This window comes from Triticum aestivum, chromosome 4B, assembly GCF_018294505.1.
Source record: "Triticum aestivum cultivar Chinese Spring chromosome 4B, IWGSC CS RefSeq v2.1, whole genome shotgun sequence".
Lineage (NCBI taxonomy): Eukaryota > Viridiplantae > Streptophyta > Magnoliopsida > Poales > Poaceae > Triticum > Triticum aestivum.
The window spans coordinates 662083627-662227805 of record NC_057804.1 but is presented as its reverse complement, the minus strand read 5'-3'; the positions used below and the strand labels follow the sequence as shown (position 1 = coordinate 662227805).

The window sequence follows — 144179 nt, the reverse complement described above, 5'->3', positions numbered from 1 at the left end:
TGGCCCAATAAGGCCCATATACTCCCCGGCGAATTCCCGTAACTCTTCGGTACTCCGAGAAATACCCGAAACACTCGGAACCTTTCCGAACTCCGAATATAGTCGTCCAATATATCGATCTTTACATCTCGACCATTTCAAGACTCCTCGTCATGTCCCCGATCTCATTCGGGACTCCGAACTCCTTCGGTACATCAAAACTCATAAACTCATAATATAACTGTCATCGAAACCTTAAGCGTGCGGACCCTACGGGTTCGAGAACTATGTAGACATGACCGAGACACGTCTCCGGTCAATAACCAATAGCAGAACCTGGATGCTCATATTGGCTCCCACATATTCTACGAAGATCTTTATCGGTCAACCCGCATAACAACATACGTTGTTCCCTTTGTCATCGGTATGTTACTTGCCCAAGATTCGATCGTCGGTATCCAATACCTAGTTCAATCTCGTTACCGGCAAGTCTCTGTACTCGTTACGTAATACATCATCTCACAACTAACTCATTAGTTTCAATGCTTGCAAGGCTTAAGTGATGTGCATTACCGAAAGGGTCCAGAGATACCTCTCCGACAATCGGAGTGAAAAATCCTAATCTCGAAATACGCCAACCCAACATGTACCTTCGAAGACACCTATAGAGCTCCTTTATAATCACCCAGTTACGTTGTGACGTTTAGTAGCACACAAAGTGTTCCTCCGGTAAACGGGAGTTGCATAATCTCATAGTCATAGGAACATGTATAAGTCATGAAGAAAGCAATAGCAACATACTAAATGATCAAGTGCTAAGCTAACGGAATGGGTCAAGTCAATCATATCATTCTCCCAATGATGTGATCCGGTTAATCAAATGACAACTCTTTTGTCCATGGCTAGGAAACATAACCATCTTTGATAAACGAGCTAGTCAAGTAGAGGCATACTAGTGACACTATGTTTGTCTATGTATTCACACATGTATTATGTTTCTGATTAATACAATTCTAGCATGAATAATAAACATTTATCATGATATAAGGAAATAAATAATAACTTTATTATTGTCTCTAGGGCATATTTCCTTCATATTTCTCGTAAAGTGCTTGTGGCAGGAAGAAGGGAATAATTTCTGTGGATACTACGTGTGCGAGTTCATCTACAACACGACTTTGAAAAATAAGCGGGGCTACTCTAAAAGACAATATGAAGTGCGTAAGCAATAATATTCACAATTTCATTTTATTACACCATCATTTCTATTGAGTTTCATTCATATATGTATTAACCCTCTTCTTCAAATTAGACGTGACAGATGCGGAATGAACTCCTAGAACAAGATCGCATGAAAGCAATTCAAGAGGAATTGGCGGGATTCTTTCTTGACCACGTCATCAATAAAGCCGGAGAATACCATGTGGAAGTTGATTTCAATTGCTAGGGGATTATAAGAGATCTTACATATTGTATATGTATGTAGCCAGTAGCGTCAGATAGATAATACGGAAACTTGTTGTTCGACCAATCTCTCGGAGAAGGAGAGGTCGATCGATCACTTCCCTCGATATGTATGACGAACTTCTGTACTTAATGGTTCCCTACATTTTCTTACTAGCTAGCGTGTCGAGGGCCTCTCTATGTACAGTACGTAGCGTCGACCAAGCACGGACATAAGAGAGGACACTTCTCTCTATTAATTAGCTAGCTAACACAATATATGAAACACCTAAATTAACCCCCCAAAACCCCCAACCCCCCCCCCCCTTACAAAAAAAACAAAAACCCCAGCCACTGAAATGCTGACGCGTGGATGCCTTTTGGTTCCGGTTGGTGCCACCAACCGGGACCAAAGGCCCTCCTACCTGGGCTCGGCGCACCGGCCACGTGGAGGCCCATCTGTCCCGGTTCGTGTTGTTGGGGAACGTTGCAGAAAATTAAAATTTTTTCTACGGTTTCACCAAGATCCATCTATGAGTTCATCTAAGCAACGAGTCATGGGAGAGAGATTTCATCTACATACCACTTTGTAGATCGCGTGCGGAAGCGTTCAAAAGAACGGGGTTGAAGTAGTCGTTCTCGTCGTGATCCTATCATCGGAGATCCTAGCGCCGAACGGACGGCACCTCTGCGTTCAACACACGTACGGTCAGCGTGACGTCTCCTCCGTCTTGATCCAGCAAGGGGGAAGGAGAGGTTGATGATGATCCAGCAGCATGACGGCGTGGTGGTGGATGCAGCAGAACTCCAGCAGGGCTTCGCCAAGCTGCTGCGGGAGGAGGACGAGGTGTAGCAGGGGGAGGGAGGCGGCCAGGGGGGTTGGAATGCCCCACAAGGCAAGTGGTGCGCCCCCCCCACCTAGGGTTTCCAACCCTAGGCGCAGGGGGGGCCAAGGGGGGGGCGCACCAGCCCACTAGTGGCTGGTTCCCCTCCCACTTCAGCCCACGGGGCCCTCCGGGATAGGTGGCTCCACCCGGTGGACCCCCGGGACCCTTCCGGTGGTCCCGGTACAATACCGGGTGACGCCGAAACTTTCCCGATGGCCGAAACAGCACTTCCTATATAGTTTTCTTTACCTCCGGACCATTCCGGAACTCCTCGTGACGTCCGGGATCTCATCGGGGAATCCGAACAACACTCGGTTTGCTGCATACTCATATTCATACAACCCTAGCGACACCGAACCTTAAGTGTGTAGACCCTACGGGTTCGGGAGACATGCAGACATGACCGAGACAGCTCTCCGGTCAATAACCAACAGCGGGATCTGGATACCCATGTTGGCTCCCACATACTCCTCGATGATCTCATCGGATGAACCACGATGTCGAGGGTACAAGCAACCCCGTATACTATTCCCTTTGTCAGACGGTATGTTACTTGCCCGCATTCAGTCTAGTTATTGGCAAGTCACTTTACTCGTACCGTAATGCATGATCCCGTGACCAGACACTTGGTCACTTTGAGCTCATTATGATGATGCACTACCGAGTGGGCCCAGTGATACCTCTCCGTTATCCGGAGTGACAAATCCCAGTCTCGATCCGTGTCAACCCAACAGACACTTTCGGAGATACCTGTAGTGCACCTTTATAGTCACCCAGTTATGTTGTGACGTTTGGTACACCCAAAGCACTCCTACGGTATCCGGGAGTTACACGATCTCATGGTCTAAGGAAAAGATACTTGACATTGGAAAATCTCTAGCAAAACGAACTATATGATCTTGTGCTATGCTTAGGATTGGGTCTTGTCCATCACATCATTCTCCTAATGATGTGATCCCATTGTCAACGACATCTAATGTCCATAGTCAGGAAACCATGACTATCTGTTGACCAATGAGCTAGTCAAGTAGAGGCTTACTAGGGACGTATTGTGGTCTATGTATGCACACGTGTATTACGATTTCCGGATAATACAATTATAGCATGAATAAAAGACAATTATCATGAACAAGCAAATATAATAATAATCCTGTTATTATTGCCTCTAGGGCATATTTCCAACACGTGTTAGAATTGGGACTAAAGGGGGGAGGCATTAGTAACGATCCTTTAGTCCCAGTTCAAGAACTGGGACAAAAGACCCTCACCAACCGGGACTAATAGGGGTTTTTCTACTAGTGGTGCTTCCTCCACAGGAATAGGCGTACTAACTGGTGGAGTTGGGGTTCGCCGTGATAGTACTGGTTCTTTGGGCACTGGAGATGCCTTACTAACTGCTCTTGTTTGGAAGCCCTGTGGTGGAGATGGTGCTGTGTCAACAGGAACTGGGTTAATATCGGCTGGGGTTGGGGTTAGATTGGGTGAAGCTGGTACTCTGGCCATCGTAGTAGGGGTACAATCTGCGAGAGTTTGGGTTATGTATAGTAGGGCTAGTTCTTGTGCATCTACAACCGGGATGCTATCTCCACCAAGAGGTAGCACTGTTTTATTTGAAGACCGTGTTTTTAGTCCACTAGATACTGGCATCACCCGCTCCAATTCAAATGACTGATAAACAGGAAACATAGTTGAATGTACAGACATTGTATGAGAGACATATGCAATAGATAGTGTAGAAAAAAGAGGGCATGAAATAGTTGACATGTATATTGTTTAACTAAAATGGATAGCATGACATAATTTCACATATATGATGTCTATCTAAACTGGATAGCATAGCATAACATAATTCAAAGATATGATGAATAACAAAACATGATCGCATGACATAATTCACCTACATGTTATCTAAGTAATCAGGATCGCATCATTTAATTCACATATGTGATTTATATGCTAAACAGAGGGCATTCGATATGATGTCTGAACTAAGAACATGGTGTTGAATATTGTGTATATGATGTCTAAACTATGCAATACAAGACACTATATGCATGATATGAGCAGTATAACCGTGGCAAGTTAGAGCATACACCTCGGTGAGGGAATATCATTGGTCATCTATCTCTGAATCCATCTCTGAGGAGCTATCGAGACCCAACAAGAGATATGCTTCGACAGGTAGCACTGTCTGCTCTAAAGGCCATGTTTTCACTCCAGATTTTTCCATCTCCCACCGAAATGGCTGATTCACAGGAAGAGTAGTTTAATGTACAAACATTGTCGACAAATGAAAATGTAATAAAGAAAATGATGGGCAAGATATCATTCAAATATATGATGCCTGGTTAAACAGGATGTCATTGCACATTTCACATATATTATGGCTGCTAAAAGACATGAGACTGCATAATTCCCATATATGATATAGAAATTAAACAGGTGGCATTACAGAACATGTCTAAACTAAGAAGATGACATATATGATGTCAAAAGTAGGCACTGCAAGGCAACATATGCATGATATGACTAACATCATCATGCCAAGGTAGAACAAACACCTTGGGGGGTAAATAGGAGTGGTCAGCGGCGTTTGAATCCGCCTCAGAACAGATATTTTCCTCTGGATTACAATCTGGAGAGGAGTGGGGAGGGTTTGCCATTGAACCCACCATGGAGCGATGTCTGCATGACATTGTATTGCCGCGCAAAATTCTTCTCTTTTTCTCTACATGTTCAGCATGACTGTGTACAATATCTGACATGCATACGAAAAAAATATGGTGAGATTATGTAAGGAGAGCATATAGAAATTTAGAGCGATGGTAACAACCAGTGGATGGATCCAAAAATAATGATAGCAGGCTGATGATTGCTTTAATTTAATAAAATGACAGATGATGATTGCTTTACTATTTGTTTCCCACCCAAGATGAACAACATAGGCATACCCTACGTGAACCAGATATTAGACACACAGACTATTGTTTGATGCCTCGATATGTGCCCCACAACTAATTTAGAACTCAAGTTTGAACATTAATTTGAACCTGACTCAAGTTAGAATACTATTCTGCCACTAATGCACTTGGTCTTGTTTTCATGCATAGGATTTTGAAAAGTAGGTCCAGGTGGATGTTTTGTTTTATTCCTTTCAACAAAATGTAGGAATAATTGAATAGTAGAGTGCCATTGGAAAATTCCCTTTTGCTATGTTTTTCCATTGAACCAAAATAGCCCTAATGGATCGACATGAATGTATAGTAATAAGTGATGCAACAAGTGTACAACCTCTTTGTCATAGCCGTGTAGACCTCAGGATCATTGGGTTGGTCGCTGAAGCAGTTAAGGCAGAGGTGGCTGCCGGAGGTGTGGAGGAAGATCTGAAGAATCTGTAGACAGTGTCATGGTGAAGCAGCCAAAGCCCGGGGTCCCAAACATACTGCTCATCATCATTGTGCCTGCTGGTCACAATGACTATCTCAGCAACAAGGTAAGCAGAGTAGAAACAAACACCAAACTGACTAATCATGGGCATGTCAGCACCAGCAGCCAAAGCCTACATGAAATCCTTTGTGATAGATCTTGCAATGGTACCAAGTTTGTTCACGAGGTCTGACTTGGTCACACCAATACTGATGTAGATAAACATGAGTTCAGTCGTGGCCTTGTCACGGACAATGTGGATGAATAGCATAGGCTGAGCGTACAACTTTCTCTTGTCAGTCAGGCTCTCAAACTTGATGTTATCCAATGCCTGCACATCATAGCACCAAAATACCCAATTTAGTGTGATTCTCATTATTAACAAGTCAATAATGCAAACATAACTGATGAACAAGTAAACGAGGTCTCACATGACAACTGGTTAGTTTTGAGGGATTTATACTTACTGTCTATGATTGCTTTCAAAAATGATGCTAGTTGAGACAACATAAGCCATTTACTTTCAGACGAAAAAGGTCTACGTCAGGGTGACCCATGTCTCCAATATTATTTAACATTCTTACTGGCATGTTAGCTATTCTGATTGATCGCGCCAAGTAGGACTGTGAAATATAGCAAGCGGACTGGAAAATATACCAAATTTTGACATAGATCATGTAATGGTGTATCTTGAGTGTGAAAAAAAATTCTTGCTGGCATCGGTCGCTTCGCTGTCAAACTAGACCCATTCTCTTTGGAAACTCGTTTCTTTCTCGTAGATGGTTTGATTTCTAAGCAATGTATGAAATAAATTTTCCGCAACCTTCTCAATTTTCCACCACACACTATAGGGATCATATGATGACGCCATATAAAGTTTCAATATTTTTGGAGTTTGTTTGTATTTTTTGAATTAACAAACCAACAAACTCACATTTGGAGTCAAGTGTTGGCACCCTCATGTTTGGAATTCATTTCATTTTTCTGTAAAAGGCCTAAACATAGACTCAAGGACACAAATATGATTTCCAACCTAGTCTTGCCAACCTTTTCACGCACTTGCAGTTCAAATTTGAATTATATACTTTCAATATATAGAAATGCACTTAATGACGTAAAATATAGCAAGTGAACTCTGAAAGATGCCGGAATTTTACATGGGTAATCTAATAGTGTATCTTAAGCCCGGACATGAGGTCAAAACTAAGGAGGATCGCTTTGACCGTAGCAATGCTATGTTGGTCAAGCTGAAACAGCAGTAGTGTATAGTCCGCGTACTGCAGATGGGTTACTCCCCCTGGAATAAGGTGGCCCACCACCCCTTTGATATGGCCAGCAGCTGACGCTTTCCAAAGCATAGTGGACAGCGCATCCACCACAAAGTGCACCTGCAGTTTAAATTTGAATTGTATCCTTTAAATATATAGAAATGCACTTAATGACGTAAAATATAGCAAGTGAACTCCGAAAGATGCCAAATTTTTATATGGATAATCAAATAGTGTATCTTGAGCGTTGAAAAAAATTTCAAGGCCGATGGATGAAGCATCGATCGTATTCATTTACGTTGTATAAAATAAAAAAATGATAAAAAATAACTGAGCATAAAAATAAAGAGGAAACAAATAATGTACAAACGAAAAGATACACAAGAAAAGCGAGGAAAACAGAAAAAACAAATCTTTGTCGAGTGCCATAAACAGACACTCGGCAAAGACAATGGAAAAGAACATTTAGAAAAAAAAATGCTGAGTCTCAAAAGAAAAGAACTCGTCAAAGATTTATTTGCCCAGTTCAAAGGAAAAAAGAATCTGGCAAAGATTTTTTTGCCTAGTTCAAAGGAAAAAGAACTCGGCAAAGATTTCTTTGCCTAGTGCCAAAAAAGAAGGAACTCGGGAAAGATTTATTTGCCCAGTGTAAAAAAAAACTCTATGATGATTTCTTTGCCGAGTTTTTTGATAAGAAGAACTCGGCAAAGATTTAGAACTGGGCGAAATATCAAATTCTAGTAGTGAGTGCATCAGTTTTACGAAATTACAATCCGACCTTACTATTTTTCTATAAACAATATTTCTGAATATCGATTCAATTTTGTCATTTTCTTTTCATAATACTATGGATTCATTTTTTTTTGTGAAACTTCCTAACGAGTATATCATCGACCATGTACATTAAATTAAATTTTGTTTTCGATTTACATGCGTGGATACCCTTGCAGCTGGTGGCTAGAAAACTGTGGTATTCATGGTGGTCAATTACCCGAAGCAACTTTGACCGTAGACCGACGCGAGTTAATTACAGGCGTGACCCATTTTCGAATTCCGTTCCCTCCCTCCCCTTCTTTTCTTGAACCAAACCCAGCTGCCGTTCCCCATTCCTCACCCCCGTCGCAGCACGCTAAATTTCAAATGGCCATTAGTAGGCTCCTCTAGTCGGATCCAAGAGTTCATCGCCTTGGGAATCGAAGTTTTCTTCACTCAGGTAAGAGAATCGGACTTCGATTTTGCCCTAGGTACGAGAATCCAATTGCTTCTCACTCGAGAATTCGACCAAACCATTTTTTGTCTATACTAGGGTTCCTCACGTAGAGATCATCCATGGAAGATACCAAGTCGCCGGATAGTGAAGGCAAGGCCGATCGCTTTCGCGTGATGGAGCTCCGTTCCGGGCGTCGAGTCCGGCGCTCGCTGCCGCCACGTCGAGTCCGCTCCCGGCGTGGTCAAAGCGGTGGAGAAGATGACCGTCTCAGCGCCCTCCCCAACGACATGCTCCTCCTGGTCCTCGCACGCCTGCGCTGCGCCCACAGCGCCGCGCGCACCGGCATCCTCTCCCGCTGCTGGCGAGACCTCTGGACCCACCTCCCCGATCTCACCTTCCGCGACGTCGCGCCCGCCAAGATCGAAGCCGTGCTCCCACACACGAAGAAGTGTGTCCGAAGGGACATGAGGCAACCGTCTTTGTTAGGAAACACATGGATTAATAGGATTAACTAAATCCTAACATAGATAGGATTGATTGAAGTGATACTATTCATCAATCAACGTGCTAGTCTGGCACTTTGGCAAACTCCACGATTCCGGTAGTGGGCCCTTCCTTTCCTCAGGCGCAACATCAGTCCCATTGATCACAGTTAATCCACACGCTCCACTTCAACGGTGAAATTTCTCCGAGTGAGATTTAGGTTATTTTAGCTAAAAAATCTAGATAAGTCATGATATCAGTCTAGCTAGGTTAGAGCTTTTGAGCTGTTGGAGAAACGCGAGCAACGTTTCTGCTGGAACACCCTGATCCATTTCGCTGGATTCTTATCCACACAACACAAAATTGTGTGGTACTCCCTTCATTCCAAAATAGATGACCCAACTTTGCACTAACTTTAGAGAGTATCTTCGATATACACGCACCTCTTCTTGAGATATTTCTGTGAACCTCGTGGGGATATTGCAAGGCCTCTCAACCACTTAATTGTTGCTTGGGCCAAGTAGCAGTAGTCTATAAATGTGCACACCCCTCCAAACATTTCACAAGCCAAGAGAAGCAGGCAGACACCCTGTAGTAGTGGCAAGCGAATCCAAAAACTTGCCACGTGGCTGCGAGGGAAAACAACCAAGGGCAGTAAAAAGGTCAGAAACGCTCTTTGATTAGAAATCTGTAGATGAGCTCGGAAAGGGATGAAACTTGTCATGGTGTCTTCAACCGAACCTTTAAGGGTGTGGTACAACTTTGAGAGGATTACAACGAAAACTTGATGCACCTCGTGTACAAAATGGACACTCTCCCCCGGGCTTCGAATGAAAATTGCCGTTTTTCACATAGAAGTCAAGTTTTTTAAAGCATTTCAACTTCAATCTTTTTACATAATTAACACACACTATTGGAAGCTCCATGATAAAAAAAATCCACCTTTTGAGTTGATTTGCTATTTTTGAGGCATTACCTGTTTTTTCGGCCACTATAAAGGGCAAAATGCTTTGAGGATTTAAACAATCTCGGAAAGTGTCATGGCGTTTTCATCTGAATCCTCTAGGGTGTAGTAAAAATTTGAGAGCATTACGGCAAAATTTAATGCACCTTATGTACGAACTGGACACTCTCCCCCAGAGTGTCAGGGTTTTGAACGGAAACCGATGCCTTCGGCATGCAACTCCATTTATTTAAATAATTTCAACTTCAGACGTTTTCCATCATTAACACACACCATCTAAACCTCGAATCTGAAATTTGGGATGATTTTAGGTTTAGTAAATATGATTTTCCAAGTATTTTTGGAATTAATATATGTGTGGCGGGTGGACTTTACTGCCCGCCACTCTAAACATTGGATTTTATATATATATTTTTGGCGTGGGTTGCCGAAAGATATGTGTGGCGGACATATTTCCTGCCTGTCACTGATTAAAATAAACGAGTGGCATGCACTATATGCACTCACCGCTGCTGCTTTCATCCTGCATGGAATTTGAGAAGAGTTTACCTGTGGCGGGTGCAACATATGGTCCGCCACAGCTGTGGACAATGCAGTGACAGGTATAGGTTCTTTTTACTCCCATCCAGTGCTATTTTTAGCAGTGGTAGATGCCTAGTCGTGCCTGTCACTAATTTGACATCACCTATAAGCCTTTTTCCAATAGTGAAAAAATGTAGAATTAGCAGCTTGATATTTTGAGCAGTTGCAGAAATGTGAGCAATGTTTCTGCTGGCAGATCCTAATCCGTTTCGCTGGATTCTTATCCACACAACACACAAATTATGTGGTATTTCGGTGTACACGCACCTCTTCTTGCAATATTTCCTTTTCCTCAGACCACGACTTGTGCTTTTTTTCTGTGAACCTCGTGGGGATATTGCAAGGCCTCTCAACCACTTAATTGTTGCTTGGGCCAAGTAGTAATCTATAAATGTGCACACCGCTCCACACATTTCACAAGCCAAGAGAAGCAGGCAAACAGCCTATAGCACCGACACCGATGGCCGACCCTTCCTATCTCCAAAGTGTTACTCTTAGCCAAGGAAGCCAGGTGAAGGAAGTAGTGCTCCACTTGTACCTTTACCAGAATGGACAAGCACAGCCCAAGGGCAACCAATGCCAGATAGTAGGTTCAACTCGCCCTCATGGTTTCGGTACCACCGTTGTTAATGACTGGACCATACATGATGGTCTTAGCCCCACCACAAACATCGTTGCGCGTGCCCAAGGCCAGCTTATACAGGCAGGCATGACTGCAGGCAGCTGGTTCATTTGCCACAACATCGTGTTCACAGATGACAGGCTTGAGTGTTTACTCCTCTTATGATGATTCAAGCCTTCGGCACCGTATCCTCATCATGTTATTGACAGAATTACAACACGAGGATATAGATGTTTCTCATGTCTAAGGTTATATTTTGCACAAAAGGAAATGCGCTGATTCATTTGACTTTCATCGCATGCATATTTTTTTATTTTGATATTTACAGCTTTGTTTAGGTTCAAGGGGTCCACCCCTTAATGTTATTGGAAACATAGAGGGACAAGAAGGTGAATGGGCAATTGTCAGTGGAACCGGAGAGTTTGCCTATGCACAAGGTGTTGTCTCCTACAAAGTAATCACGAGCACCCCCCAATGGAAGGTCACAAGGGAGCTTCATATCCGTGCCTTGTGCATCACCTTGTTGAAATCGCCGGTACAAAACACCTAACCTTGCATTCTTTTGATAACTACATGATTCGCCGCACATTGATGCAGAAATACGAAGAGACACGTTGCTACGAAATATTTTTACTGCATCCTATCATTTATTTTCTTAACTTAGTAACTTAACGGATTGAGAAATTTCTTAAATAAATTAAAATAAAATAAATTTTCTAATTGAAATATCTCAAGTTAGACTAACAGATTAATATTTGGTATGTTGGAAATATGCCCTAGAGGCAATAATAAATTAGTTATTATTATATTTCCTTGTTCATGATAATTGTCTTTTATTCATGCTATAACTGTATTATCCGGAAATCATAATACACGTGTGAATACATTGACCACAATATGTCCCTAGTGAGCCTCTAGTTGACTAGCTCGTTGTGATCAACAGATAGTCATGGTTTCCTGGCTATGGACATTAGATGTCGTTGATAACGGGATCACATCATTAGGAGAATGATGTGATGGACAAGACCCAATCCTAAGACTAGCACAAAAGATCGTGTAGTTCATTTGCTAGAGCTTTGCCAATGTCAAGTATCTCTTCCTTCGACCATGAGAGCGTGTAACTCCTGGATACCGTAGGAGTGCTTTGGGTGTATCAAACGTCACAACGTAACTGGGTGACTATAAAGGTGCACTACAGATATCTCCGAAAGTATCTATTGTTTTATGCGGATCGAGACTGGGATTTGTCACTCCGTGTAAACGGAGAGGTATCTCTGGGCCCACTCGGTAGGACATCATCATATGCGCAATGTGACCAAGGAGTTGATCACGGGATGATGTGTTACGGAACGAGTAAAGTGACTTGCCGGTAACGAGATTGAACAAGGTATTGGATACCGACGATCGAATCTCGGGCAAGTAACATACCGATAGACAAAGGGAATTGAATACGGGATTGATTAAGTCCTTGACATCGTGGTTCATCCGATGAGATCATCGTGGAACATGTGGGAGCCATCATGGGTATCCAGATCCCGCTGTTGGTTATTGACCGGAGAACGTCTCGGTCATGTCTACATGTCTCCCGAACCCGTAGGGTCTACACACTTAAGGTTCGATGACGCTAGGGTTATAAAGGAAGTTTGTATGTGGTTACCGAATGTTGTTCGGAGTCCCGGATGAGATCCCGGACGTCACGAGGAGTTCCGGAATGGTCCGGAGGTAAAGATTTATATATGGGAAGTCCTATTTTGGCCACCGGAAAATGTTCAGGATTTTTCGGTATTGTACCGGGAAGGTTCTAGAAGGTTCCGGAGTGGGGCCCACCTGCATGGGGGGACCCACATGGACGTGGGTAGTGGGGGTAAGGCCCCACACCCCTGGTCAAGGCGCACCAAGATCCCCCCTTAGAAGGAATAAGATCATATCCCGAAGGGATAATATCAAGATCCCTAAAAAGGGGGGATAACAATCGGTGGGGAAGGAAATAATGAGATTTCTTTCCTCCCACCTTGGCCAACGCCCCAATGGACTTGGAGGGCAAGAAACCAGCCCCTCCACCCCTATATATAGTGGGGAGGCGCATGGGAGCTATACACGAAGTTCTGGCACAGCCCTACCTCTCTCCCTACTCCTCCTCTCCCATGGTGCTTGGCGAAGCCCTGCTGGATTGCCACGCTCCTCCACCACCACCACGCCGTTGTGCTGCTGTTGGATGGAGTCTTCCTCAACCTCTCCCTCTCTCCTTGCTGGATCAAGGCATGGGAGACGTCACTGGGCTGTACGTGTGTTGAACGCGGAGGTGCCGTCCGTTCGGCACTAGGATCATCGGTGATTTGAATCACGACGAGTACGACTCCATCAACCCCGTTCACTTGAACGCTTCCGCTTAGCGATCTACAAGGGTATGTAGATGCATTCTCTTTCTACTCGTTGCTGGTCTCTCCATAGATAGATCTTGGTGACACGTAGGAAATTTTTGAATTTCTACTACGTTCCCCAACAGTGGTATCAGAGCTAGGTCTATTGCATAGATTCTTTGCACGAGTAGAACACAAAGTAGTTGTGGGCGTTGATGTTGTTCAATATGCTTACCGTTACTAGTCCAATCTTGTTTCGACGGTATTGTGGGATGAAGCGGCCCGGACCGACCTTACACGTACTCTTACGTGAGACAGGTTCCACCGATTGACATGCACTTGGTGCATAAGGTGGCTAGCGGGTGCCAGTCTCTCCCACTTTAGTCGGAACGGATTCGATGAAAAGGGTCCTTATGAAGGGTAAATAGCAATTGGCATATCACGTTGTGGTCTTGCGTAGGTAAGAAACGTTCTTGCTAGAAACCCATAGCAGCCACGTAAAACATGCAACAACAATTAGAGGGCGTCTAACTTGTTTTTGCAGGGTATGCTATGTGATGTGATATGGCCAAGAAGAATGTGATGAATGATATGTGATGTATGAGATTGATCATGTTCTTGTAATAGGATTCACGACTTGCATGTCGATGAGTATGAAAACCGGCAGGAGCCATAGGAGTTGTCTTTATTTATTGTATGACCTGCGTGTCATTGAAGAATGCCATGTAAACTACTTTACTTTATTGCTAAACGCGTTAGTCATAGAAGTAAAAGTAGTCGTTGGCGTGACAACTTCATGAAGACACGATGATGGAGATCATGATGATGGAGATCATGGTATCGTGCCGGTGACGATGATGATCATGGAGCCCCGAAGATGAAGATCAAAAGGAGCAAAATGATATTGGCCATATCATGTCACTATTTGATTGCATGTGATGTTTATCATGTTTATGCATCTTGTTTGCTTAGGACGACGGTAGTAAATAAGATGATCCCTTACAAAATTTCAAGAAGTGTTCTCCCCTAACTGTGCACCGTTGCTACAGTTCGTCGCTTCTAAGCACCACGTGATGATCGGGTGTGATGGATTCTTACGTTCACATACAACGGGTGTAAGACAGTTTTACACAGCGAAAACACTTAGGGTTAACTTGACGAGCCTAGCATGTGCAGACATGGCCTCGGAACACGGAGACCGAAAGGTCGAGCATGAGTCGTATATCAGATACGATCAACATGAAGATGTTCACCGATGATGACTAGTCCGTCTCACGTGATGATCGGACACGGCCTAGTTGACTCGGATCATGTAATCACTTAGATGACCAGAGGGATGTCTATCTGAGTGGGAGTTCATAAGATGAACTTAATTATCTTGAACATAGTCAAAAGACCTTTTGCAAATTATGTCGTAGCTCGCGCTTTAGTTCTACTGTTTTAGACATGTTCCTAGAGAAAATATAGTTGAAAGTTGATAGTAGCAATTATGCGGACAGTAGAAAGCTTATGTCCTTAATGCACTGCTCAGTGTGCTGAACCCCAAACGTCGTTTGTGGATGTTGCGAACATCGGACATACACGTTTTGATAACTACGTGATAGTTCAGTTAAACGGTTTAGAGTTGAGGCACTAAAGACGTTTTCGAAACGTCACGGAACATATGAGATGTTTCGAGGGCTGAAATTGGGATTTCAGGCTCGTGCCCACGTCAAGAGGTATGAGACCTCCGACGATTTTCTTAGCCTGCAAACTAAGGGAGAAAAGCTCAATCGTTGAGCTTGTGCTCAGATTGTCTGAGTGCAACAATCACTTGAATCGAGTGGGAGTTGATCTTCCAGATAAGATAGTGATGTTTCCCCAAATTCATTGCCACCAAGCTGCTAGAGCTTCATGATGAACTATAACATATCAGGGATAGATATGATGATCCTTGAAATATTCGTGATGTTTGACACCGCGAAAGTAGAAATCAAGAAGGAGCATCAATTGTTGATGGTTGGTGAAACCACTAGTTTCAAGAAGGGCAAGGGCAAGAAGGGATACTTCATGAAACGGCAATTCAGCTGCTGCTCTAGTGAAGAAACCCAAGGTTGAACCCAAACCCGAGACTAAGTGCTTCTGTAATAAAGGGAACAGCCACTGGAGCAGAATTACCCTAGATACTTGGTAGATGAGAAGGCTGGCAAGGTCGATAGAAGTATATTGGATATACATTGTGTTGATGTGTACTTTACTAGTACTCCTAGTAGCACCAGGGTATTAGATACCGGTTCGGTTGCTAAGTGTTAGTAACTCGAAATAAAAGCTACGGAATAAACGGAGACTAGCTAAAGGTGAGCTGACGATATGTGTTGGAAATGTTTCCAATGTTGATATGATCAAGCATCGCACGCTCCCTCTACCATCGAGATTGGTGTTAAAACCTGAATAATTGTTATTTGATGTTTGCGTAGAGCATAGACATGATTGGATTATGACTATTGCAATACGGTTATTCATTTAAGGAGAATAATAGTTACTCTATTTATGTGAATAATACCTTCAGTGGTCTTGCACCTAAAAATGGTTTGTTGAATCTTGATCGTGGTGATACACATTTTCATGCCAAAAGATAGTAATGATAGTACCACTTACTGGTGGCACTGCCATGTAAGTCATATTGGTTTAAAACGCATGAAGAAGCTCCATGTTGATGGATCTTTGGACTCACTCGTTTTTGAAAAGTTTGAGACACGCGAACCATGTCTATTGGTGTATATGCATGAAGAAACTCCATGCAAATGGATCGTTCGGACTCACTTGATTTTGAATCACTTGAGATATGCAAATCATACCACATGGGCAAGATGACTGAAAAGCCTCATTTTCAGTAAGATGGAACAAGATAGCAACTTGTTGGAAGTAACACATTTTGATGTGTGCAGTCGAATGAGTGCTGAGGCATGCAGTGAATATCATTATGTTCTTACTTCACAGATGATTCGAGTAAATGTTGAGTATATTTACTTGATGAAACACAAGTATGAATTATTGAATGGTTCAAGTAATTTCAGAGTGAAGTAGCAGATCATTATGACAAGAGGATAAAATGTCTATGATATGATCATAGAGATGAATATCTGAGTTACGAGTTTTGGCACACAATTAAGACATTGTGGAAATTGTTTCGCAATTAATACCGCCTGGAACACCATAATGTGATGGTGTGTCCGAACATCATAGTTGCACCCTATTGGATATGGTGCGTACCATGATGTCTCTTATCGAATTACCACTATCGTTCATGGGTTAGGCATTAGAGACAACCACATTCACTTTAAATAGGGCACCACGTAATTCCGATGAGATGACACCGTATGAATTATGGTTTAGAGAAACCTAAGTTGTCGTTTCTTAAAAGTTTGGGGCTGCGACGCTTATATGAAAAGGTTTCAGGTTGATAAGCTCGAACCCAAAGCGGATAAAATGCATCTTCATAGGAAACCCAAAACAGTTGGGTATACCTCCTAATTCAGATCCGAAAGCAATATGGATTGTTTCTAGAATCGGGTCCTTTCTCGAGGAAAAGTTTCTCTCGAAAGAATTGAGTGGGAGGATGGTGGAGACTTGATGAGGTTATTGAACCATCACGTCAACAAGTGTGTAGCAGGGCACAGGAAGTTGTTCCTGTGGCACCTACACCAATTGAAGTAGAAGCTTATGATAGTGATCATGAAGTTTCGGATCAAGTCACTACCGTACCTTGTAGGGTGACATGGATACGTACTACTTCAGAGTGGTACAGTAATCCTGTCTTGAAGGTCATGTTGCTAGACAACAATGAACCTATGAGCTATGGAGAAGTGATGGTGGGCCCAAATTCCGACAAATGGTTAGAAGCCATGAAATCCGAGATAGGATCCATGTATCAGAACAAAGCATGGACTTTGGTGGACTTGCCCAAAGATCGGCAAGCCATTGAGATAAATGGATCTTTAAGAAGAAGATGGACGTGGATGGTAATGTCACCATCTATGAAGCTCGACTTGTGGCGAAGAATTTTTCACAAGTTCAAGGAGTTGACTACGATGAGATTTTCTCATCCGTAGCGATGCTTAAAGTCCGTCGGAATCATGTTAGCATTGGCTGCATTTATGAAATCTGGCAGATGGATGTCAAGACAAGTTTCCTTACCAGTTTTTGTAAGGAAAGGTTGTATGTGATACAATCAGAAATTTTTTGTCAATCCTAAGGATGCTAAAAGGTATGCTAGCTCCAGCGATCCTTCTAAGGACTGGAGTAAGCATCTCGGAGTTGGAATGTACACTTTGATGAGATGATCAAAGATTTTGGGTTTGTACAAAGTTTATGAGAAACTTGTATTTCCAAAGAAGTGAGTGGGAGCACTATAGAATTTCTGATGAGTATATGTTCTTGACATATTGTTGATCAGAAATGATGTAGAATTTCTAGAAAGCATATAGGGTTATTTGAAAGGTGTTTTCAATAGAAAACCTGGATCAAGCTACTTGAACATTGAGCATCAAGATCTATAAGATAGATCAAAATGCTTAATAATACTTTTAAATGAGCACGTACCTTGACATAATCTTGAAGGTGTTCAAGATGGATCAGTCAAAGAAGGAGTTCTTGCCTGAGTTGTAAGGTATGAAGTTAAGACTTAAAGCTCGACCACGGCAGAAGAAAGAGGAAGGACGAAGGTCGTCCCCTATGCTTTTATCATTGGCTCTCTACAGTATGCTATGCTGTGTACCGCACCTGAAGTGTGCCTTGCCATGAGTCAGTCAAGGGGTACAAGAGTGATCCAAGAATGGATCACAGGACAGCGGTCAAAGTTATCCTTAGTAACTAGTGGACTAAGGAATTTTCTCGATTATGGAGGTGGTAAAAGAGTTCGTCGTAAAGGGTTACGTCGATGCAAGCTTAACACCTATCCGGATAGCTCTGAATAGAGATACCGGATACGTATGATGGAGCAACAATTTAGAATAGCTCCAACTGGAACAGTTATTTGGAATAGCTCCAAATAGAGCGTGGCAGCTGCATCTAGGAGATGACATAGAGATTTGTAAAGCACACACGGATCTAAAAGGTTCAGACCCGTTGACTATAACCTCTCTCACAAGCATAACATGATCAAACCCAGAACTCATCGAGTGTTAATCACATGGTAAATGTGAACTAGATTATTGACTCTAGTAAACTCTTTGGGTGTTAGTCACATGGGGATGTGACCTTGAGTGTTAATCACATATCGATGTGAGCTAGATTATTGACTCTAGTGCAAGTGGGAGACTGTTGGAAATATGCCCTAGAGGCAATAATAAATTAGTTATTATTATATTTCCTTGTTCATGATAATTGTCTTTTATTCATGCTATAACTGTATTATCCGGAAATCATAATACACGTGTGAATACATTGACCACAATATGTCCCTAGTGAGCCTCTAGTTGACTAGCTCGTTGTGATCAACAGATAGTCATGGTTTCCTGGCTATGGACATTGGATGTCGTTGATAACGGGATCACATCATTAGGAGAATGATGTGATGGACAAGACCCAATCCTAAGACTAGCACAAAAGATCGTGTAGTTCATTTGCTAGAGCTTTGCCAATGCCAAGTATCTCTTCCTTCGACCATGAGAGCGTGTAACTCCTGGATACCGTAGGAGTGCTTTGGGTGTATCAAACGTCACAACGTAACTGGGTGACTATAAAGGTGCACTACAGGTATCTCCGAAAGTATCTATTGTTTTATGCGGATCGAGACTGGGATTTGTCACTCTGTGTAAACGGAGAGGTATCTCTGGGCCCACTCGGTAGGACATCATCATATGCGCAATGTGACCAAGGAGTTGATCACGGGATGATGTGTTACGGAACGAGTAAAGTGACTTGCCGGTAACGAGATTGAACAAGGTATTGGATACCGACGATCGAATCTCGGGCAAGTAACATACCGATAGACAAAGGGAATTGAATACGGGATTGATTAAGTCCTTGACATCGTGGTTCATCCGATGAGATCATCGTGGAACATGTGGGAGCCATCATGGGTATCCAGATCCCGCTGTTGGTTATTGACCGGAGAACGTCTCGGTCATGTCTACATGTCTCCCGAACCCGTAGGGTCTACACACTTAAGGTTCGATGACGCTAGGGTTATAAAGGAAGTTTGTATGTGGTTACCGAATGTTGTTCGGAGTCCCGGATGAGATCCCGGACGTCACGAGAAGTTCCGGAATGGTCCGGAGGTAAAGATTTATATATGGGAAGTCCTATTTTGGCCACCGGAAAATGTTCGGGATTTTTCGGTATTGTACCGGGAAGGTTCTAGAAGGTTCCGGAGTGGGGCCCACCTGCATGGGGGGACCCACATGGACGTGGGTAGTGGGGGCAAGGCCCCACACCCCTGGTCAAGGCGCACCAAGATCTCCCCTTAGAAGGAATAAGATCATATCCCGAAGGGATAAGATCAAGATCCCTAAAAAGGGGGATAACAATCGGTGGGGAAGGAAATAATGAGATTTCTTTCCTCCCACCTTGGCCAATGCCCCAATGGACTTGGAGGGCAAGAAACCAGCCCCTCCACCCCTATATATAGTGGGGAGGCGCATGGGAGCTATACACGAAGTTCTGGCACAGCCCTACCTCTCTCCCTACTCCTCCTCTCCCATGGTGCTTGGCGAAGCCCTGCTGGATTGCCACGCTCCTCCACCACCACCACGCCGTTGTGCTGCTGTTGGATGGAGTCTTCCTCAACCTCTCCCTCTCTCCTTGCTGGATCAAGGCGTGGGAGACGTCACCGGGCTGTACGTGTGTTGAACGCGGAGGTGCCGTCCGTTCGGCACTAGGATCATCGGTGATTTGAATCACGACGAGTACGACTCCATCAACCCCGTTCACTTGAACGCTTCCGCTTAGCGATCTACAAGGGTATGTAGATGCATTCTCTTTCTACTCGTTGCTGGTCTCTCCATAGATAGATCTTGGTGACACGTAGGAAAATTTTGAATTTCTGCTACGTTCCCCAACATGGTATTCTTTTTTTCATTTCAATAAATGTATTCAATTCATATTTTCACTCTTTAAAACATCCTAACCATCAACTTCTATAACCAATTCTAGTTAATTTTTTGTGCCACATAACAAAGATGACATTTTAATGAGATGAGTTTGCGTAAGATGTATGATGTGAATAATTATATGATTAATTATGATGTGGCAGACATGTATGATATGCATGACTTGGTGAGGTGAAAAGTGCATGTTGTAATAATTAAACGTAGTGGATGTGGTGGTGCATGGCTGAAAAATAGTGCTAGTGGATGTTGACATGGCACACTTGATGAGGTGGAAGCGAGCATGTTGAGAGAATTACTTGTAGTGAGGACGAACTATTTAAGAAATTTCCCCCTCAAGGCCACTTCATATTTTGATGTCCAACTTTGATCATTCATTTTGCCAGCAAAAAGTGAGTTATATGTCATCACAAGTATTTCATTGGATGCACATTTCAAAGAACTTTCTGATGATATATTTTTTATGACATATAATCTATATTTTGTTGATCAAAATTACAAATCAAAGTTTGACACGAGAACGAAGTGGGCTTGTATAAGAGAATGCAGGGGTACTAGATACTAGCAAACATGTACTATATACATTGCATCGGGAGAATTTTTTTACATACCTCTAGCACAATAGGCCCAGTCACAATTTTTTTGTAAGTCTAATGAGCATAGGCCCAGCCTAGCGAGGCCACACGATCGTACCCGCTCCGTATCATACTAAACTTGAGACACTTATTTTGATGCGGAGGGAGTACTCAATTGGGGTGATGAGAACGATGTAGGGAGAAAACGTTGAGGGTGGTCGAAGCGTAAGGAAACAATTATTGAGGACAGACCAAAGTAAGAATATTATCTTCATTATTAGTAAATAAAAGAAGGTACACAGCAAAGCCTGCTTTGCAGGAGCATGTATGCTGAGGTTCCTTTTCTGAGTTGAACACTCGAGATAGTCTTTGCTGAGAGTGTTTGACACGAGAAAAACATTGAGGGACTCCGGGGGGGCAGGAAAGAAGGGAGTGTGTTTCTCTCATACGCCGGGAAAGGAGAAATGAGTATGCGGGCGTGCCAGTGCACCGTAGTACACAAAAAAAATAAGGTACGAGAAACATGTATTTCATTAATCTCTTTGAATAAATAAAATTACAAGATCCCATAATAAAAAGGTGCGCTCCATGGCCTACTAGCGCGGCCGGGCTGACTATGGCGATTGTGTGATCTCCTGGTTCCCGGGGCCTCGGAAGACTCCCGATTAATTACTCCCGCGGGTTGCTCCGCGAGATACCTCCGATTGAGCTGTGTGGTCATCTTCGTCGTCTTCGCTTCGTGTTCTCCATGCATGATGATGGTGATGTGTGTGTGGGCGGCGGCAGAGCCCGTGTCCTCGTCGGTACACGCGCTGCGAGTAGCGTAGCCTTTGCGGTGGCCACGCTCGCCCTCGCCGTCGTGCCTCGTCGGTCTTGGCGGTGTTGGAGGAGTTGTTGTTGGGGTAGCATGGATCACGCTCGGTTCGTACTTCTCGACGACCAGTAGCTTCTCGGGGTGTACAAGGGTCAACGCCCTGCGGGAGTAATTGTCGATAGAGACCGGCGTCGGTGTATGACCGTCGCGTTGCTCGCGCCAGCATGGCCTGAGTGGTCGACACCTCGTCCCGGTCAAACGCCGAGTCCAAGGCAGTCGGTGTCGTCAAGGCGTCGTCTCACGAGTTCGTAGAGGAGCAGTGTCGCGAGCAGGGCGTGGGCATCGCCCTGGTGTGGCACCATCTTCTAAGGAGAGGCCATGGACCGCCACGTGGTCGACATCGGCTTCTTCTTGCTCGGATGACGACAGCGAACTAGATGTCTTCGTCTCCTCTAAGCGCTTGACGTAGACGATGGTGAAGATGTTGCAGCACGTAAGAGAGCTTGGTCACGAGTCATCTCGCGTGAGGGCTCCAATGGCTTTTCCAGTGGGCAAAAGGTTGACAAACGTGCCACCCTGCCATCAAATGACTACGTGCATGGCACATGCACGTGCAATGGCCACCTCGCGGTGCACAGCGACGTGTTCAGGAGCGCAGCACACACAAAGATGATTTCACCGGCAAGAGGCAGACTAGAAACTTAGACTGTCTCTAGTGATGGCCAGCCGGCGATCAGTCTTCATGCGTGCACTGGTGCTGGGCTTTATACGTGCACCTGTACGTAGTGTACTCCGCCAAAGATGTTCAGCTGCTCTCCGGGTACACCACAGGCGACCATACCCAGCGATGGTACTCGGGAGGATGGCACCATCCAGTCCCGCCGAGGTGTGGGAGAGGCGCTGCGCCGGCATCAAAGTTAGGCCTCGTCATCCTCGACCAAGACACAGGGCAGCATAGTATGGTGTGCTCCGCGGCTCCGTCATTCAGGGCCCGAGCTCGATGTAGAGGGCAAAGGGTGTGTGATGATGGCGATCTCCGTGGCGTCCACCTCCATAGCAGCAGCTTGGCGACGTCGGCGGTGGGCGGCGTCTCGGCGAGCTCTGTGTCAACATCCTCACCGCACCGCCATGACGAGGTAGATGCGAGTGGTGATGGTGATTTGTGTGCCGTTGGCCTCGATCGCTGGCTTGACAAGAGCGAGCCCCGGCGACTCGTTGTCTTTGTCGAGGAGGTGTTGAGTGGGGTCGGCCACCATGGCGCCGACCTCTGGCGCGCCGACCTCGGTGGCGTCAGCGTCTGTAGCGTGGGCTAGGTGAACAAGAGCTCCGGCGACGCGTCGTCCTCATCGAGTGGTGATCAGTGGGGTCGGCCTCCATGGCATCGACCTTCGGGGCATCGAACTTGGTGGTGTCAGCGTCCGCAGCGTGGGCTTGGTGAAGACGAGCTCCGGCGATGCATCGTCCTCATCGAGTGGTGATGAGTGGGGGCGGACACCATGGCGCCGACCTCCGGGGCACCGACCTCGGCGGCGTCGACGTCCATAGCGCGGGCTTGGTGAAGACGAGCTCCGGCGATGTGTCGTCCTCATCGAGTGGTGATGAGTGGGGGCGGACACCGTGGCGCCGACCTCCGGGGCACCGACCTCGGTGGCGTCAGCGTCCATAGCGCGGGCCTGGTGAAAACGAGCTCCGGCGACGCGTCGTCCTCGTCGAGCGGCGATGAGTGGGGTGGCCACCGTGGCGTCGACCTCTGGGGCATCGGCATGGCGACCTCGACGGTGGGCGGCGTCGTGGCGTGCTCCGTGTCGTCGTCTTGGTCGAACCGTCGTGACGAGGTGGACAGCAGGTGGTGATGACGACCTCCTCGTCGTTCTTTGTGACGCTGGCTTGGTGAAGACCACCCCCGGCAACGTTGACTTCATCTTCCGGTCCGGCGGCTCCATCTCCGGCGACGGTCCAATCATGCGAACGTTGCCTTCGGCAACGCTCCCGACTTGTGTGCGTGCATACTATATGCCAAGAAAGAACTAGGGAAGAGATTTGTTAGATCAAAGTTTTACCCTTCGGAAACACGAGTTTGGCCTCCATGGTGGTTCGCCTCCTCGACCTCGCCTTGCTCCCGGGATGCAGCCGCCTGAAACTCTGCCAGAAGCGATCCACTCCGCGCCTTCGGCCGATGCGTGAGGATTCTACGTGCGCTCTTCCCTCGGCCTGGCCGTGAGTCCCGATTGATGGGTGCGTGGGTTGTGGATGGATGGATTGCTGCGTGGTTTGATGAATGGATGTGTGCGTGAGATGACAAATGGATGGGTGCTGGAGGTGTTGTGCGATGGATGTGTGCGTGCGTGAGTTCCTCTCCTCTGGCCGTGCCTCCCCCCCAGCCCTGCGAATGGCCTTGTGCCTCTGTATTTATAGGGAAGAGAGATAGGCAGAGCGCGAGCGTTTGTTCCGATATTCGTGGGAAGATAGAGATCAAATCCCGTCTACGAGCTCCGTTGGTGCTTATCTTCTCCCTTTCTTAGCGCGTACGCCTGCACAAGGAAAACAAAACCAAACTCGTACGTACCTGAGCTACACAGCTGACCGGTGGGCCTGGTTCATTCGATCGCCATCTTCATCTTATCTCCGGGTTTGCTGGTTGAAACAACCTCAGGTATTCAAGTACGTATACACGTGCTCGCCGGCCGGTATATACGGGTGCATACAGTATGTTATCTTGTGGGCGTGTCGTAGATGTGGACTCGGCCTTCTTATTGTAACCTGCATGTGTGTATAAGTCTATGCCACGGAGCATCAAGTGCAAGTATACATTGGTTAGTACGTGAGCAAACTCAAAATGCATGCATGCACGTACCATTGCATCGAGGATCACCTAATGCGTGTGTGTACGTATACATCCAATATAAAACATAGATGTGTATAACTTGCAATTAAAAAAATACATTTATACTTATATCTTCTGAAAATGGTAATCACAAAAATACGTCGAATAGAGAGAAGAAGGTCCTTCGCCGAGTACCGCGGGTACTCAGCAAACAAGTTGTTTCCAGTAGTGAGACAAGGGTGCAAAGGACCACCCACAACCTCACATCTGTGCCAAATGTCATCCAATGATTGGAGCTAATGGTTGTCGAAAATATGGGGGCTGGGGGGAGCAAGATAAACAAACAAGATTTTTGTATAATACATATTACTTTGCCTTGTTATTTACATTTTTTGAAAAGGAGGGTATATATTTGATATCAAGCACATACCAATGTTGTTTACATATTTCTTTCATGGGTCGATAGATATACTGGAAGATGATGTCTTCATTTTTGTCTCAATGCGGGAGAATCTTGGCATTTGTGTTGTAATGCAAGGGCTGTTTTTTTCTTTGGTTATTATCAAAAGCAGAGAAACTAATCTTATACAACGAGTTCACAAGAAAATCCTTGTCGAGATCCGAATGAGGGTTTGCACTAGTTTACACAAAGTACTCCCTCCGTTCGGAATTACTTGTCTCGAAAATGGATGTATCTAGAACTAAAATACGTCTAGATACATTCATTTCTGCGACAAGTAATTCCGAACGAAAGGAGTAGACAATAAAAAAGACAGAACAGAATGCATCCATTGTAGCACAAGAAATCTACGAGCACCTTTCACTATACAATATGTTAACTATGAAGGGTAATAATATATATCAAAATTAAGTGTAGCCATTCCAGCTATATCTAAGCACACACACTACCTAGGGTACTCTTGAGATAATATGAACTCTTCTTCTATACTATAACGTCTGATTGACCCTACACTGCTTGTTCCAACTTTATTACAAGGGACATCTATTGCAATTGCGATGAATGATACGGGCCATCTTACTGAGGGTGGGCAAGTTGCATTATGCGTGATCCGGCGGCTCGTCCACCATAAGTACCAGTAGACAGTCACTATAACCTGCTTGACAACTAGAAATGCCATTATTTGTAAAGCATTGTCTGGGAGCAACATTTTTGTGTTCCATTACTAGCAAACTAGAAGGGTTGACCAGCGCTGCAGAATTTATGAGTCCACTCAGACCTAGTCCCTTCCACATATCCTAGGAATGATTGCATTGTAAGAATAGATGTCGTATTTCTTCTACAAGTTGGTGAAAAATCGGGTAGGCTCCAATTGACCCAATATGTTTATTAGCGGGTATAACTTTCAGACGCAATATTCCATGAAGTAACCGCTTGCACAAAATTGAAACTGTATAATGGTCATTTTACAGGTAAGCGCGACATAATTGGTATGATAGAGATGCTTTTAGCCGTCCGGCCTATAAAAACAAATACTAATAGCGTCTGGCTCAACAGAATGGCTCCGTGCAACTCAACCCGCGGCCACCCTCCGCCAATAATGCCGCCGCCCGGGGAAAAAATTAAGCTCCGATGGGGACGGAACGGGGCGTCGGTCCTTGCATCCATGGCTCCATCAGCGTCCTCAGCGGAGCCTACCACCACTGGGGCTTCGATCAAGCGTCCACTGCTCGACAGGTAGCGCGGTACCTCGACCGTCCACTGCTCGACCCCGGACACGCAATCAAGCGGAAGCAGCTAGCGCCAGTGAGGGGGATGGTGGCGACCCACAGCTAGGAGAGCGTACTGCCCAACAATCATTGTACTGGATCGTTCGTACTAGCTGCGTGGGTGGCTTCCCTCCAGATACACATATTTTTGGGACAAAGAGAGTACACTAGATCCCCATTCTCGCTTTTGCTCCAGAGCAAGAACGATAGAAGCTTTGCAGCTTTGCTGCCATGAAAGTGGTACTCCCTCCTTTTCTATTAATTCTGTGTATAAAGTTTGTATTAATTAAGTCAAACTTTGCAAGGTTTGATCAAATTTAAATTTAAAAACATCGATGTCCAATATACATAGACTATGAAACAACATTTCATAATGAACCCAACAATATTGATTTGACATCATGAGTGTTGATATTTTTTTATAAGTTTGGTCAAAGGAGACATACTTTACTTTCGCTTTGTATAAAACTTAGGGTCGCGCTAACTGCCACACGTGTGGCAGGAAGGGAGACGCACCACACGTCTCTAGTGTAAGCAGATTGCCACGTCATCGCATGCATGCATGCAGGAATCTTTTTGGATTTTCAGTTTTTAAAATGTTTTATCTCTTAAACGAAAAATCCGATTAAAAATCCGTTTTCACCATTAAATCCCTCGCGATGAGATCTTCGAAACTAGATCCTATGTTGATATGTTTTGATGAAAAAAATTGGATTAAAAGTTGCCATGTCTATTGCATATGAATTGCCATGATGTTTACACTAAAGTTGCCATGATATGTTTCAGCTATTTTCTTCTACATTTAAAAGTAAATTTTGACATTTATAAAACGGGAAATTAAGAAACTAGACTTGCCATGAACCATAAACTAAAATTGCCATGATACATGCACGTAAAATTGCCATGGTTCATACAAAAAATAATTTTCGTGGTCAAAGTACTGGAGTTGTCATCATCAAAATACTAAAATTGCCATGATCTACAAACTAAAAGTGCCACATGGCAACTTTAGTTTAAGCCCTATGACAACTGCAGTGTAAACATCGTGGCAACTTCTGGCAAAAAAAATCGTCGAAACATATCAACATGGGGTCTAGTTTTGAAGATCTCGTCGAGACGGATTTAATGGTGAAAACGGATTTTTAGTTCGCTTTTTTATTTAGGAGATACAACATTTTTAAGCCGAAAACCAAAAAAAATTCTGCTGATGTCATCTATTCATACGTGGCAAAATGAGTGATGATGGAGGCGTGTGGGCGATGTGCAAACGCCCACACGTGTGGGCGTTAACATTTCCGAAAACTTATATGCAGACTAAAAAGGATAGAAGAAAGTATGATACTGTAATCCAAATATGATAGTATCCAATGTTTTTATTCGATTAAAGGCGCTTTTATTATCTTCAAATGTAGCATCAAGTGAAATAAGAACATTAAGAGTATCACCCAACCTCTACATTACTAGTATGCACACAGCGAAACACCAACAGTCTGACAAAAAAAAAGATAAAAAACCTACAACTCGGCAACAGTAGTGTCATATAGACCGATATTATGCCTATGTCAAAAGGTATGGCGCACCTATCCAAAGATTATGCTGCCAACTATGTTGGATAAAAACCTCCCTAGCCACCTGCTCCAATAGCGTACATGCGCCATGAACAGCAATTGGTACCCCACTCATTTTTGTGTAGACCACATACGATGCGAGTGCGTGCAATAAAAAATAACCTGCAGACGAGAATCATTTTTTATCATTAAGAACCAAATCATTTCAACATAGCCAAAGGCACAAGCGACCATAGTAAGGCATATGCTCTCACCCGTAAAGAGGTGTTTGATTGTTTCATCACGACTACAAAAACAATAGTTTTTACTTCGAGGCCAGTTCGGACGTGCGAGGTTGTCTTTGCTTTGCACGACTCCCATATGAAAATACCACATGAAGATTTTAAATTTTAGAGGAATCTTTGCCTTTCAAATGTTTCTGTTATTACTCACCGGTACCTCAAAAATACGTGAATGCACGGTAGTAACATGCTATATCGTTTTGACAGATGTCTCGTTAAATAAATCAGTGTACAATGTCTCGCTAATAGCATACTATAGGGCGATATAGCATGGTAATATCATATTTTGAGGGTCTTGCTATTTTGTTATAGCACGCTATTGTTTCATGGGTTGCCACTCCCTCCATCCATAGTTGTAACTCTCTCTTGATGATGCGCTCCCATTCAAGGCTTGTGGTGGGATGTGGCTCGTTTGGGAGAGAGTGAGAGAGATGTGTTTGGAGGAAGAAGATGAATGTGTGGAGGAGAACGACACCCAGCAGATAAAGCGGGCACATGCGGTACTTGGGGCTACCAACACGTGCTTCCTACGCGAGCGAGCGATGCATTGACACAGTTTGTATGATCAGAAAATGATGGAACGATAAGAGTACTGCTACACCTTTGAACCGCTTAACGTAATCCTTACATGATTAGACTGCTGACAAGTTATGATTGGAGAAGGCGGGCCCCACCCCAATTAAATTGCGGGGGTGGGGGAGGGGGAATCATTGATGAAAAGTTAGGTAATTGTTTACGTTAGTCTTCACTAGCAAAAGAGTCCGTGCGTTGCAACGGGAGAAAAAATATAACATACACTCTTAACCCAACAACCATCACTCAATAGGTCCATCTCCTTTATATTTGCGAGGCATCATATTTGTGTTGCCGCTTATCCTCCTTCTCACCCTCGCCGGCGAAGGCCTCGGTGTTCACACAAAACAACAAAAAAAAACATGTTTGAATATGATTAATCCTAAGGCATCTCTCTCTCTCTCTCTTTCATTCTCGCGATGAGAAATCTGTTGTTTTCCCCTGCGACATTTTTCAGAGGTATGCATGTGTAGTTATTGATGTTTTCTTTTGCCTATATGGTTATACTGGGATGTTTATTTGCAATCCGGATCGCCGCCGGTACGAAAGAAAAACGGATCTTCCGCTAGAAATTATAAGTTTGCTTTCAAAACAATATTTTAAAAATATTTAACAGGTAAAATTAACATCATATTTAGATTCCACACATTTTTCTAATAAAATTTCATATATAATATGTTAAAATCGAAGTTACGATTTAAAAGATACAGATAATTTAGAAAATCACTTGTTTGATTTAAATATATTCCAAAATAATATTAAAAATACTTAAGAGGTAAAAATAATCTCATATTCATATTCTACATATTTTTCTAATCAAATTTCGTATATAACATGTTCAAATCGGAGTTATGGATTAAAAGATATGGATGATTTAAAAAAGTATTTGTTTGACTTACATATGATCCGCGGATGAATTACCTAAAACGTTAGGGGGGTTTCGAAAAATATAAAATAACGGTTCGGGTGTGACTTAAATCCGGACGGCGGGTTGATTTCAAGAAAACACGGGGACTTTTGTGTAAAGTATGAAAAAACGATTCGTTTTGACTTAAAAACAGGACTGCGGGTTGACTTCTCTGAAATAGAAGGACTTTTCTGAAAAATGCCATGACGGACGAAATAAACCCAATTTGCTTTATTATTATTACTAGCAAAACATGCCCGTGCGTTGCAACGGGAAAAAAAATATCCATCCCTCATGCTCACACCTTACAACATCGGCGAATCCTTTGAAATCTTTCACGATGCCACACAACAAACAACATGATAAGTGGTGTTTCACAAAAAGCATAATATTGGATGATTTTTGAATACTCAAGATGTTTCAAATTTATTTAACGACATAAATATCAATGGTAAACCGACATTTCCAAAATACCACATGTAAAGAAGATATTAATTAATGTTGTATCGTAAACAAAATTTTAGAAATGATTAATATAATAGCATATTTAAAATGTGCATGATTTTTTGAGAGATTTCCATATATGACATGTTAGATTTTGGATTTGAAAGTTATGAGTTAAAAAAAATTGAATGTGCCCAAAAATAGAAAAAATAAAAATAAAGTGGCTGGGCCAGAACTGAAACATCATGTGGCCCATCTGCTAAGTAGGAGAGAAAGGAGAAGGAGAAGATTTCTTGAAAAAACAAAAAAGGAGAAGGAGAAAGAGAGTGAGAAAAGGATAGAACCAGGAATCGAACCCGGGTCTCCTACCTGAGACGTGAGGCTAATACGACCACGCCACTATACCGGGCGTTAAGAATGATATTGGCTTACCTTAAATAAACATAAGCCCTCCGCGATTTCAGAAGAAAAAAAGTAAACCGTTTTTTCTCACTTACCGGTGGCATGGTGGGTAATTATTTACAACTCCAAGGGTAATTTTAGTGACGTACGACCAGAAGCACTATTTAGAGACATTAAAACTGTGCACTAATCCTGCTCTCTCAGGCCATCAGTGTCTCAACCGTTGGATTTGTAACACTTGGCATTTCTGGCCGTTGGACGCACCTTCAGTGCTGCTGGGAGCGCTACACGGGCTGGGCGGATGCTCCAGTAACAAAATTGACGATCCGCTGTTGTTTGGGCCTGCTGGGCCTGTGATCCGTTTTCTCTTTGTCGCCTGGTCGCGAAGAGACGCAAGGCTTACCTAAAAAAACAGACGCAAGGCGAGCGCCTCATGCCTCGCCGCCAGCCTAGAGATGCGCCTGACCCTTGCGATCCGGGCGAGAGAGACGCCAGGAATGCGGTGATTAGGGCAGCAAACGGTCGCTGTCAATTGAAGTCCATTAACTGAAGATCGAAGACGAAAATCAATGTCGCTAGATGACACTAATAGCAGGTCAGTTACCATGTCGATCTGTGCTCTTCTTACTCCACGCCAATACATATAGTTTCCTACGCCCCTCTGTTCCTTTCGCACCCTCTTCATCACTTCGGCTGACTATTGCTTCATCTTCTCCGTTCCTTCTACTCCCTCATGTCTATCAAATTTGGAATTCATCTTTATTGATGCTATTTTTTGTACTCGCTGAATGGGGATGCTCTTAGTTGACGGATTCGATCTCCACTTGCCTAGCGGAGCTGTGGACAAGCGAAGACGATGGTGGGTGTGAGAGGCTACGGCGGCGGCGGCAACTTACCCGGTGGAGCTAAGGAGAGGAGACGATGATGCTGGGCACGAGGCAATAGCGGCAACAGCCGCGCACGCGCGGGGAGCTTCTCCACTACCCATGTGGATATCTCGCTGCAGGTTCAATTTTATTTCAACCAACATCTTGTACAGATCTATTCATGATCCATGTCGAAATGGCATGCTGGCCTCAATAAACTCCACCATGCTGCCCTCACCTCGAAGGTGAATCTTGGTGAAGGTGTCCATGTGATGCATCCCTGCCTTCTTCGCACGGTTCCACTCCTTCCTCATGGAGACTCCTGCCAGATTCTTACATTGTTCAGTGCCTAGGTGGGTGTGTGGCCATGACAGTTCTACCTCATCCGTCACTGACTTGCTCCGATGACTAACGGTTGTGAGTTCCTGTGCAGCAGTCACTCTCCAGCTCGGTCATGCGACTCATGCCTATTCTCGGGTGATGCAAGTAATTCATTTGGAATGTGTTTTTGTTTCTTAGGTTTGGATTGAAGGAAAGGGTCTGGGAATTTTTTTGAATTGGTAGAAATGTTTACATGCAAAGCCATACAGGTTTAGTAAAATTGGTTGCAATTAATGTTTGCATGCAGAGCCATATAAGGTTAATTTCTCGTTGATAGCACTTATTTGTTCATATCTGCTTGTCATCTCTGTAAGTGTGTATTCCCCCCTTTACACTTCGACTGTAATCATCATACTAGCTAACTTATTTACACAGGATTGGGTGTTTGGGGTTAATAGATAATCTGTACCTACATGCAGATTCCTGAATTGCTTGACCGAGTGAGAGAAAACATCCTTCCCTAGCTTATTCAACGTGAACCTACAATTTATATTTTCATGTACAAGTCCTTTATACATAGTTCATAGCACAAGTATGACCATGTGGTTGTTTGATTATTTGTTCCATTATCTCCAATCAATCCAATAAAATATCCAAAATTTGTTTGCTAATATTGTTTATTATACAGATTGATCGTATGCTTAATCCTCCAGATTCTGAACCTTATGAAGCTAATTGTTTTTATGTTCTGAAACTTTGAAGCAGCTAAATATTATGTATTAAGTACCAATTTTATTCTTGATAGGTTATGTATCTTGTCTTTAATGAATGCAATGCCATCCTTGATTCTGTATCTCCAACCTACCAATTCCACATCCTCACCACTGACTGGATGGTGCTCAAGCAACTGTTGGTGGTGAGGTCCTTTGCACGGCAACTGCACTCCTCTACCTCCTTCCTTCCTGGTAGGATAAGAGGATTGAGACGATGGTAGCGGACGAGTCCACCTTATCACGCAATCTCAATGCTTTGAGGATCTATTTTGAACTCGGACGCGTGGAATGGGCCAACACATTGGTAACAACTCTCTTACACTGTACCAGTTTATGTGAACCATGTAGCAAAAAGGGGGAACTTGTAAGTTTGTGCTCAAATTTATTTATTCATTGAACTGGTAATTGTTCATGTTCTGTGACAATACCATCAGGCCAGTAATCAATATCTTTGTTGTATATGTGTCTGAAACTACAAAAGTTATTCGGTGTTAACAAAAATGGATCCGATCACCATTAACCGGTTCGATGCTTTCTCTTTAGAGTCTTGCCAGTTGAGTTGGTAGCCTATGTTTTACTCATGGTTAGCCCTCCTGATATGATTCAATACCAAATATCCGATAAAATGATCATGTTATCTGCCTAATATGTGCTAAGATGTCCCCATTTTTATGGTTCTGTAAAACAGGTAGTATTTCCCACTTAGATTGTTGACTGATGTATCATGCAGCTTTTACAAAAATCATGTTTTGTGATTGTACATATTCATGGAAATCCCTATCATTTTATCGTAAAAATGGACAGGCGCGGCAACGCGCGCCTTAATGGTCTAGTTTGCTTTATTAGTAGGGAAAGATTAGGTAAAGATAGGTGTAGGAACGAATGGTTTTCCATCCAAAACATAAAAGGGAAATGTTGCTTGTGCAGTGGTGTTGTCAAAAGATTTCCCATTATAAGTAGATGAGTAAACTTGAAATCCTGGTCAACAAACATCACTACAGATAAGCGGTGGTTTCCTTCACTCATTATTCTCCACACGAGACAAGGACTACGTACACAAGCTAAAGAATGGAGCCGCCATGCTGCTTGGATCATAGTACTCTTTCCATAAACAAATGTAAGAGCGTTTAGATCATTAAACTAAACACTTATTTTTTTTAAGGAGTAGTACAAGCTAGAGATCATCCAATGTTGACTGGCGGATCATGTTGGATGCGCTTCTTGGGCGCGACGGCCTCGAATCCTCGATGGCCTTGCCGAGCGGCCAGGCGGCCTCCATGAAGTACTCCCCGTGCTTCACCTTGTCCACCAGCGTGATCTCCCTCGCCGGCGACAGATCGACCCCGTAGACGAGCAGCGTGTACTGGTACACCAGGTCCATGCAGATGTAGGGCGTCTCGCGCACCCCGGGATATGCCGCCTTGGCTTCCTCGAGGCTCAGCGGGCAGATCTTCTTGGCCGCCGCCCTGAACACCCCCGGACTTGACTTGGCGCTCGGGGCGTCCTTATCCACCCACCCGACCTGGGTGGCCTTGCCGTAGAAGAAGCTGGCAGCGTACAGTGTGGCCTGCCCGGCGCCGCCGCCGCCGCCCCACACGCCGCCGAAGGTGCATTTCTTGTTCGCGCAAGGTGCGTCCAACTTCAGCGCCTTAGCCACCTCCTTCCTGCACTTGGTGTACACTGCCCCTTCCGGTGCCGCCGTCGCATCATAGACCTCCCCGTTGTAGGTGTAGTTGCCGGTGGATCCGCGCAGCATGCACGAGCTGAACGGCCCGGACTTGGCCTTGAGGATCTCCACGCGAGCAGCCAAGTTGCCGTAGTACAGGTAGCTGCAAACTCAGTTTGTTAGAAAATAGTGCTTCAATCCATATTACTTGTCGCTGGTTTAGTATATAATAATCCGCCGATCCGTCTGCGAGTTGGAACATAAATGTATGGAATTCAATTAATTATGAGGAAACATTTGCTTTTGTTGTGTCTAATTGACTTCATGATTGATGACCTGTGGACATAGACGTTGTAGTCTTTTCCCTTGAGATACTCCTTGGTGATGTAAGGGTCCTTGCCATCAGGTGTCGCCGGAGCGTTCGCTGCGGCGTTTGGAGAGACGGCGTACGCCATTTGAACCGAGCCGCCACCAAGATCTATCACGCCTACGGTCTTCGAGTAGTCTCCTCCCAATCTATCCAACAGATAGTTCAGAGCAACCTGCATAGATGTCGGATTTGCTAATCAATAAAAATAAGAATTTGTTAAATCTAAGTCTCTCAGTTGAGATCAATCACCGTGGACCTCGAAATTAAGTTCCATGCAAGTTTTCATATTTTCTCGTTAAGCTTCGAAAACAAGCAATACAATTTTGAATACTAGATGAATATTTTCTATTGCATGATGAATACTTTCTGATTTTTATGAGAATAATACTTTCCGAAACTTGTAGGAACAAATTTACAAAATCGACTGAATCTCAATCAACTAGGACATATATACTAGCTATCCAAAAACATAACCAGATGTTATTATAGAGAAAAGGTTCACAAGATTGGAAGGAAGCGGCGGACTTACCCACATGTAAGACCCTTCTTGAGATCCCTCGAGAACATTGATCCACTTCGGGTTGTACTGGAATTTGCTCTTGGTGTGGACGATAGGGCTGGAGAAAAAGCTCGAAGCTCGTGAGCTAAACGAGTAACTCGTGACTCGGCTCGAATCGACTCGAACTCGAAGAAGAACAAGTCGAGCCGAGCTTTAGTTTAAGATCGTTTATCGACCAAGTTAAACGAGTCAATCTCACGAGTACTCGTGTAACTCGTTAGGCTTGTTACAAGAGATCAGCTAAGCACCTGCGTACTAGGCACACAACACAAGGCCCAGCTGCACTACAAATATGAAAAAATGATTACTTGTGAATGTAAAATGTACATATTAAACATGTACAATCTTCACAAACAATGTTCATTTTTATCTTACTCGTAAGGTTTTATGTTCATATCCTTAACGAGCTTAACAAGCTAAACGAGCCAGCTCGTGAGTTATACGAGTCGAGCCAATCTTGGATTTGAACTCGTTATAGTAACGAGTCGAGTCGAGCTAACTCGTTAATGAAACGAGCTTTAGCGAGTCGAGCCGAGCTGGCTCGACTCGGCTGTAAGTGACACCGGTATCTCCTGCCCACCAGGGTTCAAATCCTGATGCTCGCATTTATTCCTGGATTTATTTCAGGATTTCCGGCGATGTGCATTCAGTGGGAGAAGACGTTCCCGTCGATAACGAGGTGCCTACGATGACTTCGTAAATCTCAAGATGATATGCCGGTTCACTTGTGTCTGTACTGATGTTCAAAAAAAAAACACTTGTGGAGATAAGGCTAAGCCCACGTTGGATTCCACACGCTGACGGGCAATGATATAGTACGATGCAAGCATAGAAAATTTGATCACGCACGCACACGATGGAATTCAAAATTTCGGTCTCCGTCAATTTGTTCATTTACTTTGTTGCTCCTTTGTTTCGTCGCAGGCAAGTGGTCATGTATGTCACACTATTCCGGCTATTGAAAAGTTTGACATGTTCGACAGCGTAGGGGTCGGCATATTTTATGCAATATCTTTTTTCGCATGGTTATTTTATGCTAGATCGGAATTGCAATTCATATTTATTATATAACCCCAAAAACAGATACCCCTTCGTACCTGTATATAGGATACTGATTTAACAACGAAAATATGAGTTCTGTATACCGTATAAGCTATACAGTTGGAGACATCTTTTGAATGCAAACCCAATTGCAAATTTTAGGGCATCTCTGATGCTCTCCTGCTTGTGTGTAGGTGCTTGAGATTTTTTTTCCGTAAAACTTTACCTTAGTGCCTGCGTTAACGTCTTTGTGTTCAACGCTAACAGCCATAAGCAGGTTCTAGACACCCTCACTAACGCAGCGGGGACCTAGCGCCCGATAAAAGAGCTGGAAAATCGTTAGATAGTTGAGACAACTTGTTAGATATTATCGGATCAAGATTTTCTAGGATAAGCGATTGCATCCAATTAATTTCAGCTCGTGCGAGGTCAGAAAGGTGGAGCGTCCGGCGACATGGTTTGCTTCGACTATAACGAATATCCGAGTTTCAGATGGAAATCACTTGTAATTTCTAGGAAATCGATCCTGGCGCCTGGTTTTAGCACCTGCATTGTAAATGAGTACAAAACTCGTATTTTTGTAGTTAAAGCAATGGTCAAAGTTTCATCCAAAATATGAGGGGGTCTTTATAGTATGTGATGTTGTGTTTATGCTCCTGTATCAAATGCAACCTCATGAATAGTAAAAAAAGTAAAAGCAGTTCAAACATTCTCTGGGAAGCAAAACATTTCCAATGTTATAGACGAATAAACAAAATTAATGCTTCAAAAAGACTATTATTGAAAGCATTTTGGGGTGCTAATTTTGTTATTTCTTTCCATACCTCCATGAAAATAATTTCATCATGAAAATGTGCGCACATGAGGAAAGGCATTGTTTGAAGTAAAAAATTCAGAAGTATTTTTAGAAAGATTCTATTTTTCGATACTAGAGAGAGTAATATCACTAGGATACTTTTAAGGGCAACAAATAACAGAGAAGAACAATCTCTACTGCTTTTTTTATAAAGGGTGTTTTTATTGATTCATAATATCGTATCAATGGATAGAATCATAATGAATACACACCCGGCCACTATAAAACTAGGATGCACCCAGCAAACACAACACAAACATATATACCAAAGTTGTGCATACAAAGACTACGTGAAGGATTCTCTTAAAGTGGCGCCTCTAGAAAGAGAACGGCGTACAAGTGTCGCCATCACCGGATACAACCGTGAACATGCACTAATAGAAACAACCGGGACTAAAGGGGGGGCATTGGTACCGTGGTACCAATGCCCCCCCTTTAGTTCCGGTTGGTGCCACCAACCGGGACCAAAGGCCTCTTCATTGGTACCGGTTGGTGCCACGAACTGGCACCAATGCCCTGGATATATAAAAAAGCACTTAGCAGTTTCGACAAAATCCATCACTTCTTCCTCCCGACGCCCCTACTCCTCCTCATCACCATCGCCGCCCAACGCCCCTGCTCCACCTTGCCGTCGCCGCCGCCACCGATGCCGTCAGGCTGCTCAATGTCGCCGTCGCCGTGCGCCACCCCAATGCCGTCGCCGCCCCGCGCCGCCCCAATGCCATCACCGTCCCGCGCCACCGCTGCCCCGACGCCGTCGCTGCGCCGCCCCACGGTCCGGCGGCTTTTTTGATCATATATGTGATGATATGTTTTTTTTCATATATGTGATGATATGTTGTTGTTTTTCATATATGTGATGATATGTTGTTTTTTTCATATGATGTTTTTTTGTGCATATGATGTTTTTTTCATGTGATGTTTTTTTCATATATGTATTTTTTATTTAGGTTGTTAATTAGTAGATATCAATTTTAGGTTAGTGCATTTTAGGTCAGTGTAGAGGAAAAAGTAAAATAAGGAAAAGGAAGAAAAGAGGAAGAAGGAAGAACGAAGAAGAAGAAAAAGAAGGAGTGGAAAAAGGAAAATAAGAAGAGGAAGAAGGAGAAGAAAAAGGAGAAGAAGAGGAGAGGAAGAAGAGGAGGAGAAATAAATAAGAAGAGAAAAAAGAAAAAAAAGAGGAGAAGAAGAAAGGAATAGAAGAGAAGAAGAAAAAAATAGAGTAATTTCTTTTTTTTCTTCATCTATATTCCTTTCTTCTTCTCCTCTTTTTTTTCTTGTTTTTTTTCCTTCGATCTTCTCCTCTCTCTATTCCTTTCTTCGTCTCCTATTTTTTTTCTTCCTCTTCTTATACCCGGGTCGAGGGGTCGAGGGGTCGAGGGTTCGAGGGTTCTAGGGTCGAGGGTTCGAGGGTCGAGGGTCGAGGGTTCGAGGGTCGTCGAGGGGTCGAGGGTCGTCAAGGGGTCGAGGATCACCGAGGAGTCGATATACCCCCTCTCTTATAACTTCAACATGAGGGGGGTCGATATACCCCCTCCCCGACAACTTCGACATGAGGAGGGGGGCGAGGGGTCGAGGGTTCTAGGGTCGAGGGTTCGAGGGTCGTCGAGGGGCCGAGAGATCGAAGGTTGAGGGTCGTCGAGGGGTTGAGGGGTTGAGGGTCGAGGATCGCCGAGGGGTCGAGAGGTTGCCTAGTGTCAAAGTATTGAAGAAATCCCTGGCTTCATCATTAGCCGGAAGTAACCGGGGCATGATATGGTACGAAGTTCTCCAAAGTTATTCTGGAATGGAGTCCCGGATAAGATAATCCGCCTTTTTGTACAAATTTCAGCAAAGGCCTTCCAAATAGCGATATTCGGAAGGCTCTTGTTGTACTTTGTACCAAAAGGCGAATTATCCTATCTGGGATTCCGTTCCAAAATAACTTTGGAGAGCTTCATACCATCATGTTCCTGTTACTTTCGCCTAATGATGAAGACATGGTTTTGTTGGATCCTTTGACACTAGACAAACGTCGGACAATCATGAGAGAGGCGGTCCGGCCCAAACCCTAGAAGCGCTGCCGAGGCCACCTAAATTTACCAAGTTAAAAGAGCATTGTCATCGAGGCCACCCGCTGCCGAGGCCACCCAAATTTACCAAGTTAAAAGAGCGTTGTCGTCGAGGCCACCACGAACCATTGAAGCGTTGCCGAGGCCACCCCAAACCCTAGAGGATCGCCGAGGGGTCGAGGGTCGAGAGTCAAGGGTCGTCGAGGGGTCGAGGATCACCGAGCGATCGAGGGTCGTGAACTAGCTAGGGTCGAGGGTCGAGGGTCGCCGAGGGGTCGAGGGTTGATAACCCACAAGTATAGGGGATAGTTGTAGCCTCTTTCGATAAGTAAGAGTGTCGGACCCAACGAGGAGCTAAAGGTAGAATAAATATTCCCTCAAGTTCTATCGACCACCGATACAACTCTACGCACGCTTGACGTTTGCTTTACCTAGAACAAGTATGAAACTAGAAGTACTTTATAGGAGTTGTTGGATAGGTTTGCAAGACAATAAAGAGCACGTAAACATAAACTAGGGGCGGTTTAAATAAAGATGCAAGAAAGTAAATATAGCGAGTGTGGAAAAGCGGTGATAGGAGTTGTGAAATTGTCCCTAGGCAATCGATAACTAGACCGATAATCATTATTGCAATTTTATTTGAGGGACAAACATAAGCTAACATACTTTCTCTACTTGGATCATATGCACTTATTATTGGAACTCTAGTAAGCATCCCCAACTACTAAAGATTCATCAAGGTAAAACCCAACCATAGCATTAAAGCATCAAGTCCTCTTTATCCCATACACAAACAACCTACTTACTCGGGTATGTGCTTCTGTCACTCACGCCACCCACCATAAGCAAATCATAAGCATATTGCAACACCCTACAGCGGGGATCCCTCACACTTGCGCGACACGGAGAGCACCATAGGACAGCACCAATAATAAAACACACAACTCGAACCAATCATGATCATCAAATAGCCATAGGACAAAAGAAATCCACTCAGACATCATAAGATGGCAACACATCATTGGATAATAATATGAAGCATAAAGCACCATGTTCAAGTAGAGGGTACAGCGGGTTGCGGGAGAGTGGACCGCTGGATATAGAAGGGGGAAGGTGATGGAGATGTTGGTGAAGATGACAGCGGTGTTGGTGAAGATCGTGGTGATGATGATGGCCCCCGGTAGCGCTCCGGCGCCACCGGAAGCAAGGGGGAGAGGGGCCACCTTCTTCTTCTTTGACCTCCTCCCTAGATGGGAGAAGGGTTTCCCCTTTGTTCCTTGGCTCCCATGGCGTGGGAGGGGCGAGATCCCCTCCGAGATTGGATCTATCTCTCTATTTCTGCGTTCTCTGCGTTCCTGATTCTACCCCTTCACCGTTTCCTTTATATCTGGAGATCCGTAACTCCGATTGGGGTGAATCTTTCGCCCAGATCTTTCTCATAAAATTAGCTTTCTTGCACCAAAAGAAGAGCGTCAACCGCCTTACGGGTGGACCACGAGGGTCAGGGGTGCGCCGGGGGGGGGGGGGGGGTAGGGCGCGCCCCCCTACCTCGTGACCACCCCGGACACCGTTTCGCGTGGATTCTACTTCCCAAAAATCATAAATATTCCAAAAAAATCTCCGTCGGTTTTTATCCCGTTTGGACTCCGTTTGATATTTGGTTTCTGCGAAACAAAAAACATGCAACAGACATGAACTGGCACTGGGCACTGGATCAATATGTTAGTCCAAAAAAATAATATAAAAAGTTGCCAAAAGTATATGGAAGTTGTAGAATATTGGCATGGAACAATCAAAAATTATAGATACGACGGAGATGTATCAGCATCCCCAAGCTTAATTCCTGCTCGTCCTCGAGTAGGTAAATGATAAAAATATATTTTTGATGTGGAATGCTACCTAGCATAATCTTGATCATATGTCTAATCATGGCATGAATATTAAGACACGAGTGATTCAAAGCAATAGTCTATCATTTGACATAAAAACAATAATACTTCAAGCGTACCAATAAAGCAATCATGTCTTTTCAAAAAACAAGGCCAAGGCAAGCTTATCCCTACAAAATCATATAGTTCGGCCATGCTTCATTTTCGTCACACAAAATGCTCCCATCATGCACAACCCCGATGACGAGCCGAGCAATTGGTTCATACTTTTTAACGCGCTTCAGCTTTTTCAACCCTCACGCAATACATGAGCGCAAGCCATGGATATAACACTATAGGTGGAATAGAATATAATGATGGAGGTTATGTGGAGAAGACAAAAAGGGAGAAAGTCTCATTCGACGCGGCTAATCAACGGGCTATGGAGATGCCCATCAATTGATGTCAATGCGAGGAGTAGGGATTGCCATGCAACGGATCCACTAGAGCTATAAGTGTATGGAAGCTCAACAAAAGAAAATAAGTGGGTGTGCATCCAACTTGCTTGCTCATGAAGACCTAGGGCATTTGAGGAAGCCCATCGTTGGAATATACAAGCCAAGTTCTATAATGAAAATTCCCACTAGTATATGAAAGTGACAACATAGGAGACAATCTATATGAAGAACATGGTGCTACTTTGAAGCACAAGTGTGGAAAAATGATAGTAACATTGCCCCTTCTCTCTTTTTCTCTCATTTTTTTGTTTTTTCGGGCCTTCTCTTTTTTTGGCCTTTCTCTTTTTTTTCGTCCGGAGTCTCATTCCGACTTGTGGGGGAATCATAGTCTCCATCATCCTTTCCTCACTGGGGCAATGCTCTAATAATGATGATCATCACACTTTTATTTACTTACAACTCAATATTACAACTCGATATCTAGAACAAAGATATGACTCTATATGAATTCCTCCGGCGGTGTACCGGGATGTGCAATGATCTAGCGTAGCAATGACATCAAAAAAATGGACAAGCCATAAAAATATCATGCTAGCTATCTTACGATCATGCAAAGCAATATGAAAACAAATGCTCAAGTCATGTATATGATGATGATGGAAATTGCATGGCAATATATCTCGGAATGGCTATGGAAATGCCATAATAGGTAGGTATGGTGGCTGTTTTGAGGAAGATATAATGAGGCTTATGTGTGATAGAGTGTATCGTATCACGGGGTTTGGATGCACCGGCGAAGTTTGCACCAACTCTCGAGGTGAGAAAGGGCAATGCACGGTACCGAAGAGGCTAGCAATGATGGAAGGGTGAGAGTGCGTATAATCCATGGACTCACATTAGTCATAAAGAACTCATATACTTATTGCAAGAATTTATTAGCCCTCGAAGCAAAGTACTACTACGCATGCCCCTAGGGGGATAGATTGGTAGGAAAAGACCATCGCTCGTCCCCGACTGCCACTCATAAGGAAGACAATCAAAGAAACACCCCATGCTTCAAATTTGTCACACAACGGTTACCATACGTGCATGCTACGGGACTTGCAAAGCTCAACACAAGTGTCTCTACAATCCACAACCACCCACTAGCATGACTCTAATATCACCATCTTTATATCGCAAAACTATTGCAAGGAATCAAACATATCATATTCAGCGATCTACAAGTTTTTATAGGATTTTACGACTAACCATGTGAATGACCAATTCCTGTCATCTCTCTAAATTGATATAAGTGAAGCAATAGAGTATAGTTCTTTCTAAAAAAGATGTGCCCACGCTCTAACAATTATAAGTGAAGCAAAAGAGCATTCTACAAATGGCGGTTTCTATATGAAGAGAAACATGCAATCCAAACTTCAAATGATATAAGTGAAGCACGTGAAGCATTCTATAAAGCCATACTCAAAAGATATAAGTGAAGTGCATAGATCATTCTACAAATCGACCAAGGACCATCTCATACCAGCATGGTGCATAAAATAAAAATAAAAACCTAATTGCAAAAGACGCTCCAAGACTTGCACATAATGCATGAACTAAACGAATCCGAAAACATACCGATACTTGTTGAAGAAAGAGGGGATGCCTCCCCAGCATCCCCAAGCTTAGACGCTTGAGTCTCCTTGAATATTTACTTGGGGTGCCTCGGGCATCCCCAAGCTTGAGCTCTTGCCTCTCTTCCTTCTTCTCACATCGAAACATCCTCGATTAGACACTACATCCACACAAAACTTCAACAGAAAACTCGGTAAGATCCGTTAGTATAATAAAGCAAATCACCACTCTAAGTACTGTAGAAACCAATTCATATTTTGTTTTTGCATTTTGTCTACTGTAACATATCTTTTCCATGGCTTAATCCACTGATATAAATTGATAGATTCATCAAAACAAGCAAACTATGCATCAAAAACAGAATCTGTCAAAAACAGAACAGTCTGTAGCAATATGAACATCCACAATACTTCTGTTACCCCAAAATTTCTACCAAAATTAGGAAAATTAAACAAGTTGCACAGAAATACAGTGCAAAAATAATCAGAACCTTTTGACTTTTCAGTTAAAAATGTAAAATCGCGCACTACAGTCAAAGTTTCTGTCCTGCACCGTACAAACCAACAAGCATCGTAAACATCCTAAAGGCAAACCTTAGCACATTATTTTTATAATACAAAGGAATTATACAAGGGGATAATTATTTTTGTTGAAAATTTTGTGTAATCAAGATTCACAAAGTTTCCTTGAGCATGAACAAAGTTCAAGGAGCTCTTCCACTTCAACAATGCTTGTCTTTCTCACTTTCACTTTCCTTTTTGAAAAGTTTTTAGGTTTCCCTCTTTATTTTTGTGTTTTTAAACTATATAAAAGCACTCAACAGAAATAAATGACTCTCTAAAACTTCCGGGTTGTCTCCCTGGCAGCGCTTTCTTTAAAGCCATTAAGCTAGGCATTTAGTGCTCAAGTAATGAATCCACCCGGATCCCAAGGTATATCAAAGCCAATTTTAATTAACAATGATTTGTAATTTAGTAGTGAGCACAAAGTAACATATATCATGCAACAACGAAGTCTAACTCTCTCCTATGCATCGGCATGTCATAAAAGAACAATTCATGCACACAAAGTAAAGGCCAATGCATAGTATAACCAGTTTCTTGCAATTCTATCGTATTGGAAACATAGAGAGGTGGAGATATAGTTCCTCTCTCATAATAATTGCAAGTAGGAGCAGCAAGCACATGCATATTACATTCATCAAAATCATCATGTGCAATGGTAAAAGGCAACCCATCAATATAATCCTTAATAAGCACAAACTTCTCCGATATAGTGTAGTAGGGAGAATTCAAAAAGATAATAGGACTATCATGCGTGGGTGCAATAGCAACAATTTCATGTTTAACATAAGGAACTATAGCAAGTTCATCTCCATAAGCATAATTCATATTGGCATCTTGGCCACAAGCATAGCAAGCATCATCAAAAAGGGATATTTCAAAAGAATCGTAGGGATCATAACAGTCATCATAGCAATCATCCTTCGGTAAGCACGAAGGGGAATTAAACAATGTATGAGTTGAAGAGTTACTATCATTAGAAGGTGGGCACGGGTGATCAATCCGCTCTTCCTCCTTTTGTTCTTCGCTCTCCTCATCATCTTTTTCATCCAATGAGCTCACAATTTCATCAATTTCTTCTTCCATAGCTTCCTGCAAAATATTAGTCTCTTCTTGGACAGCGTTGACTTTCTTCATAAAAGCATTAATATAGTAATTGTATTCATAATTTTCAAAGCAATATCCAAGTATGGCAAGATTTTCTGGCCTATAACCATCATCATCAAAAGCTTCATACTTTTCAAACAAAGCTTCAATATCATAGGCAACCTTAAAAGCAACAAATTCTTCTATTTGTTCCACATCATAGTAATCATATATACCATTAGCATAGGAAGCTAAGGTTTCATTATCGTTAAATTTGCATGAAAAGGGGAGGTGTGGAGCCTCCATCCTAGGGCAACAAGTAATATCATATCTCAAGCATAGATTCCAGGCATACGAACGCAACATAATAAATTGATCCCATAATATTTTCCCTTTTTGTGTCGAGCGATAATCCCTAAAGTATTCACGTTGATCCAACGTGTCTCCCATTATAAAGTTGAATGGGGCTTTCCCAGGATTATCAAAGTAGTACATAATATCTTTCGCATAATGAGAATCGAGGCTTTTAGGAGTTACCCCATCCTCATGAGTAGCAAGTACAACTAATTTTTTTGGTATTTTGCGTTCCATATCCATAACTAAAGATAGAGAACAACTAAGAACAATAAATAAAAATTACTTAGTGATAAAGCAAACAAGAACACACGAGAATATTCACCCCACGCTATGACTCCCCGGCAACGGCGCCAGAAATAGGTCTTGATAACCCACAAGTATAGGGGATAGTTGTAGCCTCTTTCGATAAGTAAGAGTGTCGAACCCAACGAGGAGCTAAAGGTAGAATAAATATTCCCTCAAGTTCTATCGACCACCGATACAACTCTACACACGCTTGACGTTTGCTTTATCTAGAACAAGTATGAAACTAGAAGTACTTTATAGGAGTTGTTGGATAGGTTTGCAAGACAATAAAGAGCACGTAAACATAAACCAGGGGCTGTTTAAATAAAGATGCAAGAAAGTAAATATAGCGATTGTGGAAAAGCGGTGATAGGAGTTGTGAAATTGTCCCTAGGCAATCGATAACTAGACCGGTAATCATTATTGCAATTTTATTTGAGGGACAGGCATAAGCTAACATACTTTCTCTACTTGGATCATATGCACTTATTATTGGAACTCTAGTAAGCATCCGCAACTACTAAAGATTCATTAAGGTAAAACCCAACCATAGCATTAAAGCATCAAGTCCTCTTTATCCTATACACAAACAACCTACTTACTCGGGTATGTGCTTCTGTCACTCACGCCACCCACCATAAGCAAATCATAAGCATATTGCAACACCCTACAGCGGGGATCCCTCACGCTTGCGCGACACGGAGAGCACCATAGGACAGCACCAATAATAAAACACACAACTCGAACCAATCATGATCATCAAATAGCCATAGGACAAAAGAAATCCACTCAGACATCATAAGATGGCAACACATCATTGGATAATAATATGAAGCATAAAGCACCATGTTCAAGTAGAGGGTACAGCGGGTTGCGGGAGAGTGGACCGCTGGATATAGAAGGGGGAAGGTGATGGAGATGTTGGTGAAGATGACAGCGGTGTTGGTGAAGATCGTGGTGATGATGATGGCCCCCGGTAGCGCTCCGGCGCCACCGGAAGCAAGGGGGAGAGGGCCCCCCTTCTTCTTCTTTGACCTCCTCCCTAGATGGGAGAAGGGTTTCCCCTCTGTTCCTTGGCTCCCATGGTGTGGGAGGGGCGAGATCCCCTCCGAGATTGGATCTATCTCTCTATTTCTGCGTTCTCTGCGTTCCCTGATTCTACCCCTTCACCGTTTCCTTTATATCTGGAGATCCGTAACTCCGATTGGGGTAAATCTTTCGCCCAGATCTTTCTCATAAAATTAGCTTTCTTGCACCAAAAGAAGAGCGTCAACCGCCTTACGGGTGGACCACGAGGGTCAGGGGTGCGCCGGGGGGGGGGGGGGGTAGGGCGCGCCCCCCTACCTCATGACCACCCCGGACACCGTTTCGCGTGGATTCTACTTCCCAAAAATCATAAATATTCCAAAAAAATCTCCGTCGGTTTTTATCCCATTTGGACTCCGTTTGATATTTGGTTTCTGCGAAACAAAAAACATGCAACAGACAGGAACTGGCACTGGGCACTGGATCAATATGTTAGTCCAAAAAAATAGTATAAAAAGTTGCCAAAAGTATATGGAAGTTGTAGAATATTGGCATGGAACAATGAAAAATTATAGATACGACGGAGATGTATCGGCATCCCCAAGCTTAATTCCTGCTCGTCCTCGAGTAGGTAAATGATAAAAATATATTTTTGATGTGGAATGCTACCTAGCATAATCTTGATCATATGTCTAATCATGGCATGAATATTAAGACACGAGTGATTCCAAGCAATAGTCTATCATTTGACATAAAAACAATAATACTTCGAGCGTACCAATAAAGCAATCATGTCTTTTCAAAAAACAAGGCCAAGGCAAGCTTATCCCTACAAAATGATATAGTTCGGCCATGGTTCATTTTCGTCACACAAAATGCTCCCATCATGCACAACCCCGATGACGAGCCGAGCAATTGGTTCATACTTTTTAACGCGCTTCAGCTTTTTCAACCCTCACGCAATACATGAGCGCAAGCCATGGATATAACACTATAGGTGGAATAGAATATAATGATGGAGGTTATGTGGAGAAGACAAAAAGGGAGAAAGTCTCATTCGACGCGGCTAATCAACGGGCTATGGAGATGCCCATCAATTGATGTCAATGCGAGGAGTAGGGATTGCCATGCAACGGATCCACTAGAGCTATAAGTGTATGGAAGCTCAACAAAAGAAAATAAGTGGGTGTGCATCCAACTTGCTTGCTCATGAAGACCTAGGGCATTTGAGGAAGCCCATCGTTGGAATATACAAGCCAAGTTCTATAATGAAAATTCCCACTAGTATATGAAAGTGACAACATAGGAGACAATCTATATGAAGAACATGGTGCTACTTTGAAGCACAAGTGTGGAAAAAGGATAGTAACATTGCCCCTTCTCTCTTCTTCTCTCATTTTTTTGTTTTTTCGGGCCTTTGCTTTTTTTTGGCCTTTCTCTTTTTTTTCGTCCGGAGTCTCATTCCGACTTGTGGGGGAATCATAGTATCCATCATCCTTTCCTCACTGGGGCAATGCTCTAATAATGATGATCATCACACTTTTATTTACTTACAACTCAATATTACAACTCGATATCTAGAACAAAGATATGACTCTATATGAATGCCTCCGGCGGTGTACCGGGATGTGCAATGATCTAGCGTAGCAATGACATCAAAAAAATGGACAAGCCATAAAAATATCATGCTAGCTATCTTACGATCATGCAAAGCAATATGAAAATAAATGCTCAAGTCATGTATATGATGATGATGGAAATTGCATGGCAATATATCTCGGAATGGCTATGGAAATGCCATAATAGGTAGGTATGGTGGCTGTTTTGAGGAAGATATAATGAGGCTTATGTGTGATAGAGTGTATCGTATCACGGGGTTTGGATGCACCGGCGAAGTTTGCACCAACTCTCGAGGTGAGAAAGGGCAATGCACGGTACCGAAGAGGCTAGCAATGATGGAAGGGTGAGAGTGCGTATAATCCATGGACTCACATTAGTCATAAAGAACTCATATACTTATTGCAAGAATTTATTAGCCCTCGAAGCAAAGTACTACTACGCATGCCCCTAGGGGGATAGATCTGTAGAAAAAGACCATCGCTCGTCCCCGACTGCCACTCATAAGGAAGACAATCAAAGAAACACCCCATGCTTCAAATTTGTCACACAACGGTTACCATACGTGCATGCTACGGGACTTGCAAACCTCAACACAAGTGTCTCTACAATCCACAACCACCCACTAGCATGACTCTAATATCACCATCTTTATATCGCAAAACTATTGCAAGGAATCAAACATATCATATTCAGCGATCTACAAGGGTTTATAGGATTTTACGACTAACCATGTGAATGACCAATTCCTGTCATCTCTCTAAATTGATATAAGTGAAGCAATAGAGTATAGTTATTTCTAAAAAAGATGTGCCCACGCTCTAACAATTATAAGTGAAGAAAAAGAGCATTCTACAAATGGCGGTTTCTATATGAAGAGAAACATGCAATCCAAACTTCAAATGATATAAGTGAAGCACGTGAAGCATTCTATAAAGCCATACTCAAAAGATATAAGTGAAGTGCATAGATCATTCTACAAATCGACCAAGGACCATCTCATACCAGCATGGTGCATAAAAGAAAAATAAAAACCTAATTGCAAAAGACACTCCAAGACTTGCACATAATGCATGAACTAAACGAATCCGAAAACATACCGATACTTGTTGAAGAAAGAGGGGATGCCTCCCCAGCATCCCCAAGCTTAGACGCTTGAGTCTCCTTGAATATTTACTTGGGGTGCCTCGGGCATACCCAAGCTTGAGCTCTTGCCTCTCTTCCTTCTTCTCACATCGAAACATCCTCGATTAGACACTACATCCACACAAAACTTCAACAGAAAACTCGGTAAGATCCGTTAGTATAATAAAGCAAATCACCACTCTAAGTACTGTAGAAACCAATTCATATTTTGTTTTTGCATTTTGTCTACTGTAACATATCTTTTCCATGGCTTAATCCACTGATATAAATTGATAGATTCATCAAAACAAGCAAACTATGCATCAAAAACAGAATCTGTCAAAAACAGAACAGTCTGTAGCAATATGAACATCCACAATACTTCTGTTACCCCAAAATTTCTACCAAAATTAGGAAAATTAAACAAGTTGCACAGAAATACAGTGCAAAAGGAATCAGAACCTTTTGACTTTTCAGTTAAAAATGTAAAATCGCGCACTACAGTCAAAGTTTCTGTCCTGCACCGTACAAACCAACAAGCATCGTAAACATCCTAAAGGCAAACCTTAGCACATTATTTTTATAATACAAAGGAATTATACAAGGGGATAATTATTTTTGTTGAAAAGTTTGTGTAATCAAGATTCACAAAGTTTCCTTGAGCATGAACAAAGTTCAAGGAGCTCTTCCACTTCAACAATGCTTGTCTTTCTCACTTTCACTTTCCTTTTTGAAAAGTTTTTAGGTTTCCCTCTTTATTTTTGTGTTTTTAAACTATATAAAAGCACTCAACAGAAATAAATGACTCTCTAAAACTTCCGGGTTGTCTCCCTGGCAGCGCTTTCTTTAAAGCCATTAAGCTAGGCATTTAGTGCTCAAGTAATGAATCCACCCGGATCCCAAGGTATATCAAAGCCAATTTTAATTAACAATGATTTGTAATTTAGTAGTGAGCACAAAGTAAGATATATCATGCAACAACGAAGTCTAACTCTCTCCCTATGCATCGGCAAGTCATAAAAGAACAATTCATGCACACAAAGTAAAGGCCAATGCATAGTATAACCAGTTTCTTGCAATTCTATCGTATTGGAAACATAGAGAGGTGGAGATATAGTTCCTCTCTCATAATAATTGCAAGTAGGAGCAGCAAGCACATGCATATTACATTCATCAAAAGCATCATGTGCAATGGTAAAAGGCAACCTATCAATATAATCCTTAATAAGCACAAACTTCTCCGATAAAGTGTAGTAGGGAGAATTCAAAAAGATAATAGGACTATCATGCGTGGGTGCAATAGCAACAATTTCATGTTTAACATAAGGAACTATAGCAAGTTCATCTCCATAAGCATAATTCATATTGGCATCTTGGCCACAAGCATAGCAAGCATCATCAAAAAGGGATATTTCAAAAGAATCGTAGGGATCATAACAGTCATCATAGCAATCATCCTTCGGTAAGCACGAAGGGGAATTAAACAATGTATGAGTTGAAGAGTTACTATCATTAGAAGGTGGGCACGGGTGATCAATCCGCTCTTCCTCCTTTTGTTCTTCGCTCTCCTCATCATCTTTTTCATCCAATGAGCTCACAATTTCATCAATTTCTTCTTCCATAGCTTCCTGCAAAATATTAGTCTCTTCTTGGACAGCGTTGACTTTCTTCATAAAAGCATTAATATAGTAATTGTATTCATAATTTTCAAAGCAATATCCAAGTATGGCAAGATTTTCCGGCCTATAACCATCATCATCAAAAGCTTCATACTTTTCAAACAAAGCTTCAATATCATAGGCAACCTTAAAAGCAACAAATTCTTCTATTTGTTCCACATCATAGTAATCATATATACCATTAGAATAGGAAGCTAAGGTTTCATTATCGTTAAATTTGCACGAAATGGGGAGGTGTGGAGCCTCCATCCTAGAGCAACAAGTAATATCATATCTCAAGCATAGATTCCAGGCATACCAACGCAACATAATAAATTGATCCCATAATAGTTTCCCTTTTTGTGTCGAGCAATAATCCCTAAAGTATTCACGTTGATCCAACGTGTCTCCCATTATAAAGTTGAATGGGGCTTTCCCAGGATTATCAAAGTAGTACATAATATCTTTCGCATAATGAGAATCGAGGCTTTTAGGAGTTACCCCATCCTCATGAGTAGCAAGTACAACTAATTTTTTTGGTATTTTGCGTTCCATATCCATAACTAAAGATAGAGAACAACAAATAAAAATTACTTAGTGATAAAGCAAACAAGCACACACGAGAATATTCACCCCACGCTATGACTCCCCGGCAACGGCGCCAGAAATAGGTCTTGATAACCCACAAGTATAGGGGATAGTTGTAGCCTCTTTCGATAAGTAAGAGTGTCGAACCCAACGAGGAGCTAAAGGTAGAATAAATATTCCCTCAAGTTCTATCGACCACCGATACAACTCTACGCACGCTTGACGTTCGCTTTATCTAGAACAAGTATGAAACTAGAAGTACTTTATAGGAGTTGTTGGATAGGTTTGCAAGACAATAAAGAGCACGTAAACATAAACTAGGGGCTGTTTAAATAAAGATTCAAAAAAAGTAAATATAGCGATTGTGGAAAAGTGGTGATAGGAGTTGTGAAATTGTCCCTAGGCAATCGATAACTAGACCGGTAATCATTATTGCAATTTTATTTGAGGGAGAGGCATAAGCTAACATACTCTCTCTACTTGGATCATATGCACTTATGATTGGAACTCTAGCAAGCATCCGCAACTACTAAAGATTCATTAAGGTAAAACCGAACCATAGCATTAAAGCATCAAGTCCTCTTTATCCCATACACAAACAACCTACTTACTCGGGTCTGTGCTTCTGTCACTCACGCCACCCACCATAAGCAAATCATAAGCATATTGCAACACCCTACAACCGGGATCCCTCACGCTTGCGCGACACGGAGAGCACCATAGGACAGCACCAATAAGAAAACATACAACTCAAACCAATCATGATCATCAAATAGCCATAGGACAAAAGAAATCTACTCAGACATCATAAGATGGCAACACATCATTGGATAATAATATGAAGCATAAAGCACCATGTTCAAGTAGAGGGTACAGAAGGTCGCGGGAGAGTGAATAGCTGGATATAGAAGGGGGAAGGTGATGGAGATGTTGGTGAAGCTGACGACGGTGTTGGTGAAGATCGTGGTGATGATGATGGCCCCCGGCAGCGCTCCGGCGCCACCGGAAGCAAGGGGGAGAGGGCCCCCCTTCTTCTTCTTTGACCTCCTCCCTAGATGGGAGAAGGGTTTCCCCGCTGTTCCTTGGCTCCCATGGCGTGGGAGGGGCGAGAGCCCCTCCGAGATTGGATCTATCTCTCTGTTTCTGCGTTCTCTGCGTTCCCTGATTCTACCCCTTCACCGTTTCCTTTATATTTGGAGATCCGTAACTCCGATTGGGGTGAATCTTTCGCCCATATCTTTCTCATAAAATTAGCTTTCTTGCGCCAAAATAAGAGCATCAGCCACCTTACGAGTGGACCACGAGGGTCAGGGGCGCGCCTGGGGGGGTAGGGCGCGCCCCCTACCTCGTGACTACCCCGGACACCGTTTCGCGTTGATTCCACTTCCCAAAAATCATAAATATTCCAAAGAAAATCTCCGTCCGTTTTTATCCCGTTTGGACTCCGTTTGATATTGGGTTTCTACGAAACAAAAAACATGCAACAGACAGGAACTGGCACTGGGCACTGGATCAATATGTTAGTCCAAAAAAATAGTATAAAAAGTTGCCAAAAGTATATGGAAGTTGTAGAATATTGGCATGGAACAATCAAAAATTATAGATACGACGGAGACGTATCAAGGGTCTAGAGTCGGGGGTCATCGAGGGGTCGATATACCCCCTATCCGATAACTTCGACATGAGGGGGGTCGAGATACCCCCTCCCTGATAACATTTTTTTCTAGGTATATATGTCGTCGTTGTTGATATACCCCCTCTCCGATAACTTTGACATGAGGGGGGGGGGGTCGATATACCCCCTCCCCGATAACATTTTTTGTATGTATATGTCGTCGTTGTCGATATACCCCCTCCCCGATAACTTCAATATATCCATCTCTCATGTTTGTATATTACTTGCCATGTTGTAATATTTGCAGAAACTATGGATCATTGATACGTCTCCAACGTATCTACTTTTCCAAACACTTTTGCCCTTGTTTTGACTCTAACTTGCATGATTTGAATGAAACTAACCCGGACTGACGCTGTTTTCAGCAAAATTACCATGATGTTGTTTCATGTGTAGAAAACAAAAGTTCTCGGAATGACTTGAAAATCCTCGCAGACAAGTTTCAGAAAATATAAAAAATACTGGCAAAGGATGAAGACCAGGGGGCCCACACCCTGTCCACGAGGGTGGGGGGTGAGGGAGTCCTGGATAAGGGGGTATCCGGACAGCCGGACTGTATACATCGTACGGACTATAGAAGCGTCAAGATACAAGACTCAAGACTTCGGCTCGTGTCCGGATGGGACTCTCGTTTGCGTGGAAGACAAGCTTGGTGATCTGGATATTATATTTCCTTCCTTGTAACCGGCTCCATGTAAACCCTAGCTCTCCGGTGTCTATATAAACCGGAGAGCATGCTCCTTAGAAGGCCGATCACAATTACAATCATACCATCATAGGCTAGCTCTTAGGGTTTAGCCTCTACGATCTCGTGGTAGATCAACTCTTGTACTACACATATCTTCAATATTAATCAAGCAGGAAGTATGGTTTCACCTCCATCGAGAGGGCCCGAACCTGGGTAAACATTGTGTCCCTTGCTTCCTGTTACCATCAGCCTAGGACGCACAGATCGGGACCCCCTACCCGAGATCCGCCGGTTTTGACACCGACATTGGTGCTTCATTGAGAGTTCCTCTGTGTCGTCGCTTCGAGGCTTGATGGCGTCTTCAGTTGTCAACAACACGGTCCAGGGTGAGACTTTTCTCCCTGGATAGATCTTCGTGTTCAGCGGCTTCGCACTGCGGGCCAATTCTCTTGGCCAGTTGGAGCAGATCGATAGCTTCGCCCCTGGCCACCAGATCAGGTTCGGAAACTTGAACTACACTGCAGATGTCCGCGAAGACTTGATCTTCGACGGATTCGAGCCTGCGCCAGGAACGCCGGACAGCCACGATGAGCACGTCCTAGACCTGCTGTCGGAGAATGCTCGGAACACCATCCTTGCAATAGCCCCGGATCTAAATCCGGAACAGGTTGCATTGCCCGAGGATAGAGGGATGGACCCCGCCCCGCAGGCCGCACGCTCATCGACGCTAGAGCCGAACACAGGCCGCATCTCTGTGGAGACCTGTATCCCCGGACCCCCGGACTCGTATCCGGTCGTTGGTTCCGGTCCGCACACTCTTGAGCTAGCCGAGCCATGTTGGGCTCCGGGAATGGAGTTTACCGCCACGGACATCTTTCAGCACTCGCCCTTCGGCGACATTCTGAACTCTTTAAAGTCTCTCTCTTTGTCAGGAGACTCTGGGACAAACTATGTCCGGCTTGAGTGGGAAGAAGGTGACGAAGGAATTCGCTGCCCACCCACCACCCACTTCATCGCCACGATTGAAGATTTAACCGACGTGCTTAACTTCGACTCCGAAGACATCGACGGTATGGACGAGGATGCAGGAGAAGCTCCAGAATCCCTGGGGCGCGGGACTACTACCTTGTCACACGATATATACATGGTAGATACGCCCAATAAGGACGACAATGATAATCCAGACGATAAAACACCCGGGCAAAAGCCAAAAAGGCGGCGCAGACGCCGCTCAAAGTCCAGCAATTGCAAAAATAGTGACAAGAGCGCAAGAAGGGTCGATATACCCACAAACTACAAAAGCAACAATGACCACGTGGACCAGCGATGGAGCAGGATGAGCCAGGTCACGCCAAATCAAGTTCGGAGCAAATACCCAATCATAATGATCCGAAGGGATGAGCTCATGAAGCCGCCCCAGAACAGGAAGTTAGTCCGGACGATGATGCATTCATCATCCCGGACGAACAAGTGGAACGAGACAACCTCCACAGAAATCTTATGGCCACCGCAAGAAGTCTAAAAAAGCAGAAGCAACGGCTCAAGGCCACACAGGAAAAGCTCAGCCGAAGATGGAATAAAGTGCTAGAGACTGAAGAAAGATATGGTGATGACCGCCATACGAAAAGCTATCCGAAGCGCAAGCTACTGCCAGAATTCGACGACGCGGCCGTTCCACCAAAAGAAAATTCGACCAAGAAACCAGACGTACCACTTCACAACCATAATAGAGCGGCTGCGGACACTGCGCACGATCTACGTGAGCATCTGGGTAAGAAGGCCGGTGCAGCCAGGTCCATATATGGATCTAAAAGACACACCCCGGCGAAGGAATATGGTCACCCAAACGCGCATACAAGCCAGGTACCTGTCCGGAATAAACTCCGGACACAACAACAGCCGACTACATGCCACAACGCGTCCAGATACAGAGGGGCTACTCACCCCCTGTGCTTCACCGAAGAAGTACTTGACCATGAATTCCCACAAGGCTTCAAACCTGTGAACATAGAAGCGTACAACGGCACCACAGACCCAGGGGTCTGGATCGAGGATTTTATCCTGCATATTCACACGGCTCGAGGGGATGACCTCGACGCCATCAAATACCTTCCCCTCAAGTTGAAGGGACCAGCTCAACACTGGTTGAAAAGCCTCCCCGAAAACTCAATTGGGAGTTGGGAGGCACTCGAAGATGCTTTCAGGGTCAATTTCCAAGGGACTTATGTCCGGCCTTCGGATGAAGACGACCTAAGTCACATAATCCAACAGCCAGGAGAGTCCGCCCGCCAGCTTTGGAACAAATTCCTCACTAAGAAGAATCAGATTGTCGATTGTCCGGACGCTGAAGCCTTAGCGGCATTCAAACACAGCATTCGCGACGAATGACTCGCCCGACACCTCGGCCAATAAAAGCCAAGGACAATGGCAGCCTTAACAAGCCTTATGACCCGCTTTTGTGCGGGTGAAGATAGCGGGCTGGCCCGTAAAGGCACGAGCGACCCCAGCACATCCGAAATAAGTGATGGCAACAGGAAGCCACGGCGTAATAAAAACAAATGCCAAAATAAGGAAGAGAGCCCGGATAACACGACGGTCAATGCCGGATTTAGGGGCTCTCGACCTAATTAGCAAAAGAAGCCATTTAAAGGCAGTAAAGAGGGACCGTCCGGCCTGAACAGAGTTCTGGAAAGACTATGCCAAATTCATGGCACCCCAGAGAAACCTGCAAACCACACCCATAGAGAGTGCTGGGTCTTCAAGCAGGCCGGTAAATTAAATGCTGAACACAAAGGGAGGGAAACACCAAGTGAAGACGAGGATGAACCTCGCCAGCCGAACACTGGGGGACAAAAAAATTCCCGCCAGAGGTTAAAACAGTAAACATGATCCACCTGACTCACACATCCACACGAAGACATGGACGTGCGCATAGAGACGCGCACGATGTAAAGCAAGTCGTACCCACATCTGACTACTGGATGTCTCGTTCAATCACTTTCGATCACGTGGACGGACGAACTAGTATTCGGCGCGGAGGATCATAGGCCTTGGTGCTTGACCCATTAATCGACTGATACCGTGTTACCCGTGTCCTCATGGACGGCGGCAGTAGTCTCAATTTAATATACGAAGACACTATTTGCAGAATGGGGATAAACCCATCCAGAATTAGCCTCAGCAACACCGCCTTTGAAGGGGTGATACCAGGCGTTGAAGCCTACGGCAGGGTCTCCGTCGTGCTGGAAGTAACATTCGGCTCCCCAGGCAACTCTAGAAGCGAAGAATTGCTCTTCACCATCGCACCCTTCCAAAGCAGCTATCATGCATTGCTAGGAAGAGCGGCCTTCGCCTGCTTCAACGCATTGCCGCACTATGGCTACCTTACACTCAAGATGCCCGGTCCCCATGGCGTCATCACCGTTAGCGGAATAACAGAGCGCTTATCACGCGCAGAGGAACACGCGACGGCCCTGGCGGCCGGACTATAAGCGGCCTCCAATATCAGAAAACATGACTGGTCATTACGACCACAGACACGGTTAGATGAGTCCGGTAGCCCGGATAAAATTCAAACAGGGCACCGTATATGTAATCCCATAACGAAAACCAAGGGCTGTATATATTTAATACAGCCCCACACTTGGCTATACCTTATTGGCAGGCCAACATCTTACACTTTTGTTATTAATCGCATACTTACGTTGCACTCTCCTATGAGTTTTTTCTTTTTTTTACAGACAACGTTCGTGCGAGACCCTTCCAGGATACGGCACAACAGAGACAAAGGCGCAGACATGCAGCAGGGCCCCGTTCAACAGGTTTCTTTTTAGATTAAGCCCCTGTGTAAACCTTTTCTACTGCCTCTTGTTGCTTAACCATCCCATGGGTTCTATACCCACAGAGGATACTGCCGTTATTGGCATTTGGCCACGGCAGACTAAATTGCACGTACCTAGGAATTAAGGGCTTATAACAGGCTCTTGTCAGCCTCTTTTCCTTTACAAAGACTGAATACCCTCGGGAGTGTTCGGCGTCACGAGTTTGGCCGTATATGCATCAGCTCCGAATCATGTCTTTGGTCAAATGTTGGGTTTGCCCGGCTCCTGGGTTGGCCGCCTTACGTTTCGTTATCACCGGCTAAGGCAGGCCAAAGGAGAACTACTACGATTGTGCCTTGGTTATTCCGGATGAGCGCCTCAGTAGAGAAAGCCGAAAACTGACTGTCATGATACAAGGAGAGACTGTTCAATCACCCGAAGACTCACCGGAATCCCTAAAGATTCCTCAGCATTAACGAAGGGCCGTTTCCCGGCCACGTACACATGTGCCCGTATTCGGATTCACGCGAAGGTACCAGGGGCTACATAGTAGCCCCACCATTATACTCCCATGGCTAAGCGAAAGTGTTACAGCTATATAGTCTGGTTGCCTAGTTCGACATGCGATCACCTCCTTAATGGACCAAGACGTTGGATCAAGTGTGATTAAGCATATTTTTTGCGAACACCCCCGCATTATATGCGTGGGGGCTGAAGCCAATGACTGCTATCTTTCGGACTACTTATACATATAAAAACGGCCGCAAAGGGGATGCAATCATACTTCCGGGCAAAAGTATAAACATAGCCTCATAATTAAACTAAAACATTGTTTTCTACAATGATTCGACATTATCACTCGAATACAACATTCTTCGAGCACTGCGCCTCTATTAGGCGGGCACCTTCTGTGACTTGCGCCAAGTAGTGCTCGGCTGGATATTGGCCTCCCATCGGATCGTGGCTCGCTATTACAGTGGCATCCATATCCGTCCAATAGGCTTTAACGCGAGCTAGAGCCATCCGCGCACCCTCTATGCACGCCTTCCACCTCATGGCATCAATCCGGGACACGGCCCCAAGGAATTGCTGGACCAAACCAAAGTAGCTATCCGGCTTGGGCCCCTATGGCCAAAGATGATCTATTACAGACCGCAGTGGAAGCCCGGACAGCATGTGGAGCTCCGCCATAGCAGCCACCTTCTCATTTAGCGGCAGTGGGCGAGTGGGAGCATGGAATTGTGAGTAGAAAAGTTTCTCCACTTCCTTATCACCTTGATCCTCGAAGAACTTGACAGCGTCAGCTGTACTATTCGTCAGGTCCGCATACGCGTCTGCCGAACTAAAGCGCCTAGCTAGGGGTGCATACTTCGGATCCAAAATTTTCGTCCGCAGTAGGTACGAGCCCCATCCACGATTTTGTCGGCCTGTTGGAGTTCCTCCCGCATACCTCGGATCTCGGTCCGCATCTCCTTGGCGGCATTTAGTGCCTTGTCCATCTCGGCCGAACTAGCCATGTTCTCCTTTTCCAGGAGCGCATATCGGTCGGCGGCATTTTTCAATTCTTCAGCCATTTTGGCCATCTTTTCGTCGCTTCGGCGATGAACAGCCCGTTCGGCTCTCAACCCTTCGGTCGCCTTTAGGGCAGCCGCATTGCTAGCCCGAGCTTGTAGCCCGAGCTTGTTCCTTGGCCTGAGCAAGCTCCGCCCTTAGGGCCTCCACAACAGCAGCACCATTTGCAGTGCAAACACATGGCATTAATGTTATGCCCCTCTTACATTTCCCTATACATCATAATACGGGAAGCCGAAGCACATACCCTGTGACTCCTCCAGCCGCTTGTTCACCAGCGTGATATCGGCATCAATGGATCTGATCTGCCTCCTTAGTTCGGCAACTTCAACAGACTGGTCGCTGCCGGATCCTTGTATACCTGCACGCATTAAACGCTGCAGCCATTAGTATATGATCCCCCGTTTGCCGCCTACGGCGGGCAACCAGGGTCTCAGGGGCTACTATCTACAGGGAGCACTCCTAGCACATGCTTCATAATCAAAAAATTGTGCATTTTTTACTACATACCTCAAAGCCTTTGAGCAGGCTTGTAAATGCCTCATTCAAACCACTGGTAGCGGATGAAATCTTCGTGAGCACCATGGTCATTAAAGAGCGGTGCTCCTTCGAGAGCGCGGCTCGCTCCAGACGGCCCGTCAATACGTCCGGCCGGACACTGAACCGCAACGGACCCTTCTCATTGCGCCCCGTAGGAGCCAAACGCTCCGGGCTCAGGGCAGCTGACGTGTTAGCCTCCGGCTTTGGCAGATCCGAACTCCTCCGTGACGACACCTCTGTGTCGCCCATTTCATGAGGCGGAGAGTTGGTTGGAGTCTCACTCTCCATCATCTCCGGATGAAGGTCCCCCGAAGACGAACTCTGTTGAGAAGAGCTGCTCGCCGGACTACAAAAGACGAAGTCCTGGTTATGGATCTCGGAGTAACATCACCCCTTCGAATTAATGAATAACTTACGGCTCGGTGGAGGGCTGGCCCGTTGGTGGGCACGACGTGGTGAGGGCGCCCGTCGCGGCAGGGCCCTTTGGGGATGCTTTCTTCCCTTGCTTGGGCATCTCCGCCTCCAAATCTTCGGAGGCGTCCCTCTTCTTCCCGCGTGGGGAGGAGGCTTTGACCTCCCCTTCACGGCTATCCTCCATAGGAGGGTTAGCAATTTCCCCGGTCTGGACGTAGAGCGCGTGAAGTTCGGCTGCACTGCCCTTTCCTTTGCCTTTCCCTGAAGGGATTTTTCTGAGCGCCTGGTCCAGCATCTTTGCAATGGTTGGACCAGACGAGCCTTCAGGAAGTTGCGCCGGACACCTGATTCTCTTCGCCTTGTCAAGCCATTCCTGGCCACGGAGGGATTGTTAGAATAATAGTCATGATAAATATAGATGAAGTGTCCAGCTTTAAAGGTTACTTACTTGGGCATCTAGGCGATTGCACCTTAGGACCGCATCCTCGATGGTGTCCGGACACTTTACTTGTGGTCTGAAGAATAATTTACACATTCCTTCGAGCTTCAGGCTGAAGAAGTTCTTAATAGTCTGCGGACCCTCCAGATTGAACTCCCACATTCGGAGAGGTCGATGTTTGCACGGCAACATCCGCCGGACTAGCATCACTTACATTATGCTGACGAGATTTATGTCCCTCTCGATAAGCTCCCGGATACGATTCTGCAGTTCTGGCACATCGCCAGTAGGCCCATCATTCTGTCCCACATCGGTCCAAGATGCTAACTGTGATGGAGGGCCGGAGCGGAACTCGGGGGCAGCAACCCACTTTGTGCCTCTGGGAGCAGTGACATAGAACCATCTCCGTTGCCATACGTCGGATACTTCTGGAAAAGAACCCTCTAGCCATGGGGCATCGACGTTCCTGCTTATTATAGCGCCTCCGCACTCTGCATGTCGCCCCTCGATCATCTTCGGCTTCACATTGAAGGTCTTCAGCCATAAGCCGAAGTGTGGGTTGATGTGGACAAAAGCCTCGCACACAATAATGAAAGACGAGATGTGGAGGATGGCGTCTAGAGCCAGATCGTGAAAATCCAACCCATAGTAGAACATGAGCCCTCTCACAAAGGGGTCTAGGGTGAGGCCTAGGCCTCAGAGGAAGTGAGGAACAAACACGACGCTCTCGTTGGGCTCCGGCGTGGGGACAACTTTCCCCGAGGCGGGAAGCCGGTGATGTATATTGGCGGTCAGGTATCCGACCTCCCTAAGCTTCACAATGTCCTCCTCTTGAATCGAGGAGGCCACCCACTGACCTGTTGTGTCGGATACGGACATCCTGGAGGATCTGAGGTGTTGGAGCTTAGGTCTTGAGTACTGGAGCTCGAGGTGCGAGAAGGAGCAGGAGAGGTGGAGAAGAGGCGTAGGCCTTGACCCCTTTATAAAAGGGATGAATACCAAGAGTCCTCAGCATGACCGTTTGAGACTTATCTAAAATACACGGAATCATACCAACGGTCGCTGTGGGGTCACATGTGCCCACATTGATGAAAATCCCGTATTAAGGGGAACACGATCTCTGCCTTGACAGGGCGTGCCAATAAAACCGCCTCGCAACGCGAGTCGAGGTGGAGCAGGAGACGTCGGTCCGTGTTGGACCAGGCTACGATGCAAGGGCATGACGTATAAAAATTGCCTGCTGAACGGATTTATGATATGTTCCCTACTATGGTGTGTGAAGATCATCTTGCAGATCCGGACACGGTCTACGTGTTCGATAATCATCTTGGAGTATTCGGAGGAGGAACCCGCCTTGCAATGCCGAAGACAAGACTGCGTGTCGGACTCATCGTCATTGAAGCCTGGTTCAGGGGCTACTGAGGGAGTCCTGGATAAGGGGGTATCCGGACAGCCGGACTGTATACATTGTCCGGACTATAGAAGCATCAAGATACAAGACTCAAAACTTCGGCTCGTGTCCGGATGGGACTCTCCTTTGCGTGGAAGACAATCTTGGCGATCCAGATATTCTATTTCCTTCCTTGTAACCGGCTCCATGTAAACCCTAGCTCTCCGGTGTCTACATAAACTGGAGAGCATGGTCCTTAGAAGGCCGATCACAATTACAATCATACCATCATAGGCTAGCTCTTAGGGTTTAGCCTTTACGATCTCGTGGTAGATCAACTCTTGTACTACACATATCTTCAATATTAATCAAGCAGGAAGTAGGGTTTTACCTCCATCGAGAGGGCCCAAACCTGGGTAAACATTGTATCCCTTGCTTCCTGTTACCATCAGCCTAAGACGCACAGATCGGGACCCCCTACCCGAGATCCGCCGGTTTTGACACCGACAGGGGGCGCGCCCACCCCCTCTGGGCGCGCCCCCTGTCTCGTGGGCCCCCTGCAGCTCCACCAACCTCAACTCCAACACCATATATTCCGTCTCGCGGAGAAAAAAAATTAGAGAGGAAGTTTCATCACGTTTTACGATACGGAGCCGCCGCCAAGCCCTAATCTCTCTCGGGAGGGCTGATCTGGAGTCCGTTCGGGGCTCCGAAGAGGGGGATTCGTCGCCATCGTCATCATCAACCATTCTCCATCACCAATTTCATGATGCTCACCGCCGTGCATGAGTAATTCCATCGTAGGCTTGCTGGACGGTGATGGGTTGGATGAGATTTATCATGTAATCAAGTTAGTTTTGTTAGGGTTTGATCCCTAGTATCCACTATGTTCTAAGATTGATGTTGCTATGACTTTGCTATTCTTAATGCTTATCACTAGGGCCCGAGTGCCATGATTTCAGATCTGAACCTATTATGTTTTCATGAATATATGTGTGTTCTTGATCCTATCTTGCAAGTCTATAGTCACCTATTATGTGTTATGATTCGACAACCCCGAAGTGACAAGAATCGGGATACTACTCGGTGATGACCGTAGTTTGAGGAGTTCATGTATTCACTATGTGTTAATGCTTTGGTCCGGTTCTCTATTAAAAGGATGCCTTAACATCCCTTAGTTTCCGCTAGGACCCCGCTGCCACGGGAGGGTAGGACAAAAGATGTCATGCAAGTTCTTTTCCATCAGCACGTATGACTATATTCGGAATACATGCCTACATTACATTGATGAATTGGAGCTAGTTCTGTGTCACCCTATGTTATAGCTATTACATGAGGAATCGCATCCGACATAATTATCCATCACTAATCCATTTCCTACGAGATTTTCATATATTGTGCTTCGCTTATTTACTTTTCCGTTGCTATTGTTACAATCACTACAAAACCCAACTATCATTACCATTACTATCATATTACTTTGCTACTAAATACTTTACTGCCGATACTAAGTTATCCAGGTGTGGTTGAATTGACAACTCAACTGCTAATACTCAAGAATATTCTTTGGCTCCCCTTGTGTCGAATCAATAAATTTGGGTTGAATACTCTACCCTCGAAAGCTGTTGCGATCCCCTACACTTGTGGGTTATCAAGACTAATTTCTGGCGCCGTTGCCAGGGAGCATAGCTCTATTATCTGAGTCACTTGGGATTTATATCTGCTGATCACCATGAAGAAATTGAAAGATCGAAGAACTAAAATTTATCCCTCAACTACGAGGGGAGGTAAGGAACTGCCATCTAGCTCTGCACTAGATTCTCCTTCTGTTATGAATAAGCTTGCTACACCTAAACCTGCTACTGCTATGAATTCTGATATGTCACATGTTATTGATGATGCCACTTCTGCTATGCATGATACTTGTGATGAAACTACTTCTATGCTTGATACTACTGTGCCATTGGGTGAATTTCTTGATGAACAACTTACTAGGGCTTGGGAGGACAAAATTATTGAAAATGAAATTATTGATGAAAGTGATGATGAAGGTTCTCCTCCTAATTATGAATTGCCTGTTGTTCCTGAGGGTTATGTTATGAATGAAGAAGCTGCTAGAGCTATTTTTGCTTGCAATGATAGATCAGATCTTAAGAAATTATTAGCTAAATGGAAGCAGCAATCCCTTAATGCTAGAATGAAACCTGACCCTGCTTTTGCCACTTCACCTATCTCTGTTACTGATAAGGAATATGTATTCTCTGTTGATCCTGAGATTATTACTTTAGTTGAATCCGATCCTTTTTATGGCACTGAATCTGAAACTGTTGTGGCACATCTCACCAAGTTAAATGATATAGCCACCCTATTTACTAATGATGAGACGTCTCGCTATTATTATATACTTAAGATATTTCCATTCTCATTAAAAGGTGATGCTAAGACTTGGTTTAATTCTCTTGATCCTGGTTGTGTGCGTAGTCCCCAAGATATGATTTATTACTTCTCTACTAAATATTTTCCTGCTCGTAAGAAACAAGCTGCCTTGCGGGAAATATATAACTTTGTGCAAATCGAAGAAGTGAGTCTCCCACAAGCTTGGGGGAGGCTTCTCCGATTACTTAATGCTTTGCCTGATTATCCACTTAAGAAAAATGAAATACTTGATATCTTTTATAATGTACTAACTGATGCTTCCAAGGACAACTTGGATAGTTGTGCTGGTTGTGTTTTCAGGGAGAGAACAGTCGACGAAGCTGAATTATTATTGAACAATATGTTGACTAATGAAAATAATTGGACTCTTCCTGAGCCAATTCCTGAGGCAATTGCTGAACCAATTGAGCCAACTCCTGAGCCTATTCCTAAACCTACTCCGAAGAAGAGAGATGTTCTATTTCTCAGTCTTGAAGATATGCAGGAGGCAAAGAAATCAATGAAAGAAAAAGGTATAAAAGCTGAAGATGTTAAGAATTTACCTCCTATTGAAGAAATACATGCTCTTAATATACCGCATGTTGAAGAACCACATTGTCTTGATAACCCGACACAGGTAGTAAAGGTAAATTCTCTCTATAGATATGATAAATATGAAATTTCGTCTACTAAATTTCATAGTCCATGCTTAGTTAATTTGATGATTTCATGGATAGACAAGCAAATTTCAATGATTATGTTAGTAGACAATTGAAGAATAATGCTTATATGATAGGACGCTTGAATGATTATGTAGCTAGAGTTAAAGATGAACTTAACTCACTAGTAAACATGCTTCTATGGTTGCTACTCAAGATGAACAAGTACTTAAAGCTCAGAATGAATTGCTAGTTGAATTAAATAATAAACATGACTTTGCTGTTAGAGTGGCCACTAGAACTGGTAAAATGACTCAGGAACCTTTGTATCCTGAAGGCCACCCTAAGAGAATTGAACAAGATTCTCAGAATAATAATCTAGATGCTCCTAGTTCTTCTAAGAAGAAAAAAAAAGAATGATAGGACTTTGCAAACTTCTAGTGAACCTAATGTAGAAACACCTGAGAATTCTAATAATATTTCTATCTATGATGCTGAAACACAATCCGAAGATGAACATGAACCTGATGATAATGCTAATAATGATGTTCATGTAGATGCTCAACCTAGTAGTAACAATGATATAGAAATTGAACCTGTTGTTGGTCTTGATAACCCACAATCAAGAAACCGACGTTATGATAAGAGAGATTTTGTTGCTAGGAAGCATGGTAGATAAAGAGAACCATGGGTTCAGAAACCCATGCCCTTTCCTCCTAAACCATCCAAGACAAAGGATGATGAGGACTTTGAGCGTTTTGCTGAAATGATTAGACCTATTTTCTTACGCATGCGCTTAACTGAAATGCTTAAAACAAACCCTTATTATAAATGTATGAAAGATATCATCACTAATAAAAGGAAAATACCTGAAGATGAGATTTCCACCATGCTTGCCAACTATACCTTTAAGGGTGGAATACCTAAGAAACTTGGTGATCCCGGAGTACCCACTATACCTTGGTCTATTAAAAGAAATTATGTTAAGACTGCTTTATGTGATTTAGGAGCCGGTGTTAGTGTTATGCCTCTTTACTTGTACCGTAGATTGAATTAAGTAAGTTGACACCCACTGAGATATCCTTGCAAATGGCTGATAAATCAACTGCTATACCTGTCGGCATTTGTGAGGACGTGCCTGTTGTTGTTGCGAATGTTACTATCTTAACAGACTTCGTCATTCTTGATATTCCTGAGGACGACAGTATGTCAATTTTCCTTGGTAGACCCTTTTTAAATACTGCAGGAGCTGTTATTTATTGCAGCAAAGGCAATGTCACCTTTCATGTTAATGGAAATGAGCATACGGTACATTTTCCGAGGAAACAACCTCAAGTTCATAGTATAAATTCTGTTGACAAAATTCCATCAATCATTATTGGAGGTTCTGAATTTCCTCTCCCTACTGTCAAGAAAAAGTAAGATATTCTTATTGTTGGGGATGTTCATATCCCCGTTGAGGTAACCTAGTGTCACTTTGAAATTTCTCCGGTTCTGTGTTATTCAGAATGAGTTTGTTAACAAGACTTGATCAACCTTGTTAGTGGATTCATTTTGATGATCATGAGATGGATGAAACTAGAAGGCACAACCTTCTGTACCCTCTTTTTAATTTCTGTTATTTAAATAAATAAAGCAAAAATAGTATTATCTGTCTGTTTTCTGAATTATCCGTGCAATGAAAAATATCCCGAAAATAAAAGTGCTCCAAATGCCCTGCAAATTTAGTATGATTTTTTATGGAATATTTGAGGATTTTAGGCACTGAAATCACTGCAGGAGGGGCAAGCACCAGGCCACGAGAGTGGAGGGCGCGCCCACACCCCCTGGGCGCGCCCCCCTGTCTCGTGGGCCCCTGGTGGACCCCCTCCACTTATGCCAGCACCCACACACTCCATCTTCTTCCCAAAAAAATCCCCATCCAGCTCAAGCACGAGTTCTAGCTCATTTTGCTGCGATTTTCGATCTCCTTGCTCAAAGCTCCATTCACAAAACTGCTTTGGGAGATTGTTGCTTGGTATGTGACTCCTCCATTGGTCCAATTAGTTTTTGTTCTAGTGCTTTATTCATTGCAAATCTTTGCTGCCTTGGTGACCCTGTTCTTGAGCTTGCATGTTAAATTTATGAGGTCCCAAGTAATTCTAATGCATGATATAGGCTCTAGGCACTTTGTAGGAGTAGTTGCTATCAATCTTGTTTAGTTGTATTCACTTTTGTTTTGAAGTTACTAAAATTTCATAAATATTGCAAAAAAAGAAATATGTTCAGGAAAATGTACCAAGGTGGTTCCTCAGTAAAGAAAGGACCTAGGCGTGCTATGTGTGAGCAAGATGATGAACCACCAAGGGAGGCTGAAGTGCGGTCTTGTGAATGGCCGTCAAAAGAGTTTATGGTCAATGCATGCATTAAGGATGAATTTGATACATATGTGCGTAATGCCGATCTTGAGGACTTCATGCAAGATAAGTGTCCTCAGTACTACTATCTAACTGATTCGTCCGTGAGAAGGTTTAAATTTTCATCTTCGCGTAATTCTCATAGTGTCATGTTTGATATTTATGATCAATCTTATACCATGGACTTAGAAGATTTTACTACTGCTTGCAAACTCCCGCAGTTGGGAAGTCTTAATGATCCCCACAAATCTGAATTTAGAGATTTCCTTGCTAGTATTACTGTGGGAGAATCTAGGGATATAACACAAGCTACCATAGGGAGCATTCATTTTCCTGCTATACATTATTTTTCTCTCTTCATTGGTAGATGCATTAAAGGTAAAGATGAAGCATGCCATATGTGTGTCCCTGATCTTCGTGTCCTCAGGAGTGCTGTGCTAGGTTATAAACATTATAACTTGAGGGAAATAGTTGCACGTAGGTTGCATAAAAATGGTAGAGCTGGAGATTTATTTGGAGGAATTTATGCGACCCGTGTGGCAAATTATCTTGGTATAGCCCCACGAGAGGGTGATATGATGTTGTCTCCTGCTTATTCAGATTATGACGCTATGGTCAAACATCATTCTCTTAATATGAATGAACAATTCCTCCAGTATCGACTAATCTTTGACAGACATAGCTCTGTCCATGTTACTCTTCCTGCTCCTTCCCTTTTTGATTACCAGGCAAAAGGAAGATATGTTGTTACCAGGGAGGAAGCAGCTGAACACAAGGGGAGAGTGGAGGCGGCTCGCCAACATGCCGCAGCTCAGGAGGCATTTGCTGCTACATCTTAGTACGACCCCAGTTACAACTACGGATATCAGCCAGGCTACCCTTGGCATTAGACCAACTTAGGCCAAAAGCCTAAGCTTGGGGGAGTACGTATTTCTCACCGACTTTACATTCATGTTCACACACTATTCTAGTCGTCGGTGCTCATACTCTTTCATTGTATTATCCATGCTAGTTTAATTTTCTTTTTCTAGTTTTCTTCTTGTGTGTTTGATAAACCTTAAGAAAAACCAAAAAAATTAGTTAGTTTAATTTCCATGCTTGTAGTAGAAATTAAAATGAAAACCCAAAAAGATTTCTCGTTCTTCTTTTACTTGTTGGGAGCTTTCCCGTGTAAATAGTTTTATTTTCTTTTCTTTCCTTTGGGGGTTGAGAGTAGAAGACCATATTGAAAATGTTTAGTGGCTCTCATATGCATGATTATTTATTTAACTTAGAGCCCATATTGCTTTGTCTTCTCTCTTGAGTTGAATGCTTGCAGATTCCAACTTAGTCCAATGCACGTGCACTCCTATTATTATACACATCGTTCGGTCGTGCAAGTGAAACGCAATAATGACGATATATGATGGACTGATTGAGATGAGAGAAGCTGGTATGAACTCGACCTCTTTTTTTGTAAATATGATGAATTCATCGTTCCTGATTCAGCTTATTATGAAGTAAACATATTTGCAATGACATTTAGAGATTATAGTTGCTTGTGCCATGCTTCATTAGCTATGAGTTATAATGGTTTACCTTGCGTGCCAACATGCTATTAGAATGATTATGATGTGGTATGATGGGATGGTATCCTCCTTTGAATGAATTGAGTGACTCGACTTGGCACATGTTCAGGCATGTAGTTGAAACAAATCAACATAGCCTTCATGATATTTATGTTCATGGTGGATTATATCCTACTCATGCTTGTACTCAGTGTGAATAAGTTTTAATGCATGTTTATGACTGTTGTCACTCTCTCAGTTGGTCGCTTCCCAGTCTTTTGCTAGCCTTCACCTGTACTAAGCGGGAATACTGCGTGTGCATCCAAACTCCTTAAACCCCAAAGTTATTCCATATGAGTCCACCATACCTTCCTATATGCGGTATTTACCCGCCGTTCCAAGTAAATTTGTATGTGCCAAACTCCAAACCTTCAAATGAAATTCTGTTTTGTATACTCGAGCAGCTCATGTTTCCACTAGGGCTGCCTATATCTTCCATGCTAGGTGGGTTATTCTCAAGAGGAGTGGACTCCGCTCCTCATTCACGAGAAAGGGCCGGTAACCGGGATGCCCAGTCCCATGATCCAAAAAGATCAAAGCAAATCAATATAATTAAACAAAACTCCCCCAGGATTGTTGTTAGTTGGAGGCACTCGTTGTTCGAGCAAGCCATGGATTGATGCTTGTTGGTGGTGGGGGAGTATAAACTTTTACCATTCTACGTGGAAACTGCCTATAATGCATGTAGTATGGAAGATACAGCCATCTCATAGTTGTTGCGTTGACAGTGAAAGTATGCCGCCCAAAATGTTATTCAATCTCTATTTTAAAATCGAGCTCTGGCACCTCTACAAATCCCTGCTTCCCTCTGCGAAGGGCCTATCTATTTACTTTTATGTTGAGTCATCACCTTCTTATTAAAAAGCACCCGCTGGAGAGCACACTGTCATTTGCATTCATTATTATTGGTTTATATTGGGTATGACTTGAATGGATCTCTTTTACCATGAATTACAATGTTTAGTCAGTCCTTGATCTTTAAAGGTGCTCTGCATTTATGTTTTGCGGTCTCAGAAAGGGCTAGCGAGATACCATTTTGTTATATCATGTTATGATTGTTTTGAGAAAGTGTTGTCATCCGAGTTTTATTATTATCGCTCGCTAGCTGATTATGCCATTGATATGAGTAATTGTGAGACCGAGGTGTTATTGTGAGTATGGTTAGTTCATAATATATGTTGAAACTTAAATGCTGGCTTTGCATATTTACAATAAACAAGAGCAAACAGAGTTTGTAAAAGTTTTTCTTTATCACTTTCAGTTTATCAACTGAATTGCTTGAGGACAAGCAAAGGTTTAAGCTTGGGTGAGTTGATATGTCTCCAACATATCTACTTTTCCAAACATTTTTGCCCTTGTTTTGGACTCTAACTTGCATGATTTGAATGAAACTAACCCGGACTGACGCTGTTTTCAGCAGAATTACCATGATGTTGTTTCATGTGTAGAAAACAAAAGTTCTCGGAATGACTTGAAAATCCTCGGAGACAAGTTTCAGAAAATATAAAAAATACTGGCAAAAGATGAAGACCAGGGGGCCCACACCCTGTCCACGAGGGTGGGGGGAGCGCCCACCCCCTCTGGGCGCGCCTCCCTATCTTGTGGGCCCCCTGCAGCTCCGCCGACCTCAACTCCAACTCCATATATTCAATCTCGCGGAGAAAAAAATCAGAGAGGAAGTTTCATCGCGTTTTACGATACGGAGCTGCCGCCAACCCTAATATCTCTTGGGAGGGCTGATCTGGAGTCCGTTCGGGGCTCCTGAGAGGGGGATTCGTCGCCATCGTCATCATCAACCATTCTCCATCACCAATTTCATGATGCTCACCGCCGTGCGTGAGTAATTCTATCGTAGGCTTGCTGGACGGTGATGGGTTGGATGAGATTTATCATGTAATCAAGTTAGTTTTGTTAGGGTTTGATCCCTAGTATCCACTATGTTCTGAGATTGATGTTGCTATGACTTTGCTATGCTTAATACTTGTCACTAGGGCCCGAGTGCCATGATTTCAGATCTGAACCTATTATGTTTTCATGAATATATGTGTGTTCTTGATCCTATCTCGCAAGTCTATAGTCACCTATTGTGTGTTATGATTCGACAACCCTGAAGTGACAATAATCGGGATACTTCTCGATGATGACCGTAGTTTGAGGAGTTCATGTATTCACTATGTGTTAATGCTTTGGTCCGGTTCTCTATTAAAAGGAGGCCTTAATATCCCTTAGTTTCCGCTAGGACCCCGCTGCCATGGGAGGGTAGGACAAAAGATGTCATGCAAGTTCTTTTCCATAAGCACCTATGACTATATTCAGAATACATACCTACATTACATTGATGAATTGGAGCTAGTTCTGTGTCACCCTATGTTATAGCTATTACATGAGGAATCGCATCTGACATAATTATCCATCACTGATCCATTGCCTACGAGCTTTTCATATATTGTGCTTCGCTTATTTACTTTTCTGTTGCTATTCTTACAATCACTACAAAACCCAAAAATATTACTTTTGCTATCATTACCATTACTATCATATTACTTTGCTACTAAATACTTTGCTGCAGATACTAAGTTATCTAGGTGTGGTTGAATTGACAACTCAACTGCTATTACTCAAGAATATTCTTTGGCTCCCCTTGTGTCAAATCAATAAATTTGGGTTGAATACTCTACCCTCAAAAGCTGTTGCGATCCCCTACACTTGTGGGTTATCAATCATCAAAGAGGCATCGAACAGGAAGAGATATTGGGGGACATAATCCGCGACGGATGTGATGTCATGTCGTTTCTCAACGACCTCGAAGAAGGTATGGAAGGAGAGGAAGCAGGCTACGGTGATAAAACAATGGAGAAGGAAACTCATGATCGTGATGGTGGCTCCGGCGACCGTGATGATGGCTCCAGTGGTCGAACGGAGTCGGGATCAGCTGTTGCAAAGTCCGACGAGGTATATATATATACATATAAATTAAGCATGTGCTGACTAGCTAATTGATGTATTAATTGTTTTGGTATGTACTTATATTAACTCTTCTTTCTTCTTTTATAGCCCTCTGGATCAAGCAATACTTCAGTAAAGAAACGAGGCCCGAAGAAAAAGTTGCGCCCGGATGAAAGGTTCACGATCACAGAAATCGCGCGCGATGGCCAACCGGTTAAACCCGTCCGGACCAAGGAAGCATTTTATGCTCAGTGCGAGGTTCTTGTTAGGGACATGATCCCGATCAGCATTGAGCTATGGAGTGAGCCTAAGAAGGAAGAGCTTCAAGTTTCTTTTGTTGAAGGTAGACATAAAGATGATCTTTGGAAAGCGCTGAAGGTAAATTTCACCCTACCGGAAGAGGAGGATCCAGAGAATCCAGTTATAGAGCCATTGATCAAGTCATGTGATCTCAAGAAGATGGCAGGTCTATTCAGGAGGTGGAAGAATGAGTTGAAATCAACGTATGTCGACCAAGACAAGACTCTAGAATTCACCGGCCAATTTGAGAAGATAAAAGATCACTGGCCCGCATTTGAGGCCCACAAGACATCGGAGAGGAGTAAGAAGTTGTCAGCGATTAACAAGATCAATGCTGCAAAGAAGCAGCATGACCGTCGCACGGCGTCAGGTGTCTACTGATGACCCACAAGTGTAGGGGATCTATCATAGTCCTTTCGATAAGTAAGAGTGTCGAACCCAACGAGGAGCAGAAGGAAATGATAAGCGGTTTTCAGTAAGGTTTTCTGCAAGCACTGAAATTGTAGGTGATAGATAGTTTTGTGATAAGATAAATAGTAACGAGTAACAAGTAAACAAAGTAAATAAAGTGCAGCAAGGTGGCCCAATCCTTTATGTAGCAAAGGATAAGCCTGGACAATTTCTGATAATGATAAAGGAGCTCCCGAGGACACATGGGAATTATCGTCAAGCTAGTTTTCATCACGCTCATATGATTCGCGTTCGGTACTTTGATAATTTAATATGTGGGTGAACCGGTGCTTGGGTACTGCCCTTACTTGGACAAGCATCCCACTTATGATTAACCCCTATTGCAAGCATCCGCAACTACAACAAAAGTATTAGGGTAAACCTAACCATAGCATGAAACATGTGGATCCAAATCAGCCCCTAACGAAGCAACGCATAAACTAGGGTTTAAGATTCTGTCACTCTAGCAACCCATCATCTACTTATTACTTCCCTATGCCCTCCTCTAGGCCCAATAATGGTGAAGTGTCATGTAGTCGACGTTCACGTGACACCACTAGAGGAGAAGACAACATACATCTCATCAAAATATTGAACGAATACCAAATTCACATGACTACTAATAGCAAGACTTCACCCATGTCCTCAGGAACAAACGTAACTACTCACAAAGCATATTCATGTTCATAATCAGAGGTGTAATAATATGCATTAAGGATCTGAACATATGATCTTCCACCAAGTAAACCAATAAGTATCAACTACAAGGAGTAATCAACACTACTAGCAACCCACAGGTACCAATTTGTGGTTTTGGATACAAGATTGGATACAAGAGATGAACTAGGGTTTGAGAGGAGATGGTGCTGGTGAATGATACGTCTCCAACGTATCTATAATTTATGAAGCATTCATGCTATATTACTATCTATTTTGAATGATTATGGGCTTTATTATACACTTTTATATTACTTTTGGGACTAACCTATTAACCGGAGGCCCAGCGCATATTGTTGTTTTATTGCCTGTTTCAGTATTTCGAAGAAAAGGAATATCAAACAGAGTCCAAACGGAATGAAACCTTCGGGAGCGTGATTTTTTGGAGGAATATGATCCTGGAGACTTGGAGTCCACGTCCGAAGATCCTCGAGGAGGCCACGAGATAGGAGGCCGCCCCCCCCCCCTACTAGGCGCGCCCCCTGTCTCGTGGACCCCTCGAGCACCCCCCGACCGACTTCTTTCACCTATATAATCCTACATACCCTAAAACTATCGAATATGAAGATAGATCGGGAGTTCCGCCGCCACAAGCCTCTGTAGCCACCAAAAACCTCTCGGGAGCCCTTCCCGGCACCCTGCCGGAGGGGGGATCCATCACCGGTGGCCATCTTCATCATCCTGGCACTCTCCATGACGAGGAGGGAGTAGTTCACCCTCGGGGCTGAGGGTATGTACCAGTAGCTATGTGTTTGATCTCTCTCTCTCTCTCTCTCTCTCTCTCTCTCTCTCGTGTTCTCTCTCGTGTTCCCTCTATGGCACGATCTTGATGTATCCCGAGCTTTACTATTGTAGTTGGATCTTATGACGTTTCTTCCCCTCTACTCTCTTGTGATGAATTGATTTTTCCCCTTTGAAGGATTGAGTCTTTTATGAGAACACTTGATGTATGTCTTGCCGTGCTTATCTGCGGTGACAATGGGATATCATGTGCCTCTTGATGTATGTTTTGGTGACCAACTTGCGGGTTCCGCCCATGAACCTATGCATAGGGGTTGGCACACATTCTTGACTCTCTGGTAGAAACTTTGGGGCACTCTTTGAAGTACTTTGTGTTGGTTGAATAGATGAATCTGAGATTGTGTGATGCTTATTGTATAATCATGCCCACGGATACTTGAGGTGACAATGGAGTATCTAGGTGACATTAGGGTTTTGGTTGATTTGTGTCTTAAGGTGTTATTCTAGTACGAACTCCTGAATAGATTGATCCGAAAGAATAACTTTGAGGTGGTTTCGTACCCTACCATAATCTCTTCGTTCGTTCTCTGCTATTAGTGTCTTTGGAGTGACTCTTTGTTGCATGTTTAGGGATTGTTATATGATCTATCTATGTTATTATTGTTGAGAGAACTTGCACTAGTGAAAGTATGAACCCTAGGCCTTGTTTCCTATCATTGCAATACTGTTTACGCTCACTTTTATCGCTTGCTACCTTGCTGTTTTTATAATTTCAGATTAGAAATACCTTTATCTACCTTCCATATTGCACTTGTATCACCATCTCTTTGCCGAACTAGTGCACCTATACAATTTAACATTGTATTGGGTGTGTTGGGGACACAAGAGACTCTTTGTTATTTGGTTGCAGTGTTGTTTGAGAGAGACCATCTTCATCCTACGCCTCCTACGGATTGATAAACCTTAGGTCATCCACTTGAGTGAAATTTGCTACTGTCCTACAAACCTGTGCACTTGCAGGCCCAACAACATCTACAAGAAGAAGGTTGTGTAGTAGACATCAGTGAAGATGCTGATGGAGATTGACCCCCTCCCGATGAGAGGATCGTTGGTGATGATTTCCCCCTCCCGGAGGGAAGTGTCCCCGGCAGAACAGCTCTGCCAGAGCCCTAGATTGGTTCTACCAAGGTTCTGCCTCGTGGCAGCGGAGTTTCGTCCCTTAAGCTTACCCACGATTTTTTCCAGGGTAAAAGCGATGATATAGCAGAAGATGGACACCGGAGGCCCACCAGGGGGCCCAGGGAGATAGGGGGCGCGCCCTATGGGGGGGCACCCCCCTGTCTCCTAGACAGGGTGTGGGCCCCTGGTGTATTTCTTTTGCTCAGAAATTCTTATTAATTCCAAAAAGTTGTTTCGTGGAGTTTCAGGACTTTTGGGGTTGTGCAGAATAGGTTTCCAATGTTTGCTCCTTTTCCAGCCAGAATTCCAGCTGCCGGCATTCCTCCTCTTCATGGTAAACCTTGTAAAATAAGAGAGAATAGCCATAAGTATTGAGATATAATGTGTAATAACAGCCCATAATGTAATAAATATTGATATAAAAGCATGATACAAAATGGACGTATCAACTCCCCCAAGATTAGACCTCGCTTGTCCTCAAGCGGAAGCCGATATTGAAAAATATGTCCACATGTTTAGAGATAGAGGTGTCGATAAAAATAAAATACGGACATGAGGGCATCATGATCATTCTTATAACAACAACATGTATAAATTCCATTATATGATTTCTTATGCTCAAGTAACAATCAATTCACAATATCAAGTATGGTTCACAAACTTCATTAAGAACTAACAAACTATAATCTCAGTCATTGCAGCAATCGCAATTTATCATAACATCAGAAAGAGTCAACAATAGAGCTTTTCAGCAAGTTCACATACACAACTATCGTATAGTCTTCTACAATTGCTAACACTCACGCAATACTTGTGGTTATGGAGTTTCAGACGGACACTGAGAAAGATAGGGGCTTATTGTGTTGCCTCCCAATGTATTCACCTTTAGGTGATGTCAACAATAATAGCCCATGCTAACGAACATCCAATTGGATATGTATATCACGATCTTTCAAACACGAGGAGCTTGCCAAAGGATAAAATGAAAAATGGAAAGGTGAAGATCACCTTGACTCAAGCACAAAATAAAAGCATAAAGTAAGAACATGAAGTAAAAGATAGGCCCTTCGCAGAGGGAAGCAGAGGTTGTCATGCGCTTTTAAGGTTGGATACACAAAATCTTAGTACGAAAGAACGTCACTTTATATGTCACTTGTATATGGACCTTTATTATGCAGTCCGTCGCTTTTATTGCTTCCATAACAAGATCGTATAAAGCTTATTTTCTCCGCACTAATAAGTCATGCATATTTAGGGAGCAATTTTTATTGCTTGCACCGATGACAACTTACTTGAAGGATCTTACTCAATCCATAGGTAGATATGGTGGACTCTCATGGCAAAACTGGGTTTAAGGGTATTTGGAAGCACAAGTAGTATCTCTACTTGGTGTTAGGAATTTGGCTAGCATGAGGGGGAAAGGCAAGCTCAACATGTTCGGAAGGTCAATGACAACATACTTTAACTGAGATGTGAGAAAACATAAACCATTACGTTTTCTTCCTTGTCCATCGTCAACTCTTTTAGCATGTCATACTTAATGAGTGCTCACAATCATAAAAGATGTCCAAGATAGTGTATTTATGTGTGAACCTCTCTTCCCTTATTACTTCCTATTAATTGCAACGATGACCAAAACTACATTTATCAACTCTCAACAACCTTTATGCTTCATACTTTCTATGTGTGAAGTTATTACTATCCATAAGATCAATATGAACTCTTCTATTCTTTTTATTTTTCTCAAGATCATAGCAACAAAGCAAAAGCCCTTGACTCAACACTAATCTTTATTATAGATAACTCACCGACTCGATTACAAAAAGAGAGCACTAAGCAAAATTCAAAACTACTTGATATCAAAACTTCAATCTACTAGATCAAGATACTACTAAAAGGATCGAACTAAATAAAATAGTAAAGATAGGAGTGTGATGGTGATACGATATCGGGGCACCTCCCCCAAGCTTGGCAGTTGCCAAGGGGGAGTGCCCATACCCATGTGATTTTGTCCTCGGAGGTGATGGAGGTGGTGATGATGTAAGTGACTTCTTCCTCAATATGTGCTTGAGTACAATGTTTTGCTCTTTTAGGTCTTCAATCTCCCGCTCAAGACTTAATACTCTTTTGCATAGTTCTTGCTTGTTTTCCTACAAGAGACAAAAAGGGATAAACTCGATCTTTGGCTTCTTCTCTCTATCAGGTAGACTCGACTTTTTATACTCCACGTGCATATCTCCCGGTTGAGGTAGTGGAACTTCATCCTCGTTAGAGCTTGTTTCATCCTTCCTCTTTGGCTCATAGTCTTCTTCTTCTTCCGTGGTCCAGCTACTATGGTCCAAGTCCCCGTAGACCTTAGGGTTTGCAAGGTAATTAGCCACATAGCTTTCTCCCTCCGAATCCTGAGATGACATGTCGCTTAACCTGTGGCGGGAACAACTCGAAATGAAAACAGAGGATATTTGCGTGATACGGTGGTCAAAACCTCTGGGAGTATATATAATGAATTTTTATCGACCAAAATACGTAATATGTAAGAAAACGGAGTCTGGGAGGCACACGAGGTGCCCACGAGACAGGGGGGCACGCCCAGTAAGGGGGGGCATGCCCTCCACTCTCATGGGAGCCTCGTGTCCCTTTTGGACTACTTCTTTCTTCCTAAAATTCTTAAATAATCCAAAACTGATAAAAATTGCCATTGGAGTTGTTTTGGAGTCGGTTTACTTATCGTACCACATATCTATTCCTTTTCGGAGTCTGGAACATTCTGGAAAGTGTCCCTTATGTATTCCTCCGGGGTTACGGTTTCAATAATATTAGTTTCAACATTAATAGGATTACCTGAAATATAATGTTTAATTCTTTGACCGTTTACCACCCTCGGACTTGTGCCTTCGAAGTTGTTGATCTTTATCGCACTAGAACGATAGACCTCCTTGATAACGTAGGGGCCTTCCCATTTAGAGAGAAGCTTTCCTGCAAAAAATCTTAAATGGGAGTTGAACAATAACACATAATCACCTACGTTAAATTCACGCTTTTGTATCCTTTTATCATGCCAGCGCTTGACTTTTTCTTTGAATAGCTTGGCATTCTCATAAGCTTGGGTTCTCCATTCATCAAGTGAGCCAATATCAAGCAACCTCTTCTCACCAGCAAGTTTGAAGTCATAATTGAGCTCTTTAATAGCCCAATATGCTTTATGTTCAAGTTCAAGAGGTAAATGACACGCTTTTCCATAAACCATCTTATATGGAGACATACCCATAGGATTTTTGTATGCAGTTCTATAGGCCCATAATGCATCATCAAGTTTTTTGGACCAATTCTTTCTAGATCTATTAACAGTCTTTTGCAAAATTAATTTGAGCTCTCTATTGCTCAACTCTACTTGACCACTAGACTGCGGATGATAAGGAGATGCAATTCTATGATTGACATCATACTTAGCAAGCATCTTGCGGAAAGCACCATGAATAAAATGTGAACCACCATCAGTCATAAGATATCTAGGGACTCCAAACCTCAGAAAAATAACTTCTTTAAGCATTTTAATAGAAGTGTTATGATCAGCACTACTAGTTGGAATAGCTTCTACCCACTTAGTAACATAATCAATAGCAACTAAAATATGTGTATAACCATTAGAGGCAGGAAAAGGTCCCATATAATCAAAGCCCCAAACATCAAACGGTTGAATAACAAGAGAATAATTCATAGGCATTTCTTGACGTCTACTAATATTACCAATTCTTTGACATTCATCACAAGATAAGACAAATTTACGAGCACCTTTGAAGAGAGTAGGCCAATAAAAACCAGATTGTAGTACCTTATGTGCAGTTCTATCTCCAGCGTGGTGTCCTCCATATGATTCAGAGTGACACTTGCGTAGGATCTGTTCCTGTTCATGCTCAGGTACACAACGTCTAATAACACCATCTACTTCTTTATAAAGTTGTCGGTCATCCCAAAAGTAATGTCTTAAATCATAAAAGAACTTTTTCTTTTGCTGGTATGTGAAGCTAGGTGGTATAAATTTAGCAACAATATAATTAGCATAATCAGCATACCAAGGAGCAGTACGAGGAGCATTAACGACCGCTAATTATTCATCAGGAAATCTATCATTAATAGGCAGTGGGTCATCAAGAACATTCTCTAACCTAGACAAGTTATCTGTAACGGGGTTCTCAGCTCCCTTTCTATCAATAATGTGCAAATCAAACTCTTGGAGAAGGAGAACCCATCTAATGAGTCTAGGCTTAGCATCTTTCTTTTCCATAAGATATTTAATAGCAGCATGATCAGTGTGAATAGTAACTTTAGAATCAACAATATAAGGTCTAAACTTATCGCATGCAAACACAACTGCTAAGAATTCTTTTTCAGTGGTAGCATAATTTCTTTGGGCTGTATCAAGAGTCTTACTAGCATACTGGATAACATTCAATTTCTTATCGACTCTTTGCCCTAGAACAGCCCCTACAGCATAATCACTAGCGTCACACATAATTTCAAAAGGTAGATTCCAATCAGGTGGCTGAACAATAGGTGCAGTGATCAAAGCTTTCTTAAGTATTTCAAATGCTTCTACACAATCATCATCAAAGACAAAAGGAATATCTTTTTGCAATAAATTAGTCAGATGCCTAGAGATCTTAGAGAAGTCTTTAATGAACCTCCTATAAAAACCGTCATGACCAAGAAAACTTCTTATACCATTTATGTCCTTGGGACATGGCATCTTTTCAATAGCATCAACTTTAGCTTTATCAACTTCAATACCTCTCTCGGAAATCTTATGCCCCCAGACAATGCCTTCATTAACCATAAAGTGACACTTGTCCCAATTCAGGACGAGACTAGTGTCTTCGCATCTCTGCAAAACTCGATCAAGATTGCTCAAACAATCATCAAAAGAGGATCCATAGACAGAGAAGTCATCCATGAATACCTCACAAATCTTTTCACAAAAATTAGAGAATATAGCCACCATACATCTTTGAAAGGTAGCAGGTGCATTACATAACCCAAAAGGCATACGTCTATAAGCGAAAGTACCAAAAGGGCAAGTAAAAGTAGTTTTTGCTTGATCTCCCGCCGAGACAGGTATTTGAGAGAAACCAGAATAACCATCTAGAAAGCAGAAATGTGTGTGTTTGGATGGTCTTTCTAGCAATTGATCAATAAAAGGTAACGAGTAATGATCTTTCTTAGTAGCTTTATTTAACTTACGAAAATCAATTACCATCCTATAACCTGTAATAATTCTTTGCGGGATCAATTCATCTTTATCATTAGGAACAATGGTAATACCTCCCTTTTAGGAATGCAATGGACATGGCTTACCCATTCACTATCAGCAACGGGATAAATAATACCCGCCTCAAGGAGCTTTAATATCTCCTTTCTTACCACTTCCTTCATCTTGGGATTTAATCGTCTTTGAGGATCTCTAACTGGTTTGGCATCGTCCTCCAATGTAATTTTGAGTTGACATAACATGGGACTAACGCCCTTAAGATCATCCAGAGTATATCCAATAGCTGCTCGGTGCTTCTTCAGAGTTTTTAATAATATTTCTTCTTCTTTCTCTGAAAGGTTAGCAATAATAATAACAGGATATATTTTCTTTTCATCGAGATAAGGATACTTAAGATTATCAAGTAGAGGTTTGAGTTCAAACACGGGATCACCCTTGGGTGGTGGGAGATCCCCAAGAATTTCAACAGGAAGGTTATGTTTCAAAATAGGTTCCTGTTTAAGGAATAATTCATCTATTTCCCTTCTTTCTTTCATAAACATATCATTTTCATGGTCTAGCAAATATTGTTCTAACGGATCAGTAGGAGGAACGGCAATAGAAGCAAGACCAATTATTTCATCTTTACTAGATAATTCTTTATCACGGGGTTGTCTACGAAATTTAGCAAAATTAAACTCATGAGTCATATCATCTAAGCCAATCGTAACAACATCCTTTTTGCAATGAATCGTAGCTTTAACAGTGTTCAAGAAGGGTCTACCAAATATAATGGGACAAAAGGCATCTTGTGGAGAACCAAGAACAAGAAAATCAGCAGGGTATTTAACCTTCCCACACAAAACTTCAACATCTCTAACAATCCCAACAGGTTTAATGGTATCCCTATTAGCAAGCTTAATAGTAACATCAATGTCTTCTAATTCAACAGGTGCAATGTCGAGCATAATTTCTTTATATAAATCATAAGGTATAGCGCTAGCACTAGCACCCATATCACATAAGCCATGATAACAATGTTCTCCTATTTTAACAGTAATAACAGGCATGCCTACGACAGGTCTACGTGTCTTAGTATCTGGCCTAGCAATATTAGCAGTCTTACCACAGAAATAAATAATATGCCCATCTAAATCATCATCCAAGAGATCTTTAACTATAGCAATACTAGGTTCAATATTAATTTTCTCAGGAGGTGTATAAGTCCTAGTATTACTCTTACGAACAACAGTCGAAGTTTTAGCATGATCCTTTATCCTAACAGGAAAAGGTGGTTTTTCAACATAAGTAGTAGGAACAATAGGATCACTATAAGTGATAGTCTTTTCTTCAAATGTAATAGGTGCAACTACTTTAACTTCAACAAGAGGATTATATTTAAACCACTTCTCTTTAGGGAGATCAACGTGAGTAGCAAATGATTCACAGAAAGAAGCTACTATCTCAGATTCAAGTCCATACTTAGCGCTAAATCCACGAAAAACATCGGTATCAGTAAAAGATTTAACACAATCGAACTTAGGTGTCATACCTGAGTCCTTACCATCATCGGAACCCCAATCTTCAGAGTTGCATTTAATTCTTTCCAATAAGTCCCATTTGAAATCAATAGTCTTCAGCATATAAGAACTATCATAGAAAGTATCGAGCAGGTTGCGATTATCAAGAGAAAGCCAAGCATAAAAGTTCTTGAATAATCATTTCCCGAGAGAGCTCATGATTGGGGCATGAATATAACATTGACTTAAGCCTCCCCCAAGCTTGAGCGATGCTTTCTCCTTCGCGAGGCCAGAAATTATATATGTAATTACGATCACGATGAACAAGATGCATAGGATAGAACTTCTGGTGAAATTCCAACTTCAATCGCTTATAATTCCAAGATCTCGTATCATCACATAGCCTATACCATGTCAATGCATCTCCCTTCAAAGATAAAGGGAAGACCTTCCTTTTGACAACATCATCGGGAATACCTGCAAGCTTAAATAATCCACAAACTTCATAAACAAAGATAAGGTGTAAATCAGGATGCAATGTTCCATCTCCTGCAAATGGATTAGCTATCAGTTTCTCTATCATACCCGAAGGGATCTCAAAATAAATATTTTCATAAAGTTCAGTAGGTTGAGGAGCAACTCTTTGCTCTTCTGGTTGGGGCGAAGATGCCCCAAATAAAGCCCCTCAAATGATTAGTTTCCATAGTGACAAGTAACAGAAAATTTCAGCACACTATATAAATTTTTCCTTACCAAGTTCCACTCACCAAAAGCGCTACACTCCCCGGCAACGGCGCCAGAAAAGAGTCTTGATGACCCACAAGTGTAGGGGATCTATCGTAGTCCTTTCGATAAGTAAGAGTGTCGAACCCAACGAGGAGCAGAAGGAAATGATAAGCGGTTTTCAGTAAGGTTTTCTGCAAGCACTGAAATTGTAGGTGATAGATAGTTTTGTGATAAGATAAATAGTAACGAGTAACAAGTAAACAAAGTAAATAAAGTGCAGCAAGGTGGCCCAATCCTTTTTGTAGCAAAGGATAAGCCTGGACAATTTCTAATAATGATAAAGGAGCTCCCGAGGACACATGGGAATTATCGTCAAGCTAGTTTTCATCACGCTCATATGATTCGCGTTCGGTACTTTGATAATTTGATATGTGGGTGGACCGGTGCTTGGGTACTGTCCTTACTTGGACAAGCATCCCACTTATGATTAACCCCTATTGCAAGCATCCGCAACTACAATAATAGTATTAAGGTAAACCTAACCATAGCATGAAACATGTGGATCCAAATCAGCCCCTAACGAAGCAACGCATAAACTAGCGTTTAAGCTTCTGTCACTCTAGCAACCCATCGTCTACTTATTACTTCCCTATGCCCTCCTCTAGGCCCAATAATGGTGAAGTTTCATGTAGTCGACGTTCACATGACACCACTAGAGGAGAAGACAACATACATCTCATCAAAATATCGAACGAATACCAAATTCACATGACTACTAATAGCAAGACTTCACCCATGTCCTCAGGAACAAACGTAACTACTCACAAAGCATATTCATGTTCATAATCAAAGGTGTAATAATATGCATTAAGGATCTGAACATATGATCTTCCACCAAGTAAACCAATAAGTATCAACTACAAGGAGTAATCAACACTACTAGCAACCCACAGGTACCAATTTGTCGTTTTGGATACAAGATTGGATACAAGAGATGAACTAGGGTTTGAGAGGAGATGGTGCTGGTGAAGATGTTGATGGAGATTGACGCCCTCCCGATGAGAGGATCGTTGGTGATGACGTTGGTGATGATTTCCCCCTCCCGGAGGGAAGTGCCCCCGGCAGAATAGCTCTGCTAGAACCCTAGATTGGTTCCGCCAAGGTTCCGCCTCGTGGCGGCGGAGTTTTGTCCCGTAAGCTTGCCCACAATTTTTTCCAGGGTAAAAGCGATGATGTAGCAGAAGATGGACACCGGAGGCCCACCAGGGGCCCAGGAGATAGGGGGGCGCCCTATAGGGGGGGCGCCCCCCTGTCTCTTGGATAGGGTGTGGGCCCCTTGGTGTATTTCTTTCACTCAGAAATTCTTATTAATTCCAAAAGGTTGTTTTGTGTTGTTTCAGGACTTTTGGGGTTGTGCAGAATAGGTTTCCAATGTTGCTCCTTTTCCAGCCAGAATTCTAGCTGCCGGCATTCCTCCTCTTCATGGTAAACCTTGTAAAATAAGAGAGAATAGCCATAAGTATTGAGATATAATGTGTAATAATAGCTACCTCAAAGCATGATGCAAAATGGACATATCAGCTACCTCAAAGCCCGACCGTTGTGGGATAAGGTTGAGCAGGACCTGATTGCTAAAGGGGTCGAACCAGATACATTGCACTGGCCAGACCGTTGTAGGACTTGGTTCTTCGGGGCTGGTGGAACATTGGACCCTGAAACAGGGAAGTGCTGCTGGACGGACGAGCAACTTGCAACACCCGTCACGAAGCTTTGGACAGCAATAAACGAAGTGCGGGAAGGGAAGTTCGTTCCCGACAGAGAGAACGACGAGCTCACAAGGGCCCTCGGGAATCCTGAGCACCCTGGATGGACACGAGGCACGCCAGGCTCCATTTCGTGAAAGGCTGGGTTTTTGGACGTAGGCAGTTACAAATGCCAAGAGAGGAAGAGGAAAGTGGAGCAGAGCGAACTGCATGAGCTGCATGCAAGGGTACGGAAGCTAGAGGAACGAGAAGCAGTTCGGAGCAAGCGACTTGCCGAAGCTACACCGAAGCTACCCCGCCATCTCAGCGGAGAAGCAGCATGGCTTCCACCGAGCTGCTTCAGCTGGAGCCTGTCTTCACGGCTCCTGCGAGCTACCCCGTGGATGCTATCACGGAGTCTCAACATTGCCACCTTATGACGCAATGGCAGAACTACAAAGTCAAGGCGACCGTCGGCTCTGTTCGACCTCCTGAACCCGACACAACTTTTCACTGTCGTCCAATTCCAGAAGGATATGCTAGGGTGATGGTGGATGAAATAACGGAGGGATTTGAGGAGCTCATGCTTGACCACCCTATCGGTGAAGGGGAGATTCAGTTGGGTTCTGCTATGAAGACTCCAAGCCTATGGTGGAAGGAGCTCATCAACCTTCCGAACTGGACGCCTCTGCCTCCTCCTTCTCCTCTGGCGAGTCAGGGCACTCCGCCCGCTCCTCCGGCGAGTGATCAGGGCACTCCGCCTCCTTCTCCAGTGCGTGGCGGCACTCCGCCTCCTTCTCCGCCTGCGCCGACGCGTCCGACCAGCCAGCCTCCTCCTTCTCCGCCTCGTCAGCAAGGGCGGAAGAGACCTGCCGCCGCTCCGGCTTCTTCGGTGCGTCGTAGTCCTTCTCCTCCGCCTCGTAAGCAATGTAAGAAGACAGCTACAGCCGCTCGGCCTGCTCTGGCATCTAGCAGTACAACCAGAGGCGGGAGGCGATACAGATTCGATCCATCTCTCAAGACTCCAGAGAAGTTACCATATGAGATGACCGAAAAGGAAAACATGGAGATCTGTCAAGCCCAAGTGAAGGACTACTTCGAAATGCAAAGAGCTAAGAAACATCCACCTCCGGAGGAGAAGATAGATCCGGTGAAAGCGAAGCGCACTCCGGTGAACAAATTGCATATGAGCCCGTAGTTTTTGTTATATTTATGAAATACGTACATATTTGTACGTAAAAAAGAGCATACTCAAAAAATGGTACATACTACCTAAAAATTAGTATATATACTACCTTATCATTGTTATATACTACATACTACACGTACATACTCTCGATTTCGACGGATACTATATACAACATACAAAACGCAAGTGGTGGTAACTACCACTGCTTGTAGGAAACATTTGTCCTATATATATATATATATATATATATATATATATATATATATATATATAGGGATTGACTATTCGTCACCCTGGGTGATGAATAGTTATTCTTCAGCCCCCTCTATTTTATCATCAATGCACCGTAATTTTACGTTCCGTAAATTTTTTCTTATTTCTGATGTAAAAAGAGACTATAAGAAAACATATAGTCGCAGTAAAAAATATTTTATGTTATGTAAATTTACAAACGTAAAAACATAGTGTAAAATATACATAAACTACAAATTTTCTTGTTTTATGACCTACATTTTTATTTTCTTAAGCCAAATTTGACGTAGTGAATCAATAAGAATGTAACTATTTGAATTTCAAACATAATTTATTTAGGAAGCGATTGTAAGATTACCTCGGGTGAAGAATAACTTATTCTGCACACTGGGTGATGAATAGTAACACTACATATATATACATATATATATATATATATATATATATATATATATATATATATATTGACCCCCTTATTCAAATTAAATGTGGCAGATGCGGGATGAACTCCTACCACAAAATCGCATGCGAGCAATTGAAGATGAATTGGCTGGATTCTTTGTTGACCACGTCATCAATAAAGTCGAAGAATACCATGCATGTGAAAGTTGAGTTCATATGTTAGAGTATTGTAAGAGATCTTATACATTGTATATATATATATGTAGCCAGTAGCGTCGGTAAGATATACGCAAACTGGTTGTTCGACCAATCTCTCGGAGAAGGAGAGGTCGATCACTTCTCTCTGTATATGTTCATTACAATCTTCTGTACTTAATGGTTTCCTTCATTTGCTTACTAGCTAGCTAGTGTGTCAAGTCATCTCTATACGTATAGTACGTAGCGTTGACCAAGCACGGAGATAAGAGAGGACACTTCTCTCTATTATAGCTAGCTAACACAATATATGAAACCCCTAAATTTACCCTACAAAACTCCCAAAAAAAACCAACCCTCCCTCCCCCCCTCCCAGAAAAAAACAACAAAAAACCCAGCCTCTGAACTGCTGACGCGTGGACGTCTTTTGGTCCCGGTTGGTGGCACCAACCGAGACAAAAGGTCCCCCTGCCTGGGCAAGCGGCAGCGGCCACGTAGAGCCCCATCTGTCTCGGTTCCTGCGCGAACCGGGACTAATGGTACAGGACTTTAGTACTGACCTTTTAGTCCTGGTTCGGGAACCGGGACAAATGGCCCTCACGAACCGGGACGAATGTCCCTTTTTCTACCAGTGGTGCTACTAAATTCAACAATCTCCGCACCCAAATTATTCTTGCAGAACACAATATCCTTCCCCTGGTAAGCTCCAGTCAAAATGCGGATGCAGAGACCACCAACTTCTGCTGCACTTGTATTTTCACCTAGCAGTATTATATTCATATAAATACATATACGTGACAAGACACATGTTGTGGAAAAGGGAAGGTTATATGAAATATCCAGGGCGAGGATAAAATCTTGGGATGGACCTTTTTTTCGACCGTCAAATGAACCTGTTACCTTCTAAAATCGTGTTCAAGTTTTTATTATTTTTTATTTACCATTTCAGTTCGGAATAGCTGACCACAGATTTTTTACTGTTGGGCGCCGTTGCTACTCACTGCTAAACAACCAAACATATATTGTCTATAATATCTAAATAGTTGATCCCCGCTAACTCCAGTTCTCTCAACATGCAGCTTTTCACATCATCAAATGTGCCATGTTATCCTCTACTAAAACTATTTTGTAGCATGTGCATACCCCAATCCAATAGTCCCATTACAAGTGATCCAGTGTACATGCATACTCTTTGTTCACACATAATTTTTTTTTCAAAAAAATTGCTTTTGATTTAGAACATTTCATTCATACAAAGTTTATAAAAAATTCATCTTTAATGCGTAGGAAAATCACCTAGTTTAGCTAAACTTGTACACTGTATAGTTGATTAGGAGCGTAGATCCTAACTAGAGATAGACTCGGTTCTGTTGTAACTTGTTGTGATCCTGTTACGATCGATCTGTACTGAACTGCCCGTTTCTTCTATTTGACATGGTATTAGACCATCCTCTTCCCATCAAGATGTCCCTCTAGCCAAACTTCTTCCACCACAGCAGCCGCCACTAGCTCCGGCGCCATCACAACTCTGCTCTTAGGTGTCATGGCGTTCACTTCACCATCGCCATCTCTCACCTGTTCTCGTGTCCTTCTCGCACCCCTCGCGTCGCCTCCCCCCGGGCGACGCGAGGGGCCCCAACCCTAGCGCCGCCAGCACCTCTCCCTCCACCCCTTCCTGCCGCCGCTGCCGCCGGCGTGGGCCGCGGTGGCGGCGGGCCCGGTGCCAATGGTTCTGGGCGGGGGAGGCGGCGGATCCCATCTAAGGCGGCGGGGGCGGCCCTTCTCAAGCGATCCAACGGCGGCGGCTAGGACGGAGATTCCGGGCTGTGCGGCGGGGGTCCGAGCACCATCGTCGGCGGAGCGGCGGCCCTGCATGGACGGCGGTGGTGGCAGCGCCCCATCCGGCGAGGTGGGCTGTCCTACTCGTGATGGTGACGATGGCTACTGCGGATCCAACGCCCCGTTTGGATCCGTCGCGGGGAGGCTTTTCGCCGACCGGCGGCGCGTGGAGGGACCGGTGAGGAGATGCCGGATCTCCGCTGGAGTACCGACGGCAACATACGTCTTCGTGGCGAGGTTCTGCTCGGTTCCAGCCAGCCACGAGATCGGGAAGACGTGGCTTCCGGTGAAAATCGCGCCAGACTGCGGTCTTGGCGGATGATGGCGGCGTCTCAGACGTCGTTTCCTTCTGGAGGCATCGTCGTTGCAGGTCTCATCAACCTGATCGGGAAGTTCCGGGGGAAACCCTAGATCTGGGTTTACCGGATCGGACGATGACGGTGCTATCGGTACCATTCTCCCTCCTGGGGGCATCGTTTTGGAGCGAGTGCTGGTTGGAGTGGACAAGAGGAGGAGCGGTGTTTCATCTGCTCCATTGATGACGACGGATCTCGGCGGCGTGGCGCAGTGGAGACTCGGCGCCTGATGAGCGGAGATGGACTCGCGCAGGAGGGTGACGCTGCCTGGCATCATGGTGGCGTCGGCGGCAGTTGGACCGGCCAAGGTTGATGCAGCGGTACAGCTCTGAAGATGGGTTCGTGGCAGGTGGCTGCGGCGCCCTCATACCCGGCAGGGGTCCTGGTTGAGAAGCACGCCGGACTGGTGGGTGCCCATACCCGGCAGGCGTCCTGGGTGGGACCTCAAGTATTTAGATGGTTAGGTTTGGCTGCGTGGTCTGTTTGGTATGAGGCCCAGACTTTCAGCGCCCCTACATCAACTAGATAGGGATAGCGACAGTTGTTGCTTAGTTTGGTGGCTTTAGACTTATTGTTGTATGACTCCATACGGTCTTGTGTCAATAATTAATAAAGTGGCCGTATGCATCGTCCAGATGCAGAGGCCGGGGGTCGTCCTCCTTTTCTAAAAAAAATCGCCATCTCTCACCGACCTTGTCACCGTCAAGCTCTCCCAAGACACTCATCTTCTCTGGAAGGCTCAAATCCTACCGGCACTTGGTGGCGCCCATTGGATGTCCATCACTGGTGGGTCCGTGTTAGTAGTCTGTAGTTAGCCCACTCTCTCCCACTCTCTCTCGCACGTCATGCATGATCACACGATCTCCATGCACGTCGCCCGCGCTCTCATGCGCTCTCTGTACATGTACCTATATAAGCAAGTGCAATACAGCGGCAGCACCCAAGGTGCGATAGCCATTCATTTTCCCAAATCACATGGTATCAGACGCCGGTTACCTTCCCCGTCTGTGACCCTCCCTTCCGCTGCACTCCTCCCTCTCCCCACCTCGCCATGGCTGCACCTCAACCCCCTCCACCCCCACCCCCTCCACCCCCTCCACCTCCCAACCCTGGCGGCCCCGGCACTGGCTCACCGGCGACGCCGGCCCGCCCTCAGCAGACGCAGTCGCTGCTCACGCCCTCCGCCTTCGCTCGCACCGGTCCTCTCCTCCTCCCGGACTTCACCGCCTCGTCCTCGGCGGCTCCCACTTTCTCACCTCTCTCCGGCGTTTTCATCAACCAGCATGTGCCCCTAGTTCTCTCCCTCAACCCACCAAACTTCTCCCAGTGGCGCACTCTGTTTGAGGTGATGTTTCAGAAGTACGCCGTCACCGACCACCTTGCCGGACCACCTCGCCCAGCTGATCCCGTCTGGCTCCAAGATGATGCGCACGTCGTCAGTTGGCTCTACAACCGCGTCAACGCAGAGATCTTCGGCCTCATCCATCAGCGCGGCGCCACCGCCGCCGACGTCTGGGCGTCCATCTGCTCGCTATTCCTAGAGAATCGCGAGCACCAGCAGGTGCTTCTCTCCACAGAGTTTCGCCGGATCGAGCAGGGCTCTTCCTCGATCATCGCCTACTTCGCCCGGCTCAAGGAGTGTGCCGATCGCCTTGCCGACCTCGGCGCACCGGTCGGCGACCGCGATCAGGTTCTGAACATGCTCCATGGTCTTCATCCATGCTATCGCTATGCTGTGCCCATCCTCACCATGCAGACTCCATTTCCCTCGTTCCTCCGTTGTCGCGCTTTTCTCTTGATCGAGGAGAGCCGGCAATCCGACGAGCGCTCCACCGAAACAACACTCCACGTCAGCCGCACGCCTGCCAACTCCAACAACGGCGGCGGTGACCGCAACTCCCGCGGGGGCGGGCGCAACAAGGGCAAGGGCAAGGCTTCTGGTGGTGGTGGCGGACAGACCTGGCACAACGGCGGGGGGAGCTCGTCGCACACCGGCGGGGTGGCCGCGCCCCGTCCACCCGCTCCTGCGCCGGCCCCGTGGACGGGCATGGTGCATGCATGGCCTATGCCGTGGCGCCCACATGCCCCCGGCGCCGGCATCCTCGGCCCACGCCCCGGCGCGCCATCACCATTCGCCGGGGTGGCCACTCACCACGCTGGCGCACCTCCCCCGTACCCCTACGGGCCGCCCACTGTCTGGCAGCCCGGCGTCGTGCCGCCCCATCCTCTCTACGAGGCACCTCCCGTTGGCGGCCCCAGCTCCAACACGCCGGCATGGGACCAGAGCGCGCTTGTGCACGCTCTCAACGCCATGAACCTGCAGCAGCAGCAGCAGCCCACGACGCCGAGCTCCACCTGGTACCTCGACAGTGGTGCCACCTCGCACATGGCGTCCTCTTCCGGTATGCTCTCCTCCTCACGCCCCTGTCATTTCACTAACATTGTAGTAGGCGATGGCTCCTCGCTCCCTGCCACACACACTGGCCACACCGGCATTCCGACCAACACATCATCTCTCCCCCTCAACAACGTACTCGTCTCCCCGCACCTCGTCAAAAACCTCATTTCCGTCAAAAAGCTTGCATGTGATAACCCTGTAAATGTGGAGTTTGATGACTTTGGCTTTTCTGTCAAGGATCGAAGAACGAGGAGGGTGATCCTCCGATGTAACTCCGGCGACGACGAGCTCTTCCCGCTATCTCCGTCGCCCCCCACACGCACTCATCATGCCCTCACCGCTGCGGCCTCTCGCAATCTGTGGCATCAACGCCTTGGTCACCTCGGCGACGAAGCTCTGGAACGCACGCTCCGGTCGTCCTCGCTCGCCCACACCAGCGCATCTTCCAGTTTTTGTTCGTCGTGTCAGTTAGGCAAAAGTGTTCGTCTACCCTTTAGCTCATCCGAACATGTATCGTACTTTCCATTTCAGCTTGTTCACTGTGATGTATGGACATCTCCGCTCGCTAGCATTTCAGGTTATCAGTACTACCTTGTGTTGCTTGATGATTATAGCCATTTTACTTGGACATTCCCACTACGTCACAAATCCGAGGTTTTGCCTACACTGCACACGTTCTCTGCCTTTGTGCAGAATCACTTTCACCTCCCCATCCTATCTATCCAATCTGACAACGGTAGAGAATTTGACAACAATGCCTCGAGGCAGTTCTTCGCGTCCCTCGGCATCACCTTGCGCATGTCCTGCCCCTACACTTCACCCCAGAACGGGCGCGCCGAACGTGTGCTCCGCACACTGAACGACATCTCGCGCTCACTTCTCATCCATGCCCATATGCCTCTTCCGTATTGGGTTGAGGCTCTCCAAACAGCTACCTTTCTGCTGAACCGCAGGCCCTGTCGTCCTCGCCACGATCAGACCCCCTTCCTCCTCCTCCACGGCGTGCACCCTAGCTATGCAGAGTTGCGCATCTTCGGCTGCTCATGCTTTCCCAACCTCGCCGCAACAGCCCCTCACAAACTAGCGCCCAGGTCTGCGCAGTGTGTTTTTCTCGGGTATTCTACTGACCACAAAGGATACCGTTGTTTAAACCGCACCACGGGCCGTGTCATTATCTCACGGCATGTCATCTTCGACAAGCAAACCTTCCCCTTTCGCAACGACAAACAGGCCACAGCTCCCATCGACGATCTCGCTGACGACCTACCACCCATTCCCCCACAGCCACACCTCCGCCCAACTCCTCGTATTACCACATCTACACCAGCTGCCATGGCAGACCAAACGCCTCCCGCCTCCCCTTCCACCCAAAACACTGATGTGACCACCGATTCCTCTCCTGCGAGGTCTGCACCGTCGCCTACCGGCGAGATCAGCTCCCCCACGATCGTCTCGCCCCCCCAGCAAGCGAGCCCCGCACACCAGGTTGTTGCCTCCCCTCCATGACGTCCTCCACCACCCGCCCCCACCCACCCCATGCGCACACGCGGCCAAGCTGGCAAGTTCTTCCCAAACCCTAAATATGAGCAAAACCTCTCCATCTCCACTACCACGCCAATCTCACCCATCCCAAAAAGTGTGCGTACGGCTTTGCGGGATCCATGTTGGCTTGCTGCAATGCAGGTGGAATACAGGGCGCTCATGGAGAACCGGACGTGGACACTCGTGCCGCGCCCTCGGAACGCCAACATCGTCACCGGCAAATGGTTGTTCCGCCACAAACTCAACTCCGACGGCAGCCTGGAGCGCTACAAGGCCCGCTGGGTGCTTCGAGGTTTCTCTCAACGTCCCGGCGTGGACTTCGACGAAACCTTCTCGCCCGTTGTCAAGGCCGCCACGATCCGGGTCGTCCTCACGATCGCCGCCTCGCGCCAGTGGCCTGTCCACCAGATGGACGTGAACAATGCCTTCCTCCACGGCCGTCTCACTGAGCAGGTGTACTGCCAACAGCCTGCAGGCTTCATCGACGCCGACTACCCTGATCATGTGTGCCTCCTCGACAAGTCGCTATACGGACTAAAACAAGCCCCGCGCGCCTGGTTCGCGCGGTTCGCCACGTTCGTCTGCAACATCGGCTTCCGCAGCTCTCGGGCGGACCCGTCGCTCTTCATCTTCTCCACCAGCGCCGGGACCGCCTACCTCCTGCTGTACGTGGACGACATCGTCCTCGCTGCGTCGTCGACCACACTACTTCGCCACCTCCAACAGCTCCTGTTCGCCGAGTTCTCCATGAAAGATCTCGGCCCACTACACTACTTCCTCGGCATCGCCGTCACTCGCACCGCGGACGGCTTCTTCCTCTCTCAGACCAAGTACGCGGAGGAGCTCCTTGAACAAGCCAACATGCAGACGTGCAAGCCGGCGACGACGCCTGTGGACTCGCGCTCCAAACTGTCGGCCAACGACGGCGCTCCCGTCTCTGACGCCTCCGAGTACAGAAGCATCGTCGGCGCGCTCCAGTACATGACCATGACACGCCCCGACATCGCTTATGCAGTCCAGCAGTGCTGCCTTGTCATGCACGACCCGCGCACATCCCACCTCGCGTTGGCCAAGCGTGTCCTGCGATACCTCCGCGGCACCTCGACACATGGTCTCCATCTACGCCGCTCACCCACGCTGGACCTCGTCGCCTACTCCGACGCGGACTGGGCGGGCTGCCCCGACACGCGCCGTTCGACGTCCGGCTACGCCGTCTTCCTCGGCGATTCTCTCGTCTCCTGGTCGTCCAAACGACAGGTCACGGTGTCCCGGTCCAGCGCGGAGGCTGAGTACCGCGCAGTCGCCAATGCGGTTGCTGAAAGCTGCTGGCTTCGACAACTCCTCGGCGAGCTCTCCATCACACTCCCTCGCGCCACCGTGGTCTTCTGCGACAACATCTCCTCTGTGTACATGGCGGCCAATCCCGTCCATCATCACCGGACGAAACACATCGAGCTCGACATACATTTCGTCCGTGAGAAGGTGGCTCTCGGGCAGCTGCGCGTGTTGCATGTCCCTACGACCCAGCAGTTCGCGGACGTGCTCACCAAGGGGTTACCTACGGCGGCGTTCGAAGAATTCCGGTCCAGTTTATGCGTCCGTCCACCGGACGCTCCAACTGCGGCGGGGTGTTAGTAGTCTGTAGTTAGCCCACTCTCTCCCACTCTCTCTCGCACGTCATGCATGATCACACGATCTCCATGCACGTCCCCGCGCTCTCATGCGCTCTCTGTACATGTACCTATATAAGCAAGTGCAATACAGCGGCAGCACCCAAGGTGCGATAGCCATTCATTTTCCCAAATCACAGTCCGAACCAGCGCCTGACAAGGTGATCGCTGGCGTTGAAGGAGCTTCGCCGGTTCCAAATCCTGAGTACCTTGCTTGGGTCACGTGGGACTAGCGCTGCGTGGGCTTCCTCCTCTCCATGCTCTCCAGCAACACCCTGCTGCAGGTGTTGTTCCTGCTAACTTCGGTGGCAGTTTGGAGCGCGCTGGAGCAGACCTTCGCGGCCCGCTCTCAGGCACACATGACATGATACAACTCCACCGCCAAGTCCCGACCATGCAGAAGCGTGATATGTCCATGGTGAACTATTTCACCAAGGTGAAGGGCCTCACTTATGCCCTCGCCGCCACCTGCAAGCAGCTGGACGATAAGGTCATCATCATCTACCTGCTTAGCGGCCTCGATTACAGCTACAATCCTCTCGTGACATCGACCACCTCTCGAGCAAAAGCAATCTCCCTCAACGATCTCTACTTGCACATGTTGGACTTCGTGCTCTCTCGATGTCTTCTCCATTCTATCCAGCATGAACGCCGACGTAGTATCTTAGTGTTTTGACAGCTGGGTTGAAGGAACGGGAGACACCGTACCACTGCCGGCACCCACCTGCCCTATCTGCACGGAACCCTGGGCTTCCAATGTCATGCATCACATTTTGTGAGGGAACCGGCCAATTTCAATTGTTCTTTTTATCCAATGTGTTACCTGATCTCGTGCAATCTTTGTTGCTCCATAATTAAATAGAATTCTTCGTTGATGTTTCTATATCTATACTACTATTAATCTACATCTACACTACTATTAAAAGAGCAAACATGAATTCTCTCAAAGCCACATAACAAACTGTACACGAGATAACCATGCCCCTTAGATCAAATCAACTTACATCTACACTACTATTAAAAGAGCAAACATGAATTCTCCCAAAGCCACATAACAAACTGTACACGAGATAACCATGCCCCTTAGATCAAATCAACTTACACTTAAGCAAATCCTACTGTCCGCATTACACCAATAATCTACCACCCAGATCTATGGCTCAGATCAAATGTTCTGCCAGGCAGACGCACTGGTTTGCTGATTCTGTTAGCGCTCCGCGTCCCCGGATTCCAGCGGCCCCGCCGGGCGAAACCCTGATCTGCGGATCGTATCCGCCTGAATCGGATTAATGACCCGGTTATCCCTCTAATTCCTCCACTCCAGTCCTTCCCAAATCGCGCGGCCCCCAGTCCCCTCCGCCCTTCTCTACCACCGCGGACGCAAGCCAACGCCGCCACACTCCCTTGTCGCCCCCACGCTTGCCACCATTGGGGCGGCTTCGCGCGTGCCGCCACCATTTCCGCCGCCTCCTCGACATGAGGCCGCCACCAGCAAGCCCCACTCCGGCGCGCCCGTGTGTCTTCTTTTTCATCGGTTGTGGCGGTCACTGCCATCGCGCCCCATGACGCCGGCGATTCTGTCCTAGGGAGCTCGGCCTACTAGGCAAGGACACCGTTGCGGCCAGGGTACAACTGAGCAAGGGCACTTGTGCGGCAAGGGCCTGGATCGTGGTGGCGGCGGTGATTTGGATCCGGGCGGCGACAATTGAGCAAGTGCACCGGTGCGCTCGAGGTACAAGTTACAACTTACAACTCCTCCCTCTCTCCTTGCCCCCCTCCCTCTCTCTGCCCCGGCGGGGTCGACGTGAGCCCGTGATTGTGGATTGGCTCGAACTGGTAGCTTCCGGAGAGGGGAACAGAGAGCACGGGTGCTCCGCTAGCAGCCGCATGTTGCGGGGACGAGGAGACCTCCGACGGTGGGGAGTGGAGAGAGCTATGGATGCGAACTGAATTTCATCTCTCTTGGGTTTTTTTTTTCTGCAGTGGAGAGCAAGAGGAACACTGGTAACATTCAGCCGACGAGAATTAGCAGCTAATTTTTGTGTCGATTAGATCATGATTGGATCCCCATATATATGGAGGGCTCTGTGAAAATTGGGTTTTCTCTGTTTCTCTATATGAGATTGTTTTCTGATCATTGGAGTATGGGAATAGCGTGGTGTGCAGCTGCGCACTTGTGAGCAATCTCTGATGCTACCGATGTTTATATATACTAGCGGTAACAGTGTAATTTCAGGTATGACAAAGTAAATTTGCTTCAACAAACCAATTCCAGTGCAGCATTTTTGTTTTCGTTTTATGGCCTTTCTATTGCAATCTGCACTGAATGTTGTACGCTGATGTCATGTTTGCTGGTTTTGCTTCAATTGGTGTTCTCAAGGAAACCGTGTTCAATTGGCATGTTCTGCTTTGGACCTACCTTTCTAGAAATCTGTATGTGTTCTTATCTGGCTGGTTGGAACAGTGCTAATTGGCATGGCTTGCTTTCTGTTACCAACTACTTGAATGCTGAAATATCATACAGTACACACATCATGTAAACAACATATATCTCTTTTGATTTCAGAGAGAACTTTCCATGCGATGTTGTCCCCTCGGCAATAGTATGGAATTCAGAAATTATCCTGCTATCTTTGCCCACTAGCATTTTTTAGACTGATAATGGTAGTGCAGATATGAGTTAGAGATTGTAGAGTTCTAGAATATGTTGACCAAATCGTTTCTTCGGAACCTGGTTGACACCAAAGCTCTCACGAAAAGGGCTTGTCTGTTTTAAACTCAAAACAAGACGATGAACATAGAAGTATAGCTTCATCTCCTATTTGTCAATATTATGTTATAGTACCTATTTTTCTTTTTCTCTTGTTTAATATTTTGTATTTTTGGGCAACAACACAAGAACCGACGATAATGTATTACTTATGACACTTGGATTCAAGCCACACCGAAGGTTGAAATTCCATCTTCTTGGTTAGAATACACAAAGGATTTGAACTGTCAATCTTGTAAGGACATATTCTTTGTGTGCAATTTAACAGGACTAATTTGAGATCAGCAAAGAAGAACGAGCCCGAAGAACAGGTGCCTCCTTTTCATTTTTATGTGTTTTTGAGTCTCTTTATGTGTAAACGTAGGCTGTAGATTACCTGTGTTGTGATTTTATTTTTTTTGAGTTGAGCTAGATGTTATCATTGGGAGATCAAGAAGCACTTTTATAAATTAGCAAAACTACTGAAGGATTTGTAGGCGAGCAACTATTATATGAGTCTGGATGACCAAATATCAGTAGTACATAAAAAATCTATGGCTTTATATACTTTGTCATACTGTCATATTCATATATGATAACACAAAGTTCCTTTGTAGCTCGTCCTACATGGAACCTCTTATCTTCAGCCCTTCAACATTGCTTTGAGATCCGTACTCTTCAACTAACTTGCAACAAGCAGATTTCTCTTTTTTGTTTCTCTCAAAAGAAAGAACATATGGACTTCAAACTTTCCAGATCAAACAAACTTTACAACTTCAATGTGTGAAAAAACTTTCAGATTTTTTGGACCAACATAAATATACAAAATGTGAATTTTTTTGATTAAAAAAAAGAAATTTTAGCATTTTAAATGCATGAAAAAATCTGATAGTTTTTTTCCCACGTAGTAATTAGAATGTTTTGTTGTCCTGCAAAGTGTGAAGTTTATATGTTGTTTCGTTTGAGAGAAACAAAAATGACAAATGTGCCTGCACGGATCTTGATGCCAAAATGGATGGCTAAGATAAGGGGTACCGTGTAGCTCCAGCTACACAAAACCACACTCATATGATAATCATATCAAGTGTTGTTTACATTTCTTCCAGTGTAACAAGAATGGGAAATAAGATACTCTCTAAATAATGTTATCTTTTATCCGGCTTCCAGTGCCTCTCTGATGCTTCGGACGCCCGTGCGCTCTTCTTTTATCCATTGCTGCTGTAAATCATTTCCCGTTCAGACTATTTGATGGATTTAAGGCATTGGCAAGCATTTTCCCTTGTACGCAAGTGCACTCTTTATTTTTCTGTATCTAGATTGTGCAGAAGGACAAAATGATTGGCTAATATGAGCACAAGTGGAGTTGATACTCTTGTTGTTATGTAGCCTCACACATTTAATATAAGTTGATGGAATTTATCTTGATCCCTTGCTTTAAGATTTCTTAGCAAGAGATGCAGATCCTGTTTGTTTTCAATAGTTAGAGAGGAAAAACGAACAAGTGAATTCATGCAGATCCTGCTATTATTTATTCTGTTTGCAGAACAACTAAACTGTAATTAAGTACCATGCAGTACTAGCATATGACTGCCTTATTTAGTTGCCGACCATGGTGTGAAAGGTATTACGAATAGCCAATTACAAGTATGAGTAATCTCTTTTCAATACACTGTCATTCCACGGATTTGTACTCACTTTATAATTCAGCACAGTTGAATTGTCAATGTCCAAGATGCATTTACTTCTATCTATCACAGACATGCTGGATGCTCACCTTGGATGCCACTGTACAATTACAGCTTATAATTACGAGCCCTCCAATCTGAATGAATCACAGGAAATGGAGCGTTTTACTGAGAGTCAGTGAGAGAATTTTAAATGCCGTCCTCACTAAAAGAGGGAATGATTTACATTAGGATACTAAAAAGTGTAAATAGTTGTTTTGTTTTCTTCTCCAAACAGAACTCTTCCTTGGGATAAATTTATGATGTGTACTGAATCATGTTGTATTAAGAAGCATCACACTAGAATTAGCTTGTCCAATAACTTAATATATTTTACAATAGGTTTCAGTGGATTTTTACTAGATTTAATATTCTTCTTTCCAACCTATCAGAGACTGAATGGATGAACAAATATATTATGAAGGAACGGGCAAGGAACATCACAATGATTTATATACATGTGATTTTCATTGCCTCATAGAGAGTCATAACTAGATGAATGAGAAAACAATTTTCTACTGTGTGCGTTGCACGTGCAATTTTACTAGTTATTTTAATGAAAGGAATAACTAATTGCCATGAATGACACTTTTCTGCCATAGGAGAGCATGCTTTCGGCTATTAATGGTGAATTATAATTAATATATAACCGCTTGATTTTATCCTCTATATATGTGCTGCATGCAGTTGCATTCCTTGCGGATACGTGTGTGGCGGATCGTGCATAGAGAATTGGCTAATCTGTTGGTGGCTATGTCACTGTGAAGGGCACCATGCATATAATTCTTTTTTGTTCTTTTTTTTTGTTTACTTTGATCTTTTTTCCGGTGCCCTCAATGTGGCAAACAATTTGAAGAAAAGCTCGTTATCAACCTCTATGCGCCAAGAAATATGTGGGACGGCTGTGTTGTTCATAGCTTGCGTCTCTTTCTTTTAGCACACTTTATAGTAGTGCCAAATTGTGAACTATTGCTGCAAAAATAGTTTATTTCATCTCAACTATAGAATACACGTGGAGCAAAATTGTGCATTGGGTGTAGTAATGCATGCCACTAGCTAGTTTATGCGTACATGGCAGAAGAGTGGGCCGTTTCTGAGAATGTTTATGCGTACTGCAACACAGTGCAGGTTCAGAAGGAGGCGTTGAATGGAAATCTGGGCATGGCTAATACTGACCTGATGTCCATGACAGGTCAGATAAAGATGATGGCCGAAGTAGAAGGTATGACGCCCAAGGATCTGGTGGAGATCGTAGAGCAGAATTGCCACCATCGGCTTTCATCATTAACCATACCCCCAACTGCTGCGCTCCAGCCGTTAGTTAACTTAGGTCAGTCCTCGATTGGGATATGCATGAGAAACTGGGTGTACGTATATAGATGCATTTAGACTGTAGATTCACTCATTTTACTCCGTATATAGTCCATAGAGGAATCTCTACAAAGACTTATATTTAGAAACGGAGGGAGTACGTTACTTGTTGTAAAGTCTGTATCCACTATTTGGTCTACATGGGGAAATTAGTAGTGTTCACACAGCTTACTTCTATGCACCCCATTTTCTTTCTCTAGCTCTCTGGTGATCTGGAGGGTATTTTCTTGAGCAGCTGATGGGTATATTTTGGTGTCAGTGATGAGGTTGTTCTCGTCCAAGGGCCACTGTCCTGATACCTCAAGTGTCATGACGTCCGCGTGTGCTGTTTGAGGACTATTACCTCTTCGACGGCCACCACTACTGGTTGTCGTCGGCAACAAGATGAAGATCGTCGAAACGCCCTCCGTAGTTATACATAGACAAATAGAACGACGACAAGGAGAAAGAAGAACCCGCTGAGTCGGCGACCGGTGCTACAGCCACCTCGCCGCCCGCTCTTCCCGCCCACAAATCAAGACCAAAGCAAGATCAAAACCACCCCAAATGGCCAAATCAAGACCAAAACCACCATGGTGGGAGATTTGTCCGGTTTTGCAGATTTTGGGGCGCTAAATGACTGGTTTTGCACTTTGAGGGCGATTTGATCGGATTGGGTACATTTCGAGGCTAAAACTAGACTTTTCTGAACAAAGAATGCCAAACATTGTCTCACCACTACACCAGGACCAGACCAGGACACAACCCTGGGCGGAGATGGAGACGCCACCATCCTCCAAGGCCTGCCTCCTAACCCTCTGGGTGAGCGTATGGGCCGGCCCAACAACTCGTCCTCAGCTCGGTTTACAGTTTAATTTGGTAACTCGTCCCTATAGGACGAGTGGATGACCACTGACTAGTTGACTGTTATTTCTCAAAAAAGAAAAATAGTTGACTGTTGACTGCTGACCCATTAACCTCTGACTGGTGAACATTGACTTTCTAAAATAATCATGAATTCAAAGAAATTCATGCGTGTTGAAAAGTTCATGAAGTTAAAAAATCAAGAGTTGAAAAAGTTCACGAATTCGTAAAATGTTCACAAATTTGAAAAACAAAGTTCATGAATCTGAAAAAGGTTCGAAAATTTGGGAAAAAAAAAGTTCATGGATTTGAGAAAACATTCGTGAATTTGAAAAAGTTCACAAATTTGGGAAAAGTCATGGATTTGAATTTTTGTATGAATTTGAAAAAAAATCAAATGTGTAAAAATGTTCATGAATTTGAAAAATCTTTGTGAACTTAAAATTTTAAAAAAGTGTTCGTGGATTTGTAAAAGAATGTTAAAAAGGAAAAAAATGAAAGAAAAAACGGAAAAGGAAAAAAGAACTACAAAACTTATCATAAAAACCAGTAGAAAACCGCGCCAGAAAAAACTGGTGGAACCATCTAGAAGGTTCCTAAAACCGAGCAAAAAAAAAAAACTACGATACAGGAAAAGAAGGAGTTCAAAGGGCCGAGCCCAAGGCGGAACAAGGGTATGTGCCAGGTTCAAGGATACTAGTAACTAGCGCTGAAGGCGCCAAATAGGAGTTGGCAGGGCTGTCCCGTGGCAACAAGGAGGAAGGTAGTTTTTTTTTTAGAAAAGGAAGAAGACCCCCGGGCTCTGCATACATACAACCATTTTATTAATTATTGAAACAAGACCTTACAAAGTCATACAACAGTAAGACCAAAACCACCGTCTAAGCAACATCTATCGCTACTCCTATCCAGTTGATGAAGGGACGCTCATAGTCCGGGTCTAATACCAAACAGACCTCGCAGCCAAACCTAACATCTAAGACTTGAGGGGCCAACCAGAACGCCTGCCAGGTATGGGCACCCACCAATCCGGCGTGCTCCTCAACCAGGACGCCTGCCGGGTATGAGGCTGCCGCAGCCACCTGCTACCAATCCATCTTCAGAGCTGTATTGCTGCATCTACCTTGCTCGGTCTAGTTGCTGCCGACGCCACCATGACGCCAGGCAATGCCACCCTCCTGCGCGAGTCCATCTCGGCTCATCGGACGCCGAGTCTCCACTGCGCCACGCAACCGAGATCCGCCGTTATCAATGGGCAAGATGAAACACCGCTCCTCCACTTGTCCCCTCCACCAGCACTTGCTCCAAAACGATGCCCTCAAAAGGGAGAACGACACCGAAGGCAACGTCATCATCCAGTCCGGTAGACCCAGACCTAGGGTTTCCCACGGAACTTCCCGATCAGGTTGACGTGACCTGCAACGACGATGCCTAGAGAAGGGAACGACGTCCGAGACGCCGCCATCGTCCGCCAAGACCACAGTCAGGCGCGATTTTCACCGGAAGCCACATCTTCCCGACCTCGCGGCTGGCTAGAACCAAGCGGAACCTAGCCACGAAGACGTACGTCGTCGTCGGTACTCCGGCAGAGATCCGGCATCTCCTCACCGGCTCCTCCACGCGCCGCCGGTCAGCGGAAGGCCTCCCCGCGGCGGATCCGATCGGGGCGTTGGATCCGCAGTCACCGCCGTCACCATCCCAACCAGAACAGCCCACCCAGCCGGATGGGGCGCTGCCACCGCCGCCGTCCATTCAGGGCCGCCTCTCCGCCGTCTATGGTGCTTCGGCCACCGCCGCACGGCCAGGGTTGCGGCCCCAGCCGCCGCCTTTTGATCGCACGAGAGGAGCCGTCCCTGCCGCCTTAGATGAGATCCACCGTGTCCACCCGCCCAGGTGCCTTCGGCACCGGGCCCGCCACCACCGCGGCCCACGCCGGCGGCAGAAGGAGGAGGGGGAGGAAGGTAGTTAAATTACCCATCTGAGTGTTTCTTAGTCCCTGTTCAAGAATTCGTTCGATTAACCAGTTAACTTGCCGATTAATCCCTACTCATAGGGTCACCGAGTAGCCGATAAACCAATAAATCTTCCGATTAATTGATTAAATGGCCGATTAACTTGCCGATTAGCCTATTAATCCCCTACTCGTCAGCCAACCGAGCAGCTACCAGTTAACGGTTTCCTCAACTCTCGCAGCATGCATGCCCTGTCCACTCCCTGGTTTGATTGACTTTTTTCAAAGCATAGAAAAATTTCATACATGGTTTGAGAGTTTTGGAATTTGTGACAAATACGCACATGTCAAAAATAAATAAAAATTCATGATACTCAATTATTTACAAGACTGCAATTGCCAATATGCTGCCTGAGTGTTATGATAAATTTTGAAATTCGTGATTGCTTGCCCCCTTCTCCTCTTGGTGTGAGCATCTGCCAGCCTATCGGTATGGATCAGTTGTCTTCTTTGTTGTATCGCTTACCCTACTCACTCTTTGCGCCTGCCCGGGATTTCCCTGGTGACCGCTGCTGATGCAGGCCAAAATCATTTAGATCATCAGTCAGGTTTACAACGTGAAGATGTCGTGCCGCCAATGATATTTCAGTAAGATTTTCGTACTTTAACAGGATTTGCATGCTAACGTTAGTTCAGAGTCCAGTCGAGCTTGGCTTGCAAATTGTGTGATCCAGTATCATTTTCGTACTTTAACAAAAAAGTGATGTCAAGTACATAGAAATACAATATATGCCCAAAACAGACACACACTAGCCAGACAGCTATCACCTGGTCAGAGCTATGACCAAGTAACGGTGGCCATACAAAATTTGTGTGGGCAAACAGAATCATCTAGTAAGCACTCCCTCCGTTCCAAATTACTCGTCGTGGTTTTAGTTCAAATTTAAACTAAAACCACGACGAGTAATTTGGAACGGAGGGAGTACTTCTTAAAATAACGGGACAAATATAACAGCTAGTTCTCTTTCTGAGAGGATGTAATACATTTTCTTTGTGAAGGGCAGCAAACAACAGAGTAGAACAATCTCTACTGCCAAAGGTAATTAATACACAGAAGTCTCCTAGTATGTCATAAGCTCCAGACCTCCGGTCAAAATCAGACGCAGAGGCCGTCCACTTCTCAGAGAATTATATTCATAGACATATACACACAACATGACTCATGGTACAAAAAGAACAAGTTATATGAAATCATTGGAAAGCATCCCGGGTGGTGGGCATCAAATCGGCGCGCATACCCTTTTTTTAGCGTCAAATGAACCTGTTACTTTCCAGAATCCTGCTGAAGCTACTAATGGTTTTGATAGGTTGGGCATTGTTACTCACAGCTCAGAATCTTTTTCCTCCTCATTGATCCTACTTAAACCCCGTGAATTTCAAACAGCAACAATGTTGTGTCTCTGCCGGAGTGACCTCATCTTCACCAGCTTCAGAAAACTGCAGCCCAGGTGCAGCTTCAGTAAGCTGCATACAACAATACAAAGTCACTCTTATCACTAACTTGAATTTGTTTTCACGTGAATAATAAGCATTACACAAAAGGGACATGTTTGATCAGATCAAGAGAAAATGTTGTGCTACAAATCAATACTCACAGTTGAGTGTACAAACTGAACGCATTTTGTTTGAAAGAATGATCTTGTAACTTCGAAACAGGTATTACTACAGATGTTCATTTTTATTTTTAAGAAAATAAATTCAAGAATGATCTTGTAACTTCGAAACAGGTATTACTACCTTTCCCTACATTTCTGTAAGAGGCTGTTTCCAAGACTTGAACCCGTGACCTCATGGTAACAAGGCAGCAGCTTTACTACTGCGCCAAGGCTCCCCTTCTTCTTTCGGATTGAATCCTACACTCAAAATTTTCTACACATAGGAGTGTTCGGTTCTACTCCCTCCGTCCCAAAATAAGTGAATGAACTTTGTACTAACTTATTTTGGGATGGAGGGAGTATTTATTTTGACATCAAAACTACCTTCTTGATTTCCCTTTCAAAAATAAGTATCTGTGGGGGAAAAGAATTTTGCTATGGTTGGGCATTACCGCTCACAGTTTGGAATCATTTTTGTCCTCATTGATCCTCCTTAAACCCCATGAATCTCAAGCATCCACAGTGTTGTGGCTCTGCTGGCTCTGCCAGAGTGGCTTCGTCTTTGTCAGATTCTGTAAGCTGCAGAAAAATGTTAAAAAAAATCAATGCTATCATTAGGTTGAATTCGTATTCACGTGAATAATGAGCATTACACAGAAGGAACATGTTCAATAAGATCAAGAAATTTTTGGGTGCTGCATGTAAATCAATGCACACAGGTTGATGTGTACAAAGTGAAGGCTCTTTGGATGAAACTGATGATCTTGGAAATTCGAAACAGGTATCAATACAGGTTTTCATTCTTATTTTAAGCGTGTGGTTTTGTGTAGCTGGAGCTACACGGTACCCCTTATCTTAGCCATCCATTTTGGCATCAAGATCCGTGCAGGCACATTTGTCATTTTTGTTTTTCTCAAACGAAACAACGTATAAACTTCACCTTTGCAGGACAACAAAACATTCTAATTACTACGTGGGAAAAAACTTTCAGATTTTTTCATGCATTTAAAATGCTAAAATTTATTTTTTTAATCTAAAAAATTCACATTTTGTATATTTATGTTGGTCCAAAAAATCTGAAAGTTTTTTCACACATTGAAGTTGTAAAGTTTGTTTGATCTGGAAAGTTTGAAGTCCATATGTTCTTTCATTTGAGAGAAACAAAAAAGAGAAATCTGCTTGTTGCAAGTTAGTTGAAGAGTACGGATCTCAAAGCAATGTTGAAGGGCTGAAGATAAGAGGTTCCATGTAGGACGAGCTACAAAGGAACTTTGTGTTATTTTAAAAGATTTCCGCTGCAATTCCTTTTGAAACTCCTAAACACCTATTTTGCTACACAGAGGAGTGTTTTACATCAAAACGACCTTCTGTTGCTTTATTATGTTTGCAATAACAATGATATGTTGGGGAAAAGAAGAATTACTTTACTTCCTAAAAGCGTTTTCTCTAAGAAAATCCCTCGAAGAAGTATGAAGCAGAAAAAGAGAACGTGGTGAGTGCAAAAACAAGTGTAATATGTATATGGCAGATAGTATGGCAGGGCACATACCATTTCTTTGATGTGAGCAAGCTTTGCCTTGTTCTCCTCTGCTGCACACCACTTCCTTAATTCTGGGCTGCCGTAAATTTTTAACTGTTGGAGGTTTGTGAGTTGCTGTATGCTCTCTGGCAAAGTTGTGATGGCAGGGCACCACAGAATTTCAAGTTTCAGGAGAGAGGTGAGTTCTCCTAACCATTCTGGCAGTGATGTCATCCTTTTGCAGCCACACAGTGATAATGATTCGAGCTGTGTCAGTTGCCTTATGTTACGAGGCAATTGCTCTAGCTTCTTGTACTCACGTAATGTTAGATGCTGAAGAGACGTGAGGTCTGCGAACCATTCCACCAGTTCTTCACTGTCTGTCATATTTAGTTTCAGTGATTTGAGGGAGTGGAGGGCCCGGGTGATCTCTGGTGAGCCTGCCAAATCGTTGCAACCATAGATATCCAAATCGCTGTGGGCAGGTAGGTAGTGAAGCAAACTCCACTGATGCAGAGGCAATTTGCTGCCTGAAACTTCCAGTCTAGTAGATACAGGGGAAGAAGATGAGGAAGCATCAGTGTGTGCCACACTCTCTCCCCATGATATGAGCACACCATCACTTCTCCCTACACTCCAAGACGCAGCTCTAGGAAGGTGTGGTTTTATCCTCAATCTGGGGCAATAAGATATATACACTTCCTCAAGCTTAGGGAACATGAGCTCATGCACACCATCTTCACCACATGAGTATGCTATGTTCCATTCTTCCAGGCTTTCCATCTCGCCCAGACTAAGAACTCGAAGGTTTCGTAGTTGGCCAAGGGGTGGTAGTCTGTTGCAGTTTGGCAAATGAGACATCTCCATCCGTACAAGATTAGGGAGATAATTTCCGATATCCATTAGCCAGTATGGAAAGCTGACACTACTATAACCACATATCTCAAACTCCTGCAAAGTGGTTGGCGGCACTAGCTCCCTCAGCAACTCCATGTCTTCCACATATCTCTTTGAATCTTTGAACCACTCTAATTTCAGTTTCCCAATGCTCTGTTTCTCACGAAGATTTATAATGTGTGTCTCTTCCAGGGACTTCACACCTTCAAGCCCAACGATACTCAGCCGTTCAGGATTTGTATGCTCAAGCAAGGCAAGGTTGCTGTTAGATTCCGTACTATCTGAATATACCAGAAAGTACGGCAACAAGCCAAAAAGGCTTCGAGTATCCATTTTAGCCACAAATTCTGGAATCCGAGTAACACTGTAGCACCCATGGAGATCCAGCTTACTGAGACAGGTAGCACTTTCTGGTATGCTAAGAGGATATTTATATTGATATTGGCAAGACAAGTGCAGCTGCTCCATATTGGGAAGCATGCAGATACAGTCAATGAAACTTGCAGCATGATCAGTTGATGAGCTGTCAAAGATATGATGCATGCACCATGATAGATTCAAATAGCGGAGTTCAGTGAGCATGCGGATGACTTCTGGCAGCCCACCGAGATTTTCGCACGCTGATAAGTCCAAAACTTGGAGTTTGACAAGGCCACCCAAAGCTTGGGGTATCCCCGAAAGACCATCACAGTGTGATAAATCCAGATATAGCAACTCTCTGAGCTTCCCAAATGACAATGGGAGTTCTTTTAAGCCCTTACAACATGATAAGTCAAGATGCATCAGACCTTTCATTTCACCAATCGAATCTGGCAATGCTGAGATACCACAATAATGAAGGTTGAGATAATTCAATTTTGAGAGCATACCAATGCAGTTTGGATTCATTAGACCACTGGTTAGTGGAGCGCTAAGATACCTCAACTGCTTCAATTGACCAATAGAATCTGGCAACTCATGCCAATAGCGTCTGTCCAAATCTAAGACATGGATGTACTTAGCCGGTGAATCTACATCACGATGGAACTCAATTTCTTTGTAGGCATGGTCCACAATATGCAGCGCCCTTAGCTTTGCATGTGAAGTCGTGGATGACTTTAATGGTTTCTTACATTCTGTCCGCCATACATAGCGGCAGTAAGGGCCCTCCAAGTTAAATTCATCAGCCATGACCGATCTTGCCAGGTCATGCACCAGGTCATGCATAGTGAACACTGTAACATCTTTTCTTTCGTCGAGAGTTCTGGTGTCAGCCTATAGGAATAACATAGAATAATGGAAGACTTACAGTTAAAATTGTACTACTAATGCAAGGATTGGTTTGGCTGATACAGTTGGAGGGAATAAAATAAGGGAATCCAGAGGTTATAACTCTAATGCGTTTTCCATCTAATCCATTCCTTTTTTGATTATTTTTATGTCGACTTCTTTTTTGTAAACTTTTGTTTAGAACGAAGACGCACGATGCGTCCGGCTTTAAATTAATAAAGCCCACCAACAGGCAGCATCCTCAAGGAGTACAATACAGGAAAAACAGTCTAAAAAGGAAAAAAAGGCCGAAGCCAAAAAGTACTGAACATGCAACTGGCCGCAGCCTGGGAAGAGAACATAAACTAGAAGCTCGACTGGCAGCCAGACAAATGAAATGCCAAAATAGCTCCAAAAGCATCAACTTAGGCACGGGCTTCCACCTGGATCATGCGGATCCGCTCCATGGCCTCCAGCATCCGATCTGCATCACGCCGTTTCCCCAACGGAGTCCATGTCTGAAGGAACACATGGCATTTGAAAATAATGTCAGCAGGATGGTTAGGGAACTTGTGTTCGATTGTCATCTTATTGCGTATGGTCCAAAGAGACCAGCACAGCGCCCCTACGCAGCGCCACAACACACGTCCGAAACTACCCCGATGCGCAAGGAGGATCCTTCGAAGGTCCGAAGTCGAATTGGGATTCCAAGTCTGATCGAAAGCCTTAAGGACGGCACTCCAGGCAAAGCGGGCCAGATGGCACTTGAAAAAGATGTGGTTGGCATCTTCATGCTGGCCACAGAGCGCGCAAGAGCCATCCGAAGGGCCATGTCTAATGGCAATGTTGTTAGAAGAAGGGAGGCGATCGCGAAAAAGTTGCCATAGGAAAACTTTGATCTTCAAAGGAATGGACGCTTTCCATAGCCCCCTAGCTATGTCAAGCGTCGGTCCCTCGGTCAGCTTGTTATAAAGGGATTGGACCGAGAACTTCCCTGAGCTCGTTAGGGACCAAGAGACCGTGTCCTTCTCAGGGAGAAGAGGGAAACCCTGCACCTTAGCTAGGAGCCCATCCCAGCTAGCGCGTTCGTGGGTGAGGAGAGGCCTTTTGAAGGAGATGGCGGGGGGATTGCATCTAAGCGCATCGGCCACCATAATGTCGACGTTAGTGGTCAGTTGATATATGGCAAAGTAGCTCTGCCAGAGAGGCTCCGTTCCTAGCCAGTGGTTGAGCCAGAATCGCGTAGATTCCCCATTTTTAACACTGAACTTGGCTCCTAACGTGAAGGCAGGCTTAACAGCCTGGATTCCATTCCAGAAAGGCGATCCCTTCGCCTTTGAGGTAAGGAAATTTCCATCTGGAAAATATTTGGCACGAAGGATATCAGCCCAAAGCCCTTGCTCGTTCTGAGAGAGTTTCCAGATCCACTTGACGAGAAGTGCCACATTCATAAGTTTGGAGTAATTATTTATGTTCTTCCAAACATACTACAATTAAAACAAGGAAAAAGCCCAGATAACACTAACAGTTGTATAGGAAATGAGGAAAGAGAAAATGGAAGTAATTAAGTGGTTATTCCAACATATTGCATGTATTGGTTTTCCAAAAAAAAAAATCACTCAAGATTCTACTAACGTTTTCCCAGAAAAAACAGTCAACATCCCTATAAAAAAGTTCATTATCGACCATGGTTGTAGTTCAATGTATTAACTAAAATAAGACAACAAGTATGGTATGACTCACATTTGAATGTTGCAGAAAGGACATTTCCAGAAGCTGCCTAACATAACGCTGACCGAGTTGCCAGGTAGAGAACGTATTAGATGGCTCTATGAATCTAAGAGCGATCCATTGATGAATCAGATCATCTTTAATCATTTTGTGACCTTTTGGAAAGATTGCACAATAAGCAAAGCATAACTTCAAGTGTTGAGGCATGCGGTTGTAGCTTAACAATAAGGATGCAAGCACTTCATGGGTATAGGATGTATCTTCTGAAGTAGACAGTTCCCAGACTTGACTGTTTCTGACCGAAATCCAGTCTTCATATGGTGTGTATTTCAACATGTGTCCAAGTGATTGAGCAGCTAAAGCCACACCTCCACACTTTGCTGCAATTTCCTTTCCAACTGGCTCAAGACGCTCTTTGTTAGGACAAGCTTCAAAGTTGCATTTTCGTTTAATAATATCCCAGCACATTTCATCTGTGAAGGGAGGTAATCCGTACGGAGCAACCGTACCAATTTCCTTTGCAATGCTTTCTTCGCGTGTGGTTACCACAACCATCACCTTGCTCCCCTCACCCTGTTTCGGCATAGCCTTCAATTGTTCTAGTTGATCAGGCCGCTTCTCCCACAGGTCATCCAAAATAATCAGGATCTTCTTGCCCGTAAACAGCTCTCGAAGACGAGTATGAATCATATGCAAATCAGATATCTGGTTCTGACTCTGTGATAGTTGTGATATTATAATGTTGCCAATTTTTTTCAAGTCAAATGTCTGGGAGACATAGACCCACACCCGAGAGTATTCATTGAACTGAGAATCATTGAAAACCGATCTTGCCAAGGTGGTCTTTCCAATGCCTCCCAAGCCCCATATGGGAAATATGGTGGTCCCTTGAGTGGTGTTCCCAGATATGCAACCCAAGATTTTCTGTTCTTCATCAGTCCTCCAGATGATTTCTGCTTCCTCCACATACCCTGCTGTTTCCCGGATGTCAGGAACATGCCGCTCCTCGCAGCGAGTTTCTGGCAGAACACCATAATTATAACGGTCCTCTTTTATCTTTTGTAGGCGTTTTTGCATCTTTTTCATCTTTCGTGGCATCCTAATCTTCTTCATCGTAGCTACCCACTGCATGAGGTACAATGTGATTTGTCAGTACTCAGTACCATGGAAGGCTTTCAAAGCACGCGCAGTGGCTGTTTTATGAAGTCATGTCATAATTTACATCAAAAAAATAGTGTACGGTTAAACAAGTGACATCGACTACTTATTTTCATTGTTTTTCTAGCGATTACAAAGACCCATTAGGAGACTAATGCACGTATACTAATAACACTGTAATAATGAACTAGTAGTAGTACTTTGATGGTTTGTTTCCTAAAAGAATTTTTATACAGTGGCACTTCCATTTATTTTTTATACGTGGAGAAATGTAGATGTGCCTCTATTGCCGCTTAGCGTTCTGAGGTCGTACTCCCTAGCCGCTCAACAAGTAGATGTAGCTTTTATATAGCACTGACTTAAAGATCAACTCCAACAGTGAGGTTCAATCTACTCCCTCTGTCCCAAAATATAAGAACGTTTTTGACACTAGTGTAGTGTTAAAAACGTTCTTATATTGTGGAACGGAGGGAGTACTTCACTAATAAAAAAGTTCCAGATCTAGTTCATTATCTAAAAAAAATTAATCATCTCCATCAGTTCATATCTGAGAAAAGAGCAGCATTCAGATCCAGATGCAACCAAATCGACAGAATCTTGCATACCAGGTCGAGGTCGGTGTCATCTTCAAAATCTTCAAGCATGTCAGAGATGTCGTTCATGGCGTCCTTGAGCCGCTTCAGCCACACACGCTCTGATTTTTCCTTGATAGACCGCCTCTCGGCATCGCTGAGCGCGGCCTCCACCGACTCGAGGGTCATCTTCATATTCTCCAGATCCTTCCTCATGTTCTTGTGCAGCTTGATCTCGCCAGTGATGCTGGAAGTGATCTGTCCTATCACCACTTTGATGACGGCTGAGGCGAGCATGCCCCCGACTGCCGCCGCGGGTGTCACCATGGCTAGTGTCTGTCGAGTTTGATCTGTATGCTGAATATGTTGGGGATTTGTTATTGAAGCACCAGTCCTCTGTATCAAATCTACAAAAGCACTAGTAGCCAGAAATTGAATCAGCAACAGGCTGCGGAAATCACGGCCTATTTTACAAGAAGCCAGAAATTGAATCAGCAACTGCGGAATGAATCACGGTCTATTTTACAGATATCACAAGCTTGCAAATGATTAAAATTAACACATCTTCATAAATAACTAAAAAAGATTAAAGGGGGCTGGTGTGCTTCCTCAGATATTTTTACAGTTTCCAACAGAGACAGTCAGCAGCTAAATTTGCAGGCAGGCTGGATACCCAGGGAAGAAGGTAGAGTAAGTGATATGGACCTGTAGACGACGGTGCTGCGCCGGGATCTGCTCAGATCCGGCCTGGTTGACGCCGGCAGCGGCGGGATCCGGCGAGGCGAGGTCGGAGGCGGCCGGGTCCAGGCGAGACAGCGAACGGGGCACAGGCTCGTAGCCCAGACAGGGAGCGGGGTGGCGGACCGTGGCAGCGTTGGATGGCGAGGGCGTCGAAGTGTCGGCCGGCGCGGCCGTCAAGGTGGCGGCCGATGCAGGAGAGGGACCAGGGCGTGGCGCCGGGAGAAGTGGAGCAGTGGAGCAGGCGGTCAAGCGAGCGCGGCGAGGAGACCTCAACTCAACTGTTCATCAACTCGTCCTCTCTCGCAGGCCAACACACTTATTTAACAATTTCTGCATGCACAGCAGAAAAACGCGTCTTTGGTTTTCTTTTTGTATTTTTTTAGTCGAACCCCTCTTTTGTTATCTGCACCGTTTTTTTGCTCTTTGCATTGTCACTCAGTTGGATCTGATTGAGCTAATAGCATCTCCAACAGGCGCATGATATTAGCGCCGCGCTTTGGCTTCGCCTCCGTCCGCGCTCCTCCAAGCACCGGTCTCGCGCGCTGCCTTTTCATGGCGCCACGGACGACCTCGACGGGTGGCGTAGCGCCGGCGCCCGCCGTGAAGCCACACGGCCCCCTCTCAAAGCTCCTAAATGTGGTGGCAGCGAAGGCGGGAAAGGTGTTTGGGAAGAGGAACAAAACGACGGACGGCTCCTCTAGGCGGCCCAAGAAGAAACTTGCAGGGCGTGCAACGGATGCGGCGGTGACCGAAGTTCCGGCGAGCTTGCTTGTTGCGCCGGCGGCCGATGCGTGCAAGGTGTTCGATGAAATGCCCACAAGGTATGATTTCACTCACTTTTTTCGTTGTTGTTTTTTAAATGAATGGATACATTGGATAGCTTAGTTTTGTTCTATATACTTTGTAGTTTCAATGATGAGACATATGTGTCAACTATGAGTATTGGCTCCAACAATTCTCATTGGTCTCAAACCAATGAAGTGCATTTAGATGATCATGAGTTTGAGGTGGACGAGGATGGTGAGGGTATCGTCGATGCACCGAAAGGAAGAGCGGGCAACTACACCATGGACAAAGACATCTTGCTATGCAATACATGTTGAAAGTGTGTAGGAATGCCATCGTTGGAGGGGGGCAAAGTAGAGATGCATATTGGATTCAGATGAAGGAGCACTTTGATTTACACAACAATAGTGGAATTGACCACACGGAAAGATCTCTTCGCTCCCGGTGGTCGACAATCAACAAAGATTGTCAAAGGTGGGTGGCTGCACTTAAGGCGGTTGACACGATAAACCCAAGTGGCACTAATGATAGAGATAGGGTAAGTTCCATTTCTTTCATGATTCTTCCATGTTCATGCTTCTTCTTTGGTGTTTCAAGTGCTAACTTGTTCTTTTGTTTGTAGCTCACTATTGCACAAAACTTATTTCAAGGAGAGGAGAATAAGACCAAGAAATGGAGACCATTTACCTTGCCTCATTGCTATGATGTGTTGAAGGATGATCAGAAATGGAATCCCCGTGAAGGTGTCGAAGAGGAGAGCAACAAACGCAAGCGAACTATTGATTTGCATGACGAGGAGGAGGAGGCATCAAGTGATGACGGTGCTACTTCTTGAGCTTGCGTTGGTTTTCCCTTAAAGAGGAGAGGGTGATGCAGCAAAGTAGAGTAATTATTTCCCTTAGTTTTGAGAACCAAGGTATCAATCCAGTAGGAGACAACGCACAAGTCACCGAATACCTGCACAAACAATCAACGAACTTGCACCCAACGCGATAAAGGGGTTGTTAATCCCTTCACGGTTACTTGCAAAAGTGGGATCTGATAGAGATAGATAAATGGTAAAGTAAATATTTTTGATGTTTTTGGTTTATAGATCGGGAAGTAAAAGATTGCAAAATAGTAGATTGGAAACTAGTATGGTGAAAAAGAGACTTAATATGATGGAAAAGAGACCCGAGGGCCATAGGTTTCACTAGTGGCTTCTCTCAAGATAGCAAATAATACGGTGGGTGAACAAATTACTGCCGAGCAATTGATAGAAAAGCACATAATTATGACGATATCTAAGGCAATGATCATGAACATAGGCATCACGTCCGTGTCAAGTAGACCGAAATGATTCTGCATCTACTACTATTACTCCACATATCGACTTACTCCTACCCGCTTCTAGAGTATTAAGTTCATAAAGAACAGAGTAACGCATTAAGTAAGATGACATGATGTAGAGGAATTAACTCAAGCAATATGATGTAAACCCCATCTTTTTATCCTTGATAACAACAATACAATATGTGCCTTGCTACCCCTACTGTCACTAGGAAAGGACACCGCAAGACTGAACCCAAAGCTAAGCACTTCTCCCATTGCAAGAAAAACCAATCTACTAGGCCAAACTAAACCGATAATTCAAAGAGACTTCCAAAGATATCAAATCATGCATATAAGAATTCAGAGAAGACTCAAATAATATTCATAGATAATCTGATCATAAATCCAAAATTCATTGGATCTCGGCAAACACACCACAAAAGAGTATTACATCGAATAGATCTCCAAGAACATCGAGGAGAACATGGTATTGAGAATCAAAGAGAGAGAAGAAGCCATCTAGCTACTAGCTATGGACCCGTAGGTCTGTGGTAAACTACTCACGCTTCATTGAAAGGGCAATTATGTTGATGTAGAAGCCCTCCGTGATTGAATCCCCCTCCGGTAGGACACCGAAAAAGGTCCCTAGATGGGATCTCACGGGTATAGAAGGTTGCGGCGGTGGAGAAGTGTTTTCGTGGCTCTCCGTGATGGTTTTGGGGTATAAGAGTATATATGGGCGAAAGAATTAGGTCAGGAGACCTCTGAGGGGCCCACGAGGTAGGGGCACGCCCTAACCCCCTGGGCCTGCCCTCCACCCTCGTGCCGCCTTGTTGCTTTTCCGACTTCATCTCCAAGTCTTCTTGTTTGCTTCTGGTCCAAGAAAGATCATCGCGAAAGTTTTATTCCGTTTGGACTCCGTTTGGTATTCCTTTTCTGTGAAACTCTAAAACATGCAAAAAAATAGAAACTCACACTGGGCTTTAGGTTAATAGGTTAGTCCCAAAAATAATACATATAAATGCATATAAAACATCCAAAACAGATAATATAATAGCATGGAACAATCAAAAATTATAGATACATTGGAGACGTATCAAGCATCCCCAAGCTTAGTCCGTGCTCGTCCTCGAGTAGGTAAATGATAAAAATAGAATTTTTGATATGGAATCCTACCTAACATATTTATCCATGTAATTCTCTTTATTGTGGCATGAATGTTCAGATCCGTAAGATTCAAAACAAAAGTTTAATATTGACATAAAAACAATAATACTTCAAGCATACTAATAAAGCAATCATGTCTTCTCAAAATAATATGGCCAAAGAAAGCTATCCCTACAAAATCATATAGTCTGGCTATGCTCTATATTCATCACACAAAATGTTTAAATCATGCACAACCCTGATGACAAGCCAAGCAATTGTTTCATATTTTTTATGTTCTCAAACTTTTTCAACTTTCACACAATACATGAGCGTGAGCCATGGATATAGCACTAAGGTGGAAGAGAATATGGTGGTTGTGGAGAAGATAAAAAGAGGGAGATAGTCTCACATCAACTAGGCGTATCAATGGGCTATGGAAATGCCATCAATAGATATCAATATGAGTGAGTAGTGATTGCCATGCAAAGGATGCACTAGAACTATAAGTGTATGAAAGCTCAAAAATAAACTAAGTGGGTGTGCATCCAACTCACTTGCTCACGAAGACCTAGGTCAATTTGAGGAAGGCCATCATTGGAATATACAAGCCAAGTTCTATAATGAAAAATTCCCACTAGTATATGAAAGTGACGACATAGGAGACTCTCTATCATGAAGATCATGGTGCTACTTTGAAGCACAAGTGTGGTAAAAGGATAGTAACATTGCCCCTTCTCTCTTTTTCTCTCATTTTTTTGTTTGGGCCTTTCTCTTTTTTTTATGGCCTCTTTTTTTGTCTGGAGTCTCATCCCAACTTGTGGGGGAATCATAGCCTCCATCAATCTTTCCTCACATGGGACAATGCTCTAATAATGAAGATCATCACACTTTTATTTACTTACAACTCAAGAATTACAACTCAATACTTAGAACAAAATATGACTCTATGTGAATGCCTCTGGCAGTGTACCGGGATGTTCAATGACTCAAGAGTGACATGTATGAAAGAATTATGAACGGTGGCTTTGCCACAAATACAATGTCAACTACATGATCATGCAAAGCAATATGACAATGATGAAGCGTGTCATAATAAACGGAACGGTGGAAAGTTGCATGGCAATATATCTCGGAATGGCTATGGAAATGCCATAATAGGTAGGTATGGTGGATGTTTTGAGGAAGGTATATGGTGGGTGTATGGTACCGGTGAGAGTTGCGCGGCGCAAGAGAGGCTAGCAATGGTGGAAGGGTGAGAGTGTGTATAATTCATGGACTCAACATTAGTCATAAAGAACTCACATACTTATTGCAAAAATCTATTAGTTATCGAAACGAAGTACTACGTACATGCTCCTAGAGGGATAGATTGGTAGGAAAATACCATCGCTCCTCCCCGACCGCCACTCATAAGAAAGACAATCAAGAAATAAATCATGCTCCGACTTCATCACATAACGGTTCACCATACGTGCATGCTACGGGAATCACAAACCTTAGCACAAGTATCTCTCAAATTCACAACTACTCACTAGCATGACTCTAATATCACCATCTTCATATCTCAAAACAATCATAAAGAATCAAACTTCTCATAGTATTCAATGCACTTAATATGAAAGTTTTTATTATATCCCTCTTGGATGTCTATCATATTAGGACTAAATTTATAACCAAAGAAAATTACCACGTTGTTCTAAAAGACTCTCAAAATAATATAAGTGAAGCATGAGAGTTCATCAATTTTTATAAAATAAAGCCACCGCCATGCTCTAAAAAGATATAAGTGAAGCACTAGAGCAAAATTGCCTAGCTCAAAATATATAAGTGAAGCACATAGAGTATTCTAATAAATCACGATTCATGTGTGTCTCTCTCAAAAGATGTTTACATCAAGGATGATTGTGGTAAAATAAAAGGCAAAGACTCAAATCATACAAGATGCTCCAAGCAAAACACATATCATGTGGTGAATAAAGATATAGCCTCAAGTAAAGTTACCGATAGACGAAGACGAAAGAGGGGATGCCTTCTGGGGCATCCCCAAGCTTAGGCTTTTGGTTGTACTTGAATATTATCTTGGGGCTTAGGCTCTTGCCACTCCTTATTCCATAGTCCATAAAATCCTTACCCAAAACTTGAAAACTTCACAACACAAAACTCAACAGAAAATCTCATAAGCTCCGTTAGTATAAGAAAATAAATCACCACTTCAAGGTACTATTGAAAACTCATTCTTTATTTATATTGGTGTAACATCTGCTATATTCCTACTTTTCCATGGTTCATACCCCCCGATACTACCCATAGATTCATAAAAATAAGCAAACAACTCATAGAAAAAAGAATCTGTCAAAAATAGAACAGTCTGTAGTAATCTGTAACTCTTGAATACTTCTGTAACTCCAAAAATTATGAAAATTTAGGACAACCTGAGAAATTTGTGCACAAATCCAGATAAAAAAGAATCAGATAAAAAGCACGTTTCAATAAAATTCTAGAAATTATTTACTGGGCGCAAAAGTTTCTATTTTTCAACAGGATCAACACAACTATCACCGTAAGCTATCCTAAAGGTTTAACTTGGCACAAACACTAATTAAAACATAAAACCACATCTAACCAGAAGCTAGATGAATTATTTATTAGTAAATAGGAACAAAAAGCAAAGAACAAAAATAAAATTGGGCCACCTCCCAACAAGCGCTATCGTTTAACGCCCTTAGCTAGGCATTGAGATTTCGATGATGCTCACATGAAAGACAAGAATTTAAGCGCAAAGAGAGCATCATAAAACACGTGAAAAACACATCTAAGTCTAACATACTTCCTATGCATAGGCATCTTATAGACAAACAAATTATCATAGCAAGCAAAAACTAGCAATGCAAGGAAGAAGAAAGAGACGATAATAATCTCAACATGAAGAGAGATAATTTAGTAAGATAAAAATTTCTACAACCATATTTTCCTCTCTCATAATAATTACATGTAGGATCATAAGCAAATTCAACAATATAGCTATCACATAACATATTCTCAACACGATCCACATGCATGCAAAGTTGACACTCTTCCAAAATAGTGGGATTAACATCCCAAATTTCATAAGATTGAACATTCTCCAAATATGTGGGATCTAAAGTTGACACTCTTCCTGTTGGGGAACGTAGTAATAATTCAAAAAAAATCCTACGTGTCACCAAGATCAATCTTGGATATGCTAGCAACGAGAGAGAGAGGAAGTGCATCTTCATACCCTTGAAGATCGCTAAGAGGAAGTGTTACAAGAACGCGGTTGATGGAGTCGTACTCGCGGCGATTCAAATCGCGGAAGATCCGATCTAGCGCCGAACGGGTGGCGCCTCCGCGTTCAACACACGTACAGACCAGGGACGTCTCCTCCTTCTTGATCCAGCAAGGGGAGAGGAGAAGTTGAGGGAGAGCTCTGGCAACACGATGGCGTGGTGGTGGAGCTTGTGCTTCTCCTGCAGGGCTTTGCTAAGCACTATGGATGAGGAGGAGGTGTAGGAAGGGGAAGGGCTGCGCCCGTGGAAGGGGTTGTGGTTGCCCTCCCACCCTCTCACTATATATAGGGAAAGGGGAGAGGGGGCCGGCCCCTTTAGATGGATCTAGAGGAGGGGGCGGCGGCCAGGGGAAACCCTAGATGGGTTTGGGCGCCCCCACCCGTAGGAAACTTGCCCCCCAAGCTGGGAGGGGCGACTTCCCTAGGGGTGGTGCACCCACCTCTCCAGGTCACCTAAGATGGGGTGGAAGGGGCACACAACCCCTTAGTGGGCTGGTGTACCCCCTCCCCTTGGCCCATAAGCCCCCCAACACTTGTCGGGGCCTCCAAAACTCCTTTTGGTCACACTGGTCGTCACCTAGTACCCCCGAAACAATTCCGGACTCCAATACCCTTCGTCCAATATACCGATCTTCACCTATGGACCATTCCGGAGTTCCTCGTCACGTCCGGGATCTCATCCGGGACTCTGAACAACCTTCAGTAACCACATACTGTTTCCCATAACAACTCTAGCGTCACCGAACCTTAAGTGTGTAGACCATACGGGTTCGGGAACCATGCAGACATGACCGAGACTTCTCCGGTCAATAACCAACAGCGGGATCTAGATACCCATGTTGGCTCCCACATGTTCCACGATGATCTCATCAGATGAACCACGATGTCGGGGATTCAATCAATCCCGTATACAATCCCCTTTGTCCATCGATATGTTACTTGCCCGAGATTCGATCGTCGGTATCCCTATACCTTGTTCAATCTCGTTACCGGCAAGACTCTTTACTCGTTCCATAACGCATGATTTCGTGGCTAACTCATTAGTCACATTGAGCTCATTATGATGATGCATTACCTAGTGGGCCCAGAGATACCTCTCCGTCATACGGAGTGAGAAATCGCAGTCTCGGTTCGTGTCAACCCAACAGACACTTTTGGAGATACCTATAGTACACCTTTATAGCCACCCAGTTACCTTGTGACGTTTGGTACACCCAAAGCATTCCTACGGTATTCGGGATTTGCACAATCTCATGGTCTAAGGAAATGATACTTGACATTAGAAAAGCTCTTAGCAAAGGAACTACACGATCTTGTGCTATGCTCAGGATTGGGTCTTGTCCATCAAGTCATTCTCCTAATGATGTGATCCCGTTATCAACGACATCCAATGTCCATGGTCAGGAATCCACACTACAAAAAAAGACACATCCGTGACATTTTGGGCCGAACAAAAAAAATTTCGTCATACTTATGACACTTCTATGACGATAATTGTGAAAAAACCTGGTATCATCATAGATGTTGTGGGATCCTAATTCTATGACAAAAAATCATGACAAAAATGGGCTTTTCGTCCTGGGCGGGCCGGAGACACAGCTGCATGACATTCTTTGGGCCGTCCATGATGGAAAAAACCGTGGTAGAAGCGTGGGCGAGGAAAATTTCGGCGAGTTCCCGGTTACAGTGGGTGGTCGGGGGCCGAGCGATGCGCGTTTCTCTCATACACGTACGCGCGTGTATGCGAGGCGTTGGCTCTAACTGAACCCGAGCGATTGCACTGCAAGCTACACGTTACTGAACCCGAGCAATCGAGCGATTCCTTCGCTACTGCTGCTAACTAAAGCTGATCGATGTTGCCTTTGGATGAATAGTGAGCGTCGCAGGGGGGGGTGGATGAACAGTGAGGGATGGGGGTGGATGAACAGGACCCCATGGCATTGCCTCTGGATGAACAGGACCCCGATCGATCGAGCCGGTTGGGGTTGGATGAACAGGACCCCGTGGAGGGCTGGATGAATGCTACGTCTTGAGCTTGCGTTGGTTTTCCTTGAAGAGGAAAGGGTGATGCAGCACAGTAGCGTAATTATTTCCCTTAGTTTTTGAGAACCAAGGTATCAATCCAGTACACTAGTAGAAAACAGGGCATTTGTCCCAGTTTATAAGGGCCTTTAGTCCTGATTCTTGAACCGGGACTAAAGGGTCGTTACTAATGCCTCCCCCCTTTAGTCCCGGTTCTAACACGAACCGGGACAGATGTGCCTCCACGTGGCCGGTGCGCCGAGCCCAGGCAGGAGGGCCTTTGGTCCCGGTTGGTGGCACCAACCGGGACCAAAAGGCATCCACGCGTCAGCATTTCAGTGGCTGGGGTTTTTATTTTTTTTGAAGGGGGGGGGTTGGGGGTTTTGGGGGGGGGTTAATTTAGGTGTTTCATATATTGTGTTAGCTAGCTAATTAATAGAGAGAAGTGTCCTCTCTTATGTCCGTGCTTGGTCGATGCTATGTACTGTACATAGAGAGGCCCTCGACACGCTAGCTAGTAAGAAAATGAAGGGAACCATTAAGTATAGAAATTCATCATGCATACCGAGAGAAGTGATCGGTCGACCTCTCCTTCTCCAAGAGATTGGTCAAACAACACGTTTTCGTATTATCTATCCGACGCTACTAGCTACATACATATACAATATGTAAGATCTCTTACAATCCCCTAGGAATTGAAATCAACTTCCACATGGTATCCTCCGGCTTTATTGATGACATGGTCAAGAAAGAATCCCGCCAATTCCTATTGAATTGCTTTCATGCGATCTTGTTCTAGGAGTTCATCCCGCATCTGCCACGTCTAATTTGAAGAAGGGGGTTAATACATATATGAATGAAATTCAACAAAAATGATGGTGTAATAAAATGAAATTGTGAATATTATTGCTTACGCACTTCATATTGTCTTTTAGAGTAGCCCCGCTTATTTTTCAAAGTCGCGTTGTAGATGAACTCGCACACGTAGTATCCACAGAAATTATTCCCTTCTTCTTGCCGCAAGCACTTTATGAAAAATAGAGGTCAATCAAACTGATAATGAAGCATTATAAATGGCATTGATGAAAGTATAGCTATAGAATCAATGGGAGATGCGCGCAACTAGCTCGCTAGTAGTACTTACTTTCGGGTATGTATATCGCAGCTCCTTCGGCAGTCCCGGAACTTCTGCGGTGAACTATTTCCAAACCCTGCAAGACAAAGAAAATAATTATTATTACTTGAGATATCAGGAAATGAACAAAAAGTTGCAGATATGGTGCGATAAAGATCGATTGAACTTACTTGTGGAGCATTTTAGTCATGTCCGCATAGGTTTCGGGATTTTTTCGTCTCGAGTCTAAGACGTTTACTACTCCCCGCTCAAGCTTAATCTCCAGAAGAACATAGTGGAATCTTCACACGCATGCATAACTCATCAATTACATTAGTATAACCTCGCTCGAGTAATAAAGGGAAACCGAATATGCACACGACAGTAACACTCACTGGAAGTTGTAAGGAAAGAGTATTAAATCTTTGTTTTGATTTTTGATCAATGATTGTAGCAAGTTGGCCTCGGCCTCTTCGGCGTGCTTTGTAACCTGAATTTCATCTATGATATTTGTGTTAATGAACCCAATATCATACATTTCTTGTTTTTTGCACTCGACGATCTTCAATCTGCATAATATAGTGAGGATAATTAATTATAAATACATGCAATGAAAGAGCCGAGCTATATATAGAGACTTAATGACAGAAATAGTACTTACAGATAGTAGCAAAAGACCGTTAGTTTATCGAGGGCCTTTTGATTGAAGAACTCGAAGAACTCCTCAAATGGAACAGTCAACAGATCAGTTCCAACGAGGTCGTGCTCCTCTTTAATATTCAGATACAAAACATTCGTCCCCCCAGACTCTCTACATGTTTTCCTGTACCAATTATGGAATCTTCGCATCATAGTTGTTAGAGATTTTTCATCTTTGACGAGAGGCTTCCCGTACTCGTATCTGTGTTCGTCCACCTCCAGGAAATCAGGAAGTTGATCGTCAGGCAGGTAATCTGCAAGATTGCCATAACCGGCCACCGTCCCCGGAGCATTAGCGATGATGTGGCCGCTAGACACATTGAGCGGGGGGCACGATTGCTTTGCTTGTTCGCCGAGCTGGGCAATTTTTTTCCCAGCTGCTCGTTCTTTTAACCTTTTATCACTGACAGTACTTCCCGACCGCTCCGCTTCGAGATATGTCTATTCAGTAATGCGCTCATAGTTGGTTCTCGGTGGGGACTTTGGTGGTTTCCTCAGGGCATCGATAGTGTGCTTTGCTTTCCCCGGATCTACCTTCTCCTCCGGAGGTGGATGTCTCTTTGCTTTCAACCCTTCAAAGAAGTCGTCCACTTCGGCCTGCACGATCTTCGCATTTTCCTCCTTGGTCCTCTCGTACGGTAACTTCTTTAGAGGCTTGAGAGAAGGACCGTATCTATATTGCCTCCCGCCTCTGCTGGCTGTACTGCTAGACGCCGGAGCAGACGGAGCGGCTGCAACGCCTGTCTTCTTTCGTGCTTGCTTACGAGGCGGAGGAGAAGGACTACGATGCGCCGGAGCAGCCGGGGCGGCGGCGGGTCTCTTCCGCCCTTGCTAGCGAGGCGGATAAGGAGGAGGCTGCTGGCTGCTCGGGCGCGCCGGCGCAGGCGGAGAAGGAGGCGGAGTGCCGCCACGCACCGGAGAAGGAGGAGACTGATGGCTGCTCGGGTGCGCTGGAGCAGGCGGAGAAGGAGGCGGAGTGCCGCCATGCACCGGAGAAGTAGGCCGAGTGCTGATCGTCACTCGCCGGAGGAGGAGGCGGAGTGCCCTGTCTCGCCGGAGGAGGAGGAGGCGTCCAGTTCGGAAGCTTAATGAACTCCTTCCGCCATAGGCATGGAGTCTTCAGAGCAGAACCCAGCCGAGGCTCCCCTTCACCGGTAGGGTGGTCAAGCTGGAGGTCCTCAAATCCCTCCGTTATTTCGTCCACCGTCACCCTAGCATATCCTTCTGGAATCGAACGATAGTGAAAAGTTGCGCCGGGTTCAGAAGGTCGAACTTGGCCGACAGCCGCCTTGACTTTTAAGTTCTTCCATTGCATCATAAGGTGGCAATTTTGAGCCTCCGTGATAAAATCCACGGGGTAGCTAGCAGGAGCCGTCAAGACATGCTCCGGTTGAAGCAGCTCGGTGGAAGCCACGCTACTTCTCCGCTGAGATGGCGGGGTAGCTTCAAGGGAAGCTTCGGCATGTCATTTGCTGCAATCTGCTTCTCGTTCCTCTAGCCCTTGTTCCCTTCCGTGCAACGCCTGTAGTTGGCTCTGCTCCAGTTTCTTCCTCCTCTCGTGGGTTTGGTAACCCCCTTGCGTCCGGAAAACCAACCTTCCACGGAATGGAGCCTGACGTGCCTCGTATCCGTCCAGGATGCTCAGGATTCCCGAGGGCCATTGTGAGCTCGTCCTTCTCCCTGTCTGGAACGAACGTCCCTTGCTGCGTTGCATCAATATAGTGCCGAAGCTTGTTGACTGGTGTTTTCAGTTGCTCTTTCGTCCAACGGTAGTTCCCTGATATAGGGTCCAAGCTTCCGCCAGCCCGGAAGAACCAAGTTCGGCAACGGTCTGTCCATCTCATTGTCTCTGGTTCGATCCCTTTATCAAGTAGATCATTCTCAGCCTTGGACCACTTAGGCCGGGCTTGGAGGTAGCCACCTGACCCCGTGCGATGGTGAAACTTCTTCTTCGCAGCATTTTGCTTGTTTGTCGCCGACATCTTCTTACTCTTTTCCGATGTTGTGTGGGCCACAAATGCAGGCCAGTGATCTCTGATCTTCTCATATTTGCGATGAATTCTGGTGTCTCTTCTTTGTCGACAAACTTTTTCAGCTCTTTCCTCCACCTCTTGAATAGGCCTGCCATCTTCTTAAGGCACAAGACTTGATTAATTGCTCTTTAACTGGCTTCTCCGAATCCTCCTCTGGCGGTAGGGTGAAATTTGCCTTCAGCTCAGTCCAAAGCTCATCTTTCTGCATATCATTGACATAAGACACCTGAGGGTCTTCCTCCTTAGGCTTATACCATTGGTGGATGCTGATCGAGATCTTGTCCCTAACAAGAACCCCGCACTGAGCAGCAAATGCGTTCTTTGTCCGGATGTGTTCAATCGGTTCACCGTCGCGCGCGATTGCTGTGACCTCAAACCTTTCATCCGAGCTCAACTTTTTCTTTGGGCCTCGTCTCCTTACCGAAGTTGCGCTCGATCCGGAGGGCTAGAAAAATGAAGAAAGACGAGAGTTAATTAATATGTGTACATATACCAAAATAGTGAATGCATCAATTAGCTAGTCAGCACAGGCTTAACTAATATATATACCTGGCCAGACTCGGTTCGGTCACCGGAGCTGTCATCACGGTCTCCTTCTTGCACTGTCATTGGGTCACCGGAGCTGTCCTCATGGTCTCCTTCTTGCACCGGCATTGGGTCAAAGGAGCCATCATAATTGCCTGCTTCTTCACCCTGTCCTTCCGTACCATTGGTGTCGTTCAGATACGATAAGATGGCATCACTTCCATGTGTGATTATCTCTTCCAACATCACTTCTGTTGCTTCGTCTCGGGGGGTGTCCATAGTTTCTACAAATATTTACAACATGTCAATTATTATTCAAACATGAGAGATATGGATATATTAGTGGCAAACATGGAACTAGCTAGCTAATCATAGTAATGAATCATATTAATTAGTGGCCTCGACGCTGCCTCGAGAGAGTTTGTCGGGTAGGGGCGCGGCAGGAGGGGGTAGGAGACCAACATCGTTTTTTCTCTAGGGTTTGGGTGTCCTCAAGAGTTTTGGTCGAGCGAGAGGGCCGAGGGGGGTGCTGCCGTGGTATAAGTTATCACGGTCGAGAGGGGGTATATATATCGACCGCCTCTCATGTCGAAGTTATTCGGGAGGAGTTATATCGACAACGACGACATACATACATGGGAAAATAATGTTATCGGGGAGGGGTATATTGACCCTCCCCCCTCGTGTTGAAGTTATCGGGAGGGGGTATATGGACAACGACATACCCGATAAAAAATTAAGAATACAAAAGAAGAAATAAAAAGAGGAGAAGAAGAAAGGAATAGAAGAGAAGATCGAAGAAAAAAAGAAGAAAAAAGAGGAGAAGAAGAAAGGAATAGAGGAGAAGAAGAAAAATAGAAATATTCTATTTTCTCTTCTTCTCCTCTATTCCTTTCTTCTTCTCCTCTTCTTTTTCTTCTTTTTTCCTCTTCTTATTTATTTCTCCTCTTCTCCTCCTTTCTTCCTCTTCTCATTTTCCTTTTTCCTCTCATTCTTTTAGTATTGCTTGTTTAAAAAAAATGTTCAAATAGAAAATTTCGAAAAAAGTAAAGGTTTTGCCTAATGCATTGTTCATATGAGTATACAAACATTTGTATATTCTACAATAATTAATATCACCAAAAAAATCTATGAACAGAAAAAAATCCTAACTTTTCTAAAAATCTATCTTTTGCATATATGAAAACATTAATACTCATATGAACAAAAAAATACATATATGAACAAAAACATGCTTTGAACAATTTTTTATACATTTTGAACATCTACATACATACACATATACATTATATATATATGAACAAAAAAACTAAACTAATAAAAATGAAAAAAAACAGAGCCGCATAGCCACATACATACACATATACATTATATATATATATGAACAAATAATTAAACTAATAAAAATGAAAAAAAAACAGAGCCGGGGCGGCGCGACGGCTCACAGCGGGGGCGGCTAGCGATGGCGATGGCGACGGCGGGGGCGGCGAGGGCGCCAGCACATGGGGGCGGGACGGGGAAGGGGCTCGGGGCGGCACGCGGTGACGGGGACGGCGGTCTCGGGCGGCACGCGGTGACTGGGACAAGGAGGGTGGGCTCGGGGAGGTAGGCAGCGACGGGGATGAGGACGACAGGCTCGGGGAGGCCGGTGATGAGGACGGCGTGGGCTCGGGGAGGCCGGCGACGAGGATGACGCGGGCTCGGGGAGGACGGCGACTTGGACGGTGCGGGCTCAGGGAGGCCGGCGACGAGGACGGCGCGGGCTCGGGAAGGCCGGCGACTTGGACGGCGCGGGCTCGGGGAGGCGACGGTCTTGGCGGCGGCGGCGGCAACGGTGAGGTGGAGCAGCCTGACGGCGTTGATGAGCTCGGCGTCGTCGGGGGATGGGGGCAACTGGCGATGAAAACTGAGAATTTTTCACAAGTGTTTCTTATATAGTCGAAGCATTGGTCCCAGTTCGTGGCACCAACCGGGACCAATGCACCCCTTTAGTCCTGGTTTGTGCCACCAACCGGGACCAAAGGCCAGTTTTCGGCAGCCCAAAGGGCGGGAAGCGGTGGCCTTTGGTCCCGGTTGATGGCACAAACCGGGACTAAAGGGGGGGCATTGGTCCCGGTTGGTGCCATGAACCGGGACCAATGCCCCCCTTTAGTCCCGGTTGGTGCCACCAACCGGGACCAAAGGCCCCTATGTTGCCCGCGTCGCGGCCAAAGTTTAGTTCCACCTCGCTAGTTGAGAGGGCTCGAGAGTGGTTTATAAGCGCTGCTGCGCCCACCCTCTCGAGCTCCTCTCAACTGCAGGCTTTCAGGCCTAATCTCACACTATGCTGCTGTGGGCCTATTGGGCCTTCTGCGAGCCTGAATCCTGGCCCAGGTTGGGTTTCTAGTCGTATTCAGGCCGTAGTGGCCCAATAGGTGGCATTTTTTTTATTTTTTTCCTGTTTTTTGTTTTGTTTTTTGCATTATTAATTTTCTTTTGTTTTTTGCTTTATTTTTTAATTCCTTTTGCTTTTAGGTCAGAAAAATTATAAACTTTCTTTTAGTGCCATTAGTTTGCAAATTTGAATAGTTAAAATTTGAATTCTTTGAAATTTGTGTGAATCACAAGTTTGTGATTAACTTTACTATAAAAATAGTTTTTTTTATTTTTTGTTTTGTTTTTTGCATTATTTATTTTCTTTTGTTTTTTGCTTTATTTTTTAATTCTTTTTGCTTTTAGGTCAGAAAAATTACAAACTTTCTGTTAGTGCCATTAGTTTTAGAAAAATTATAAACTTTCTCTTAGTGCCATTAGTTTTCAAATTTGAATAGTTAAAATTTAAATTCTTTGAAATTTGTGTGAATCACAAGTTTGTGATTAACTTTACTATAAAAATAGTTTTTTTTGTTTTTTTTTTTTTTTGCATTATTTATTTTCTTTTGTTTTTTGCTTTACTTTTTATTTCCTTTTGCTTTTAGGTCAGAAAAATTATAAACTTTCTGTTAGTGCCATTAGTTTTAGAAAAATTATAAACTTTGGGTTAGTGCCATTAGTTTTCAAATTTGAATAGTTAAAATTTGAATTCTTTGAAATTTGTGTGAATCACAAGTTTGTGATTAACTTTACTAAAAAAATGAGCATAGATGCGCCTATAGAGAGAATTCAACCTAAATTCATAATAAATTTCTATGAATTTCAAAGAAATTCAGTATGAATTTAGGTCAAATTCCCTGTATAACGGCATCTATTTTCACTTTGAGAGGAGCTCAACAAGGCAGAGAGGGAGGGGCTTATAAACCGGTGTGAGCGCCCTTCGGTTGGCGAGGTGGGACTAAACTCTGAGCGCAACGAGGACCAACCCTTTAGTCCCGGTTCATGGCACAAACCGGGACTAATGGTCATGGGCCAGGGGCGAGGCGCATTGGTCCCGGTTCGTGCGTGGAACCGGGACCAAAAGGTCCAGACGAACCGGGACCAATGCCCCACGTGGCTGCCCTGTTGAGTGTTCTTTGTGAGAACATAGTTGACATGGAGCGAACCGGGATTAATGGTATTACGAGGGCCAAACCATAAGACATTAAAGCATTTCAAATGAACTCTGAAAAAGTTGAAAGTTGGCATGGTATCATAATTTCACCCACATAGCATGTGCACGTACAAAACGGGCAATGGTATCATACTCGTCTGTTACAAAGTTGGCATGGTATCATCATAATAGTTGCGGGAGAAAGTCTTCACTTTTTCTTCGCTTGTGTCATTTGCTTATTGCGCCATAACCATGGATAATCTTCATCGTTTATCAGGATGCTTGGGCCAGCCTTGACTTTGAAGGGAGGAATTTCATGAGACTTTTCATAATCTTCAGACATGTCTGTCTTGCCCTCCACTCCCACGATGTCCCTTTTTCCTGAAAGAACTATGTGGCGCTTTGGCTCATCGTATGATGTATTCTCTTCCTTATCTTTTCTTTTTCTCGACTTGGTAGACATGTCCTTCACATAGATAACCTGTGCCACATCATTGGCTAGGACGTTTGTTAGTGCACCCAAGATTTTTTAGATCCACTGTTGTCATTCCGTATTGTGGGTCTACATGTACCCCGCCTCCTGACAGATTGACCCATTTGCACTTAAACAAAGGGACCTTAAAATCATGTCCGTAGTCAAGTTCCCATATGTCCACTATGTAACCATAATATGTGTCCTTTCCCCTCTCGGTGGCTGCACCAAAGCCGACACCGCTGTTTTGGTTGGTGCTCTTTTGATCTTGGTCAATCGTGTAAAATGTATTCCCATTTATCTCGTATCCTTTCCAAATCGTAATAGTCAAAGATGGTTCCCTGGACAACAAGTACAACTCATCACAAATAGTGTTGTCACCTCTGAGACGTGTTTCCAACCAACTGCTGAAAGTCCTGATGTGTTCACATGTAATCCAGTCGTCGCACTGCTCCGGGTGTTTGGAGCGCAGACTGTTCTTGTGTTCATCGACATAAGGGGTCACCAAGGTAGAGTTCTGTAGAACTGTGCAGTGTGCTTGAGACCAAGAATATCCGTCCCTGCATATTATTGAGTCCCTTCCAAGCGGGCCTTTTCCAGTCAGTCTCCCCTCATACCGCGATTTAGGGAGACCTATCTTCTTAAGGCCAGGAATGAAGTCAACAAAAACCGATGACATCCTCTGTTTGATGTCCCATGGAGATGCTTCCTTCTGGCCTAGCGCGGTTATGGACATATTTCTTTAGGACTCACATGAACCTCTCAAAGGGGAACATATTGTGTAGAAATACGGGCCCTAGAATGACAATCTCGTCGACTAGATGAACTAGGACGTGCGTCATGATATTGAAGAAGGATGGTGGGAACACCAGCTCGAAACTGACAAGACATTGCGCCACATCACTCCTTAGACTTGGTACGATTTCTGGATCGATCACCTTCGGAGAGATTGCATTGAGGAATGCACATAGCTTCACAATGGCTAATCAGACGTTTTCCGATAGAAGCCCCCTCAATGCAACCGGAAGCAGTTGCGTCATAATCACATGGCAGTCATGAGATTTTAGGTTCTGAAACTTTTTCTCAGCCATATTTATTATTCCCTTTATATTCGACGAGAAGCCAGTCGGGACCTTCATACTAAGCAGCCATTCAAAGATTATTTCCTTCTCTTCTTTGGTAAGAGCGTAGATGGCAGGACCTTCATACTGTTTCGGAGGCATGCCGTCTTTTTCGTGCAAACGTTGTAGGTCCTCCCGTGCCTCAGGTGTATCTTTTGTCTTCCCATACACGCCCAAGAAGCCTAGCAGGTTCACGCAAAGGTTCTTCGTCACGTGCATCATGTCGATCAAAGAGCGGACCTCTAGGTCTTTCCAGTAGGGTAGGTCCCAAAATATAGATTTCTTCTTCCACTCGGAACAGCTAGTCCGCCGGGGCCCTTTCCAAAGATTACGTGTAAATCATTGACCATAGCAAGTACATGATCACCGGTACGCATGGCAGGCTTCTCCCGGTGATCTGCCTCGCCTTTGAAATGCTTGCCTTTCTTTCGACATTGATGGTTGGTCGGAAGAAATCGACGATGGCCCAGGTACACATTCTTCCTGCAGCTTCCCAGGTATATACTTTCGGTGTCAAGTAAACAGTGCATGCATGCGTGGTATCCCTTGTTTGTCTGTCCTGAAAGGTTACTGAGAGCGGGCCAGTCATTGATGGTCACGAATAGCAACGCCTTTAGGTCAAATTCCTCCTATTTGTGCTCATCCCACGTACGTACACCGTTTCCATTCCACAGCTGTAAAAGTTCTTCAACTAATGGCCTTAGGTACACATCAATGTCGTTGCCGGGTTGCTTAGGGCCTTGGATGAGAACTGTCATCATAATGAACTTCCGCTTCATGCACGTCCAAGGAGGAAGGTTATACATACATAGAGTCACGGGCCAGGTGCTGTGATTGCCGCTCTGCTCCCCGAAAGGATTAATGCCATCCGCGCTTAAAGGAAACCATACGTTCCTTGGGTCACGTGCAAACTCAGCCCAGTACTTTCTCTCGATTTTTCTCCACTGCGACCCGTTAGCGGGTGCTCTCAACTTCCCGTCTTTCTTACGGTCCTCACTGTGCCATCGCATCAACTTGGCATGCTCTCCGTTTCTGAACAGATGTTTCAACCGTGGTATTATAGGAGCATACCACATCACCTTCGTAGGAACCCTCTTCCTGGGGGGCTCACCATCAACATCACCAGGGTCATATTGTCTGATCTTATACCATAATGCACCGCATACCGGGCATGCGTTCAGATCCTTGTATGCACCGCGGCAGAGGATGCAATCATTAGGGCATGCATGTATCTTTTGCACCTCCAATCCTAGAGGGCATACAACCTTCTTTGCTGCGTATGTACTGTCGGGAAATTCGTTATCCTTTGGAAGCTTCTTCTTCAATATTTTCAGTAGCTTCTCAAATCCTTTGTCTGGCACAACATTCTCTGCCTTCCACTATAGCAATTCCAGTACGGCACCAAGCTTTGTGTTGCCATCTTCGCAATTGGGGTACAACCCTTTTTTGTGATCCTCTAACATGTGATCAAACTTCAGCTTCTCCTTTTGACTTTTGCATTGCATCCTTGCATTGACAATGACCCGGCGGAGATCATCATCATCGGGCACATTGTCTGGTTTCTCTTGATCTTCAGCAGCTTCGCCCGTTCTAGCATCATCGTGCACATCGTCTGGTTCCTCTTGACCTTCAGTAGCATCACCGTATTCAGGGGGCACATAGTTGTCATCGTACTCTTCTTCTTCGCTATCTTCCATCATAACCCCAATTTCTTCGTGCCTTGTCCAAACATTATAGTGTGGCATGAAACCCTTGTAAACAGGTGGGTGTGAAGGATTTTCCGGTCAGAGTAAGACTTCGTATTCCCACATATAGGGCATGGATAACACATAAAACCATTCTGCTTGTTTGCCTTAGCCACTTCGAGAAAATCATGCACGCCCTTAATGTACTCGGAGGTGTGTCTGTTACCGTACATCCATTGCCGGTTCATCTGCGTGCACTATATATAATTAAGTGTGTCAAAAATCATTACAGAACATCATGAATAGATAATTAAGTGACCAAATTAATAGAAGTTCATCACCACATTAAAACCAAAGTACATACATAGTTCTCATCTTCAAGCGAAAATCATTACAGAACAACATAAAGCTCTGCAGAGCATCTAAATTAATTAAACCATACATTGAAACTATGTAAAACATTTCAATGCGAAAACAAATGCGATCATAATTGCAACCAAGGTAACAACTGATCCAACGTCAATGATACCAAGCCTCGGTATGAATGGCATATTTTCTAATCTTTCTAATCTTCAAGCGCATTACATCCATCTTGATCTTGTGATCATCGACGACATCCGCAACATGCAACTCCAATATCATCTTCTCCTCCTCAATTTTCTTATTTTTTCCTTCAAGAAATTGTTTTCTTCTTCAACTAAATTTAACCTCTTGACAATAGGGTCGGTTGGAATTTCCGGTTCAACAACCTCCTAGATAAATAAAATCTATGTCACGTTGGTCGGCATAATTTTCATAAACGATAAATGAACCAATAGTTATGAAAAGATAATATATACCACATCCGAATCATAGACAGGACGAGGGCCGACGGGGGCGGATACCAAAACCATCGCACTATATAAGGTGCAATAATAAAAGTAAGAAAATAATACAAGTATTTATCTAAACATACAAGTAAGAATAATTTTCCTTTCAGAAAGAAGATAAGAACAAGAGGCTCACCACGGTGGTGCTGGCGATGAGATCGGCGCGGGTGATCGACGGCGGTGAAGACGGGGACGGGGCGTGACTGACCGCTAAACCTAGACAAATATTGAGGAAAATGGAGCTTGGAGGTCGAGCTTGGAGAGGAGAAAGCTTAAGTAGTGTGGCTCAGGCATTCCATCGAACACCTTGTGTGCATAGGAGGTGAGCTAGAGCACCACCAAGCCCTCTCCCCCTCGGCTGCCAGAAAAAACAGAGCAGTGTGCTCTGCTCTTACGCGAGGGGGTATATATAGGCACCTCATTGGTCCTGGTTGGTGGCATGAACCGGGACTAAAGGGCAGCCTTTGGTCCCGGTTCAAGCCACCAACCAGGACCAATAGTGGTGGGCTAGGAGCGAGGCCCATTGGTCCCTGGTGGTCCCACCAACCGGGACCAAAAGGTCAAGACGAACCGGGACCAATGGCCCACGTGGCCCGACCGGCCCCCGGGGCTCATGAACCAGGTCCAATGCCACCATTGGTCCCGGTTCTGGACTGAACCGGGACTAATGGGCTGACCCGGCCTGGACCATTGCCCCCTTTTCTACTAGTGGTAGGAGGCTCCTCACAAGTCCCACGAACCTACACAAACAAACAAAGAACTCGCAACCAACGCGATAAAAGGGTTGTCAATCCCTTCAGGGCCACTTGCGAAAGTGAGATCTGATAGAGATAATATGATAAGATAAATATATTTTTTGTATTTTATAATATAGATGCAAAAAGTAAAGATGCAAATAAAAGTAGATTGAAAGCTTATATGATAAAAGATAGACCCGGGGGTCATAGGTTTCACTAGTGTCTTCTCTCAAGATAGCATAAGTATTACGGTGGGTGAACAAATTACTGTCGAGCAATTGATAGAAAAGCGAATAATTATGAGATTATCAAGGCATGATCATGTTTATAGGCATCACGTCCGTGACAAGTAGACCGACTCCTGCCTACATCTACTACTATTACTCCACACATCGACCGCTATCCAGCATGCATCTAGCGTATTAAGTTCATAAGAACAGAGTAACGCATTAAGAAAGATGACATGATATAGAGGGATAAACTCAAGCAATATGATATAAACCCCATCTTTTTATCCTTGATGACAACAATACAATACGTTCCTTGCAACCCTTTCTGTCACTGGGTAAGGACAATGCAAGATTGAACCCAATGCTAAGAACTTCTCCCATGGCAAGAAAGATCAATCTAGTAAGCCAAACCAAATCGATAATTCGAATAGACTTGCAAAGATAACTCAATCATACATAAAAGAATTCATAGGAGGTTTAGATATTTCTCATAGATAAACTTGATCATAAACCCACAATTCATCATATCTCGACAAACACACCGCAAAAAGAGTTTACATTGAATAGATCTCCACAAGAGAGGGGGAGAACATTGTATTGAGATCCAAAAAGAGAGAAGAAGCCAACTAGCTAATAACTATGTGTTGGGGAACATTGCATAAAATAAAATTTTTCCTACGTTCACCAAGATCCATCTATGAGTTCATCTAGCAACGAGAGAGAGAGATGCATTTACATACCCTTGTAGATCGTGTGCGGAAGCGTTCAAGAGAACGAGGTTGAGGTAGTCGTTCTCGTCGTGATCCTATCACCGGAGATCCTAGCGCCGAACGGACGGCAGCTCCGCGTTCAACACATGTACGGTCAGCGTGATGTCTCCTCCATCTTGATCCAGCAAGGGGAAGGAGAGGTTGATGAAGATCCAGCAGCACGACGGCATGGTGGTGGATGCAGTAGGGCTCCGGCAGGGCTTCGCCAAGCAATTACGGGAGGAGGATGAGGTGTAGCAGGGGGAGGGAGGCGCCAAGACTTAGGTGCGGCTGCCCTCCCTCCCCCCTCCTTTATATAGGCCCCCTGGGGGGGCGCCGGCCCTGGAGATGGGAATCTCCCAAGGGGGCGGCGGCCAGGGGGGTGGAGTGCCCCCCAAGGCAAGTGGTGCGCCCCCACCCTAGGGTTTCCAACCCTAGGCGCAGGGGGGCCCAAGGGGGGTGGCGCACCAGCACACTAGGGGCTGGTTACCCTCCCACTTCAGCCCACGGGTCCCTCCGGGATAGGTGGCCCCACCCGGTGGACCCCCGGGACCCTTCTGGTGGTCCCGGTACAATACCGGGTGACCCAGAAACTTTCCCGATGGCCGAAACAGCACTTCCTATATATAATTCTTTACCCTCGGACCATTTCGGAACTCCTCGTGACGTCCGGGATCTCATCCGGGACTCCGAACAACTTTCGGTTTGCTGCATACTCATATTCATACAACCCTAGCATCACCGAACCTTAAGTGTGTAGACCCTACGGGTTCGGGAGACATGCAGACATGACCGAGATGGCTCTCCGGTCAATAACCAATAGTGGGATCTGGATACCCATGTTGGCACCCACATACTCCTCGATGATCTCATCGGATGAACCACGATGTCGAGGATTCAAGCAACCCCGTATACTATTCCCTTTGTCAAACGGTATGTTACTTGCCCGAGATTCGATCATCGGTATCCCAATACCTCGTTCAATCTCGTTACCGGCAAGTCACTTTACTCGTACCATAATGCATGATCCCGTGACCAGACACTTGGTCACTTTGAGCTCATTACAATGATGCACTACCGAGTGGGCCCAGTGATACCTCTCCGTAATACGGAGTGACAAATCCCAGTCTCAATATGTGTCAACCCAACAGACACTTTCGGAGATACCTGTAGTGCACCTTTATAGTCACCCAGTTACGTTGTGACATTTGGTACACCCAAAGCACTCCTACGGTATCCGGGAGTTACACGATCTCATGGTCTAAGGAAGAGATACTTGACATAGGAAAAGCTCTAGCAAAACGAACTACACGATCTTGTGCTATGCTTAGGATTGGGTCTTGTCCATCACATCATTCTCCCAATGAAGTGATCCCGTTATCAACGACATCCATTTTCCATAGTTAGGAAACCATGACTATCTGTTGATCAACGAGCTAGTCAACTAGAGGCTCACTAGGGACATGTCGTGGTCTAAGTATTCACACGTGTCTTACGATTTCCGGATAATACAATTATAGCATGAATAAAAGACAACTATCATGAACAAAGAAATATAATAATAATCCTTTTATTATTGCCTCTAGGGAATATTTCCAACACTATGGACCCGAAGGTCTGTGGTAAACTACTCACAACTCATCGGAAGGGCTATGGTGGTGATGTAGAAGCCCTCCATGGTCGATTCCCCCTCCGGTGGAGGGCCGACAAAGGCTCCAAGATGGGATCTCGTGGATACAGAAGGTTACGGTGGCAGAAATATTTCTTTGGTGGCTCCCTGGATGTTTTCGGGGTACGTAGGTATATATAGGAGGAAGAGGTACATCGGTGGCCGCTCGAGGGGCCCAGGAGACAGGGGGCGCGCCCAAGAGGGGTGGGCGCGCCCTTCTATCAACTGGCCGCCTCGATTGCTTCTTGACTTGCACTCCAAGTTCTCCGGATCACGTTCGTTCCAAAAATCACGCTCCCGAAGGTTTCAGTCCGTTTGGACTCCGTTTGATATTCCTTTTCTTCGAAATACTGAAATAGGCAAAAAAAACAGCAATACGGGCTGGGCCTCTGGTTAGTAGGTTAGTCCCAAAAATGATATAAATGTGTAAAATAAAGCCCATAAACATCCAAAACAGGTAATATAATAGCATGGAACAATCAAAACTTATAGATACGTTGGAGACGTATCAAGCATCCTCAAGCTTAATTCCTGCTCGTCCTCGAGTAGGTAAATGATAAAAACAGAATTTTTTATGTGGAATGCTACCTAGCATAATTCTCAATGTATTTCTCTTTATTGTGGCATGAATGTTCAGATCCAAATGATTCAAAATAAAAGTTCATATTGACAAAAGAAATAGTAATACTTCAAGCATACTAATAAAAGTAATCATGTCTTCTCAAAATAACATGGCTAAAGAAAGTTCTTCCCTACAAAATCATATAGTTAGGCTATGCTTCATTTTCGTCACACAAAGATGTTCCCAACTTCTATACCCCCGATGACAAGCCAAGCAATTCTTTCGTACTTCAATAATCTCAAACTTTTTCAACCTTCACGCAATACATGAGCGTGAGCCATGGATATAACACTATGGGTGGAATAGAATAATGATTGGGGATTGTGTGGAGAAGACAAAAAAGGAGGAAGTCTCACATTGATGAGGATAATCAATGGGCTATGGAAATGCCCATCAATTGATGTCAACATGAGGAGTAGGGATTGCCATGCAACGGATGCACTAGAGATATGAATGAAAGCTCAACAAAAGAAAACTAGTGGGTGTGCATCCAACTTGCTTGCTCACGAAGACCAAGGGAATTTGAGGAAGCCCATCGTAGGAATATACAAGCCAAGTTCTATAATGAAAAATTCCAACTAGTATATGAAAGTGACAATATATGAGACTCTCTATATGGAAAACATGGTGCTACTTTGAAGCACATTATATGAGACTCACTATATGAAGAACATGGTACTACTTTGAAGCACAAGTGTGGAAAAAGAGATAGTAACATTGCCCCTTTTTTTTCTTTTTTTCTTTTTTCTTTCTTTGGCCTTTTTTTTACTTTGGGACAATGCTCTAATAATGATGATCATCACACTTTTATTGATTACAACACATGAATTACAACTCGAAACTAGAACATGATATGACTCTATATGAATGCCTCCGGCGGTGTACCGGGATGGTGCAATGAATCAAGAGTGACATGTATGAAAAATTATGCATGGTGGCTTTGCCACAAATATGAAGTCAACTACATGATCATGCAATGGCAATATGACAAAAGTAATGTATGTCATGATGATGAACGGAATGGTGGAAAGTTGCATGGCAATATATCTCGGAATGGCTATGGAAATGCCATAAATAGGTAGGTATGGTGGCTGTTTTGAGGAAGATATAAGGAGGTTTATGTGTGATAGAGCGTATCATATCATGGGGTTTGGATGCACCGGCGAAGTTTGCACCAACTCTCAAGGTGAGAAAGGGCCATGCACGGTGCCGAAGAGGCCAGCAATGATGGAAAGGTAAAAGTGCGTATGATCCATGGACTCAACATTAGTCAAAAGAACTCATATACTTATTGCAAAAATTTAGAAGTCATCAAAAACCAAGCACTACGCGCATGCTCCTAGAGGGATATATTGGTAGCAAAAGACCATCGCTCGTCCTCGACCGCCACTCATAAGGATGCACAAGCCAGGTACACTTCATGTTTCAAACTTGTTACACAACTTTAACCATACGTGCATGCTACGGGACTTGCTAACTTCAACACAAGCATTCTTTAAATTCATAATCACCCAACTAGCATGAATTTAATATCACTACCTCCATATCTCAAAACAATTATCAAGTATCAAATTGATCATAGCATCCAATTCACTTCCTATGATAGTTTTTATTATACCCAACTTGGATGCTCATCATTCTAGGACCAATTTATAACCATAGCAAATACCATGCTTGTCGTGGAATTGTCACGTCAGATGTCCTCGTGAAAGGACTTAGTTGTGGAGCCATCGCAACTAGGAAGCTAGAAGGGGTTAATCGGGACAAGGGACACGAGAGGTTTTATACTAGTTCGGCCCCTTATGATGAAGGTAAATCCTACGTCTAGTTGAGTTGGTATTGATGTTTCGATGACCAGGGAGCAAGATACGCTATGCCTGGCTCTCGATCAGTTGTTTCTTGCCCTAAGCCGCCAGCGGGTCGTCCCCTTATATACACGGGTCGACGCCCTGCGGCCTACAGAGTCCCGGCCGGCTTATAAATAATGTCCGTCTCGGTGACTAGTTAAGTCTACCTTATGATACAAGTAATATTATAACTGCGGTTTACTACAACGGGCCTTAAGTCGCTTGTGGGCTTTAAGCTTCTTATGAACCGTCATCTTCATGCCTTGTCTTGGGCTTCTCTCCGGTGAGTCCTCTTTGCGTAACCCGGCCCCTCCTGGGCGGCTTACACAAATAGTTATATCCCCAACATTAGGCCCCAGATTGATTTGAACCGGTTCATGTCAATCTTAAAATACCCTATGAACCGCCCTGCAGTCTTTTATCTTGCGCGAAGGATTTTAACCCGCCGTGACATCATCATCTAACTCCGGGTTAAATCTCTATGACATCATCTTCATTAAAGCTTCATTTTTTATAACATCACATCTTCAATGGATCTTTGTCTTTATTGACCATCCCGAGAATCGAGGCGCCAGAGCCGCTGGATAATGAATGTCATCTCCTCATTTTTCGCGCCCGCTCGATCAGTCTTCCCTTATAAATAGAGCGACCTAGGTCTTCCCCAGTCGTCCGCTTCCTCTTGCCTCCTCCTGTGCTCTGCCGCTGCCACCGCCGAACCCCTCGTCTTCACCGAGTCAGGCCGCTGCATCGACCTGACTCCGACCAAAGATCGACGGCGAACTCACACGGTGCATCCGCATCTGTGAGCTCTTCTCATTCCCTTTCTCAGATCTGCGTTAGGTTCTTGCCGAGTTCGTCGGCGTTCATCACTGCCCGAAACAAACCTTCTCTAGTTCTTTCCTCCAACGCCCTGCTTACACCGTAAAAACTACATAGAACTGCTGCGGTGCTCACTCGTATTGATCTTACACAGGAATAGATCTCATTTCCCTTGTGTAGAACCCCTCTTCGAGTATATGAGCTTCTCTGCTTTGTTTTTAGGTCTAGGAAATTTTCTTTCCAGGGCAATATTTTGATCCAGAATAATAACTGTTAGCTGTGAAACTTGCTTTTATCACCCGGAAAATCTCTTTTGGTACATGCCCTGAAACACAACTGTCGAGATGTCCGGCTTAAATAAATGATACAGAACCTTCACTGCTCCTCAAGACCCGGAATTTTTTTGAATTGCACTTGATACTTGTAGCGGCTTAAATATTGTTGCACAGTCATCCTTATATCATTAGGCCCCTCATTAAGCCGCCAAAATAATCAAGATTTTCTTCCCGGGTTAAAATTGAACCGGATCTTCTTGTTTTCCATAGGCCAATTGCTGTGATGGCTCCTAAGGCTACCAAGGCCCCTGTAACTTGCAATTGGGTTCCATCCATAGTGACCAGTAGCAAACTAGCTGAGTTTGTAAAGTCTGGGCATCTGCCAAAAAAGGATGTCATGTCGTACCGTGCCCCTGACCCGTCTGAAGAAAAGCCTTACCCCAAAGCAGGGGAAGTAATAATTTTTACGGATCATATGAGCCGCGGATTTGCTCCTCCCGGCTCAAAATTCTTCAGAGAGGTTTTAAATTTCTTTGACCTTAGACCTCAAGACATCGGACCCAATTCCGTGTCAAATATTTGCAATTTTCAAGTCTTCTGCGAGGTGTACCTGGGAGAGGAGCCAAGTCTGCTTTTGTTCAGGGAACTTTTTTACATGAACCGGCAAAATGAACGTGCCAATGGGCCCAGTCTTGAGCTTGGCAGCATTTCAATCCAGCGACGGAGAGACTGTCTTTTCCCTTATGCTGAGTTGCCGAGTCACCCCAAATCTTGGAACCAGACATGGTTCTACTGTCAGGACACTTCTCTGGCTGACGAAAAACCTCTGCCCGGCTTTCGCGCCCTGCGCCTTGAGTCTAACCATCTGCTACCAGACAAATTGACAACCCTTGAACGCGTGCCTCTCAATTCCACCATTAAGAAAATAAAAGCTCTCTAGGGAAATGGCTTAAACAACGTCGATCTGGTCCGAGTCTGGGTCACTTGGCGTATACTTCCATTAAGCCGCCGCCCCGGCTTAATGTGTACTTATACTGGAGATAAAACTAATCCGCAACGCCATAGCCCTGACGACTTACCAGATGACGTGGTGGATGCTACAACACAGTCACTGCTGAAGGAGGGTACTGTGACAAGCAACGCCTTCGGCTTACTTCCATTTTGCAAGAATAACCCGGCCCCTGCGGTAAGTTATCAATCGTAACCAATGTTCACGGATACATTATACCTTGCTTGATACTCATAATTCTTTAACTTTTTCACAGGCTGGGGATGACTTCTGGAAAGCCAAATATGACCATGAAGCTGCCAGACAAGCCAGGACGACCAAGAAAGCTGAAAGGAAAGCCGCCAAGGTAGGAACCGCAAAGAAGGAAAAACCCAGCACCTCCGACTTACTCAGTTTGGAGGATAGCTCTTCGAATGAGGAAGAGGTAATCTTTTAAATTTTCTTAAGTCCCTTGCTATCACCTGTCTGACATTTTATCCCTTCAGGAGGATACGGGGAACAGCCGAGCAGCCACTGAAGAGGTAACTATAATCTCCTCCGACTCAGAGCCTTTGCCAAAGCGAAAGACCCGAAGGGTGACCCGGAAAGTAAGATTTTCACATGCACTTGTTGATCAAGATCCTCAATTTATTTTGAAGCAACAACACCTTGAGAGCCGGAGGCAGACCCAGAACAACAAAGATGCAGAACTCTCCTCCGGCTTACCTGATGTAACTAGAAAGTGTCGGACTGAGGTTTTCTCCCATTTATGTTCCATCTTACCTTTAGCAGGCTTAATTCGTCAACCTCTCAATTCATCTGACTCCAACTATCAGGATACCTCTCCTTCTTCCGGCGAATCCATGCAGTCAAATATGCCGACTTTCAAAACTGCTCCCGGGTAATATAAACTTATGCACTTTTTGCTTTACCTATGCTTGCACATTCATCCTTCTACTTTTGTTAACAGCCTGCAGGTGAAGCCTAGCAAGAGGGCAAAGAAGAACAAGCCGTCCCAAGACCCGGTGGTCACTGAACCGGCGATTAACTCATCCGTTCTTGACAGCTCCACTCATCAGCCACCGCCTGAGCCGGCTTTCGGTGTTCCGGTGTCAACCTCTGACCTGCCTACAGAAGACGCTGTCCATGATTCTGACAACCCGGAAATTCCTAGCCCGGTGAAGAGAAATGACCCAGAAGTTGAAATTGTGAAGTCCCAATTTGTTAAACCAGGGCAGCCCACAATCCTTGCCAAATGTTCCGCCAAAGAAGAGTTTGCCCAACGCCGAAAAGCCAAGCAGGACATTACAGATTATACTCACCTAAGCATTGGTGATATATTTTCGGGTTATCTGAACCAAGTGCACAACAGTTGTGACCTGGAAATTGACATGGTGAAGCAGATACAACATAAATTTGAGGTATTATTTTATCTTTTCCCGAACCTTACTAACTGTACCAGCCCCAAGTCTACCGCTTATGAATGAATATGCTATAGACTTAAAAATCTACTTACTGTTAATTTGTCCGGTTTAAAATGAATACTTTTAACCCGTTGATAGCATGAAACTTTGAATTGACACATTAGTCCCCAAGTGTCAAGTATCTTTACTTGTAAAGTGCTTGAGACTTTAATATATGTGACCCGGCAAGAGAAGGTTTACAATTCTTTAGCATACATTAGCCCCCAAGTGCCAAGTATCTTTACTTGTAAAGTGCTTGGGACTTGAATGTTACCTTACGAGGATCCTTACCATAACCCGCTGTCTATGCAGGCTGCCATAAGTCACTTTGAATCAGAGCTTGCTTCCCTGAAGAGTCGGTTGGAAACTCAAGAGCTTGAGACGCAGAAAGCTAACTCCAAATTTGAATTTAGTGCCTCTGAAAATGAGAAACTAAAGAAGAATTTTGAGTCGGAGAAGAAAACTTGGGCTGATGAAAAGGCTTCCCTGTTGACGCGGGCCGAAACAGCCGAAGCATCTCTTGTAAAAGCAACAACCGAACTGTCCGACTTAAAGCGACAGATATCCCAAATGGTCTCAGCCATCTTTGGTAAGCCACTCTAAAAAACCCTTAAACATCACCATCTTCCAAGGATTATTGTGAGAATTATCTCCGGTTTATTGTTTATTCTTGTGACCACACAGGCCCGAGGAGCACCAACCTCAAGCAGAACATGTTGATCAATCTCAAGGCGGTTTATACCCTTGTGGAGCAGCTGTATTCCGGGTCACAACGTGCTTTGGCCGTTGTAGCTTTATCAAATACCCCTCCTTGCCTCCTACAAGATGTGTTAAAGCATCTCGCGGTGCTACCTCAATGAATTAAGGACTTAAGGCAGGCATCTGCAAGAGCCGGAGCTGTGGCCGCATTAAGCCGGGCTAAGGCATGGGTGCCAGAACTTGACTTGTCTGATCTTACTCTTGGATATCCAAACCTGAAGGAGGATGGCTCTGTATTTGATGATCAAGACTTCACTGCCTGTGTCAAAGCCGTTCGCCCCGTGGCGACTCTCATTGGCAATGATACTGATCTCACTAAATATTCGCCGGGCTATGACAGCGAGAAGCGGAGAATCCCAAACGTTCCGTATGACCAAGTCAGCCTGATCCCTCCAACGCGTAAGCATACTTTTGCCCCTAGAGTGGACCTGGCCGCGTTAATACATGATGAGGCTAAATTTGAAGCATTGAGTGGCATTGACTGGGTCTTATCCACCTTCCAGGACAAAACAACTGACGGAGAGGCGGAGAAGGATAATCCGGAGCCCTCAAGCCCGCCAAAGGAGTGAATCGCCAGGTGTTTTGGCCAAAAAACAATGCTTCATTAATTTCAGACTCGGGGAGTCTTGTAATAGGGTAGAAAAAACTTCTTAATGCTCGTCATGCCTTTGTGCATGCTCTTGCCACTTAACGCTTTTCGTAAGCCGCTATGGCTGTATATTTCTGGCTTATTCTTCCTCGGCGTGTTAAATTTTGCTTGCTTTATTCTGCAATCCTTGAATGATCTTCCCGGTTCATATAACGTTCACCCGGTACTTAATAACCCGAGATGACGAATATTAAACCGGCAAGACAAAAAACACTTTAAAATGCTTTTCACAAGGTATCAGAATAATCAAAATACTGTTACAGGCTTCTGATTTGGATACGATCAGTAAACCGTTCCAAAGGGGTTAAGCTAAGATTCGGATACAATCATATAGCCCCCAGTGGCGTGGCGATGCTAATCAAGTGGGTATCGACAGCTATGTTCTCTTTGGTTCGAATACGACCTATGTTT

General features: G+C 44.5%; 2 protein-coding genes and 1 pseudogene across 3 annotated transcripts; 1 reads left to right on the top strand and 2 right to left on the bottom strand.

The window, feature by feature from the left end:
* The first annotated feature begins 10702 nt into the window (after positions 1-10702).
* Positions 10703-11414, top strand: LOC123090407 (uncharacterized). Its single transcript, XM_044511725.1, has 2 exons — positions 10703-11010; positions 11210-11414. Exons 1-2 carry the CDS (start codon positions 10703-10705, stop codon positions 11412-11414), a joined length of 513 nt encoding a protein of 170 aa, XP_044367660.1.
* A 22155-nt stretch (positions 11415-33569) lies between these two features.
* LOC123090406 (probable apyrase 3) lies at positions 33570-88274 on the bottom strand (annotated as a pseudogene).
* A 15577-nt stretch (positions 88275-103851) lies between these two features.
* LOC123093997 (putative disease resistance protein RGA1) lies at positions 103852-112636 on the bottom strand. Of its 2 annotated transcripts, none has more exons than XM_044516065.1 (6): positions 112328-112636; positions 111656-112040; positions 109905-111017; positions 106047-108167; positions 104950-105076; positions 103852-104366 (listed from the first exon to the last, which is right to left on the bottom strand). In XM_044516065.1, the coding sequence occupies exons 2-5, from the start codon at positions 111947-111949 to the stop codon at positions 104978-104980; spliced, it is 3627 nt and encodes a 1208-aa protein (XP_044372000.1). In that variant the 5' UTR covers positions 111950-112040; positions 112328-112636; the 3' UTR covers positions 103852-104366; positions 104950-104977. The 2 variants fall into 2 exon arrangements, with proteins under 2 accessions (XP_044372000.1, XP_044372001.1); XM_044516066.1 differs by having other exon boundaries at positions 111656-112029.
* Positions 112637-144179: the final 31543 nt, after the last annotated feature.

What these genes read in the sequence shown, in the direction of transcription:
- LOC123090407 (XM_044511725.1), top strand. Translation starts at nt 10,703, where the DNA reads ATGGCCGACCCTTCCTATCTCCAAAGTGTTACTCTTAGCCAAGGAAGC. An exon ending in TTCACAGATGACAGGCTTGA is followed by an intron (nt 11,011 to 11,209) that starts GTGTTTACTCCT and finishes TTTAGGTTCAAG; the next exon opens with GGGTCCACCCCTTAATGTTA.
- LOC123093997 (XM_044516065.1), bottom strand. Translation starts at nt 111,949, where the DNA reads ATGGTGACACCCGCGGCGGCAGTCGGGGGCATGCTCGCCTCAGCCGTC. An exon ending in ATGACACCGACCTCGACCTG is followed by an intron (nt 111,018 to 111,655) that starts GTATGCAAGATT and finishes TACCTCATGCAG; the next exon opens with TGGGTAGCTACGATGAAGAA. An exon ending in CCTTTCTGCAACATTCAAAT is followed by an intron (nt 108,168 to 109,904) that starts GTGAGTCATACC and finishes TTATTCCTATAG; the next exon opens with GCTGACACCAGAACTCTCGA.